Source organism: Lissotriton helveticus, chromosome 5_1, assembly GCF_964261635.1.
Source record: "Lissotriton helveticus chromosome 5_1, aLisHel1.1, whole genome shotgun sequence".
Taxonomy (NCBI): Eukaryota; Metazoa; Chordata; class Amphibia; order Caudata; family Salamandridae; genus Lissotriton; species Lissotriton helveticus.
The window spans coordinates 1,110,903,513-1,111,047,691 of record NC_136065.1 but is presented as its reverse complement, the minus strand read 5'-3'; positions in this window follow the sequence as shown (position 1 = coordinate 1,111,047,691).

Genomic DNA, 144,179 nt, shown 5'->3' with positions numbered 1-144,179 from the left:
GGAGAAGGTCAATCCAGGTCTTCGAGCAATGTAGGAGAAGGAGCCACCACTGCTGCAGCTGCAATGGATCCGGGGTGTGTGTGAGAGGTCGAGTGAAGAGGAGCCCAGGTGTCTGGTGGAGGGTTGGTGAAAGTTCTGTTGATGGTTTTGGTATGTGTTGTGTTAGTGCTCGAGCCTTGCTCGAGTCACCCTGGAGTTAGTTGTTGGGTTAAGGCTCGAGCGTGTACTCGTGTCTGGGATGAATGTGAGACTCTAGAACTGGGTGAGATGGTGGTGTGAGAAGCTGTTAGCCTGCGGCTGCGTCCAGACTTCCCTGCTGTCTTGGGGATTTAAGCTGTGAATAAAGAAGTCACCATTTACTCTACGTCTGGACTTTTTATTCAACCTAACAGTATGCAGGTTTTAGGTCATGGAGGGCTTTGCAAGCATGTGTGAGGAGCTTGAAATTACATCTCTTCTGGATGGGAGCAGGTGGAGGTCTCTCGGTGGGGGGTGATGTGGGTTTGTTTGGGCAGGTCCAGGATGAGCCTGGCTGCCGCAGTCTGTATGATCTGGAGCTTCTGAGGAACTGGGAGGAGTTGTCTGTGTAGAGGGCGCTTCAAGGGTCGAGGCAACTGGACATGAGGGCCTGAATGATGAGTCTTCGGAGCATGCAAAGAGTGTGGAAGCAGGAGTCGTCGAGAGGTGATGACTTGTCCTTTCATGGTCAATTGGCTGTCAAGGATGATGCAACTGTAGCGTACATGTGAAGTATCAGACATCACTCTTTTTTCCTGTGGATCAGATAAAGCTGCTTCCAAAGTCTGCTTACAAAAGGGGGTGGTGATGGACGGAGCATCTGAACCAATCAAACACTCACACCCAGTCAAAAGATCTGGGTTTGATCCATCACCGTTCTTTAGCCCACTCTGTCACCCCAGTTCAGACATGGCTATATGCAAATCAGTCTGACCCTGTGCCTCATGGGAACAGTCCAGCCCGAACTGCCAAGCCATGCCTTCCCTGGACCGGAAACAAGCTTCCGAGGACCGGTTTCTGGCATTCTAGCAGTCTTCAGCCCGGCTTGCTTGAATCCAGTGGCAAAGTGAGCAAGGGACTCACGTCTGAGCATACCCTGCCACACTTATGGCGGCCAAAGTGGTACAAAAGGAGGTGGTGATGGACGGAGCATCTGAACCAATCAAACACTCACACCCAGTCAAAAGATCTGGGTTTGATCCATCTCTGTTCTTTAGCCCACTCTGCCACCCCAGTTCAGACATGGCTATATGCAAATCAGTCTGATCCTGTGCCTCATGGGAACAGTCCAGCCCGAACTGCCAAGCCATGCCTTCCCTGGACCGGAAACAAGCTTCCGAGGACTGGTTTCTGGCATTCCAGCAGTCTTCAGCCCGGCTTGCTTGAATCCAGTGGCAAACTGAGCAAGGGACTCATGTCTGAGCATACCCTGCCACACTTATGGCGGCCAAAGCGGTACAAAAGGGGATGGTGACCTTTTGTATCCAAAGTCTGCTTAACCATTTGTTGTGTTTTGCATATTTGTAAAATACCCTCCTCCTCCATAACCACCAAAGGTTTTTACGTCTGTGTTGATTTACCCCTTGCAGGAGAAGAATCCATGCTGCAGAATCAGGCACCCAAAGAAGTAGGAAGGAAGCAGTTTCTAGTTTCCAAGCACCCAAGTCTCAAGGGAATACAAGACTTGGTTGTTCAGAAACGAAGTGCCACCTTCTCAGCGTGAAGCGTGCCCCATGCACTGCAATTGGCTCAGAGAACTGCTATTCCTCAGTCCATAAACAGGCCGCCCACGGTGTGCTATATTGCTGCTCCCTGCCTCAGCTTTGCACATGAGCGGGGAACATGACCACGGGTGGAGCCCTTGAATCCCATTCACCAAGTGTAATGGTAAGATCTAAACAAAACAAAAACATAACAACAAAAGTATAGTTGAAGAAACATAGCCCATTCTCTTACCTATGAAAGAAAGAAACTGAAAACAGGAGGTGGGGAGGGAGGGGCTTTTGTCTATGGTTTCATAGACACTGTCAAGGGACTAGTGTAGGAAAAGCCTGTCTGTGTGTGGGGGTCATTCTCCCTACGTTATGTTTGGTACAAAGAGGTCCTATGAAGGGGCAATTTGTGTTTACAAATGTGCACTCTGTGCGCCTAAAATCACAGCTACATCAATGATGCCACCAGTGTGGCATCATTCATGTAGCAACACATGTAGCAACACATCAACTGATTCTGAATCCCTCCAAAACTGAATTCCTCCTCCTCTCCTCCTCATTCTCTCCTCCCCCGGTGCAAACAAGGATGGATCAGTTGAATCTACTTAACAATAAACCCATCATTGTTGACAGTGCAAATTCCCAGGGTGTCATTCTCGAAAAAAAACCTCAATCTGATCTCCCACATCAACTCCATTGCAAAGTCTGCTCGATACCAACTGCGCCTTCTTGGGTAATTTGTTGCTTCTTCCCAGAGCAAGACCTTAAAACTCTGGTCCAATCGCTGGTCCTCTCCAGACTGGACTACTGCAATTCTCTTCTCACTGGCCTCCCCAAATCCCACCTGTCCCCCCTTAAATCTATTCTCCATTCAGCAGCTAGCTTCATTTATGGGGCTAAAAGAAGCGACCACATCACACCCATGCTATCCACCTTCCACTGGCTTCTCATCGAGGCAAGAGCTATCTACAAGACTGCCTGTATCACCCCCAAAGCCTTGCACTACTCTCCTTGCTACCTGGTGAATAAACTGAAACTCTCTAGAGGCTTTCAAGAAGGAAAGATCGAAGGCCCAATCCTTTTCAGGCAACGCAGTGAGAATCTGGAACTCACTTCCGCCTCAGCTCCGGACCACCACCTCCTCCCAGGCCTTCAAAACTGACCTCAAAGTTCTCCTCCTTCAAAGACACTTCCAAATGTAATTCACACTCTCTCTATTATCTGCAGGAAGACCCTCCATTATAGAGAATCCTTTTCTCCATGACTATGGAAGAGCCTTCCCAGTGTGTTCTGCCAGCTATTGCAGTATTATCCTTCTACCTGTGTTTGGTACTCGTTTGTAACATGCACACGTCACTTGTCTCGTGTAACACACTGTTTGCTACCTCTTACATTTTGTTTGCTTTAAATACTTGCACAAGTGCCACCATTGCCTACGTAACGTTTGTTCTTGTGCTTGAGTGTCTGCCATTTATTGCAGTATTATACCTCTACTTGTACTTTGTACGCTGTTGTAACCTGTATTTTGTTTGCTCACAATTGTCATTTTTGCCTCATGTAACTTAACGTTTGCTTTTGTAATGTTCTCCTCATGTATCAGTTCTGTTCCTATTGTGAAGCGCTCTGACACCTTCGGGTAAAGTCTGCGCTATATAAAAACGCATAAAATAAATAAATAAAATAAATAAATAAATAAGTGTTTCTTTAAAATGAACTGCGCCTATCACACCATGCACGCTAATGTGATGTGAATTATATAATCTGATTGCTTGATCTTTTGTTGTCAAACCAGGGGCTAAAAGTGGTGCGATCTAATATTCACTGATGTGCTGTACTTTCTTATGAGAACAGTGCCATACAAATTCACTGCAATGTAGCCAGTATCATTTACAGTACATTAAGAGGGTGCCGTGCTCACTGGTGTTTTCTTTGCTAATCAGTAAAACCAAGGACATACCCTCTAAATGGGCCATATCACAAATAAAGGAGCACTAATAGAAGCCACAGTTTTGGTCTGACTGGTGTCTTAAGTGGTTAACATTCTTGAGTAGCGTCCTGTTACCTCATTAGATAGTGATAAATGTTGCCTGTCACAATAACTTTAAGGGCTTGTGCTGTTTTTAACTGGAAAAAAAACTGCATTTACTGACATATCTAAATTGAACAATGGAACATAACATACCACCATACACAAGGCAAGATACATCCACAATTAAACCGCAAACATAACACATCACTACAGAGCAGTCAAAACAGAAAGCAACACAAAACAGAAGAGCAACAAAGCAAAATCACATTACGCACCACAAAAAGACAGCAGTAAAAATAACAACTGAGCACATCACAATAAAATGACTGTTGGACTTGGCCCTTCTGGCAGGTTCACCCCTAATCTATTTGCTTTTAGTATGTGATCTGTGTTAGTGATTTTTGGGTCTCTGCGCAGTGCGTGCATGTAGTGTGGCTGGCCTGCCCTCCCTTAGGAATGCATGGGGAATGTGTGTGTCCATGTTAGTTCCTGATGCGTGGGGAGTGCAGGCTCGAGTTTGGTATGTGCTAACTCATGAGAGTGAATGCTGCGCGATGGTATGTGCGGCTTGTATGTGTCTAGTGGGGAAGTGCCACTTTTAGACATTGATGTGTGTGTGCAGTGAGGGTGCTGGAGCGTGATTAGCTGGAGCTGGCTGGCAAGCCTGGCTCCAGGAAGTCTGGATGGGTCTGCCCAGGAGTGAGTGGAGAGATCAGCATGAGTGATGTGTGGGAGGGCAGCACCTGGTTCCTGATGGGGCTGGGCTTTCCCCACACAATGCTGGCTCCGCCCCCTGTGGTGGGTCTAATGACCCTAGCCTCCCCAGTGAATGAAAGGGGTGGTTGGGCCATCAAGGGTGCTCCAAAACCAGCTGCAACTGGTTTCCCCCCACCCTGCACCCTGAGACAAAGGATTTATGAGTATAAGAAGGGGCTGTGTCCCCATACAAGTTGTTCTGTTCTTTTCCAGGATCCTGCCCGAGGGGGCTGCTGCTGCTGTTGGGGCCAGGAGGACCACCACTTGGATTGTCTCCCTGCCTGGAGACCCAGTGAGCTGGCTCTGGGCCCAGCCTTGCCCCCCTGCCTGCCTAAGGACTTTGCTGGACTTTTTGATGCCCTTAGCGCTGGGAGCGCTTTACTTTCCCTGCTAGCGCTGAGGAACGCTTTACTTTTCCTCCTAGCGCGTGGGGAGCACCTTATGGTCCAGGCAGGTGCCCACCCTGCATTTAGTGTTGCTGCGGACCATGCCCACCCGGCATTGCCCCGTGTTCTCACCGCCGCAGCCCAGGAGTGTGCAAGGAGCCGCCGGGCCGCCGCGCTGCCAGCGACGACTCGGAAGCCGAAGGTGTCAGCCGGAAGTCCCGCCCCGCAGCACGAGAGGAAGAGCAGGGCGGCGGAAGGTGCAGGTGGGGCTCTGTGGCCAGAAGGAGAGCTCCGCCGCAGAACCGAACCCCGAGGGAGCCCAGCGGAGACTGCCGTCGAGTCTACGAGAAGCCGGTGAGTGGGGCAGCTGTTCCCGTGTGGTGGAGGGGGCGTCGGGACACATTGTCGGTGCCCGCCCCTCCCCTCCTTGCAAGGCCAGTAGTACTGAGAGGCCCGTGGGGCCTCCCGTGATTCTGAGTCCCCCGTGAGGGACTCCAACATCGCCCGCATTTTTGTGATTGGAGCCCCGAGGCTCCTGGGGGCAATTGGTGTATTTCGAGCCCCGAGAGGCTCGAAATACGCCCACGACCACAGTGGATTTGCGAGCCCAGAGAAGGCTCGAGGGGGCACCTTGATTTCTACGAGCCCGGCGAGGCTCGGGTGCCAGTTCTTGTTCTTGAGCCCAGAGAGGCTCCAGCCCCAGTTGTATTTAGAGCCCAGAGAGGCTCAGGGGGCATTTCATTGTTTTAGAGCGCTGAAGCTCTCAAGGGCCAGTCTATTTGTTTTGCGAGCCCTAAGAGGCTCTTGGGGGACACAGGCAGTTGGTTAGAGCCCCGAGGCTCCCACGCTGTGTTTCGCCCCACCATTGTTCTTGAGCCCACGAGGCTCCAACGTTGGCCCATCATTGCTTTACAACTGTCCAGCACTTAGTGGACCGTTGCCACGTTTAGGTTTGTTCTTTGCTGCCTGTGCAGCCTGCCCTGACATTTTGGACTAAGGGCATTTCAGCCCTTGCGAGGCCAGTTGGCCTGGGGGACAGTTCTAGTGTTGTGCTATGTGCACCCTGCACATTTATGGTTTACTTGCTAATATGATTCCTGCGCAAATGTTCTACCTGCACCTCTGAATGTATTTTAATGCCTCATGTGCAATGTGTTTTATGTTTTATCCCTTTTGCTAAAAGTGACCTGCTTAGAGGATTGTTTATGTTTATTACCTTTGCTAAATGTGACTTGCTAAGGTGATTGTTTATGTTTCTTCCCCTTTGCTATAAGTGACCTGCTTAGAGGATTGTTTATGTTTATTACCTTTGCTAAATGTGACTTGTTTAGGTGATTGTTTATGTTTCTTCCCCTTTGCTAAAAGTGACCTGCTTAGAGGATTGTTGATGTTTTAATACCTTTGCTAAAAGTGACCTGCTTAGGTGATTGTTTATGTTTCTTCGCCTTTGCTAAAAGTGACCTGCTTAGAGGATTGTTTATGTTTTATTACCTTTGGTAAATGTGACTTGCTTAGGTGATTGTTTATGTTCCTATAGGTCCTGAGAATAAGGTCCTAGTTCCCTGTGTGATTTTCCTACAGTGTTTAGGGTTGCGTAGGAGGTATTTACCCTTCACCAGTAATTACTGGTTGTGTGCTACATTTACTATTTTGGTGCTACAGTCATCATATGTCTATGTGCTAAGTGTTATACCTACAAGTATTAATTCTAAAAGTGCATACCCCTGACAGTGGTCCAGGTGGCCCTGTCCTGTACATAATCCCTTGTAAATTCTGCCCGTGCCTGTTGGCACATTGTAAAGTGTGTGGTGTTATCTACTGTGTTTTTATTATAATGCAAAGGCTATTTTTGATATAACCTTGTGTGGAGTTTCCTTTGTGGTGGGCCTTGGGTGTTGTTGCTGGGTGCGCGCGCAGACGCTTTACACATCGCCTCCGAGATTAGCCTTGCTGCTCGCGTCACGTTACCAAGAGGGTGAGCAGCGGTTATCTTGGTGTGTAACTCCCTTGCCCTGACTTAGAAATGGTGATCCCTGACTGACTTGGCCGCGAGCCTTGGCCGGCCGGGGGTCCCGGTTCTAACAATGACACACATCACGTTTTTTCACATATTACCACCTCCAGAATCATCGTTATTTACATGGTACATTCATAAAGGGTGTTTAGGGCATGCACTACTATCATGAAAAACAGTCCAAATTGTTTTGTGCTCAGGCCGAGTACCTTTATGATATAGAATGACAGTCTTATTCGCTGACCTCTAGCAGCAAGTGACAGCCGAGACATCAATCTCACGGTAGATAACGAAGGCAAGTAAAATAGTTCAATTTGTCTCTTTCCACTTTTCTTTACAGTCTCTTTGACAGGGAAATGAGCTGTCTGTAACCGTTAATATATCATAGCTTGCTTTGCTATGATTGTCTGGCAGTCCTACAACCAAGCCTGCAGAGCTGAAAACCACAGGGTTGGAAAAATGACTATTTCTGTCTGACTGATTTCTATTTACAGCCACGCTGGGAAGACTTTAATTACAGGGAACTGCTTAAAAAGGTCAGAGTACTCCTGTGGTATCTTACCAAAATCCATGTACTCTGTGAGGCATAGAGAAGCTCTCATACATGTGACGATGGGCAGAACGCCGGTGGAAAACGGTACACACAAATGATTTATAATTGGCAGCTCCCAAGTATCTTTACAGACAACACTGAACTGGCGCAATTATCCTTCTCAGAAATTAACTCCCCCACCTACACCTCTACCCCCCCACCTCTGAACCCCCTTTTTCTTTTAAGAGGGGATGACTTCAAGCAGAGCGAGCTGACAATTCAACAGGGAGAGCTGAGCCAAGGGTCAGCTGTGGTTCTAAGAGCCTGTGCAAGCATTAAGCATCGAAAATATTTGCTATTAAAATTATACAAAAAAACTCATATTAGAATATGATAAGGAGTCTTCAAAATGCAAAAAAAATATATTTTATTAACATATGGAAAGGTTTCACCATATTACATCTTATTATATCTCTGCATTGAGAGTATTCACCGGATGTGAGTTTTAAAACAAAGAAAAACATTCTGCCCCTGCCCCTTCTATTCGTGAACTCAGAGTCAAGTTGGCTGTTTTATGGTCCCTATATGTGTTCTAAAATCTTATTGGAGTGAGAGCAACATTATAGGCTATCAAATTGATCACATGGGCACAATTAATAAAGGTAAAGTTAGACGGAAGTCTCACTTTACGACTTTCGGTATTCACAAAGAGCATTTACTACCTGGAAATGCCCTTTGTGAATACCGAAAGTCGTAAAGTTTGACTTTCGGTATTCACAAAGGGCATTTATGAGCAGTAAATGCCTTTTGTGAATACCGAAAGTCATAAAATTAGACTTTTCTTTAACTTTACCTTAGTGAATCGGGCCCAAGATGTTTTAGTACCACTCCCATCCAGAATTCACGTATATGAAGGCTCTCTCATATGTCATAATGAACAAAAAGGTGGCTCAGAGAAATAAAGTATTTGTCCAGAACCACGCTATTTGTTAAGTAGGAACCTGGGATTTGGCCCAGATTTTCCATTTTTAAACTCTAAATTTGAGCCACTACATGGATATATAGTTCTGAAATCAAAGGTTAATGCTTTGTTATTAATTTCTGAAGAAGTTTATTTTAGTGAGGGTGAGAGACAGAATCCACAGTTTATTTTTTGCAGTTATATTAAGCAATTACACATTTATTTTTGGTACAGGGAGATTTGCTCAAAATATTGCGTTAAAATAAAATGCAATACTTTAGAATTTAATAAATGTGTAGACAATTAACATGTGAATATAACATGAATGAAAATGCTTTATATACAATGAATTGTGCACTCCTGTCGCAATTACACAGGCTAGGCCTCAAACTGTTCTATTGCAATGTTAAAACTCTTCATTTAGAAATGTTACAGTTGAGAGAGACTACTTTTTTGTGTTAAAATGAGCTCATGTACAATGAAGATATAATACACATGTGTACTTTTGTCCCTCTCTTAAATATGCCATTTCGTAATAGGATTAACATTCTATAACATGATTCACATATTTTGTAGAAATGTTTTTTTAATAAACTAATTGGTAGAAATTAATACAATGTTGTTTAAAATGGAAACTGTGCAACCTTATATGAAGATTCAGCAAAATGATGAATCATGATCCCTTACACTAACTCGTTTTCCCTTTTAGCTCATGTCATTCTTAAAATGTTTATATTTTTTGTAGAAAATGTTTCAACTTCTACGTAACTTACTTTAGTTTGAAAGATAGTCTAGTATAAATATTTGTGGGAAAGCTCAGTCATAGGGAGCTGAACCCTGTCCAAATTAAGTGCAACAATTTTAGCTAACACGGTTGATAGTTCATTGTCTTCATGAAGATATGGTGAGGACTAATCCTGTTCCAATGAAAATCTCGGACTGTGATTGGGTGAAAGAAGATGGAAGAAGCAACAGTTACTGATAGTAAAAAAAAGGAGTTGTTTATATAAGTGTGTGTTTCTAGACTAGACACCATCCATCACTTTTACTATGCTCCTCACCCTACCTACCCGACCTTTCTCCTGTGCAAGTCTCTCATGCTGGCTCACACTCTCAGGCTTTGGTTCGCAGAGCATTGGTTGAGAACCTTTCCCTTTTTGCCCCAGATCCTGTGCTATACTGAGCAGAGACACTAATGAACTTTTGAACCTCTCTTTAAGGTATATGCTGCTTTGAATATTTCTCCCATTTTTAAATTGAATCTCTTGAATCGTTTTGCTTGCTCACACTCTCTCTGTATAGAACTATTCAGGGGCTCTAGCTGATTCCTTCACTTAATATTTAGAACAGGAACTCCTTCGTTTATGGAAAGTTTGTCTTAATGGTTTATGCATTGTGTTTTAATTCTAACCTGATTTGAATGATTAATTACTTAATAAACCTGATTTAGTAAAATTGAACTGCAAAAGATTTGAAATAATAAAGCCTTTAAAACTCCATAAAACTATCTCTATTGACTCACACCAAATATTGCAAATTGACGATGCTTTTCAAGTGATTATTGATTGGAGTTCTCTTCTCGCCACAATTGGCATGGTTCAGTTGCCTGCCAGCAAGAAGGTTAGCGTGGATGGTTGTCGTAAACCATTATACTTAAATTTAACCTCATTCACGCCCCAGCACTTAGATATACAGGCTAAAGAGCCAAGCCTGAAATCCTAACTTGATTTCCTGTATAACAAGGTCAGCAGATGTAGCCACTAGGCCACGCCACCTCCAAGAAAGCTTGGCTTGTTTGGAGCTCAAGGTTGCAAGAGGTCTTCCAGCAGAGCAAGAGCCAGGCATATGGTGTGACCTGGCACATGCTTTCAGTGGCTTCTCCACCTCTATTTAATAGTCATGCACCCACAAAAATATGATTATAAAGGAGTCTTGAAGACTTCAAATCATTATCTAAGATAGCAAATACAGCCGATTTTTGTTTTAAACAAAGTGTAAAACCTAGGTATTAGGCATAGGTCTTTTTACTGATGAAGCAACATTTAAGTTCTAATTTTGTATGCTGCTAGTCTCCCAACTGTTTCCGGTCCATGGAAGACATGGCTTGGCAGTTCGGGCTGGACTGTTCCCATGAGGCACAGGGTCAGACTGATTTGCATATAGCCATGTCTGAAATGGGGTGGCTGAGTGGGCTAAAGAATGGTGATGGATTAAACCCAGATCAGTTGACTGGGGGTGAGTGTTTGATTTGCTCAAACGCTCCGTCCATCATCCCCTTTTGTATCGCTTTGTTCGCCCTAAGTGTGGCAGGGTATGCTCAGACGTGAGTCCCTTGCTCACTTGGCCACTGGATTCAAGATAGCCTGGCTGATGAGGATTATGAATACGAAACCGGTCCCAGGATGCTTGTTTCCGGTCCATGGAAGACATGGTTTGGCAGTTCGGGCTGGACTGTTCCCATGAGGCACAGGGTCAGACTGATTTGCATATAGCCATGTCTGAAATGGGGTGGCTGAGTGGGCTAAAGAATGGTGATGGATTAAACCCAGATCAGTTGACTGGGGGTGAGTGTTTGATTTGCTCAAACGCTCCGTCCATCATCCCCTTTTGTATCGCTTTGTTCGCCCTAAGTGTGGCAGGGTATGCTAAGACGTGAGTCCCTTGCTCACTTGGCCACTGGATTCAAGATAGCTTGGCTGATGAGGATTATGAATCCGAAACCGGTCCCAGGATGCTTGTTTCCGGTCCATGGAAGACATGGCTTGGCAGTTCGGGCTGGACTGTTCCCATGAGGCACAGGGTCAGACTGATTTGCATATAGCCATGTCTGAAATGGGGTGGCTGAGTGGGCTAAAGAATGGTGATGGATTAAACCCAGATCAGTTGACTGGGGGTGAGTGTTTGATTTGCTCAAACGCTCCGTCCATCACCCCCTTTTGTATCGCTAGTCTCCCAACTGGCACCTCAAATAAAGATTGCAAGGAGAGGTTTACCTGACATTGAAGTTAAGTTTTTTTTTCTACTTCACTTATATGCACTATGCTACTTGAGTACACCATAACCCCTAAGTAGCACTAACCTATCCTGCTTTTTAACCTGGCAGGGGAGTCTATTTATTAAAGACTGATTTGACATTCCCTATTCAGTTTTAACTCACTTCGCTGCACAAATCACAAAAACAGAGGTAAAAATAAAAGATCTCACCTCAAGTGAGCCTTCGAGTGACTCATAGGGCATTGCAGCACCAGCCTGATGAGGAGCACACTACCGATGATGAATCATGACATTCCTAGGGGTGTGTGAGGGTAATGAGAGACAGTCCTAAGGACTGCCCTTGACATCCTGTCAAGAACCTAGATATCTCTTTCTTGTCTCTTTCTTTCAGGAATAGTTACCTCCCATTTGATTTGATTGTAGTTTTGAAGCACGGATACTAGACCTTGATTTGCTTCTAGTACCCACTAATTTTCCTTTGATTATATTAATTTCTCTTGCACCTATCTAAAGCATACAATAAAACTAATTCTTCACTTTCTCTTCCCACCGGAAGGCAGAAGGACAACGTTCTCTGCCTTGATTGGTGTTAGATTGGATTTTTGTAAGACATTACTTTCTACAACTCTGCACATTATGGTCTACAAGCTATTCAAAATCAAGGTTCTCTGCTGACAATTTAAAGCTCCTTGCTTTGCCTCTGCCAGTCTTCATTGGTTTCCTATAAAGGCTAAAATTCATTTTAGTAGTATTACCTGTTTTCCACAAAAATGTTTATACAGTCCACCCCTCACTTTCTCTCCACAAAAGCATGTTGACACCATGTTTCACATAATTTACGATCAACTCAACAGTGTCTCATCACAGTTAAATTGTTCACAGATTTTAAATTGGGGCTTATTCTTTTCAGTTTTAGGCCCAAGTTATGGAACAAACTGCCATTGGGTATTAAACCTATATATTCTCATGTCATACTGGGAAAACAAATTAACACTATTTTATTCAATTAATTATCTTTCTTTGCAACCCATGTAATGCCGCGTTTGCCAGGGGAGGTGAAAGTGCACTTTATGCATTTCTTTAACATAACATAATATAAACCAACTGTTAGATACTAGGTTTCTGGTTGGCAGAGGTATGCACCCTGTCCAAGCAGGAACCACAATCCTAGTCAGGGTAAGTCACAACACTCTCTAAATTATCCCCTGCTCAATCTCTCGTAGCTTGGCACAGAGCAGTCAGGCTTAACTCAAGGGCAATGTGTAAAGTATTTATGCAACACTTCAAGCAGTAACACAGTAAAAACAACACACAAACACTATACACCACAAAAATGACAAAAATCCAGTCAGTAGAAGTCGAGATATGAACTTTTAAAGAATAAATGTAAAAATAGCACTTACAAGCAGTAAGCGCCTAAAGAGTTAGTTAGTTGTGCCGGACTGGGACAAAGTCAAGGCTTCAGGCTTACTGCGAAGAAGCGTGGGCTAGGTACAGGGACCCACCTAGGCCTGCTGAACAAAAGTACCTTAATCCTTGGTTTGCATTGACGAAGATGTTGGGTGCAGCTGAGGGATGTGTTGGTGGTCCCCAAGCAGTTGGGGTGATGCAGCAAATTTCTCCACGCAACAAATGCGATGCAATGGTTCCATGAGTGATAAGCCACTTCCGAGGTGAGTTGGTGTCTGAATGTGATGCACAGTGTTTTACCACGCTGTAGAGGCAATGTGTTGATCTTGCGCACACACGCAGTAAGGGCAATACGTTGGTTAGGAGTCAATGCAGCAGTTCCAAAAGCAAGTGCTGATCTTATTTCCACCACAGCGGCAATGCGTCAAATCTGCTGTCACAGCAGAGGATGCATTGCTTCCGCTGGAGCGAACATCTACGTCCATTTTACAAGCAGTAGAGTCCAAGTGTTCATGCAGTATTTTGTGTACTTGAGACTTAAAACAGAAGGCAGGCCAGCACGCCCTTAGAGTCACTTTAGTTTCAAGTAATACAGTTCCAGTCCTTCTCTACCAGGTAGAGAGAGCAGCAGGTACCGGGGCAACTCAGCAAGTCAGGAGTTCAGCTAACAGCTTTTCATCAGAGTGGCAATCCTTGACCAGAACAGCAGCTCCTTTTCTTCCTGGCATAATGGGCACATGCTCAAAAGTCCATTGCAGTTATAGTGCCAGAGGTCCAGTACTTATACTCAGTTGTGCCTTTGAAGTGAGGGATATTTCAAAGAAAGCTTTGAAGTGCAGAGTCCTTACTTCCGGACCTGGCTCCAGAATCACTTCAGTGGGGTATGCAGCCCTTTGTGTGTGGACAGAACACAGCCTATTCAGGTTTAAGTGTGAGGCTGCGCCCAGCTGCTTCCTCCCATCTCCCAGGAAGGCACATCAAGACACACATCAGCTCCCTTTGTGTTTGGCATGCCCCCAAAGTGGGAGGTTCACAACAGTTCATGACATTGCATTTTTCATGTCTATTTCATTGAACAAGCGGTCATCAACCAAAAATACAAGTCAAATGGGTAAGGAAACAAAAGTGCAAGAGGTTGTTAAATGGAACAAAGACCAAGCACCAGCTTTAAACAGTTTAGTTAGTGGCCTCCACATATCAAACAAAAAGCTTCATTTTAACCCAGAGTAGTATCATGCAGAATATTTTTACATTCCTGATATGTGTCAGTGCTCTCTCGTTAAATCTGATAATAGAACACAATATAGTAAAGTGACATTTTCCATTTCATTTTGGAAATGTCCTGTTTTGCACTTCATGCATATTTCGCCATAAATGAGATTGTCTTTGCTGATATCATGTGACCTCAGGTAGTGTTAACTGCCAAATAAACTGGATTACGTTCTTCAGCACTAAAGAGTGTGTGGATTCAAGACAGGTGTCTTCCTATATATTCAAGTCTCATACCTGTGTAAGTGACACCGGAAGTAAGGGGCCCAGTCATTGCTTAATTTGTGCCAGTGGTTTCCGGTGCTTAGTACCGGCACTTAGGGCCCGATGTAGGTAAAACGCATTTACCGATTTTAAAATACCGAATCATACCGAATCGGTATTTTGAAATCGGTAAATGAAATGTAGGTAAAAAAATCGGCTAATTACCGATTCGGTAACAATCGGTATCGTGGTTCAATACTTACCGAATTGATATTTGCCGAATCGGTAAGTACCGAATCGGCGATTACCGACTCGGCAAATACCGAATCGGTAATTGCAATACACCCCCATGAGCCAAAAGGCCCATAGGAATGCATTGCAAATACCGATTCGGTATTTACCGATTCGGTAGTAGCCGATTCGGCAAATACCGTATCGGTAAATACCGAATCGGCAAACACGGAATCGGCGAGAAAGAAAAAGTGAAACTGATGACAACAGCCAATGAGGTGGAAGCACCCTACCCCACCCTAGCAGGGAGTGGCTACCCAGGCAGGTGCAACTCATTAGAACTTTCTGGAGAGGCAGCCTGAGCTGAGCATTCATAGTGAGCAGCAGTGGTAGCACTATCCTGAACTGTGTGGAAATGGCAAGCAGCTCTGAGAGCCAGAAGGCTGAGCGCAAGCGCAAGGCCAAGTTCAGCAACAAGGAGCTGCAAGTGTTGGTGGAGGAGGTGGTGAGGGTACACAGGCAGCTGTTTGGGAGGCTGTCCCTCACACTCCCAGAGAGCACCAAGAGGAACCTGTGGATTGCAATCGGTGGGAGGGTGAACGCAGTTGGTGTCACCCCCAGGAGCCTGGACGACCTCAAGAAGAGGTTTTACGACATTCACAGCCTCACCAAGAGGAAACTGGCCGAGCTGCACAAGCAGGCAGGACTAACAGGTGGAGGCAGGAACCCCGCGCCACCCCTCACTGACCTTGAGGAACTTGTGTCCACGACAATTGAGAAAGAGAGTGTGGTGGGAGTTGGCGACCTGGACAGCTCATCCAGATCCACAGCAAAAGGTAAGAAGCATGCGCAGCATGACACACCCTACCAGACACCTCCCCTTTAGCCCCAATGCACAGCCCAACCCCAGCCCAGTACTGCTAGCAACATACATGAGCAATGCATCATGGTAACTGTAGTCAGCTAATGTAGTAACAAATGCCAGTGCACATTCAAATGAAATGCACCTAGAAAATGAATCAGAGTATTGAAAATGGGATGTGCAATGCTTTTATTGTAGTGACTGTAAGACATTTGCACTCAGTTCACAAATGCTTCTTTATACCTAGGGGCACCATCAGGCAGTGGAGCAGCAGCTACACAAGCTCCAGCTCCAGCGGCATCAGACAGTGCGGTGGCAGGGCAAAGCAGCATTCTACCATCACAGGAGGAGGAGGAGGAGAACAGCAGTTCCGGGGGCAATGAGGATGACACAGGACATACCCTCTCATTTCCGCACTCCCCCCTACTGTCACTAACGCCCCCAGTGCAGTTCTCACCCGAAAATTCCCCAACACAGACCCACCCAGCACCTGCCACATCTCCTGCCAGGAGGATCACCGTTGCACCATTGAACATCATGGAGGGAGCAGCGGCTCAGGCTCCAGCACCCACCCCTGCAACACCCGTGGCACAGCAGCAATCGGCGCAGGCCACGCACATCCAGCCCTGCTTTACCAGCACAGAATGGCAGTGTATTCCAAGGGCTGGAGGGGAGTATGGTCCGGATCCAAAGGATGCAGGCCAAGTCGATCCTGGCTTGCCATCGCCAATTGCGGGAGCACAACCTGCACATGGGGGAGATGAGAAAGGGGTTTAAGAGTCTCATTGAGAGCAACAAGGAAATAGCTACTGGACTGGGGCGCATGACTACTGCCATTACCCAGCTATGCACTAAGATGGAGGAGCACGAGCACTGTAGGCGCAGGAATGCCCGCATGCAAAACCGGTCACTCAACCACCTTGCTGCAGCAACCGCCCAGCTATGCCGCCGAGGGGCTAACATGGAGGACTGCCTCACCAAGAACACAGCTGAGATGACCAGGGGCATGGCCCACATCACCACTGCCATGGAGACACTAATCATATCAAACACGGTGGTGAATCCTGCCCTGGACGTGGGCGAGGCTGGGGACAGCAGCAGCCGCAGCAGCCCGGCCAGCGCTGTATCTGAGCCGCGCCGGAGCAGCGGGCGCTCCGCTGAGGCAGCCGGACACACAGAAGGGGGAGAGCCACATCCAAGTGGGTCAGCTAAGCGCAGCAAGAAGTAAGACTGCCAGGGTGGGTGAGGCAAACCGGACAATTTACAATCTTCTGTTATAGTTAAATGTGTAGCACATCAGTGCAGTAACGTTGTGCCAACATTAGTAAATTTTAATATGTTCCACATTCATTGACGTGTCTGTGCATCTGTACTCACTCAGAAATAGTTGTCTGTTATCTCCTCACGTCTGTACCTCCCGTCACTTGGTGTAGACACTCCAGCAGGTTGTGTTAGTGGCACAGCTATGTCATCGTCAGGGTCCTCGTAGTCAGACAACTCTACCTCTGTGCCCTTCTTGACCGCAAGGTTGTGCAACATTGCAGATACAGCAATTATCTTGCAGCAGGTGATGGGGGTATATTGTCTAGCACCTCCGGTCTTGTGCAGGCATCTGAACCTGCTTTTCCAGATGCCGAAAGTCCGTTCAACTACATTCCTTGTGCTTTTGTGCGCACGGTTATACCTCCTTTCGCTGGGTGTTGAGGGGTTGAGGTAAGGGGTGAGAATGAATGAGCGGAGGGCATATGCACTGTCGCCTAGAAGAGAATGGGGTAACATTACTCACATGCATACATGTACTTCACACTGCTATTTAGGTTATGGGGGTCTGACACTGTGTCTTACCTAGGAGGTATCCTTCACCGAATTCCCCTGCCGTCAGCCGTGCATAAATGCCACTATTTTGAAAGATATAGGAGTCATGGGTACTCCCTGGAAATTTTGCTACCACGTCAGTGATGACACACTTGGCATTACAAATCACCCGCACATTTATGGTGTGCGTTGACTTCCGATTACGGTATATGTATTACGTGTCAGCAGGGGGACAAATCGGAATGTGTGTGCCATCTATGCAGCCAATGATGTGGGGGAATCCTGCCATCTGGTAGAAGTCTGCTTTTGTCTGTACCAGTTGTGCATGGGTTGCAGGGAAGGAAATGTATTGGTCCATCCTTTCAATCATGGCATCTAGGAACTTGTGGAAGAACGGGGACAGGCAGCTCTGGCTCACCCCTCCTACCGCAGCTACTGCACTTTGAAAGCTGCCAGACGCAAGCAGGTGTAGGCTGCATAGCACCTGCACGTGCACTGGGATTGCGTGTGCCCTTGGGGTGGGGTGCTGCAACAGGGGTTGGAGGTCCCTTATGAGCTGTAAGATGGTCTCTGGGTCCAGCCTGTACCTCTGTAGGATCTCTGCATCTGTCTGCATGGACAGGGTGAGACGCTCTCTATACACCTGCTCCTCTCTCTGCCATTCCCTCTCTCCATCCTGCTGTAGCCGTAGCCGTCTTGCTATGACATAAAAAGCTGCCATGGTGCAAGCAGAAATGCATTTTGGGTCCTTTTTTATAGGTTGCACCTGGTTACCACCTGATTCAAATCTATGGTAAATACCGATTCTTAAATACCGAATTTGACTCAAAATCGGTATTTCAGAACTTTCCTACATCTCACTCTTCAGTAGAATCGGTATTCTACCGAATCGGTAATTTTACCGATTCGATAACATTACCGATTCGGAATTTTTGCCGATTCTGTTTTTTACGATTCGGTATAGTACAGAATCGGTGATTTTTCCGATTCCCTAATTTTTTAACGATTCTGTTTGGTTACCGATTCGGCATATTTGCCGATTCGGTTTAATTTCCGATTCGATATACTACCGACACGGTAACTTTTCCGATTCGGAATTTTTACTGAATCGGGCGTTTTTGGGACTCCTACATCCCGAAACCTCGATACTGGTCGGTAACGGTCAAAAATACCGATTTTCGGCCGTTACCGACCGACCTACATCGGGCCCTTATTTCTTAGGGCCGGGTCTATACACGATAACGGTCCCTCCGGCGAATAGATGATATTGCATGCCACGGTGAGGGGTAAATCCATGCCTGTCCATTTGCGGTCAGTGGTGCTCGATTGAGTGTGCTGTAAAATATTTAAATTTGAATGCGGGTGCCTCCCGCCTTCTCATGAGCACACGGACGGCACACACACAGCCAGAGACTGCCAGGGCGTGGTGAAGTCAGTCCCGTCCTCACTCCTTGGGGCTGAATCTTCAAGTGCTTCCTCCCAAGTTGTATGGACTAATGCAGATCAGGTTCTCCACTTTCCGCCTGCCCCAGTTTACTGCACAGCTGCAGTGCTAGTCATCAAATGAAGCAAGCAGCAGGCCAATAAATAAAACTGAAAAAAAGGCAGCAAGTATTTATTTCAATCATGTTTTTTAACATACGCTACTAAAGCAAGTATGTCTTGATTAATGGTTAAGTTGCATGCATGCTTAGAAAAGTGCAAACCCTAATTTCATTCTAGCATTTTTTGTATTCAAAAGTATCGACGTTACATGCAGTGGCGACGGTCTCACATCTGAGTACAGGGTGAGGTCAGTACTAGACTCTGCCTGATCTTAATCTCATCGGCTATGCCAGGGTGTTTTTTTTTTGTCATAATCAGGTTTTGGGAGCATCTGCCAAGTATGATAAATATCTTAATCTTTGTCAGGCTTGCTTTCGGGGTCTTAGACAGCTTTCGCTGCCATTGCTGTCAGTCGTGCCAAACCTAAGACCTTATCTCAGACTGGTGAGGCTGTCGCCACTATCTCTTCAGTGTTGTGGGTGGGACATGGAAGGCCTCTGAGAAGCCCTCTTAGTTGCTAGTGTGTTGGATTAACCCAGAGGCCTCAGCTGAGTGGTGGTATATCTGGAGTGCACAGGCACACACTCCACGCCCTCCCGCGCTCACTCCCCCACCCTCTGGGTCAGTATCCAGGCAAAATTTCCAGTACTTCAAACCGCATTGCCAGAACAATTCCTCTCACTCCTGTGGAGAGCCAGAGCATACACGTCAGGCCCTGGAAACTGGGAGGGGGAAGGCAGGTGGACGAATGGACTGACCAGCAGAGAGTAAACAGGTGACACCGAAAATCCTAAAAATACCTAGCTTAAAAACTGGAGCACTTTCCAGATGTGTGACAGCGAGACCCACACACAGCAGGCCACTCTTGAAGCGCCAGAAGCTCAGAGCGCAGAGCTCATGGTCGCCATGGAAAAATTTGATGTTTGCCTACAAGAATGTACCCTATAATGCTACTAAGCACAGCATATACATTGCACAGCACAAACTTGGTATTGGGTGCTATTAATGGTAAATGGACCTACCAATCATTGGGGTTTCCATTTTATTGACCTTTGCAAGTGGAAATGCTGATTATACACAAATCTGAACTGTACAGGAGGTGGGGGATATCCTTCTAAACTAGCTTAATAAAAACCACAACCACAACCCATGACCCGCTGGTAACACAGAGGTCTCTCCAGTGTGCACATTAACTGAGCAATCTTACTAGGAGTTGAACCTGTGACCTGTAAGTGGCACAAACATCTCCGTTGTTAGAGGTGAACTGTTAACCAGCTATAGGAGTTCACCAGGGAGCGTGACTGGGATGTACTTAAAGGATATACTCTATTTCGCATGCCTTGGGTTTTGTTTTTCCTCAGCAAATTAAACTGGATTTAGTTCCATGGGCGAACAAAAAATACAGATTTTGCTTGTTCCACTTTTATGGCAGACTTCTCCGGCTTCACCTGGCTGATGGACAGGGATGCGGTTTTGTCTAGTGGTAGTTTTGACTCATTTAAGGTAGCGCAGAGCAGGAACAGAGGGTTAATATGCCTGCTGCAAAGAACGTGTACAATGCAGATTACAGAACAGTATTTCATGTGCAATGCTCAGGGCTTTTTGTCAAGGAGATCCATTTGTAACTGTGCACTTCGTAAGTTACAATCATGATCTAGCACAGTGAGCTGTGAACTGCCATCAAAGAGCTGCATGCAAACAGCGTAGTACAGGTTAGCAAGTTGTTTTTTTCCCAGTCTTTTAGTAGCAATAATCATTTTAGCCAATATATTCCAAAATTGTGCTTTAAATGTTCTTTTGCTTTAATTTTTTCAAAATGTTCTGGGAGGTGGGGGAAGCTCGGATCAAAACCTTACCTGAGTAAGTCTCTCTTGCTGAATTTCAGATTATGTATGTATTACATCTGGATTTCAGCAGTGCTAGTTGAGGATGTGGGTGGAGCCAATAGAGTAAGTGTGTGGCACCAGTTGAGGAAGTGGGTGGAGCCAGGAGAAATGAACGTAGCTTCCTAAAAATAATTGAGCTCCTGGACTGAATATTTTACAAATTAACCACTGGGCCCAGGGGAGCACTTAACACCTTAACTGCGGCGGCAATTCCGCCGCTGTGCGGGCGTTCTGATGAGTGGGTGGGGCCACATAGGCCAATGGACATGCGCAGCACTACAGAGGTAGTGCTCGCGATGGCCATTGGCCGATGGCCGTAACGAAAGGGTTAAGGAGGAAACATGGCTTTAGAGTTCTCCTCCTCCCTCCCTCACACATAATCTTACACAATCCCTGTCCCATTTGGATCAACAATAGTGACTAGACATCTGCTGATCAAGTGGAGTAGCCAGTGCACAAGTCAGAGGATACTTGGCTGGATGTCTAAAATTGTGTAAGTAGTTTTCTGCATCTATCTGCTTGTACATTGAACATTCGAGTAACGCAGAGCCATACAAAAGTCTTGGACTGTGTGTCTATAGTGGCATTTAATGGAGTTGAACATTAAGGATTGTGCCACACGAGGAAATACAAATTCCACCTAGTATGGCAGCATTAAGAGAAAACAATTGAAACGAGGAAAAACTGTTCTCGTCACAGGAGTGTGATTCTTTGTCAGCAGGAGGTTTGGCAAGCACTGGGGATCCTAAAGTTCCATCTAAACAACAGTTGTGGAATAGTAGATTGTGGAAAAATGCCTTGGAACTGAGAATGTTCACTGTACCTCCGTATGGAGATAACAATTCCCAACATGCGTGATGAGTAGGCCGAAAAGTCACATGAGTGCTCACTTGTCATGCTCCCTATTCTAGTCAAATAGGCAAGGAATGACCGAGACAAGACACTATTGGAAATTGAATCTGTGTCCTCAAAACTATTACAAATAATGGATCAACAGGATTTGATGAAGAAATGGACACGCTGAGCTCCAGGCTGGATTGGAAGACGAAATAAAAACCAGGAAACAACGAACATTCTGCCATGATTATAAGGACTGTCAAAATGTTAACTTTCAGGAAAAATTCTTACCAGTGGGGGAAAGATCATAAGCAGGAATGTAACTAGAGAATCAACGTGAGGAACACCAATTGTAAAAATTTGGCCCAGAGGAAAAACAGACTGAGGACAGCAGCGGTACTGACAGTGATGCAGTTGGGGCTAAAATAAAAAAGGTTAAGGAATTTCAACTGCTTAACATGGGTCAAATAAAGTTCCAAGCAAATTGAAGCTATCCAAGAGGACTAGGACAAGGAGTAAGGGGCTCAAGCAAGTGAGTTACAAAGAAAACAGAAGAGAAAAGTAGGCTTAATGGAGATGAATACAAGGGGCCAATCCTCAGCAAATTAATGAAGCTACGAATGTTTTAAATGTATCCGACCCTATCTGACATTATTTTAGCTAGTTCTCAAATAGAAGTACTCTCACATTTTGCCCCATTTCGAACATGAATCATACAGAAAGTTGGATTGATCTTTTCAATTTTGGAAGAAAAATTAAATTACAAGAATGGTTTGAACAGAGAAAAACTAACAAAGACAAGCACCAACTGTCTAGGCCATTACCACAAACTTGAGCATAAGTAATATTAAGATGTTGCACACATGTGAACCGGAATAAAATGTTGTGTCCAGTGAGGATCCTATGTTGAATCTTGCTGATCTGGACATTTTTACTAACATCAGTCCTGGCGGTTTATAACCAAACTCATCTTTGTATTACTGATTATGCTTCATGATGCAGCACTTTCTGCTAGCGAAAGGTGTAACAAATTATTTGAAAATATTGCTGATACAAAACTAGAAGGTTTCGATAATTTAGCCCATAAACATCAATAGTCCTTGAAAGATTTGCAAAACAATAATCAAATTATCATCAGGCAATAAAGTAAATGGGGTAATACAGTCATTCTTTCAAAATAAAAAACAATATTTGGGGGAAGGCTATTGACACGTGATGTTTCTTAATATGAACACACCAAAGAAGCAGCAATTGATCACCCTGTTACATACTCGGGTAAATCAATAGATTGGTGGGAACAAGGTCTCCTAGAGTGGGAGGAATAGCTGAGGAGTAACTTCCTGTTCTCTATCTTTTACCGAACCTACACAAGAATTACATCAGGCCTACAATAGAATACCTATTAGAAAACACTTCTCAATATGTGGAATTTTTTTCAACTACCTTTTGTTAAAACTTTACCATCTTATTCGAAAGATAGTCCTGATTTACTGAGAATTATAGATGGGATATGTTGGGAAGAGGATTATCCTCTATTAAGCTTAGATGTAAACCGTATCTACGCTTGCATTTGTCACGATTTAGGCATACACGCCTGTCACCACTTCCTAAGGGTGAGATCTTCATTATTTCTTTTTCACATGAAAATAATACTGGATATGATTTGATACAGTTTAAATAACAACTTTGCTGCATGCTGGGATACATTGTAGCAGTGAGGATATATTTCAAATAGAAAAGAAAACAATGGTTCAAAGATTTCAGAAAAGCAAAGAACCTGTAGAAAGCATTTACTTACTAAGGAAAGTACAAAAAAGATCGAACTTTCTACCATCAGATTTATTACCACTTATAGCTATATGGCCCAGAAGAGCAAACTGATTTTTCACAAACATTGAATATACACTTCATACAGATAAAATACTCCAAGTACTTAGATAATTGTCCTAAAATAACCTTCAAAAAGTGTATCTTCTGATGGAAAATTTTGTGAAGGAAAATCATCATGGATGATGCTGACAATAGGAAGAGAGAATTAATGCCATGGTGTTATTGAATAAAGGGACAAGTGCAGTTCTGTTGTGGCTCAGTCACTAGCACAGCAACTGGCAACCCACACAGACACTTAGACACCTACTCACACACTCAGGCACTCACACTCCCAACGACAGACAAACAAAAACACTGATATACCCACTCACAGACCTACTCAGACACTCACACACCCAACCACAAGCCCATGCACACACCCACTGTTAGACCACGCCCTTTTTACAGGTTTATCACCAAACTTTGTGCCTTTAGCCTTCTATTTTTCTGGCCTTTTTTGGTAATAGGAGTCTGATCAGTGGTAACGTCCATATGCTCTATGATTGGTTATCCATGATTGGCATATTTGATTTACTGATAAGTCCCTAGTAAAGTGCACTGGGGGTAACAGGGCATGTAAGTCAAATGCTACCAGTGGCCTTTCAGCACTGGATGTGCCACCCACACGAGTAGGACTCTACATTTTACTCAGACCTGCCACTCAGGTAGACCCAAGGTACCCCCATGGACAGGGTGTAGTGTATGTGAAAGGTAGGACATATGCTGGTGTGTTTTACATGTCCAGATAGTGAAATACTGTGTATTTAGTTTTTCGCTGTGAAAGGTTGTCTGTTCCATAGGCTATCATTAGAGCTGCACTGTACCATTTTACATGTGTAACTTTCAATTGGGACAAGATGGAGAAATGGAGTTTAGGGTCTTTGACCTCAGAACTTAATAACCCACAATTTAGGCTGGATTTTAAATTGTGTGTTTGAGAAAGCCACTTTTAGAAAGTGGCCATGTTATTGCTTTACTATCCTGTGTGCTTCTGCCTGTTTGCATGTTCACCATCTGCTTTAGGAGTGACAGGAGCTGGGGATGTGCATTAACTGTAGACAGTCACAAGGGGTGTTGAGGTGTGTCATGCCTCGCCTGGGTGACTCATCACTAGGCAGAATATACCTGGTCTGCATATAGAGTGGTGGGATGAGTTTTGCTAGCACATGAATAGTCTGTGTCTCAGTTGCACAAGGCTGTCTCCACCCTCTGGGGTCATGCTGGACCAAGGAGACCGGATATGACTTGGACTGAGTGCGGAAACTCTGAAGTAGGGAGAACAGTGAGAAAATGGGTATAAGTATGAGACCTTAAAGCCCAGGATTTTAGATCACGTCTGTAAACAGGAGGACCCAGCAAGAAGAAAAGCTGAAGAGCAGTGTGAGGAGTGCCATTTTTTCCATGTAAGGGGTGGGTTGGCCAGCAGATGCTGCTTCTGTCTGTGGAGGAAAAGGGCTGACTTGATTTTCTCTGCTGTGGCATGCTGCTTGTTAATAACTCTCCAAGGGCTTGTGTGTGCTTGCCTCCAGTTGGAAGTCTCCGGGAGAAAAAAAAAACTTTAGGGAAAGACCCTTGCTACATGTGAAAAATAGGGCGGAAGAGCTGTGTGAGGAGCGCTGACCCTGCTGTGTGAGGAGTGGGCTGTTCTTCACCTTTTCAAAAGTGCAAGCACATGGCAAACACTTTTTTTTTCCGGCTGGAATCTACTGCAGAGCACTTTGTGTTTCAGTCCAGCGCAAGCCAAATCATTTTGCTGGAAGCCCAATCAAGTGCCATGTGTGGAGGAAAGTGTGACCTGATTTCCAGCTCAAGCGATAAAGCTGGTTGGAACAGAGCTTACTGCTAATGAGAAGGAAGCCCTCCCTGCATCACACCTACATTGCTGTAGCAACCAGGCTTCTTTCTGTGATGTGGCTACTGAGGAGTTGCTGCGACCACGCTGCAGGCGTGGTGACTCAGCTGCCTGTCGAAGAAGGAGTTGCATTGCCTGGTATCTAGGGGTCGGCCAAGCCTGTGAAGCTCGCCAACACCCCCCCGCCCGCGGCGTGTGTGTCCAGCTGGGCTCAGTTATTTCTAGGTAAAAAAAGTTTATCTCCTTAGCAGCTGCACCTCTGCATCATGCAGTCATTGGCAGCGGCTTCCACTGTTGTCACAGGGGGACCCAGCTAGGACTCCCTGCAGTGCTGTACTTTGGGTGTTCCAACACCTTTGTGTTGATGCATACGTCAGGGGCCTTGAGGAAATTGAAGCTAGCTGCAGGACGGAAGGGGAACCCTCAACTGTGGTCCCATTCCTAAAGCTCTCACCTCATGTATCGTAACGCATATTCTAAGTGCAAAGATGTTCTGTGCCCTGCAGGCCAACAATATTTACCGCATAACGGGAGAGAAGCACAGGTGTGCTACATCTACAGTCTCTGGAACTGCTGGCTCCGTGTCCTGAATAGGCATGGGCGTAGTTTGCAGAGGTATGCTAAGCAGAACTCCACGAAGTGACAAAAAAACTGCGAAGTTCCGTGAGTACAGGAGTGCAGTGCAAATTCTACCCGAGCGGCAGCTCGCACTTGTGCACTTACTGTACGCAATCGCGAACTTACCGTTCGCAATTGCGATTGAGGAAAAAACTCCGCTGCACATTGCAAAGCTGAGTTTTCTGCACTCTGCAAGCTCTGCGGAGGGCAGAAATCTCTGCAAACTCTGTGAACGGAGTGAAGTTCACCACCCAGACCTAATCCAGAGGGCACCGCCGCATCTCGCACCGCAACCCTGGTCTCATTGACGATGACTGCCGCTGCTGAGCTGCTGCTTCACTGCACTTCACTCTGCCTCGCTTCCCGTCACTGCTCTGGTCTCACTGACACTGTCGCTGACTTCAACAACCGTGACCGCACCGTGGCTTCGGGGCACTGCTCCTAACTCTTGCGACACACCGCCCCATCCCACAGTGCAGTCCAAACCGACCGACACCAGCTTCCCGCAACTGGAACTGTCACCTGCATTGTGGTCTGTCAGCACCGCAACGAGCACCGCCTTCACTCCGCACCGCAGCACTGGCCTCACCGATGCTGCTGGATGACCATCACCGAGTCGATGCCTGCACCGCGAGTTGAGAGCACCACACGCCTCATCCGTCCACTTCGCACCGCAAACACGACCGTGGCCATGACCGGCCTCCAGCTACGTCATCAGCCGCAACTTCAAGGAACTGCATTTTTAAGGTTATTCTGGCAAAATGCATATTTGTAAGTACTGTATGTTGGATTTTTATTGTTTTGGTCTTGTTTTGAATATATAAAGTATTGGATATTTTTCTAAACTGGTGGTGGTGTCCTTTTGTAGTGTGTTCAATGTATTACTCTTGGTTATATGCAAATCCTTTACACACTGCTTCTGAAATAAGCCTGACTGCTCATGCCGAGCTACCAAGGGGGTGAACAGGGGATATTTCAGTAGTGTATCCCTCTTACCCTGATTAGAAGGAAGGGACTCTACTTGGACAAAGGTGCAAACCATTGCTAACTAGAGACTCCCTTTTCTAACGGCCCCCAATTTCCATAGCAAATGATTTTTACGGTGGGGAAATGATATTAAACAGTTTTTGGCAAACCAAAGGTCAGTAAGCGTGGAGGTGTAGCCAAAGGTGTAGCTAAAAAGAAAGGGCCTCATTCTTGTGGTGCTGCCCTATGCCAATGTGAAAGGGCAGGAAAGCACTGTATTTATAAAATATGGTGCATTCCAGTCCTTTTCCATTGCGTTGGCTCACAAATTGCTGCCTAACACCAACATAGGCGGGATTTTTTTTGTATGGGAAGGGGTACCTTCCTTCACCAAAACTATCCAGAGGGGCGTTTTCCTATTTCTATGTGAGCTGCAGAATGCAGCATACATGGAAAGAGGAAAAAACTGAGCGAAATGAAAACATTTCTCATCGTTACGCCACCACTGGGGAGGCATCTGTTTTCAGAGCTGCCCCACGTTTACAGGATTTTGTAAATATGGGGCAGCATCACAATCTATGGGCTTTGCATGGTAACCCCACTCAGAGACCATGGAACACCTCCTGACACAGAGTAAGGCAACACAGTGACTTGCGCTGCTACGTCTTACTCCAGATCTATGAGGTCATGCAAATCCATGCAGGGTGACTTTGCACTAGCTCATAGGTATGGTTGAGATGCTTGCACCACTGGAGCATCAAAAAAAGTGATGCTCTGGCGATGCAAGCCTCTCATAAATAAGCACAAAATATTCTGCACGTTTTTTAGGTCTTCACCATCAGGTATCTACATAAAAAATAATGGGCAGCGTAAATTAACAATAAATAAAAACAGTTATTGCTCAGTGAAAAACTGCACTGTAGTACATTATTAAACTTCTATTAGTTAATGCTCTGCATTGGTCTGTGTGTAACCAGAGACCCACAGAATTAAATCTTGATTGGTGCAGTGGAGAATAGTGGTGTGTATTTTTATTGCTGCAAAGTCAGAGCCTATAAGCGAAAGCACTTCAAATATGTAAGTCCATTTTTAATACTTGCATTGCACACAGGGTAAGATAGAATGCAGCAAAACGTGCAAAAATTTTTACAATAAAATGGTGCTTTCAAAATGTAGATGTTAATAGTACCAGAGCGTATGTAATACATTTTTATTTTACTTATCTGTCCCTTCAACACTTCTTTAGGGACACTAAGGACTGTGTAAATGCAGTTAAAATTAAAAGCACGAATTCCCAACCCAGTTGTTAACGCTTTGCACTTCCACTCAAAAAACAAATCTTTCTCATCACAAAGAGCCAGAACTGCTCCCAAGCATCCTTTACACTTGCAGGTCAACTGAAAAGGCACATTTTCCTTTTATTCAGACAAACAGCTGATAATGATGTAAATTACCCAGCTGTCTTTTTGCAGGGACTAGTGAAGCTGGGGAATCTTTGACCCCCGTCCCAGGACTCCATGACCCCCCTGGGGGTCGCGCCCCACATATTGAAGATCTGTGGTCTAGGGTGTAGTTTTCATGGTGTTTTTATGACATGTGCAATTGATAAGTATTTCCTTTCTTCCACTAAAAGTGCATGTGTCATGACAATTGCCTAGTGTTTTAGGATCTCAGTGATGTTATGACAATTGTCTAGTTGGCAAAGTGATTTACCTGATTGTGGTCTATGTGTGTTCTAGACAATATAAGAGATATTTTTTATATAACCTGGTGTGGAGTCTCTTTTGTGGTGTATTTTGTGTTTCCCTGTGTGTGTTGCACAAATGATTTACACATTGCTGCTGGGATAAGCCAAGCTACCAAGAGGATGAGCAGGGGTTTTCCTGGATGTGGAACTCCCTTACACTGACTAGAGTAGTGGGTTATGCCTGGTTGAGGTGTATACCCTAGCCAACCAGAAACCCAATTTCTCATACCCACTTACAGACCTACTAAAACACTCTCACAAGCACTCATAGACCCACTGAAACACTCATGCACACACTCCCATACCCACTCAGACACTACCCAAGCCACTCCCAAACCCACTCAGGCACTCATGCACCCACTCACAGACCCACTCAGGGTTGTACACCCACTCATTAACCCACTCAGAAACTCATGCAGCCACTTACAGAACAACTCACACTTTCACTGCTACTCACAGACCTACTCAGAGACTAACACACCCACTCACAGACCCACACAGAGACTCATGCACCCACTTCCCCAGCCCATTTAGAGATTCATGCACCCACTCACAGACTCATTCAGACAGTCATGCAGTCACTCACAGACTGACTCACACACTCATGGATGTGAAGGAAGTGACCTGAAAGAGTCACCCAGGTTACTGAAAACCACCTGCTATGCCTTCCAAAGTAATGAAGAGTCGGTCAGACAGGTCAGGAGAGTCGGTCAGACAGTAGAGAATGCAAACAAGCATTTATTAGCATTACTCTGCAGAGGAGTCCAATCTGACCTGCACCCTAAGATGTCTGCCAAGGGACTGACCCCCCCAACTGTCAGCAATGCATAACCATTCCTCCAGAAACCCCAACCACGCCCACAGGGGAAAGTTACCGGCTTAGGCTGAGCGTGAACAAAGAAGGCACAAAAGGATGGGCTACCACCTGCTAGATGGGTACACACTATCACAGTTTGAAGGTTACCATGGTGGGTCTCAGCGTCTCCTAACGTGGGAGCAGAGCTACACACAGGGATAGGTATGTAAAGGCGGAATGGCCTATTTCTTAGTAAGTCAAAAGGCAACCTCGAACAGAAGAGAAAAGAATAACTAAATACAGTGTTTGGCTGAGGCAAGCAAAATGAAGAATGGGGCCTAGTTCAGACACAGGCTAATGGGGATTGCAAAATACAAACTGGAGTCACACTCGCTAACTGAAGCTTAGCGCATTACAAGGATAACTCAGTGGGTTGCATAACGTGAATACAAATGAGATCTAATTTAGCCACACACCTACTATGGCACCAGCCATGGTCGGTAGGGGAGTACCTGCCGGGGCGGTGACATGGGGAGGGGGAGGGGCAGGTGGGGGTTAGTAATGTATGGATAATGGAGGTTTGCAGGTAAGTAAACATATAAATAAATCAAATGAATTTCGTTCATCCCCCAAATGCAATGCAGTGCGCGCAACGAAATTCGTTTACTTTATTTAAATGTTTACTTACCTGCAAACCTCCATTATCCATACATTACTAACCCCCACCCTGCTCCTCCCCCTCCCCACGTCACCGCCCCGGCAGTTACTCCCCTACCGACCACGGCTGTATGGCACGAAACAAGTTTATAATGAGAGTGGGGTTTGCAAACCTAACTGACCCTCCATTTAGCAGTGGAGGTAAAATACTTTATTGGCGCTATCTGGTAGGGTCTTTACAATTCTACGCAGGGAAGAAAATAAGGCACCTGTATATCAAACATCTTTAATATTTAAAAATGCCCTCATCAATCAGCATAATATCCTGTATGTTCTGCATCATCATAGTAGAGACTTTATTATCGTGTTCTGGCAATTTAGGGGTAGGGGTGAGCTTACTCACACAATAGGTACAGCATGCTGGAAGGCAGTTGACACAGAGGCAGCCCGTAAAAATGACACCTGCTATAGCTGCCAGAAAAATAAGTATCTTCCAGCCCCAGGAGAATATCAGACCCCAGAACCACTCTGTCAAAGACCATGAACCATCGTCTTGATGAATATCAGATGCAAGCCTATGTAGCTTTTGAATTGCAGAATATACATTAGGGGCGGGATAAGGGATGTAAACACAACAACTTCTACCGATGATGTAACAAGCCCCACCCCTATCATCTGATTTTATAGAGCAACGAGTCTGGTAGCCTGAGCTCAGCTGTAATGTTAGTGAGTATACCTGCTGTATTGTTACTAACCCCTTCCACAACCCTGGAGAGGTGGTGAATGCTAAGACTGTTATGCAAAGGTCCCCATAGAGCAGAATACCCTTCATGGCATCCATAAATTGCTGTAAAGTAGAATCAGTTTGATCAATGTCTGCTGTATTAATAACTCTCCTTACTAGGAACAAGTGAGCACTCCTTTGCGCGGTCTATGGTTTCTGTGATAGTTAAACAGTGCAATTTAAACAGGAGGTAAAAGAAAAGAGAGATGACACTGGCTAGACCATCCTCTAGGGAGCCAAGTCTAAGCATGTGCTTCACAAACAAAGTATACATTAGAGGGTGTGAGCATAGGTGGGCTACTAGTGGTGATCAAATTATATGTGTAATTACAGCTGCTTAGTCCCACTGGAATGTTCCCAGACCCTTCAACATGGAAACTAGCTAACGTATGGATGACAGGTATCAGCATAATTTCATTGTCAGTGATATTTTGTGCATAGAAACGTTTAAAATATTCAGTAACATTGAATCCCTGGAAATCCAGCATTTCATCTTGCAGCCATGTGACATTTCTGTTATTCTCAAAGACATTCATGCAAGCATCTGGACGTAAAGTACCCACCTTTCCTCTTATCCAGGGAGTATAACCCTGGTCTACCACTACATACTCTATTTTGGCTAGATACTCAGACTCAGTCATATCCATAGCATCAGCATGATAATGAATATACACCATAGAAAACAACTGGAAACATGCATCACAGATACCTACGTATGAGAAGGGTAAGGACACCAGTAAATCATTCTTGTGTACGACAGAGGGGAATAACCCACACACTGAGCAATGTGTGGCATTGGTCGTGTGGTGTACCTGATGAAGCATTCGCACAAATGCATTTGCGATGTTTGTTTGCCTATGTCTATCCTTGAGCTGAGCCAATGTGCCAAAAAGATGCTCAGGTGGAACCGGAGTAGTCCCTATCAGAGTGTGTGTTTTAGGAAACTCCTAAAAACATGGTTATTCAACCAATGAGCCTCATGCAACGAGTGTGGACTGGTGGAATTTACTAGCGCCAAGACGCCCTAGGGTAATCGTTGCGCTCTATAAATCTCAACAAATAAATAAATAAATAAATAAGTAGTCCCTATCAGAGTGTGTGCTGGATGGTTTTCCATACTACCCCAAACATTGTGATCAAGAGTATGAGTAAGGAAATCACTACTACTATCTTACTCTTAGTGGACCAGCTAGACCAACCAGGACTACTCTGTCCTAGTGGTGGGGTCGCTAGGGGCTGTTCTTCCACAACTGCAAAAAACAACAAGTGATGGACTGAATGTGGATCAATGTCACACACTCCCCCAGTCAAAAGATCTGGGCCCAAATCCATCGTTTTTTTGCACTCCACACCACCCTGGGTCAGATAATGGCTTTATGCAAATCAGCTCTGACCCTGTTGCCCCATGGGAACAGTCCAGTCCGAACTACAACAGCCATATCTTTCCCAGACCGGAATCAAGCATCCGAGGACCGGACCGGTTTAGAGGTAACACCTCTCTTCAGCCCGGCTAGCTTGACTCCAAGTGGTGTGGAGTGCCTGGGACCCACGTCTGGGCATCCCCAGCGCACTTAGGGCGGCAATTGCAAAAAACAACAAGTGATGGACTGAATGTGGATCAATGTCACACACTCCCCCAGTCAAAAGATCTGGGCCCAAATCCATCGTTTTTTTGCACTCCACACCACCCTGGGTCAGATAATGGCTTTATGCAAATCAGCTCTGACCCTGTTGCCCCATGGGAACAGTCCAGTCCGAACTACAACAGCCATATCTTTCCCAGACCGGAATCAAGCATCCGAGGACCGGACCGGTTTCGAGGTAACACCTCTCTTCAGCCCGGCTAGCTTGACTCCAAGTGGTGTGGAGTGCCTGGGACCCACGTCTGGGCATCCCCAGCGCACTTAGGGCGGCAATTGCAAAAAACAACAAGTGATGGACTGAATGTGGATCAATGTCACACACTCCCCCAGTCAAAAGATCTGGGCCCAAATCCATCGTTCTTCCACAACAGCACAACCAAATATATACATTTATAGAATCTCGTGAGCGACTTATATTTATCAGAGGAAAATCATGAACTGGAGCCACTAATACCACAAGAAAACCAGAGGGGCACAAGTTACCCAGTGTCCTTTGGAGCCTCACTGGTAGAATCCTATTTTTCATCAATGACGGTGCTATGAAGCACTCCCTGGGGGACCTGTGGGGTCGCAGCCCTTGCTGGAAAAAAAAACTTCTTTCAGGATAGGGCACCCTGCCTCCTGGGAAGACACCCTCAATTAATCCTGTCCAGGACAGTGTACAAATCTTTTTTCCCTACTCTATCATTGGTACCTTAGACAGGGTACCTACAACCTGGTCTCAAGTCCTTCCCTAGCTCCTAGACTGTCCATCTTATGCAATGTCCCTCTGCTGACTGAGCAGATTATACTTGGTGACTCCAGGCACTGTCTCGTCAACAAAAAGGGGCTGAAACTCAGGGTCAGGTGGGCATTGAGACTCAGATTCTTGTGAATCAGAAGCAGGAGTATCTGGGGTGGCCCTTATCTCTGAAGGGACCACCTCAAACAAGGCTGCATCAACCATCTGCACCCACCTCAATTGAGCATCATAGGAGGGAACTAAACGGGGCACCCACTCCCCCTCCTGGTCAGCAATGCCGTCGAGGACCCACTTGTCTTAGGGTGGTGGGAGAGGAACCTTCTTGAAGTGGGTCCCATGCACCCAGTGCATCCGGCCGTCAAGCTTCACCGCAGTGCCGGTTGCAAGGAGGACCAGCAGTGGCCCTTTCCAAAGAGGCTCAAGGCAGCTCTTCCTCTGGAAGTATGTCTCCGGGCTGTAGCTGGTGCCTGGGCCCCTCTGGTACTGGCCACAGTGTGTCCTGAATCTGTTGATTCAGATATTCAGTCAATTCATGCAGATAATCCACAAGCAGAGGGTACTCTATCTCGGAGAAGCACTTGGGCCTTAGAATGCCACAGACATTGTCAGGGCGACTGAAAACCACTTTGTAAAGGGACAACCCTGTTCTAGAATGCGCTGGTAGATAACAAAGCCAAAGGTAGAGCATCTGGCCACCACAAACCTGTACTTTCTTGTATCTTTGCTTACTTCAGTTTGAGGGTCCCTTTGTATTTTTCCAGGAGGCCCGCTTACTGGGGTGGTTAGCTGCAAGGAACTTCTGTTTAATGTGCTATCCCTCACACACTAATGTGATGAACTTTGAATTGAAGTGACTTCCGTTGTCACTCCAAATCAAACGTGGCAATCCAAAGCGCGGGAAGAACTCTTTTAGGAGTGCTTTCGCCATCGCCACAGCAGTGTTCTCTGTAGTTGGGTAAGCTTAAATCCATTACTGAATGCACAAATCATGACCAGCAAGTACTTTAAATTGTTCACTCATTCCATTTTGATTAAATCCATCTGGAGGACCTCGAAAGGGAAGTAAGGTGGTGTAAAGTTACCTGAGGGTGTAGGAGTGCCTTTCCAGGATTATGTGTCATACAAATAATGCAGTGTTTCACTAGATGCGTGGCAACCTTAGATATATTATAGTTTTGTCATACTGGGTACAGCAGCTTACATATTCCTTTGGCACTAATGTGTGCTGGGCCTTGGGCCTTGGTAACCACAGGGAGCACATAGGTATTAGGCAAAAACCATCTCTGTTTTCCGGACAATGTCAGTCCAGCACCCATCCTCATCCAAACGCCCTGTACCCTCCTGCCATATTGCCAATTTGTCTAGGGTCGACACACCCTGTTGTGTCCTCAAACATTCCATTGTTTGGGACCCACCTTGCGGGACCTGCCACAAACATCTTTTTCATATTCGATCTAGCTGTTTCCTTAGCTGTCTCATCTGCAAATGCTTGTCCCCTCTCAACATCATCTGTTAGTGCTTTATGAGCACTACATTTTATTATTGCCAACTTATTGGGAAGTGTCAAAGCTGACAACAGTGTATGTATCGATGGGCAATTCTGTATTCGCAATCCATGCGAGGTCAAGAACCCTCTTTCCGCCCAGAGGTGCCCAAAGGCATACTGGCTGTTGGTATAGACAATGACAATCAGTCCCTCACTCAACTCACAAGCCCTAAGGACGGTGACCAACTCTGCAGATTGGGCCGATTGGTATTGGATAGGGGATGTCTCAACTACAGTGTGTAACGTTGTGATTGTGTACGCTGCACTGGTAGTGCCATCTGGTAGTTTGAAACAAGAACCATTGACATATAGTTCCCCTTGGGGGTCAGGTAAGGGAACATCAGTCAGGTCTACCTGTCCCTTCGTTTCTTCTTCAGTCCGAAACAAACAATCATGGACATCATCGTCCTTTTCTTCCGAAGGGAGGGGTAATAACGTGGCTGGATTCAGAGTACATACGCACGGGGGGTGGAGAGTAAAAAAAAAAACAGAACTTATAACAAAACAGACAAACTCATTTGTTTGGCCATTTAAACTTGCGAACACCGCGTGAACGCTACCTTCGCGGTGTCCGGATAACAGGCCGACTTGGCAGGGCAGACCTACGGAACAGTAAGGAGTTGGGATGGAGGGAGGGGGAGAAAGTGAGAGAGTGAGTGAGATTGAGGGGAAAGGTGATTATGGATAGCGATACGAGACATCAAGGGCTATCTACAATAGGAATACACAGGTGTGTGGCTATCGATACGGACTAGTTGAGAAATCCGACTTTCTGAATACGGCGGTTCATTGTCATATCCTCCTTTTTCCTTTTCCTACCAATGTGATGTACATAGGTTGTGTTCCTGGGACACCCTCCTGCCGGACACCAATTCGGGTTTATCTACAACATAAACTCGGTGAGTAGGGAGGCGGGAACAGGCTGTCACGTTCTACTTTTAAAACGATATGATTGGGAAGTTTATGTGGCTTGGGAAAAACACGATGACTTATGGTGGAGGTGAATGCATATATCGTTTTTTATGTAAACTTTAGCAATACTAGTCAATGTGGCATTTTGAAACCCGAGGGACTATTACGATACCCGGGATATAGAGGAAAAGGGGTGCACTTTCTCCTGAATATACAGGGAACTTTTAGAGATGATCTGAGATGTTTTTGTAATAAGGGGATGAGATGAGATTATCTAGGAGTATAGCATGTCTATACCGTCTATCTTTTTCCTTATTAGTGAATGTTCTCCTTGACTATTGGGAACATTCTCTACACGTGACAAGAAGAGCAAGGATCTAGGCAGACCGGCTCGTACTTCATGGCATAATAACCGAAATACGGTGGGACCATAGATGGTACAGGAAGAGACATCAGTCCTGAAGAAGACCGGGGTGACATTTTGAGGCAAAGTAAGTCGGTCGAAATATGTTGACCACAGCAGTAATAGGAGGGAAGTCTTGAGAATCCTCATTTTCAAAACGAAGACATTACCCATCCTTTTTCTTTTTAATTCTGGTGGGGGGAACCTGAGAATAATAAAAATGGTTTGTTTGGTACCCTCAAACCAGTTTTAACCACTTCCAACTACCTGCACTTTTCTGTTGCACTATTCTTTAAGCCACTTGGTGATTGGCACTATCTTCACACAATGTATGTTACGTGTTTTATTTGTTGAGTTCTCCTGTTGTACGTTGTGTTGCGTGGAATTTATTATTTTTTCCCCTCCCTTATGCTCCACCCTGTGTGTGGCTACACCAGGGCGTATTGTAAGCAGGCCCTATGATGAAGCATGTCACATACATCGGTATGTGAGTGAGGGCAGTTTTTTCAAACAAATGAGTTTGTCTGTTTTGTTATAAGTTCTGTTTTTTTACTCTCCACCCCCCGTGCGTATGTACTTGAGATCCTATGGGGGCTTGGGGTGGTAGAGTGTAAATGGTTGGCCCTCTCCCCTATTATGTGTTAAGTGGATTCAGAGTAGCCTATCGTTTGATGGTAATTTGCGGAGCAAACAAGGTCAATTCATATCCAGTCAGATGTGCACTAGCAAGGTGCTGTGTCTTTGTCTTATTCAAAAGCGTATCCACAGCATGAGGTACCAATACTGTAAGATCAGTATCGCAGATGAGCCCTAACGATTGTCTGATAGAAACCACTACTGCCATGGCAGCTCTTAGGCAGCTCGGGAGGGCTCTGGTGACGTTATCAAGAATAGCATAGAAATACGTGCAGGGTCTCTGCTTACCACCCAAACCCTGAGTCAGAAAAGAGAGCATGCAACCATCAACCTCATGTACGTGGAGCACAAAAGGCTTCTCGTAATCAGGAGTACCAATCACAAGAGCAGAGTAAAGTGCAACCTTTAATTGCTCAAAAGCTTGCTGGCATGCAGATGTCCATGGCAGGAGTTCATACAAGTCTTTAGTGGTGAGGTAAATGAGGGGTTGTGTTAGTAAGAAATAATTGTCAATCCAGTGGCGACAATACTAGTTTATACCAATAAAGGCATGCGCCGTGCGTTGGGTCTTAGGAACAGGCATATTAGTGACAGCAGCTATGCATTCAGGTGTTAGTCTGCTACTCTCCTTCAACAGTAGGTGATCTAAATAGGTGACCTCTTGTTGACAATATTGAAATTTTGAAATAGGCACCGTATGTCCATGGTGTGCTAAATCAAACAGTAATTTAACTGTGGCATCCTTACAACCATCCGCAGTATCAGAAGCCACAAGGAGGTTGTCAACGTACTGCAATAGCACATTACCAGGGGGAAGTTCCAAAGAATTCAAATTAGTTTTTAAAGTTTGACTATAGATACTCGGGCTTTCTGTATAGCCTTGCGGAGCACGACCAAACCCAAAGCTCCTGCCGGCTATGGCAAATCCAAACAGATATCTGCTATATGTATGGATCGGAATGCTGAAGAAAGCATTTTTCAAATCGATCACAGAAAATAATATTGCTGATGGGGGAACGATTGACAACATATTAGTAATGTCTGGAACTACAAGATACTGGGGAAATACTACCTTGTTAACCTCTCTAAGGTCAATTACGAAGCGATAAACATCAGGATGAGCATCAGAAGAATCCAAGGGTGTCTCCTTAGGAATATGAAGAATAGGGCTATTACACACATTTGCCACTGTCTCCTCAACCACATCAGACTTAATCAGATCCTGTATTATTTGCAATAAGGCCTTTTTGCCTTGTACTGGGGAATACGTGCCAATACGGCATTGTCTTTGATCTGGATAGATACCGGTTGGATTTGGAGTAACCCCACATCTATGTCTCCTGTAGCCCACAGTGTGCGTGGCACATCTTTAAACTCAGCCTGGGCATCTTTTACGAAGCATTGTTTTGCACGAGCCACTTTTGGCCCAATGGTCATGTAAACGCCGTCTGGAGAACAAAGTATTGTTGCATGTAATCTTTTTGACATATCCAGTCCCAGCAAATTCTTCCCACAATTTGTTGTTAACAAAAACGGCGAATCATTCGTAAAGGGGCCAATAGTCAAAGTAAGAAGTTCAGAAATGGGACTAACAACCGGCGTACCTGAAAAGCCTACTGACACATTATTTTGGCTAGACAGAGCTCATTCCGCCAATGTCCCTCCTGCTTACAATACACACATTGTTTGGGCACAACAGGTGCACCCAGAGCACCACCCCTGTTAGACCGGGGTCAGACCCAAACCTCTGCCTCTTCCACATCCACTCACTACTTGCTGCATCAACACCCTTGTCTTCAACTCCTTTGACTTTTTCTCCACCTTCTATTTCACCTCATTCTCCCTATGGTCATAGTACTGTGCCATACTCAATATTACTGACGGGGATGAGGTGTTCCAAGTACTTTCCAAAGCCTTCAACCTTGTCGAAGTCTTTGGGAAGCAAGGTATTAAAAAACCTGCTGACAAACAATTGGACACCACTCTCCAATGACAGATCCTGGCCCCTAAAGTCTAAAACCACCCTTCACACCTAGTAAAGAAATCAGACACACTCTCGTCCTTCTTCTGCCGGCATGCAGTCAATTAAAAAGTGCTGAGTTCATTGTGTGATGGACAAATTTGCATTTCCAGCATGTTGATTAGTGAAGTCGGATAAAATATAAACTGTGCAAGTAAACTAAAAACCAAATATATACTGCAATAAATATGGCCTCACATATGTCTACACTGACTTTATTTGGCTAATTAGTGTGTATATATATATATATATATATATATATATATATATATATATATATATATATATATCAATCCAAAGATCCTTCAATACGAAGAAAACGTACAACGACACTCCAGGAGTTGCTGTGTTACAAAGGTTTATTCGGCAGCAAAAAAACAAACAACGCGTTTCACCTCTCGGCTTGTTCACGTTTGTTGTGGACCCAAAACACTAGTCCTTTTACATTCTCAATGAATGATCATAGACAGAGGACTTCCTGTGCACACCCTTCAGTGATGTAAGTGCAGCGGACATGTTGGAAAAGAAATTTAAGCATATACCATGCAGTCCATTACCAAATGTATGTAATCATAAAATCACATTATGGCAACAATTATCTTAAGGTATTTACATGCTATATCTGATAAATAGCATAAAATAAATGTCAATAAACAATCATATTTTATGTCGAGTTGAATGCATTTAACAGATAATATACCTGAAAAAACCAACCTATTGATTTTATCCTACACCAGCTCTATTGAATCATAGAGCCAGGATTTATGCACATATTAAATGCGTATTAACCTTATGCCCAAGTGGGCGTGAAATTGGTGAACATATGAGACTGAAAGACATTGGAGATTACCAATAGAAATTGCACAGGTAGACAGTTTCTCCATCCTGAATTTAAGCCTAAGTGGGCAACAATAATAATATATATATATATATACATAAATTCAAAGTCATTTACATTTTGAAATATTCAAAGAAATGTCTGGCCACAGGATATTGCATGTTGTGTTTCCTAATAGCTCTCAGATGTTGCAACACTCTTTCGTTGGCTTTCAGAGTGGTACTTCCTACATACCACTTATTACAAGGGCATATAAGTAGATATATACAGTACATCGTATTGCATGTCAAGGTCTTTTGTATATATATATACAAAATAATTTTCTAAATCTATATATATAAAAATGAAAATATGTCCGTTTGTCCTTTATGCATTACTACACCTTTCATCCGATCGGCATGAAACTTTGGGAAGTTGTTGAGTACACTCCCGCGAAGGTATGTGGCCAGCTCACACGTCGGAAAACCTTCTGATTTATTCGTGTACACACCAGACGGAAAAACTAAAAATATTGTGTATCCACAAGCACTTGAATAAATAAACAGAATTAAAACAACACCTTAAAATGATTTCCATATTAAAATGAATGTTTCAATAAAAATGACACAATGTAAATTGAATGTTATCATAACAAGTTTCCTCAAATTTCCTTTCTTCTGAGACCGCAGCAACGCGCGATGGGTAAGCTAGTTCTTATATATATATACATATACATACCTATATTACCTATATGTTTATATATATATATACATGAGAGTTGAATTTACTATAAGTGATTGGATCTAATCATGAGAGTTGAAGTTGTTAATTATGTTTACATAAAAAATTATGTCACATGGTGTTGGTTTTTTACACTGCGATCATGTCAATGTTACACCAGTCGGTGACGTGCCGATACACGGTGAGATTATATCACATACCACCGACTTGGGACTAAGTCATGTATTGACAAATGATAAAAGTCCTTATATACAGGAATTAAGATACTCCCTGTGTAGCTAAGCGATGATCGCACTGTTCGATATGGTGTTCTAATCTTTTGTAAATAAATTGTAAATATCTGTAATTGGGGCAATAGTGATGCCGGTCATATGCTGATACACAGCGAGATTAAACCAGGTGAAACCGGCAATAGTATAAGGTAGAGGAAATAACACATTACGAATAGGTAATTGTTTGAAGAACATAACCCACTTAGTAATGGCTGCCCGCTAGGATATGAAATGAATTGTCCATCATTCCTTTTCATTAACAGGAAGTGAGTTGTATATAATGTGTTGGAAAGAACTGTGAATATAAACACTGACGAAGGACTTTAGGTCTGAAACGGGTCTGTTTTCTTTCTTGTCCGTAGCCGAATAAAAAACTGCTGTAACATAACCCCCGCAAGTGCGTTATCGTTTTTGAAAGAGGAACGATTGGAGCCGCCATATATATATATATACATACATTACCTACTGGCGGTCGCCAGTAGGTTTATATAGTTAGGATTTTTTCTCTATGGGATTTTTGAAAATTCTATGTCTAATAACTTTGGCGTTTGTGGACGGAATTGGCTGAAATTTTCAGGAAAATGGCACATTTTGTTTCTGAGCAGCCCTTGAAAATTTGAGGGGGGTTCGTCAAGGGGGGGCCGAGAAAAAAGGGGGGTCCCAAAACGTGTTTTTAACATTGAGTTTTCCATAGGGCGGTTGGCCTCACTTTTAGCCCGAACGGCTGAATGGATTTGCACGAAACTTGGCAAAATTGTAGGGACTGGTAGCCCGATGTGCCTTTTGTAGGTCTCAATATATGTGCTACAGTGGATTTTGAGAAATTAACGTTTAAAAAAAGATATATATCTGTAACAGCGGACCGGGCAGCGCTCCAGTACGCGTACTTTTCGCGCAACGGAGCTTTGTGAAGCGAAGCTGATTGGTTCTCCGGCGTCTGTAAACATTCCAAACAGTCCGTAGCGGCCGCCATCTTGTCTCTCGGTAGGATCGAGAGAGAAGAGGAGGCCAAAGCGAAGGGGCAAATGACCATAAGGGGGCATAGTAGATCCTCGCTGACCCCCTAGGTTTGATGTGGAGGTTTTAAAAGGGCCCCGCGGGGCAAAAAAAAAAAATAATAATAATAATCGAACGGCTGAATGGATTTGCACGAAACTTGGTAAAATATTAGGGACTGGTAGCCCGATGTGCCTTTGCTAGGTCTCAATATATGTGCTCCAGTGGATTTTGAGAAATTAACGTTCAAAAAAAGATATATATCTGTAACAGCGCTCCGCTTCGCGTAACGGAGGTTTGCGAAGCTGATTGGTCATTCTGTCACTGGGCTATAGTTGGGCTACATCTGGCTGATATTTGGGCTACATTTGTTTTTTTTGTCTCTGGCGGCCATCTTTGGGCTACATTGGGCTACATTGGGCTTCATTGGGCTTCATTGGGCTACATTGGGCTACATTTGGGCTCCAACATATATATAGGCCAATGTAGCCCAATATATATTTTTCAAAGTTAATTTTCGTAAAAACCACTGGAGCATATATCTTGAGACATAGCAAAGGCACATCGGGCTACCAGTCCCTACAATTTTGCCAAGTTTCGTGGAAATCCATTCAGCCGTTCGAGCTAAAAGTGAGTCCAACCGCCCTATGGAAATGAAGGAAATGAATGGGTAATTTGTAATTAGCAAATAGCTCATCGCAAACTAGGAATGGTAAAGAATCGCTATTTATTCCTTAAAGTTCGCTATTTAGGAAATGCAAAAAACTTTGATGATACATATGGCGGTTCATCTCTAACAAGATAAGAAGCATAGGGATAGATTTATGATGACTGGCGCATCACCAGGGATGTGTTAGTCATTCTGTGCCGCTGTTCCGTCACCTATGGTGTGCTGCATTTACAATGCGGCGCATCATGGGGCAAAAACAGCACAGATGCGTGATGTATCTGTGCCGTAAAGGTGGCGCATTGCTGGAGTTGTATCGCAAGTGTGATGAAGCTCCAGCAAGGGTCGGGGGTGCCCCTGTCGCAGGGTTTCTGTTCTCACACAGAACTGTGGACAGAGGATTGGAACCTCGGCGAATTAGGGTGTCCCAAAACTCACCTTAGTAATCAAAAACCCCTTAGCAAGCTAGGTACAGTGTCACATTGGATATAACAAACTCTCAATGTTTAGACAATCCAGAATATGAACTTATAGTACCTCAGGATACGTGGAACTCATGAACAGTCGGTCGTTATATATTTCTTAGAAACCAGAACATGGAGTTAAGAAGAACACATGTGTATTTGAAATGTTTATTTACTAATGCCGTCTTCTCAGGCGTAGTATCTTAGATAATACAAGTACACATATTATCAGTAGCAAAATTACCAGCATAGTTACTAGTACATAATAAGCGAATGGTGACAGTATGTTAACATGCTGTAAATGAATAAGAGTTAGCAACACTTATAAGCAGCCGCGGGCCGTGAAGGGAGTCACCCTCCCTAATACACATAATATATTATTTGCTAAGAAGGTCTCTTTGTGTTGGTTTAGGGCGTGCCCATACTTTAGTGTCTTAGATTTGAAGGAATCACATCAGCATACACCAGCTCTCTCTTCATGTGAACCGCATCAACTGTTGTGTATGTGTGTTCGGCAAAGCAATATAAAACCCGCCTCATGCCCAGAATTGGCAGAAGCTGCACTTATGTTATGAGTATGAAGTCGTGGAGATCAGACCTCATAACAATTCTGTATCGTGTTGTTCTTGAAACTTCAGCACTCGCTGTACGGATATAGTTTAACAAGCAAAGCAGATAGTAGAGCAATAACATATTATTCTCATGTAAACCACAATGAACTACTAGGTTGAAAGCTAAAGCAACAACTAAGTGTCGTGTGCAGAAGTTGCAAAAAAGGAAAAATGGCGTTTAAACCGGTAATGAGCCCATGCTAACTTAACACGGTGTAAAGATATCCAGGACCTAGATGACACCTCCCCATGATCCGGAAACGAACTGAATAAGATAATAGAAGTGCCATCTCATGAGAGCAGATTGCAACTTTATATGTGGACTTTCCGCAAGGTAAAACATTAAAAACTAGGAAAATTTAATGCTAAAGAAAAATAAAACAGCCAAGTACTTTATCGAGTCTTAAGCCAATAGGCAAGCTAAATAATAAAAACTTGACAAATAAGTCAATGAATTGTCAATGAAATGCTAGTACTCAGCATATCAAACATGAAAAAGGTCTATGACATAACTGTGTATGCAAAATAAGCTGCAACAGCCTCCAATAGGAAGTCACCGTCTTCATCCGAAAAGAGTTCAGCCATCCAATTTAAAAGCGGAAAAGAACATACGTGCTCTCCCAGCACCGGATCCTCTATCACCATCAGAGGACAGCTCGGTGGGTTTTCAAGAAAGCTCTGTTCCAAGAAAGACTGTGTTGCCGCCAGTAAATTCCAGGGACCAATTAGTCCATGCATCAATGCCACAGCCATTATCCTTTCGCCAGGACAAACCAACTCGTGAGTAATGATAGGACTCATCAGCTGATTAAAGTCGACGTCAGGAGAAACCGGTCCGCAGAGACACAAATCAATGGCCCAATCGAAATCACAGGTCAGGCAGTGAAATACAGGCTGGACACAGGTGAAGTAGGAGAATCGAAAAGATAATCCATATGCCGTGCTTAATATCGCCAACAGCATTGTGCCATAATATTCTAGCATGCGATTGCGGAACAGTGTCAGCAGCTGCAGGGCGGGAGCTTGCACAGGAGGGACATCCATATTTAAAAATGTAAAAAAGCACAAGAGCGTCCGCTGGTAATGCAAGTAAAAATGGGAATCCACGAAGCAGAGTGGAAAAAATAGAATGAAAGAAAGCAGGGATGACTCCAAAGATTTTCTCAAATGAAGTCACGAGACCACTGGTAACAACTTTAAAAAAGTGCGCCAGGGCCTTTGTGGAGGACGCGTTAAAGATAGTCCGAACCATCTTGCTGAAATGGAAAGGCAAATCTGTATTGAAAAGGGTCTGCACCTCTGTACGGGTGTTCGCTATGTGAAGCACGAAAGTTTCACGGGCCGAACTCAAGGCCACCTCTCTCTGAGACAAAAGAGCTCTTATTCTTGCCATGCCATTGAAATCTGCTCCCAAGGTTGGTATTTGTGGCGAGATTGAAAACTCCCTATGTTCATGTGTGGGAGGAAATAGAACATTTCTGCAGCAAATAACCCGTTCACTTACTGTTACGATAAAAGGAATACTTTTAATTAACCCAGAACAATCTTCATTATTGAGCATCAAATAACTACCATTTTCCAACAACTTGAACGTGGGGATGATAGCAGGAACTGGCGTGCCTTGCAACACGCAAGCCATATTTGGTCGGTGTTTGTTGCATGAACCGTGTAACTGTATGTGCCTACACATTAGTGAATGATGTGGCGTCTCAGTGCATTCCTCTCCATTCAGATAAACTTCTTGATCATCTTTGAAACATCTGTATGTGTATGGAAGCGACCAGACCTCATGAAGAAAAGCACTACCTAAAGGTTCATAACGACCTATTGGTATATATTTCATACAATTTGAAAACTTATATAAAGCAAAAGGCAGCGTTATTAAACCGTGGATAATGGAAGGTTGCCAAAAAACCCGCAATCCTCTGCTGATGATGTCACTGAGCATGTCATGAATGATGTAATATGTGACATCATCAGCAGTGGATTACGGGTAATAGTATCTCTAGTTTACTCCCTTATAGCTGTCTTTCTTTTAACATAAGTGTCTGTTTCCTTCCCTTATACTTACTGTTCTTTTTAAAAAAAAAAAATTTTGGTTCACTTCCGGTTCGCGTACCGGCGAGCGAACTGGGAAGCGAACTACGAGAAATAGAGGTTGGCACAGTTCCAAATATTGTACCAATTTTTTAATAACGGGGAGGTAGTTCTGAAAAGAACTTTTTTTTTATTGTTTTTGTTGTTTTATATTTTTTTAATTATTTTTCTGAATATTTTTTTACTTTTTTTGAATTTTTCTGAACAGTTTTATATTTTTTTGAGTTTTTCTTGGAGGGGGCAATGAAAACGATTCATTGTAAAGGGCTCAACAGGAGCAACAAAACAAAAAAAAAGTATTTATTATTTTGGGCGTTTCGTACAAACTTGCATATGATAGTCAATAGCTCTGTTGATCAGAGTGATGCTTCTTTCTCCGTAGCAAATGAATCCATCGCAATGTACGCAGACGTGTTTTACTTCACCAAATCTCATTTGTATATTTGGCACTATCTCCCTGCCCTCTGGTCCCGTTACTTCCGGTACAACAGATCTTCTGGCCATAATAGGGAGATTATCTAGGTCGTTCCGAAACTGTGCAGCACTGTAGTTGTTAGGATGCCACCTAGTCATATGGCGATGCATTGTGTAGTTTCCGAAACTGTATTTTTTCTCGGTCCCTCTGGACAGTCTATCTTGACATATAAGGCAAGTTACGTATCTTGCATTTACTTTTTTCTGACCTTTGGGAATTTTAAAAAATTGCCAAATGAAGTTTTCTTTCCGGTGAGACGTCCTGGGCTCCTCAGGCAAAAACTGCCTCTCTTCGTGCTCGTCGTCCTGTTCCTCTTCTTCCTCTTCTTGTTGAATTATAACTTGAGCAGGTGGTCCACTCTTCCTTGGATGTGGTGGAGGTGGTGGGGAAGCACCAGCTGAAGCTACTAAAGAAGCCATTGCTCACTGGTAACAAAGGGTCTTTCTCTCACAATGATGAAAGTCAGAGTGAGGAAAGAAGGAGGGATTTTCATCATTTGGGAAAAACAAGAGTTCTCAACCAATGAAAAGTGTTCATTTTAGATTATATGACCTAGTCCTACATCATTAGGAAACCAAAAGTGAAATGAACCAATGAAAAGTGTTATTACCAAGTCACATGACCTGCTGTGTTTACGTTAAGCGCTTTGCAGGGCCTCCCGGTTTGCTTCCAGAAACCTGCGCTTTGCGACTCGCTTCGCGTACCAGTTCGCTAACGTAGCACGTCATATAACGTATCACGCGACAACGTGAAACGTCATGCGGACGGGAGGCGTCACGATGTTGTTTTCTAACGCGGCAGTTGCGGTAAAGAAACGTTTACCGGCTCGCGGTCTATTTCGCGGCATCAAGGTCAGCTAACGGGAAGCTTCCCGATTCGCGAAGCGGGAACGAAGAAAAAAAAATATTTAAAAAAAAAATTATTCATAAACATATAAAATATATTTTGGGATTTAAAGAAGAATACATTTTACAGCTACAGATATTAGCTGTTAAAAAACCAATGAAATTCACTGAAAAAACCATAGGTTATAGACCATATATAGTTAGGAATTAGCATTTACAAAACCTTGAAAATTCACTGAAAAAACCATAGGTTATAGACCATATATAGTTAGGAATTAGCATTTACAAAACCTTATTTTACTCACACAAAACCATTGAAATTCCATATATAGTTAGTTGCACTAACTATATATCGCGCACCCGCAATCCACTGCTGATGATGTCACATATTACATCATTCATGACATGGTCAGTGACATCACTGATGACATCACTGATGACATCTCAAATGACATCACTGATGGCATCACTGATGACATCTCATTTGACATCAATTACCACATCACTGATGATATCATTCATGTGACAATACAATGCATCTCCTCACATTTTAATATAACCTCTGTTTCACCCAGTGTTAAATACAGAGTCTAATTTTTGAAACCATTGACACACCAGTACTAGTTACTACATACGCACTCACTGATTCCTATGTCTACACACACATTCACTCATTCACCCATACAATCATTCATACATACAATCACTCATCTTTACAACACTATCATATGCACTCATACACCTATACAGACACTCACAGTCTGCCACTCATCCATGGAGTTACTCACACACCTAGTCAGTCCTGTAAAGAATCAATGACACTTCCATTTTCTTGTCTATACAGTTAAACATAGAGCACCTTACATTTTCAAACATATACTAACACATACTTACCTTCTTATACAATCATTGATACAAGTACACATTGATCTGCACAGAGTCACACACCTCCCAGCCAGCCACACACACACTCAGTCTCCCATACAAATACTTGGACAATCAATCAGTAACCCATATAGTTAATCATATAGCTACTGATCAACACATGCAGCAGTTTACAGAACAACAGACATAATGATGCACAAATTAAGACAGTTTAGTCACTAACCCATGCACTCAGTGAGACACATTTAATCACTCACTCATACATTCAGTCATGCACCTACTAAATCCTTTGTCCAGACACTTATACTTCCACTCATTCTTCAATATGTAAGACACATTTTAACTTTACAGAAACATACAGTCACTGGATGTTGTCATCAGTGATGTCATCAGTGATGTCATCAGTGATGTCATTTGAGATGTCATCAGTGATGTCATCAGTGATGTCACTGACCATGTCATGAATGATGTAATATGTGACATCATCAGCAGTGGATTGCGGGTGCGCGATATATAGTTAGTGCAACTAACTATATATGGAATTTCAATGGTTTTGTGTGAGTAAAATAAGGTTTTGTAAATGCTAATTCCTAACTATATATGGTCTATAACCTACGGTTTTTTCAGTGAATTTTCAAGGTTTTGTAAATGCTAATTCCTAACTATATATGGTCTATAACCTATGGTTTTTTCAGTGAAAATATATATACATATATATACACAAACGTAAAACTCGGCATTCACCCAAGCCTCTTCAAAGGCGGGCAACACAGCAAGGATGCCACTCCCAACATCTCACACAAAATCCAGTGTCTGTGCAAATAAAACTCACTGGTGCCATGGCCTCTGTGCAAAAGACATGTTTATTCAGGTAACGGAAGTTCCTACGCATTTCGGAGTTTCAATCACTCCTTTTCAGGGCAAGGTTTAAAGTGCAACTGCTTTCTTTTTAAAGGTACAGAGTTCATTTCCTGTTAATCAAGTAAACATAGTAAACATACTATTGTCGTTTCTTTGTTGCAACATAAAGTTTTTGTTCAAACATGTCTCAGTTCAAAAATAAGGCAGATTAAAGTAAATTTCAAACTTTCATCAATCCTCTGTTACGGAAAAAATATACAATCTTAATTCATTATAAAACTGATATTCAAATTATAAGTAGCTAATGCTAAATAAGAGCGCAACAATATTTTTTCACCCTCTCAATAAGTGAATACCACTTTACCCCAGTGGGTCATGATACTCCAGTTTGTTAATACCATAAACTTAAAAAAATATATATATATATGCGACTACTAGCATTTACAGTCTTCATCATTTCACCTTATTTAGCTCAAGTGAGCATTTAATCACAACAGTCCATTGCCTCTTTATCAAATTTTAAACATAGACATCTGCTTGTCTGTAATCTGCTTCACTCCTGCAACAAAAGCAGATTATGTTAACAAAATAGAACTATTGTGTGCTAAACAATAAAAAAAACTTTAAAAACCTTTAAAAACATATGAAGACGGATGCAGATATGGACAATTCATTTTATCTTAAGTCTTTCTTAGTCCTGGTTCAAACCTGTGGGGCAGATAGTGTTGTATTTAATAATCATTTTCAACTCTAATTTTCTTAATTCTACTGTTCGGTTACCCCCCCCCCCTCGCTTTGAGGGACGGAATCCAACACACAGAATTTGAGAAGATTTGCATTCTGATTATGTTTAGAGCTAAAGTGGAGAGCTACTGGGTATTACTTACCATTTTTATTAATAGCTCATAGATGTTCTAAAAGTCAGTTTTTCGGTCTATGGATGGTGCTACCAATGTAAAATTGGTTACATGGACAGTTTAATGCATAAACCGCATATTCTGTATTGCAAGTCAAATGCTTTAAGATTTTGTATGCCGGTTTCTCATTAAATAGTTTCATTGTCTTACAGCTTTGGTAATATTTGAAGGCTTTACATTTATTCCAAGTAAAAAAAAACGTATGGCATTGGGTTTTTTAGCTTTCTTTATCGTACTTGTCATTAATGAATCTTTCAAAGATTTGGTTTTCCTAAATGTAATTGAAGGTTAATTGCCTATGTTTTGTTTAAGGTCCTCATCTGTTCTTAAAACTTCTCAGAATTTGTTAAGGCTTTAGCGTACATCCCATGCCTGACTATTATACGCTGTGATAAAACGTATTTGTTTGTTAATTTGTACTAGTTCTTTTCTATGTCTATGGAATAGTTCATCTCTTTCCACTTTTGCTATTTTCTCAATGGCCGAACTAATCGTTGCCTTACTATATCCCCATTCTAGAAATCTCTGGGTCATGACTTTCTCTTTCCTGAAATAGTTTTCTTCCGTGCTACAGTTTCATTTGGCATGCAGTAGCTCACCAAATGGAATTCTGTGTATAAGGCTTTTAGGATGACAGCTCTGGGCCTGTAACAGGCTATTGCCAGCTGTAGATTTCCTGAATAAACCACTGCATATTTTGTTCTCTTGAATTTCCAGTTTAGGATCTAAAAACTCAATCGTGCTAGAGTTGGTCTCACTGGTGAATTTGATATTGAATGAGTTCTCATTCAGGTCAATTACAAAATCTTGTGCCTGAGTTTCATTGCCGTTCCTAATGCAGAAGATATCATCGATGTATCTTACTCAGAGGACTACGTGGTCAATATACTGTCTGGTGTTCCTGACAACCTGCTCCTCCTACTAGCCGAGGTGCGATCCTGCACAGCTGGGGGCGAAGCAGGTTCACATCAATATTCCCTGGGTCTTTCTGTGCATTACTTTATTAAAGAAAAAGAAATTGTTCTTTAAACAGATTGAAATAATTTCTAAACTCATTTCTAAAATAATTTCTGGGGGGGTGACCAAGATGGCGGCGGAGTAGGACGTGTTTCTCTGTCCCTCCGGTGCCGACTACATTTAGCATTGAATATCTGCCCTCCTGGTGCTCATCTGGGCTGGACAATGCACGTGGATGCTCCCATTGACCCTGTCTCACTGGCGGAGTGCATATTTTGGCGATTGATGGCGATATCCCATGTTTGCTCGAGCCTTCCGGCCCCGGCCTTGCTGTGTCCCGGCGAGCTTGGTAGCGAGGTCCTGCCGACGGGTACTTCGGCTCTGCAGAATTGCTGGCTGCTCTGGGGAGAATCGGCGGCTTTTGCAACATAGATGAGGGGCTAGCGGTTCGAGCTCCCGCCCTGCTGAGCGGCCCGGAGTGCGTAGATCAAGGGGCTGCTTCTCTGGCTGCCATTTTGTGACACCCGAGGTGGGGAGCAGCCCGTGTCTTCAGGCGAGTACGGTCTGGCAGCGTGTGGAGCGGGCACCCCCCCACAAGAGTACTGCACTTTCAAGACGAGCAGATGTTGGCCTTTGCCCGGTTGATGAGTGGGTCTGCCATGTTCGGGGCCCGGAAGTGCTGAGGAGCCGAGCAGAGGGGTGGAGAAGGCAGATCACAGGAAAAGAATGAGAGAAAGGGCGGAGGACCTTGGGCTGTGGGTCTCGGTCCGTACATCGGCGGACAGCGTACTCCTACCCTACTGGGCGATGGAGGAACTGTATTGAGCGTGTCTGAGTGGCATTTGTGGGCGCGCTGTGATTCCCGCGCCCTGCAGCATTGCACAGAGGGGCCCAGCGGTGGGTCCGGTACGTCTCCCAGTGGGGACTGATTGCTGAAGGACTGGAAGTGCCTGCGGTTGAGGCCGGGGGTGAGTGCCAGTAGTGGAGAGGCTATGCGGCGTTGGTGGGTGGGGGTGCCCTCCCCCCTGTGCGGCCATCAACGGAACTTTGCTGATCTGTGCTGGTGCTGAGCCTGCGCTACGGTGGGGGCAGGGCCTACTATTGGCCAGCGGGTCAGCGCGAAGAGGCCTTCTAGTGCAACTTTGCGCTCTGCTTTGCCTTGGCGGGTCCGGGTGGCTCCGGTGCACTAGCCTGGATGGGGTCTAGCGGTTCAGTGGCTTGCTGTCTTTCCCCCTGGAGTTCTTGATCGGTCAGCGTGGTGTAGAGGAGTGCTGACAATGGCGGAGGAATTTGCCTGTCGCTTTGCGGGCTGGAAGCTTACTTTGTGGATTGTGGAGGCTTGTGTGCCTCCCCTGCCCAGTAGTGCCTAGAAGTGGGGCCCACGCTGAGAGGGTCCCTCGCAACGGTGTGATTTGAGGAGCTGCAGCTTTGGGAGTCAGCCCCCCGTGGGGTCGCTTTGTGGGCTTAGCTGAGGGGCTGAGGCCTGTGGGTCTTCTGCTGTTGGGTGCAGGGGGCCTACCTTCGGCCTGAGTCGACAGAGGTGGGGCCCTGATCTGAAGTGTGCTTTGTGCTGCCTGTGGGGTGGAGAGTGAGTGCTGCATTGGACTTTTGCCCTGCTTGGAATCTGATGCTCTGCGCCCTGACAGTGCGGTGGGGGCCGGCAGTTGGTAGTGGACGGGCCCCTGTGCTGGGATAGCTGGGCAGAGCACATGGCGGGGCATTGACTGTGAGAGCCCTGAGGTCAGGAGAGAGTGTGAGGGCGCCTCCCTCGCCCAGACTGTTTGCCTCATATTGCAAGGAGGGCTCGGGCTCCCCTTTGTCTTGAACATCAAGTGGATCTACTGCTATTGAGCTTTGGCATCTGTCTACTTTGTCGTAACCCTAGGTCTGAGCCACGCGCCTCATCGTATGGGCCTATGCTTTAGCCGCCATGTCTTCTTCCAGGAACAGGAAAGGTAAGCCTTTGAATGAACTCTTGCCGAAATCGATGGGTCAGTTCACTTCTCAGGCAGATGCCAAATTGCAGCAACTGGAGGATAACGACGTGCCAGCGACCAACGCCTTTATGCTTGAGTTATTCTCCGCAATCAAAGAAGATATCTTGGAGCTTCGCTCTCAGCTCACCTCCGACTTGTGAGAGGTACGGCGAGATGTAGATGCCATTGGCGAGCGGGTGGCAAACTTGGAGGATCATGACTTGGGTCGGGAGGATGATCCTCACCAGCTCCAGCACGACGTAATTCGCCTCACGGAACAAAATCTGGATCTCCAAGCCCACGCTGAGGACTTAGAAAACCGGTCTCAGCGTAACAACATTAGAATCCGAGTGGTGCCATGGAAAGGGGAAGGAGATGACCTTCGTGAGTATGTCTGTGGGCTCCTCTGGCAGATCCTGGGGGAAGGAGAGGACCTAGAAATACAGCTGGATTGGGTCCAGTGGGTCAGCTTACCGAGAGGCGCTAAAGCTCCCCCACTGGACATTCTGGTGTGTGTACATGACTTCCAGCTTAAGGAGCGCATCCTTCGCAAAGCCTGCAGCCTCAACCCTGTGCAATTCCGGGGCCATCAACCAGCGCTCTTCCAGGATCTAGCAACCTCCACCCTTGTCAAGCAAAGAAAATTTATGCCTATTACCAATCATCTGCGTGAGGAATGCATCCCCTACTCATGGGGCCACTCATTCCGACTTATCTTTAAGCACCAGGGCAAGCTTCTGTAGATTCGTTATCTGTCCCCCGCATATGATGTCCTGTGATTGGAGCGGCCCTCTCCCCAGCCGGGGCCCGCGGGATCCACTCCGAGGCGGCGCAGATGCTCCACTAACTGGCAGTAGGTCGGGAGGTCTCCCCAGCCTTCAAAACCAGATCTGACCACTAGCCTGATGAAGAGAGAAGCGGCGGTTACATCTGTGTCACAGGTAACTGATAACAATGGCGTTCCTTGAGCTAGGTTTGAATGGCATTAGGTGGGCTTTTTTTCTGTGCCGGAGGAGAGAACTGTTCTGTTGAGAAGTAGTGCCATCGCTCAACCTTTGTATGGTGGATTTGCCCCATATCAGGTGCGTTACGTTGTTCAGAATGGTGCGTCGGTCGCCTTATTGTTTGACACACTCAAAAGACTGTTGTCCTTGGACAAAGCCTTCGATTTTCATTTTTTGTTGGACTCTTCTGCAATTTGATTTAGGGAAGTGGGTTTTGTTGGGGTTTTGGGGTTGTTTAGGGGGCGCCGCCTTAGTTCTCCAATGGGTGTGGCAGATCTATGGTCCGTGGTCACTGCTTTCTTGCCCATCTCCTGCCTCTGACTCTGGGCGACGAGTTAGCTGCCATTCCTCCACTGGGTACTATGGGTAGAGATTTAAAAGTTGTGAGTTTGAATGTCAGGGGATTAAATAGACCGGTCAAGCGCTCGGCCATCCTTTCCCTTTTGGAGAATGCAGAGAGCGATGTGTGTCTGCTTCAGGAGACCCATCTGCTCCTTAAGGATATAAGCTGATGAGAGACAAGCGCTTCCCATTGCAACTGTGGTCCTCAGGTCCGCTAAGAAAAATGGGTTAGCAATCCTTTTTAGCGCACGTGTGCATTGTAAAGTGCTTTCCTAAGTGGCTAAGATTAAGGGTAGGTTCCTAGCGGTCCCGGTCCAATGGGGAGACACGCATATCACACTAGGGTCGCTATATGCTCCGAACGAACTACAAGAATCCTTTCTACAGGTGGCCCTCTCTGAGGTTCTGACATCTCTGGATGCATCGATCTTGAATGTGGTGATGGATCCTGTAATAGACAGGTCTGAGCAACGATTGCATCAGGCAGGTGCGCTATCCCAGGGGGTAGGCAATGGCTGCCTGATGGTGGATTGCATGATGTGTGGCGTGTCCAACACCCTACTGAGCGCGACTACACTTACTACTCTGCAGCACACAAAACTTATGCCCGCCTTGACCACTTTTTAGCCACAACCTCTCGTCTACCCTACTTATCTGCCGCAAATATTACTCGGCGCTCCCTCTCAGACCATGCCCTCATCTCGGTTCAGCTTACCTTTTGCTGCGGACGCCCACCGCCCCCTTATTATTTGGCGACCTGTCTCTGCTGTGTCACCGAGTGGAATAGAACTTTGTCCAACAAGCACTGGAATTTTATGGATCAGACAGTGGCTGGCTGCAATATTTGGTGGGAACTCTGGCTTCCGTGCAAGCACGGAGCATGGGGCCTCTACTCGTCGCCTGTAACTTCACCGACTCTCAAGGTGTGGGATCAGCTAGCACTGCGCAGGGGTTGGACCACGTTTCCCTCCCCTATGACTCCTATTGTGGATAATCCTGAGTTTCCACCGGGGCGCGCATCTCCTGTCTTTCATCGCTGGAGGGAGGAAGGTTGTAAGAGAGTGGGCTTGATCCCCTTCTCCCGGTTACGCACAAATTATTTTAACTTACCGGAGTCAGACGCTTATCAATACTCGCAGCTGGCGCACTGGGTGACACAGCCCGGCAATTTTTCCCTGATGTCCCGCCCCTTAACCACTTTAAAAAATTGGCTAGTTTGCAAAAAGGATGACCGTAAGCTCATATCTGAACTTTAAGCAATGATCCTTAAGCGCCCCACGAAGCAGCGCACGAAGGAGCAGGTTCGGTGGGAGAGTGAACTGGGGCATCCTTTGATGCCCAAGAATGGGAGCATATTTTTTATCGCGCTCATCACAGGGCCTCTAATACCACGGGTGCGGAATCTGGCTATAAGATAGTCGCTTATTGGTACTATACACAAGCGCATCCAGTCCTGGGATAGAACTACATCAGGCCTCTGCTGGCGGGGGTGTGGCTCTTCTGGTACTCTAGTACACCTGTTGTGGCCCTGCCCAAACCTGGTGCGCTATTGGACTACGATTCTGGACGACATTTCCAAATGACACTGCCCGTGGCCCCTGAACACACACTGCTGGGACTTCCCCACCCCAAATCTTTCCCCTTGAACTCGCTGAGGGGTAGACAGATTGCATTAACTCTGCTGGGGACGCAACAGGTCCTTTTCACGCAATGGGGTTCCTCTGCTGCACCTGAGGCACCCGACTGAATCCGGAGACTTTGGCATATTCTTGCAATGGTGCATCTCTCACTTAGCATGAATGTGAAGGGGGCAGAATACGCGAAGCTATGGGGCGCATTTCTGCAGCTCCTCTCCAAGGAAATGAGGGAGGTTACTTGCCCAAAATACCTACAAATTTTACAGCTTATTCCGCTTGAACCAACTGGGGCCACAACTGTAGTTTGAACTGCTTTGAGGGGTGACTGACGACCATGGGATGGTGGGATAGGAATGTAGAGACTGATGCGGTGGGGGCGGGAAGAGGGGGGGTTTGGGGGTGTAGGGGGTGGGTTATTGTCTGTTTTCTTGTTCTTTTCTTTCTATAAAAGTGGTATCTTAGCAGTCGTTGGCCATGAACACTATGGACTGAAGCTCCTCTACGCGGGATCGCCCTCCGGGCTGTAGACCTGTATGCTGTGTACTGACCATACTGCTACGCTCTGTCGGCCGGTGGATGTAGGCAGTTGAGCTGTGTCTGTTATCCTATACCACGTAATAAAAATTATTGATTCTAAAATCATATCTCTGTATGGAGCAAACATGACAATGATCTTCCCTTAAGGAAGTCCCTGCATGCATCAACTCCTTCGTTCTGGGGAATACAGGTGTATAAGCTACATACATCCATACTCATTAACAGGTATCCCTCCTTCCATGCGACATCTTTGATCATTTTCAAGAATTCTCCCGTATCCTGAATATAGGATGGTAAACCCTGCACTAGAGCCTGCAGGAAATGGTCAACGTATTTAGATATGTTCTCAAGGGAACTTCCTCTTGAGGACACGATAGGTCTTCCTGGGGGGATAATGACATTTTTATGTATTTTTGGTAAAATTGGGATTTTTCGGTCTTTACTAAATAAAAATAAGTATTCATCCCACCCAAGAATGCCTTGGTCACGCCAATCAGCTAGTTTATCAAAAACCTCCTTGTTTGCATTCTCATAGACATTTTTAGATGTAAGGCAGTACTTGTCTCTGTCTGCCAACTGTTTTGACCTTCATTTAAATACTTCTGGAGTGGCCAAATGACCACATTCCCAGTCTTGTCCGCTTTTTTGATTACAATGTCTCTGCTTTCTTCTAGACTCTTTAAAGCATCTTGGTGTGTCTTCCTCAGATATTGCACACCTCTCATTTCCTTTTTTTCAATTTTCTGCAGCTCTTTTATCATCCCCCTTTCAAAACAGTTGATTGCATCATTGAACAGATTTTGGTTTGTACTGAGTCCCACTGCTCATTCCAATGTCAATAACAGTATTGATTAGGTTTAAAAATGGATCATCGATGAAAGGTTCAACATTTTCTAAATCATCAATGGATCTGCGATTCAGAATTCGCGGAAACATTGCGATCACATGATAGGAATAAGATGCCATTAAGTTCTTCTGAAAAGATCTTGGTTTTCAGTCCAGCTTAAACCCTTGGAGCCAGACAAATTGCAAATAAAAGTACAACTTACATAAAACGGATTAAATAATTTGCTACATATTTTTCTAAAAACATTTGTCATTTAAAAAATATTTAAAAAAAATAAAACAATTGCACAAAAACAAAAACATTTTTGTTAGAGTTAATACAAGAAAAAAACACATTCAACTAAAAGTAAAGTACATAAACAATACCATTTTTAAATAAAATTTCTGAAAAAAACTTCCAAATTTAAAAAATAAAATGTAACAGAAATGGCATAATTACATGACATGAACTTAAAAAGCCAAAGAAATTCACTGAAAAAAACAAACGTTACATGATGTTACAGTTAGGAAAATAAAATAAAAACATAGAAATTCACTGAAAAAAGTCAAGGTTACAGGGACATTATAGTTAGGAAATTACAATAACCTTATGTTAATATCGTTACTGCAAGCCTTTTGCATGCCTTGGTGTGGCCCGAATTGTGCATTCAGCTCTTTCATAAGTGGGAAAAGGACCAAGCAAGCATCATTGAAAAATCAGAACTACATGACAGACAAAAAGAAAATCACATAATGTATCGAAGAATGTTTGTTATACTGTGACAAGTATTTGAAATCTGTCTAATGTACCTTTGAATACACAATAACTCAGTTGAATGGAACATCAAAGGAAGCAACTAGCAAGAAAAAAACAGTTTTGCAATTCCTCTGATACATGCCCCTTATCTTCCGCTATTAGTCAAATGGATAACTACACTGTCACATCACCTGTTGCTGATGAGTAGATATGCCTATTCCGCACAGAGCAATAAATATACAAGTAGGACCAGGATGGATTCTCCTGCATGTCTGCCTGCCTTTTCTAGATTTATGAGCTCACTATTGACAGCCATCGTGGAGTACTATAAATTGCAATGAAACACAAAGACATTAGGTAAAACAAACTTGTTATAACATATTCTTTTTCTTATAAACCAATATGAAAAAGTGTAAACTTTGATATTCATATCTAATTAAGCAAGTTATTAATGTATGCAGCTGCAACAAACCACAGAATTGTATTTCCTTCATTGCATTCTGATTCATAAGTATCTGATATAGAAGAGGACTGTTAATATCATTACATTTTCTGTTTTCTGCATGTGCATAAATCATGCAGTTCTAAAGATGTTGCAATCAGATCATTAAAAAAAAAATACTGTTACATTACCAATCCTGCGTTCTGTAGATTTTGTGTTATGGATTAATAACACCCAGAAAACACAGAGGGGCTGATTACGATGCGGCCAATAAAGGCTCCGACCAATAGTCGGAGCTTTTAGGGCCACATCGTCATCGGCCTGTGGTTTACTTTCCAACCACCAAATTATTAGCCAGACAGTCTGAAAGTAAACCGGTTGGTCATTCCAGCTGGCTTCCAATGGGTTCCAGCAGCCAGTTGGCCATTCAGAAGCTGGCCAGTAATCTTAAGGGCTGGCCTTCCTGCCCTTGGGATTACAATGTCCTTTTCTGGCATAGTTTACATGATGGCCCCTCCAACATGAAAACCATGTCAGAAAACAAGTTTGGGGACCCCCAGTAGTACACTTCTTGTGCATGCGGCTTTAGAATGGGGGTCGTGGTGATCCCTGCACCTTGTGCCAGGCACCTTGAGGTGCCTGCCACGGGGCGCATGGATGAACAGCACCTTCCATTTCTCAATGGGAGCGTGTGTTACGGACAGTTTATGGCTATTACATGAGCTCCCATTAAAAAATGGGACTATGCAACCGAGCGATGATCAGTCATATTGTGTTAAGGCAGGTGGGACCGCCGTCCAGAAGTCTGTCAGTCACAGGACTGAGACGGTGCAGTCCACTACACATCGTGCTCAGGTCCACAGTAAGGACTGACTCATGCCATTTCGCTGACATCAGACAATGGATTCTATGTTGTCTGGCAAACTGCAGGTTAATTTAAGCTCTACAGGCATTTGGGAGGACAGCACTCAGGAGGGAACATCTCATACCAAGGTTAATATTCTTGTGTTACTCCATAACAGTTTATGTGAATGGGTGCAGTGTATTCCATTATTGTCACATGTTTGTGTTGTGCTAGAGATACTTAATCCTGCGTAGGTTCGGGACCCCACTGCCTTTGTACCTCAGTCTGAATCCAGACCCCAACTGATGCACACCCGCTAGTGCCTCATATATTACAGGTGGCTATTAGGAACTAGGGGCAAGTGTGAGTATGAGTTACTGATCTCACTCTTCTCTATTTAAGATGCAGCCTCGTACACCTAGAAGAAACACCACCAAAGCCTAAGACAAGATATAACCGCGCTGCAATACCAGTTCTTAGTCAGGATTGCTGGTGCATGGGACCCCGACCCAACAGTCAAACCTAATCAAAAAGATACACTGAAACCACTAGTTTTTTACCTGGTAGTGTCCGTCTCCTTTTTCTGGAGCCTGGTGCCAGGTCCAAGGCTCACTGACTCAGGTACAGGTCATTATGCCTCATCCCATTTCACTAGCAACACCCAAACGCTTTCATGGCGATAGTAGTTAATTCGATATTTTCTTCAACCAATGCCACTTGCACTTTATGGCCCGTGCCATGGCATTTCCGGATGATGCAACAAATGTAACCTTTATACTTTCCTATTTGGAAGGGGACAATGCCCAATGGTCCATCTCCTAAGTGAAATATGATGATCCTGTATGACTTCACAGCTTTTAAGGATACTATAAGAACGATGGGGCATATTATCAAGGACCGGTGTTAAAATTATCGCCGTTTTATTGGCAGGAAACTGCTGATAACAAGGCGATAATGGGCTTGATAATACGCCTTTGTTAATTCCCATAGAAGCCCATGTTCTGATGTTAACATGGGCTTTTGTGGGAATAAACCCCTTTGCTGCGGGGGTAATTCCCCCGCTTTGTTGGGGGCCGGGGTGGCGCACATCGCCCCCATGCTCATGACGAGCTCAGCTCGTCATGAGGCACGGCACTCCGGTGCTCATGAAGAGCTGAGCTCGTCACAGCTGCAGCCGTTCCCGTGGAACGCTCAGCACAGCAGGGGAATTATAACCGCGTGTGAGCGTTCCACGGCTCATGACGAGCTGAGCTCGTCATGAGCACCGGAGCACCGTGCCTCATGATGAGCTCAGCTCGTCATGAGCATGGAAGGTGTTAACAAGGGCTGTCTTTTGAACTTCATGAAAGAAGGGTTGGTTGTAATATGGGCTGGGATGGGGGTCCAAATTTTAGGAGTATTTTCAGAGAAGGAGCGTGACAAGTTATTTTGTTTGCGAGTTTTGGGAGGAACGAGAAGAAGTGTGTTTGTGCGCCTAAGATTTATTGTTTGTCCTGAATTTTTCAGTTTGGATGCCAGGTAAGAGCTTTGTGAGTGAGACATGCAGTTCTGAAGTTGGAACATGCTTCAATCAGGAGCCATTTTAGTTCTCTTAGATAGGAAGAGATGTGGTCGTATTTCTTTACTCCGGTGACCATCCTAGCAGGTGAATTTAGCATTGTTCGGAAGAGGGCTAATTGATATTTTGCTGTGCCTGTGAGGGTTGAATTCCCATTGTCCAATCTGGAAAGAACCAGAGATTGCATGGCCTGTTTAAGATCATTGGGAGAGATGAAGGGTTTGATTTTTGTTCAAGAGTTTTAGGTTGTGGACTGTGCTCTTCACAGTGTTCTTCATATGTTTGCTCATGTTCAAACGTGGGTCCAGAGTGATTCCCAGGGATTTTACAGAGTCAGCCGCGGTAAGATTGCAGGTAAGAGCATCAATGGATTTTAGCTGGCCTTCAACTTGGTGGGTCTGTTCATTATTGGACATGAGAAGGATTTCCGTCTTATCTTGGTTCAGTGTTAGGTGGTTGTGTGATAGTCAGTGCTGGACATCTCTTAGAGTGTAATTTAGTCTATGTATCTCTTCTACTGAGGATGTTTCCAGTTATATCTGGGTATTGGCCGCATAGAGGTGGATGGGGATGTTGGCTTTTTTTATTAGGATGGTGAGGGGCTTCATGTAGATGTTGAACCTTGAGGGGGAGAGAATGGAACCTTGTGGGACAACCCGGGTTTATCATAAGTGGAGTCGTTAATTTGTATCTGTTGAGACCGGTTTTGTAGGAAGGAGTTGAACGATTGTAGGACCACCTCGTCCACTCCGATTGTTTCTCGGAGGGAGTTTATGAGAATTTTGTGATCAACTGTGTTGAAGGCTGCTGATAGGTCAAAGAGTATGAGTAGGCAGCATCAGTCCACCACAAGTGATTTGTATACATAATCTTTAACATTCAGGATCACTGTCTAGGTGCTGCACCCTTTTCTGAAGCCCGATTGTTGAGTGTCCAGTAGGTTGTTGCTGTCAATGTGCTGGTTGAGTTGGAGAACACATCTTTCAAGCATTTTGGCTAAGAAGGGGAGGTTGGAAACAGGCCTGAAGTTGTTGGGGTTATCTGGGTCTGTACCTATTTTTTTAGTAATGGCATGACTAGGTTGATTTTAAGAAAGTCTGGCATAACTCTGATTCTCTTAATCTTGGCCCAAAGAGGGGCTAGGGTGTGGTTCAGCTTCTTTGCCAGGTGAGCAGGAATAGGGTCAGCTTTGTGGGATGAGGGCTTGGACAAGTTAATATTTTCCTTGATGTCTGCATCTGAGATGGGGCAGAATGTCTTCCAGCACCTGTGGGAGTGTGTGGAAGAGTTGTTTCCTTCATTACTGGAGGGCGGGCTTTCCTCAGATGACATGATGTGGTCATCAAGGGAGCGTTTAATCTTGGTGATTTTGTCATTAAAGAAATTGGCAAAATTGTCACATAGTTCTTTGGAGGCCTGTGCGGATATTGTGGGTGTCTTGGATGTTTGTTGTTTAATGATATTGAAGAGCTCTTTGAGAATGTTTTTTGCATTATTTAATGTGCGGTGAAAGAAGCTAGCTTTTCCATTCCTTATGAGTTTTTTTTAATTTCCTGCTTTCTGTTTTGAGCTGGTTCAGGTGGGTTACTGATGGGTTATTCCGCCAAGGTCCATTAGGTCTATATTGAACCAGGATCTCAATGGGGTGTTCCTGACTCTTTTGTTTCAAAGGGGCTATTTTGGTCTAGTATGGCTGTCATCGTTGCATTGTAGTGTTATGTAAGTTCAGTTGTAGAGAGGTTATCTGCAGTAGGGAGAAGTAGTGTCCTCACCCTTTCTTCCAGGTCGGCGAGGGGAGTCTGTCTTATACTTCTCGCCCAATAAAGGGATTCTGTATACGGGGTAAGTGAGGAATCGTTTGGCTAGAATGATGTAGTGGTATGACCAGTCAACAGTGAGGTTGGGGTCAATAGTAACTGTATCTTCATGAGCTATAATCATGTCAAGAATTGAGCCTCTGTTATCAGTTTGTTCTTTGCAGTGCTGGGTAAGATTATTATTGAGTCAAAGATCATTTAAGGATTTGATTAGAGTATTGTTCTATTCGTTCAAATGACGGTTGAGGTCACCTACTATTACGTTGTTAGAGTCCAAGAGTGAGGAGTGTGTTATCAGGTCAGATAGGTGTTCTCCGAAGGTGAGCTTGTTACCTGGCGGTTGGTAGAGGAGATGACAGTACATCTTTTTGTTTTCTTTCACCATTAAGGTGGAGTTTAGATATTCAAATATGTTGTAGATGAAGGTGCCAGTATCAGGTTCAGTTATGGTAATGCTGTTCTTGTGGATGATCGCAATGCCCCCACCACAATTGTTTTTTCTGTCTCTCTTGATTGAGAACCTAGGGGGCACTAGCATGTCCTTGATTGGGTAGGAGGATTCATTCAACCAAGTTTCTGTGATGAACCTAATATCAATGTCATGGTTCAGGATGTTTCTGCCAATTCTGTTGTTTGTTTAGTTGCATATCTGCAGTTTTTAAGCATGCAGTTGATCATTCCCTTGTTGTTGCGTTTCTTAGGGGGAGGTGCCATGGGAATATTGATGTGGTTAGCTGGTGGCCTCATCATTCTTGGTGAAATGTGATCTCTCAAAAATACAGTGATTACCTAGATCATAGAGCTGGGGTTGTCATTACTTGATGATGAGTCGTAAGAATTGGCAAGATCTGTCCCCTCTGTCAGAGACATTGTGGCACTTTTTCTTTTGGGTCTCTAAGGCTGGTTTTTAAAAGGAGTTGAGCTCCAGATGTGCGGCAGTGTGTTGGGAAGACTTGGGTGTTGATTATTGGTGCCAGTGGGTCGAAGGTGTATGCGTTGGGCAAGCTCCAGATGTGTGCATAGGTTCATTAAGATTTTGTTAATACCCTGTGTTACTATATCTTGTCTTTCCATCAGAGAAAGTCTCTGATTAATATTCAGTGAGGATGGGGTAACGGTGTTTAATTTCAAGCTGCCCTGTATGAGGCAGTCCAGAGATGGAGAGTGTCTGTCAGAGAGAGTGTGAATCTCGGTGTCATTGTTTACTATGTTGTTCATGATGGGTATCGAGGACATGGGGTGTCAGACAACAGATTTTTGAGTGGTGATGGTAGGTTGTGAAAGTCAGATGTATTTGTTAGTGGGTCACGCTCATGAGTGGCCTATGGAAAAGAGTATCGTGATAAAGGAAGGGTTGAGGGCGGGGTCAACAGGGGGTTGGGGAGTCACAATAGTGACGTTCCCCAGAATTGGTCTAGATAACATGTTTTTAGTGTGTGAGTGAGGGTTAGTAGTAGAGGTAGAGAGAGAATGGTGGCCGAGGGGATAAAGTTAAAGTTGTTGGTGTGAGTCATGAGATCGTTTTGTGTTGTCAATAATGGGACGGTTTGTTGGGGAGGGGGGAGTTGTGAGAGTGGGTAAAGTGTAAATGAGTGATGACGTTCCGTAGCGTAGGCAATAAGGATTCAAATTAATCTAGGTTGGCATTGTTGGCTTGAATCAAGACTGTCCCATTTCCGTAGATTGTAGCAGAGGTGTTGTCTCTGAAAGTCGGAGGGTTAGAGTTAAGGATTGTCAGTTTGCAGCTGTTTGGGGTGCTGGTTGTTTTGGATATAAGAAGGTAGGTCCTAAGTATAGTGTTCCATTTCAGAGGTCATTGGGTTGTGGAAAATGAGATCCATTTTCTGTTTCAGGGAGTTGTTTAATCAACCTATGTTTGAAGTTTTTTTCGCCTTTACTGAGAGATTAGGGGGGTGATGATGGAGAAAGACTTTGGGCATGGGGTTTCATGCACTTTGGTATTGAAGGGTGGAGGGATGGTGATCAGGCAGGCAACATCTTACCCTCAGCGAGTACCCTGAGGCCATTTACGCGTAGAACAGGTGGACTCCATCCAGGGGGTATAACCTGGATATTGGTATAGGAGGAGCAGAGCAGGGCACTGCTGGTGGTGACCTGGAATCATCCCAATCCTTAATGGCTAAGAGTATGGGAGTTTAACCAGTATTTAATATGTATTTCTTTGTTTTATGTAACATCCTTTAGAATCTGTCTACATAGCTGAAGAGAGACTGTTTTTGTTTTGATTAGGCAGTAGGGTTGGAAAGTTGGTTTACTTTGACCTTTCCTATGCTGCAAGGGTAGAATTAGTCCTTTGTTAGTTTGCATATTATTTGTTTCAGTCTTTGTGAGAGTTCTCTTTTTGTCTCGCCTCTTAGATCATGCGAGGGGTTTTTCTTCTCCTGGTTCCCTTTGAAATGGTGCTGGTCTGGCGCACAGAGATTGAAATAAACCCATGCGGATCCACACTGGACACATACTTTAATGGTTGGAACTGCTTCAAGGAACTTTAAGCTTACATGTTCAAATCCAATAATTATCTATTATTTGCAAGCTTTTGCTTAATGCATTGGGTTCTCTGATCACTCTCAGAGCCTTGATACGTACTCGGGATAAGAATGGAACTACTCTACACAAACACTTTGACACAGTCAAAGTCTCACTGATAGATTGCAGCAAAATGTAGGGGAAGGGTTTAGGGAAAAGTTGTCAAGGAGCCATCAATGAGAATCAAGGGTAGATGGCCTCTTTAAATTCCTTATACTGTTCAGTACTCTTTATAGAAATATAAAGGCTTACCTTTTATGTGACTCACTTTGACTGTAAGTTGAAAATAGCATTTCATCGTAAACTCTCCTACCAGGGGGGATTCTGATGATAGAACTTTAAAGAAAGGATGGCAAAGGGATGGCCAGCTGAAAGAGTAAGCAACAGTAATTGCAAGATCATAACAAACTATTCACCAGAGAACCTATCCCAAGAGTTTCTTCTTCAAAATGAAGCCATTTCTTGAGTCTCAGATCTGTACTCAGCTCGATCAGCTTGTCAAGTTACCTCTATTTACTTACAAGCTGGCCTTCCATAATCTTGCCTCAGACACAGAGCAGTTCCAAGTTTCCAGGAGTTTCAGTCAGAATTTCATTAGGTTCAGTCCTCCATAACAGCTAATCTAAAACCATTAAACAGTTATTCAGCAGCCTCACTGGACAATGCATGCTCCATCTCTAGACAACCATTGCTGCTGATAGCCACTCGAGGATAGTGTGAGCCACTGTTGAACTTGACTCAGTGATACTCACTGTCTCTGCTTCCCAGTTGACCCACCAATTCTATTGCTCTGCAACAGAGAAGATGATGAGGTTGTTTATTAAGAGAGACAGCCATGTTGGCTAGGGTGTCTGCTCCCTGTGTGTCGAATGTGTAAGAGAGATGGAGGCCTGAGTTGAAAGGACCTGCCTCAAGGTCCCCACAAGATCCCTATGAATGAAATTCGGTGTTCCCTGTGTGAAAATTAGGTTTTACTGAGCATGCATTTACATTGGGCATCATAATATCATGGTTAGTATATGAGGAGTAACGTTCAATGTTAATATGTTATAATGTGAGTGACTTCCCAGCTAATTTGATAAGTATTATTTCTAGCCCAAACAATCTATAACTGTGTGTTTTATTTATAAAAATTATTTTAATTTGACAAATGTAGTTCAGTATTAATTTTAAAACTAAATGAGCAGCACTATTTGAAAAGTATTTTATTTAATATTAATGTAATAAAAATTATTTTGGTTTAATTTAAATTAAACCATTTTAACACATTGTATTTCACTTCACCAAATTCATAACCTTAAAAAACTTTTACAACCTACAAAAACTACTCTCCCTGAACCTTCACAATTTCTTACTGACCCTAAACTCTACTTATCCCTGAATCCTAGAATTACCTCAGTGCCCTAAACACTGCCCCTCCCTGAATGCTAAAATCCCATGAAACAACCAATCCCTGTACACCAAACGTTGTGTGCATGAATCTTTCTTCTACTTTTTCATGCTGCAACTTCAGCCTTAGGACAACCAACATGGATCACTGCACTACAAAGCATCTAAGCAAAAGCCCAAGGTCCAGGAGAGTTTGAAACTAAAAGCAACTTCTTCTGGTCTCCTCCACATAAATCCCTAGATAATTAAGGTGACATTAGGGGAGAGGGGAAACCCTTCTGCGGAGGAGGCTGCTGCAAAGTTGGAAGCCTCCACAGCACTCCATAAACTGTGATGCCGCTGTCCTCTCTGGGGTACCAGAAAAGATTATTATGCAAATGTGCAGCCCCTCACATGGGCTTATGAGGCACTCCTTGGCCTCAGGTTTTACATTTTGTATTTAAGGCCTTGTTTTGTCTTTAGGAATCAGTGCCCCAGTCCTACCCAGGAACCCACATGTCCTAGTCTTATCGGGGCTGCCAGGTGAGCACGAAAGCCCCCGCAGCCCAAGCAAACTCTCTATTGCATACCGTGACTTCTAGCTGCCGGCATGGGAACAATCAGTTCTGTCTTCTCCCACCCATGTGAAGCATGGTTGGGAACAGCAGATTGGGTGCCCCTGGGTACAGAAGGGTGTGGTAAGCACCAATTTTACTTCTGGAGATCCGGTCTTTCATGGTAGCCACTCACTTCATTCTTTGATCCCCGTCACGATCAGTTCAGTACAATGCAATCGTGATAAAGGAAGGGTTGAGGGCGGGGTCAACAGGGGGTTGGGGAGTCACAATAGTGACGTTCCCCAGAATTGGTCTAGATAACATGTTTTTAGTGTGTGAGTGAGGGGTAGTAGTAGAGGTAGAGAGAGAATGGTGGCCGAGGGGATAAAGTTAAAGTTGTTGGTGTGAGTCATGAGATCGTTTTGTGTTGTCAATAATGGGACGGTTTGTTGGGGAGGGGGGAGTTGTGAGAGTGGGTAAAGTGTAAATGAGTGATGACGTTCCGTAGCGTAGGCAATAAGGATTCAAATTAATCTAGGTTGGCATTGTTGGCTTGAATCAAGACTGTCCCATTTCCGTAGATTGTAGCAGAGGTGTTGTCTCTGAAAGTCGGAGGGTTAGAGTTAAGGATTGTCAGTTTGCAGCTGTTTGGGGTGCTGGTTGTTTTGGATATAAGAAGGTAGGTCCTAAGTATAGTGTTCCATTTCAGAGGTCATTGGGTTGTGGAAAATGAGATCCATTTTCTGTTTCAGGGAGTTGTTAAATCAACCTATGTTTGAAGTTTTTTTCGCCTTTACTGAGAGATTAGGGGGGTGATGATGGAGAAAGACTTTGGGCATGGGATTTCATGCACTTTGGTATTGAAGGGTGGAGGGATGGTGATCAGGCAGGCAACATCCTACCCTCAGCGAGTACCCTGAGGCCATTTACGCGTAGAACAGGTGGACTCCATCCAGGGGGTATAACCTGGATATTGGTATAGGAGGAGCAGAGCAGGGCACTGCTGGTGGTGACCTGGAATCATCCCAATCCTTAATGGCTAAGAGTATGGGAGTTTAACCAGTATTTAATATGTATTTCTTTGTTTTATGTAACATCCTTTAGAATCTGTCTACATAGCTGAAGAGAGACTGTTTTTGTTTTGATTAGGCAGTAGGGTTGGAAAGTTGGTTTACTTTGACCTTTCCTATGCTGCAAGGGTAGAATTAGTCCTTTGTTAGTTTGCATATTATTTGTTTCAGTCTTTGTGAGAGTTCTCTTTTTGTCTCGCCTCTTAGATCTTGCGAGGGGTTTTTCTTCTCCTGGTTCCCTTTGAAATGGTGCTGGTCTGGCGCACAGAGATTGAAATAAACCCATGCGGATCCACACTGGACACATACTTTAATGGTTGGAACTGCTTCAAGGAACTTTAAGCTTACATGTTCAAATCCAATAATTATCTATTATTTGCAAGCTTTTGCTTAATGCATTGGGTTCTCTGATCACTCTCAGAGCCTTGATACGTACTCGGGATAAGAATGGAACTACTCTACACAAACACTTTGACACAGTCAAAGTCTCACTGATAGATTGCAGCAAAATGTAGGGGAAGGGTTTAGGGAAAAGTTGTCAAGGAGCCATCAATGAGAATCAAGGGTAGATGGCCTCTTTAAATTCCTTATACTGTTCAGTACTCTTTATAGAAATATAAAGGCTTACCTTTTATGTGACTCACTTTGACTGTAAGTTGAAAATAGCATTTCACCGTAAACTCTCCTACCAGGGGGGATTCTGATGATAGAACTTTAAAGAAAGGATGGCAAAGGGATGGCCAGCTGAAAGAGTAAGCAACAGTAATTGCAAGATCATAACAAACTATTCACCAGAGAACCTATCCCAAGAGTTTCTTCTTCAAAATGAAGCCATTTCTTGAGTCTCAGATCTGTACTCAGCTCGATCAGCTTGTCAAGTTACCTCTATTTACTTACAAGCTGGCCTTCCATAATCTTGCCTCAGACACAGAGCAGTTCCAAGTTTCCAGGAGTTTCAGTCAGAATTTCATTAGGTTCAGTCCTCCATAACAGCTAATCTAAAACCATTAAACAGTTATTCAGCAGCCTCACTGGACAATGCATGCTCCATCTCTAGACAACCATTGCTGCTGATAGCCACTCGAGGATAGTGTGAGCCACTGTTGAACTTGACTCAGTGATACTCACTGTCTCTGCTTCCCAGCTGACCCACCAATTCTATTGCTCTGCAACAGAGAAGATGATGAGGTTGTTTATTAAGAGAGACAGCCATGTTGGCTAGGGTGTCTGCTCCCTGTGTGTCGAATGTGTAAGAGAGATGGAGGCCTGAGTTGAAAGGACCTGCCTCAAGGTCCCCACAAGATCCCTATGAATGAAATTCGGTGTTCCCTGTGTGAAAATTAGGTTTTACTGAGCATGCATTTAAATTGGGCATCATAATATCATGGTTAGTATATGAGGAGTAACGTTCAATGTTAATATGTTATAATGTGAGTGACTTCCCAGCTAATTTGATAAGTATTATTTCTAGCCCAAACAATCTATAACTGTGTGTTTTATTTATAAAAATTATTTTAATTTGACAAATGTAGTTCAGTATTAATTTTAAAACTAAATGAGCAGCACTATTTGAAAAGTATTTTATTTAATATTAATGTAATAAAAATTATTTTGGTTTAATTTAAATTAAACCATTTTAACACATTGTATTTCACTTCACCAAATTCATAACCTTAAAAAACGTTTACAACCTACAAAAACTACTCTCCCTGAACCTTCACAATTTCTTACTGACCCTAAACTCTACTTATCCCTGAATCCTAGAATTACCTCAGTGCCCTAAACACTGCCCCTCCCTGAATGCTAAAATCCCATGAAACAACCAATCCCTGTACACCAAACGTTGTGTGCATGAATCTTTCTTCTACTTTTTCATGCTGTAACTTCAGCCTTAGGACAACCAACATGGATCACTGCACTACAAAGCATCTAAGCAAAAGCCCAAGGTCCAGGAGAGTTTGAAACTAAAAGCAACTTCTTCTGGTCTCCTCCACATAAATCCCTAGATAATTAAGGTGACATTAGGGGAGAGGGGAAACCCTTCTGCGGAGGAGGCTGCTGCAAAGTTGGAAGCCTCCACAGCACTCCATAAACTGTGATGCCGCTGTCCTCTCTGGGGTACCAGAAAAGATTATTATGCAAATGTGCAGCCCCTCACATGGGCTTATGAGGCACTCCTTGGCCTCAGGTTTTACATTTTGTATTTAAGGCCTTGTTTTGTCTTTAGGAATCAGTGCCCCAGTCCTACCCAGGAACCCACATGTCCTAGTCTTATCGGGGCTGCCAGGTGAGCACGAAAGCCCCCGCAGCCCAAGCAAACTCTCTATTGCATACCGTGACTTCTAGCTGCCGGCATGGGAACAATCAGTTCTGTCTTCTCCCACCCATGTGAAGCATGGTTGGGAACAGCAGATTGGGTGCCCCTGGGTACAGAAGGGTGTGGTAAGCACCAATTTTACTTCTGGAGATCCGGTCTTTCATGGTAGCCACTCACTTCATTCTTTGATCCCCGTCACGATCAGTTCAGTACAATGCAGCAGAATGTGTCCACACTTGTATTCTTGAGTCAGCTCAGGGGAGATGAAGGCCTGTGGGCAAGACTGGGAGGTTTCAAAGGAGGAGAGGAAAATGGCATGTGGCCCTCCACAAGGATAACATGAAGATTGCAACAGAGCTCATCTCCCTCTTGGTCCCCCTAGGGAACCAAACCTCTTTATTTGGTTTCTCCAGTCCCACTGGGCTGTGTAAATGTACTCCTGATGGAAATCCCTAGACACTAGGAATATTTTATTTAAGTCTCCTAGCCACTAAATGTTACTTTTATTTGGTGAGCCTGTTTTCACTGCTGTCCCTCCTGTGAGGGAGATCTTAGGGCCTGCTCTCTTGCTGTTTCGCTCCTGGTGTTGGGCCTGTCCTCTGTCTGGGGTCCAGGCATCTGCCTTTACCTGACAGCTTATTCCATAGCCCCTCCATAGCCTTTTAACAGAGTACCACCCCTGCTGCACTCCCTAGGCCCCAGAACTTTGGGCGTCTTGCAGGACCCTTGTGTATCAGCAGCTGAGTTAGTAGCCACCTCCTGATGGAGGTCATCCATCTGCCGGACCAGTCCGCAGAAGACCCTGGGAATGTTCACATGGCCTGCCCCCAGCAGGTCCAATCCTCTACTGTCCCTCAGATGGTATAGGGGGGTAGCTGCATTGACCCTGGAGAACCATGTCTAGACCCTGGGTGCCACCTAGAGTACTTAATTCCATATCTCCAGTAGAGTAAGGTAGCCGCACCTTCCAGCTGGATATTCCTTTGATTTTGTCACTACCAGGTCCAGAAAATGTCCAAACAATCTCTCCCTCGATTTTTAAGTGGAACAGAAACTTTCAGAAGGCAGGTACCTCTGTTCAACCCTGTTCAGTTTTGGATAAAACATCCTCATTCTGCCCCTGTCTAAACAGTACTGTGAGGCATCCCAGCATGGAGATTTGAAGTGACCTAAACCCCACCCAAAACTGCCACAGCTGACTAGTCTTTTCAAAATTCCAAGATGAGTCCCTCCTGTGTTTGAGCAAGTTGTCTGGCCTTTTCACCTTTGTTTCTGTGAGATTGAGCCTCCCCGCCAAGGTGTAGTTGAAAAGCAATTATCACATGCAGATTTGGTCCCCACTACTTCCTCTCCCAGGATCAAGTCAATGCACTGGAGGCCTTTGACCCTCCATCTGGCCAGCAGAGCAATTAACTTGGTTTGGTAGGAGGAACAAAAGCCAGAAATCCAATTAAGAGATGAGTCAGAGAAGGGGGCATAGCCCAGATGGCTGAGACATCAGACATGTAATCTGGAGCTCTGTGGCAGAACAGGTAACTTTCCTTGTATTATTCCCTCTATTCCTCTGAATACCTGCCAGAGAACTGCCCAGTTGCCTTCCTTTGGCGTGGCTAAACTCTGAACTAGCGCACCGACAGATGTGAGCAGTGGCCTGGCCAGGCCTATGCGATGCTTGTCTGCTGCAATCTGTTGTGGGCCGCTGGATATACTGTGGCTAACTACCATCGGTGGGATGAGGTGGGGGCACACGGAGCACAGGGGGTGCAGGTGGCCACAGCTGCAGTCCCAACCCAGCATGGGACCCCAAGAGGTGCAGGGTGTCCTGCTCCCAGCCAATGCTGGAGCATGGCGGGGCCTGCCTGCGGGCCGCAGATGCCGCAGGCGTCTTCCAACAAGAGACCCAGCGTACAACCGAGTGCCCTGCTACCTGCCAGCAACTAGGAGGGGCAGACCCTGCCCACGGACCGCAAGCCTTGTCGCCAGTGCTTAATTTGTGCCAGTGGTTTCCGATGCTCAGCATCAGTACTTTATTGACAAGACCAGGGCTATACATTTCTTTCACAAGGCAGCGGTGGTGAACGTAATTTTTCCAAAATCCATCAACAAAGTGAGACAGCTTTACTTTTCCCATGTCATCTGTGCTGCTCAGCCACTCACTCTCACCCATTCATCCACGCATGCACTCCTGGCTGGCTGGTGACTGATTTTCAGCTTTCAAGCTTTCACTGACTAACAAAAAAAAAACATGCTCTCAAAGAGCCCTCTTTATTTCTGCAGTTAGCATTTCGTCCCCCTCCCTCAGAGCAAGTTGGAGAGCACCTTGAGGTACAGAATAAGGCTGGACTCTCTATGTGTGTTACCTGTCATGAGGCATTCAGAAGCTATTGGTTACTGAAGGTTTAGGCAGTTGCTCAGCAGAATGCTTCTGGCAATAATTATTCTCTAATCTAACACACTGTCCCTCCATGGGGTTTCCTATAGCCAAAATAGATTAATTCTTTCACTCAAGGTATGCAGATTGAGTCACTTTAAAATAACATAGGCCAGTTTAGAGGTTCTTTATTGGTGTTTTCTTTTGTTTCTCCCTCTTCTAGACCTAAAATTAAACGTGAGAGTACCCTTTCATGTTATTACAGGTTCTTCACTGCCCCCATTCTGTACAGTGCATCGGAACCTGAGGACAAAGTCAATTACCAGGTAGCTTTAACCTAGTGGGGAAGCCTTTACGTGAGACCTATAAAACTGAAGGGTGCTGGAGTCTGGAACATGGCAGTTACTGCTTGTTTAATTTTAAAAAAACAGCATCAGTTTGGGTATTTTCTCTTCATGCTCGATTTTCACCGATGAGCCTGTCTGTGTATGTGCAAGTGACAGTAGCTCCGCTGCCTGTGAATATATCTCAAGTTAGCAGCGACATGCCCTAAGGCCACTCCTCCCCATTCACACAGCCCTGAGTGCAGGGCTCATTATAAACTTGTGTGGTGAGACAATAAGGAATTGTGGGGTATATTACCAACCAATAGAGAAAATTTTTGTCTCTAACTTATTTAGAGACAAAAATTATCGCCGCAAATCGGCGATTTTTATCGCAGATAAACCTTGCTATTAGCAAGGTTTATCGCAAATGCGATAAAAAACGGCCGCAATGCATGAATATCGCTGAAAAGTCAGCGATATTCATGCATTATCGAGCAAATGCTCTTAGCCATGTTATCCACCTCCCATTGGATAACATGGCTAAGAACTGCTCCTGGGCAAGTGTTAGCTTTTGGAGATATTCGCGCTTAGCGCGAATATCTCCAAAAGTTGGTAATAGGAGATAGCGATGTTAGCGACTGTTTTCAGTCGCTAACATCTTGGCACGCCCACTTTGCATGTCATTAGTGATAAATATCACTGACATGCAAAGCGGGGCCCAAGATGGTCACTATCTCCTATTAGCTGTCGCTAACTGGTGTTAGCGACAGCTTGGTAATAGGGAGATAATTTTATCTCCGCTTTCTTGGCTTTTAAAGCCAAAAAAGCGGAGATAAAGCCCCTTGATAATATGCCCCTGTGTTTTTAACTTTGTAGAAAATGAAGCAGTTTAAATCTAGACACCTTGCTGCTCTTTTTCTTTTGCCCTAAACAAATCCTTATAGTTGGAATAGCCACAAATACAAAGTGCTGTGCATCCCAGTACATGTAAAGTGATTACACCACAACAAAGTTTTAGAACTACTTTGACACAGCACTGTTACATTCTATTTCGAAGAACAACGCAGCCAGAATGCACTTTGGCAAAGGTGCTGTGGGTTCATTATTTTTTTTTTAAGTGTAAGACACATTTTTGTGGGTTTTTTTAAATTTGATTTGAAATTAAAAAAAAAAAGACAAATACTACTATATAGGCTTAGTGTGATTTCCCTTTATTTTTCAGTTGCACGGTTATGGTTTAATTGTTACAAAAATGTAATAATTCATTAAACGTTTTAGGTGTTAAAATGACAGAATGCAAAGTGTGTTCTCAAATCTAGCAGAGCGTATTTGGCTGTTTCAAGTGCCCTGTGCATTTTTTATATTGTGTGCAATCCATTTTGTACAGTTTTGATTTTTTAAACTCCAAAATGTTGCATTTGCGGTACATGAAAATAAAACAGGATGGTATCAAAATTCTAATTATTTTGGATCATTGACTCTTCTTCTATGCACCCTATCAACAAGAGATCTCTATTTAGTCTGTTGTCAAATGTATTCTGAGCTGGTTGGTGCTTGTCAGCTACTACTATTACTTTCATGTTAGGGAGCAAAATACACTGTTGTATGTTGGGAACGTTATTTTAAGGGCTAAGGGGTGACATGTGGGGTAAGAAATGTTCTGTTTTTTCCCATGTACAATACACGTTTGCGAGTAAATTCCTTTCTAGAGACTCCCCCCCATCTCTTCATTTACTCATCCCAAGCCTCATCTTCCTACTATGGTCTCCCCTATAAGCCTTTCTAGATTCTTCCCTCCTCTATCCCTCCCTCAACCCATCCTACACCTCATTTTACTACTATGATCTCCTAAATAACACTTTCTAGTTGCTTCCCTCTTCTATCCCTCGATTATCCCATTCAATGAAACTAACCGACCTAAATGTCCATTGCTCAAATTAACATATATTTCCATATATAAACACCATTAATCATTTTTGGGTTCTAGTTTAGCGTGCTACTCCCCAAAAAGTGCTTTGAAGCCCCGTCAGGGGTGGAAGTGCTATATAAATACAATTACAATATTGGGAATATTACAGGACTGAATGATGTACATAAATCTGTTACAGTTTGTGCATATGCCAGGGAGGTGCATATTGTGCGCTCTATAATGTCATATATCCTTTGGCAACAAAATGTACATATATCAGTGGCAAATTCCCAAAATTCTCAGAGCAAAATAATTAAAAGTTTGTAAGGTGTGGTGCTGTCTTTTAGTAATAGACTGGTCCGGGGAAGTTTAGGATGTTATTTGAAAATCAATCCAGGTGAGACAAAATGGTGAACAGTCTAAATATCGAGTTGTTAATTTCAACATGCAATAATATCGAGTTGGAAATATCGTAGTGTATTGAAGACAGGATTCTGCTTGCACACATTGCTATGTTAGCATAAGCGTATTAGAAGTTTAAACGCCATTTTGCCACTTTGCAGCTTTTGCACACAACACTACATGTAACAGTTGTTGTAAGTTTAACTGATTGATTTTCTTCACATGAGAAAGGTCTGTTTTTCACGTCCCCAGACTTACACAGTGACCTTAGTCTGTACACTGAGTGCAGAAGTCTTCAAGGTCATAATAACAATGTATGCTGTTGATTCAGTTTGATCGGCCCACGCTCCAGACACAACACGCACACAGCTGCAGCCAACTGAAATTCAAGTGCCTTTAATATTGCACTGAATGCATGATTGGATCACTTGGAGAAAAAACCTTTCCAGAGACAGAGAGCTTTGCTGAGCCTGAGATGTGATTCACCTCTGCTGATCCTGGAGGTATGGGGTTCCCCATTCAAGCCTAAGAGACCTTCTATTATTGTAAAACCTAGCTCATAGCAGGGGAGGGTGGTTCACAAGGCGCTATACGACCTGTATCCACTATCACTGTAACATGATTTCTCCCTTTGTGTTTTATGGAACAATGCCGATTGTTTTATTTCTAATCATATGCCTGCTTATGTTAGCCAAAATACTGCATTTTAGAGCACATAGTTAAAAATAAACATTTTAAACTTTCCTGTGTCTCTGATTACTCACGTTGTGGACTGGTATGAGAATAAAAATGAAAGAGTGTTCTTGATTCCCACCATTCCTGAGAATACCCTAAGTCGCTTGTTCTGGGTTATCTAATGTTTAGTATCTTCGCTGTAGTATGGAGAGCTAATGAGACACTGATGCTAGTCGGATAGGGGTTCTGGGTACCGAGGTGAGTTTTTTGGTACACCACAATTCACTGAGGTCTTGGTTTCCTGTGCATAGTTCTGTGCAGGAGCAGAATCCCCGCAACAGTAGGGACACAATATCGAAATCGAGAATATCAACAACCAGAATATCGACTTGAAGGTAAGAAGTATCGTTTTTATTAATATCGAAGTTAGTAATATCGATAGCAAAAATAGTGATGTTACTTATATCAATATTTATATTAGTTTTATGTATTTTATATGTTTGTGTTTAGATTTTATCTTAATTATTATACTAGTTTTAGAAAATATGCATACATTTTTTTTGAAGTTATTAATGTTTTTTTTTAAAGTAAATTATGCGTTTTAGTACCGTAGCGGGTTGTGGGTTTATAGGGGAATGAGTGGGAAGAAGTTTAATCATATTAAATTAATAAAAAAATGTTAGGAATTAGTCATTATTTTTAATTACATTTTGCATTTTATTTCTGTAGCGGATTGTGGTTTTATAGGGGAATAGGGTGGGAAGTAATTTAATTGCAATTCAGTCAATATTTATTTTTATTTATTGGTATTGATAATTAATTTTATGTTACATAATTATCAATTGATAATTAATTTGTATTAATTGGTAATTCATTTGTATTAATTGCTTAATTGGTAATGATATTAAGTGTAGTAATTTATTATTGAAATGTGTTGTGAGTTTATAGGGCAAGAGGGCGAGAAGTATATCAATTGTAATTAAGTAAATATTTATTTTATTGTTGAGTATTGATAAGTAAAGTATTGTTAATAATTATTAATTGTTCATAACTTTTTAATAATTTGGGGGAATTATTTTATTGTGAATAAATTAATAATTGGTAATTAATGAGGTATACGTATTAATTATTGGTATTTATCAGTAATTGTTGTTAATTAATTATTAATTGTTACATGTTATTTAATAATTATTTTTATTCAGTCTTCGAAATTATTTATTTATTTATTATTTGGTCATTAATTTTGAATAATTAATATTTAATTGTATTTATCATCAATCTAATTGTTAATTAACTATTAATTGGTAATTATTTGTAAGTATGTTTTTATTGGTATTGTTAATTAAGTTATTGTTATTTAATAATTAAATGATTATTTATTTAAAAATAATAATTTACATTTTTAGTAAGTTATTTTTACACCTACGCCATCCAACACTTTCACTGCTGTTGCACTCTCTGGAATGGGCATAGTAATGGTTACCCCTACGCTATCCAACACTTTCCCTGCTGTTGCACTCTCTGGAGTTGGAATAGTAATTGTAACCCCTACGCTATCCAACACTTTCCCTACTGTTGCACTCTCTGGAGTGGAAATACAAATTTTTACCCCTATGCTATCCAACACTTTCTCTACTGTTGCACTCTCTGGAGTGGGAATAGTAGTTTGTACCCCTACGCTATCCAACACTTTACCTACTGTTGCACTCTCTGGAGTTGGAATAGTAATTTTCACCCCTACGCTATCCAAAATATTCCCTACTGTTGCACTCTCTTGATTTAGAATAGTAATTTTTACCCCTACACCATCCAACACTTTCCCTACTGTTGCACTTTCTGGGATTGTAATAGTAAGTTTTACCCCCTACGCTATGTAACACTTTCCCTACTGTTGCATTCTCTGGAGTTGGTATAGTCATTTTTACTCCTATGCTATCCAACACTTTCACTACTGTTGCACTCTCTGGAGTGGGAATAGTCATTTTTACCTCTACTCTATGCAACACTTTCCATACTGTTGCACTCGCTGGCTTTGGAATAGTAATTTTTAACCCTACGCTATCCAACACTTTCCCTACTGTTGCACTCTCTGGAGTTGGAATAGTGATTTTTACCCCTACGCTATCCAATACTTTCCCTACTTTTGCACTCTCTGGAGTGGGAATAGTAATATTTACGCCTACGCTATCCAATAATTACTGTTTTAGTTAATGTAGTGTATATATATCTTTTTAATTTAATTTGTTAGATATATTTTTTATATTTTTATTTATATTATTGTTGTATGTGTACGTATGTATTTACAATTTGTGAAATGTTTTTTAACAATTTATAAATTTTTACAATAATGTATTGTAAATATTATTAAGTAAGTATATATTATTATGTATATGTTTATTTTTTTACATTATATGTATAACTTATACTTTTAAACATATTTTTAACTATGTTTATTTTAAATAATGTATTATTTACTTTATTTTATATTATTTTGAAACATTAATAAAACGATATTTTTTAAGGTATTTTTGACAATATTTTTTGGGGATTTTTTTGTACTTACCACAATGTATATAGGACTTCGATATTCTTGATGTCGAGACTTCGGCTCCTATATTTTTGACGTCGATATTTTTTACGTCGATATTCTGTCAGTGATTCCACAAAATACAACAGAAGTAGATAGTCATATCAGCCCCTCCCTGTGAACCATGGGGAGTGCTACCAAGCAGAAGGACCCTGGTGCCCACCATCAGGCAGTTTTAAATGTGTTTTAATTTTCTGCTGAAATTGCAATTTGCACAAAGCCTTTCACGGGATAGCGATTTAGGCTTCCCTTTTTAATTTGCTGTGCTACGATAAGATCGTTGGCTTACCTGCTTGTACCTGACTCCAGGGTTGATCTCTTCCCTCCTTCCCGCCCTGGTCCGACGCGGTGACTAGCACCGTTGTGCGGAGGGTGAGGAAGGTCGAGACTGCCACTTCCGGTGCACGGGGGGGACCGGTTAGCGGTCTAGTGCTCCTGAGGCACTCGCTTTGGGGCATAAAAGGCGAATGCACTCTCGGCAGCGCAGCGGACGAGCGCAACTTCGGCGCGACGAAGGCGCGCCGAAGTTGCGCCTAAGTTAAGCCCGTCTGCGCCCGTCCGCGGCCAGGCGCGGGCCAGGGCCCTGCCCTTTGCCCCTCCGATAGGACACATACGCTGGAGCCGAGCTGACCTGCTGTCCCTCCGCAATAGGTGTGCTAGCAGCTCTTGTCCAACTTGTCCAGTCTTGTCAACTTGTGACCGTCCTGCCTTCATCTGCAGAGGTCGCTCCCACCACGCTCCTCACCTAACCTCCAGCGGTATCGTAGCTTGTGACGACGCTTGTGCCCACGCTTGCCTGCACTCTGCTACCCAGCCTAACGCTAGCGCTATTGTGCCTGCGCTTAATTTGTACTACTGTCTGTGCGCTAGCTTCGTATCCTCGTTTGGTGCGCTTGCATTTAAAAAACGTGACGCCAGTTGCATTTTTGCTGTATTGTGTGTATTTAGACCAGATCACTTCAGCCTGAGTAGACCGGCCACTCTGCCCACCCCAACCCCGTCGTCCCTGCTTCCGCTTTGGCTGCCATCTTGTTGTTATTGATATTGTCCCAGCCTGCAGCTCCACCCCGCATCCCGCCTCCCAGCTGACCACCCCTCGCCCCGCCCCCTCCACTAACTACTTATGGTAGAGCTTCTGACGCGCAGCGTCCACGCGCAGCGGTCGCGCCCCAGTTGCGCCGAAGGTGCGCCAAAGGTAAGCCCGTCTGCGCCCGTCCGCACCTGGACCGCGCCCAGCGCCCGTCCCCCTGCTCTATTCCGCCGCCCCCCCCAGAGTAACTTACGATGCCACTACTCTCCTCGCCCTCAACCCCGGACGCACCCCACTTTGCTGCGAAGCTACCCCAGGACGTACCCACGGCCCATTTGCCTGCCTCTCTTGCAAGTTCTACTTCTTCAGGACCCTCACTAAACACACTTCCTCCACGCACAGCTCCGAACCCAACGGCTTGAAATGCATCCTACTGAACACCCGCTCGGTCCACAGACATGCAACCGAACTCTGGGACCTAATCGACACTGCCTCACCTGACATAGCCTTCCTTACTGAAACATGGATGAATGCTTCTTCTGCCCCCGACATCGCCATAGCCATACCGGACACTTACAAGATCATTCGAAAAGACCGCACCGATCAAACTGGAGGAGGCATCGCCATCGTCCATAGAAACACCATCAAAATTACATCCAGCTCTGACGACAATCTCGCAACTGCCGAACACCTCCACTTTCAGATCCACACAGACCCCAGGACCACACTTAGAGGAACCCTCATTTACAGGCCCCCAGGTACCCGATCTCAATTCAGCGACGACTTCACTGACTTCGTCAGCCCGCACGCCCTCGCCTCCGAGAACTACATCCTTCTAGGAGACCTCAACTACCACCTTGACAACATTCTCGACAACAACACCACCACCCTTCTGGACAACCTGTCCAATCTCGGACTCAAACAACTTGTTGACACCCCCACTCACATAGCCGGACACACGCTCGACCCTATCTTCACCTCCAGCAAGCACATCTCCTTCGATCACACTACAGCTCTCCACTGGACGGATCACAGCTGTGTTCACTTCAGCTACAAAACAACCCTGACACACAACCGTCCACAACCCATTCCCCGAAGAAAATGGAACAAAATCACCACCGACCAACTCCTCACATCACTCAGCCAAAACACTCCCACCCTAGCAACGGACCCAGACCTAGCGGCCACCAACCTCAGGCATTGGATTACCCACAGTGCGGACGAACTAGCACCCCTGAAAAAACACCAGCCGAAATCATCCAGCAAAAAAGCTCCCTGGTTCAATGATGACCTTAAAAAATCCAAGAAGACATGCCGCACCCTGGAGAAGATTTGGAGAAAAGAACCAACCTCAGACAACATGACCTCCCTCAAGACAGCAACCTGCAAACACCACCAACTGATTCGATCCGCCAAGAAATCAGCACTAAAGGACCGTCTCGACAACAATTCTCATAACAGCAAGGAACTCTTCAATATCATCAAAGAATTCACCAACCCCCCCGCAGCTTCCAACAACATCACTAACTCCCAAGACCTCTGTGATGCGCTATCCTCCTTCTTCTACAACAAAATTGCCGACATCCACAACAGCTTCAAGAATACCCCCAATGACCAACTCACCCCACCCCCTTCAGATCCCACTCCTCCAACTAACTACCTCAACTCCTGGAACCCAATCACCACTGAAGATACCATTCGCCTCATGAACTCAATCCACTCTGGCTCACCTTCTGACCCCTGTCCCCACTAAATCTTCAACAAAGCTGACTCCATCATCGCTCCCCAACTCCGCGATGTCATCAACTGCTCCTTCGACTCCGCCACCTTTCCAGAAATATGGAAACACGCCGAACTCAGCGCCCTTCTGAAAAAACCAACAGCAGACCCCTCAGAACTGAAAAACTACCGACCCATTTCCCTCCTCCCTTTCCCGGCCAAAGTCATCGAGAAAGCCGTCAATAGCCAACTCGCAGCCTTCCTTGAATCCAACAACTCCCTGGATCCCTCACAGAACGGCTTTCGAGCCAAACACAGCACCGAAACCGCCCTCATTGCGGCGACCGACGACATCCGAGCACTCCTGGACAATGGTGAAACAGTGGCCCTCATTCTACTCGACCTCTCCGCCGCCTTCGACACGGTCTGTCACAACACCCTCATACAACGCCTCAACAACATCGGCATACAAGGAAAAGCCTTGGACTGGATCATCTCGTTCCTAGCCGGGAGAACCCAGAGAGTCCGACTCCCCCCTTTCTACTCAGAGCCCACCGAAGTCATCTGCGGCGTCCCTCAAGGCTCATCACTCAGTCCCACCCTCTTCAACGTCTACATGAGTCCCCTCGCCTCCATCGCTCGTCAACACAATCTCAGCATCATCTCCTACGCCGACGACACCCAGCTAATCCTTTCCCTCACCAAAGACCCCAACACCGCCAAAAACAACCTTCACGAAGGTATGAAAGAAGTTGCCGAATGGATGAAACAGAGCCGCTTAAAACTCAACTCTGACAAAACGGAGGTGCTCATCCTAGGTTCCTCCCCCTCAGCTTGGGACGACTCCTGGTGGCCTTCCGCTCTGGGATCTGCGCCCACACCCACAGACCATGCACGTAACCTTGGCTTCATTCTAGACTGCTCCCTCTCAATGTCCAGACAGGTCAACGCCGTATCGTCCTCCTGCTTCAACGTCCTCCGCATTCTCAAAAAGATCTTCCGCTGGATCCCCCTCGAAACAAGAAAGACTGTCACCCATGCACTGGTCACGAGTCGACTGGACTTTGGCAACACACTCTACACCGGAATTACAACAAAATTGCAGAAAAAGCTCCAGCGCATCCAAAACGCATCAGCGAGACTCATATTAGACATCCCGCGCCGAGAGCACATCACCGGTCACTTAAAAAACCTCCACTGGCTTCCCGTCAACAAAAGAATTACCTTCCGCCTTCTTACCCACGCACACAAGGCCCTCTATAAGCTAGGACCCGAATGCCTCAACACCCGACTGTCCTTCTACAATCCCACCCGCCAACTAAGATCAGCCAATCAAGCCCTCGCCGCAGTCCCGCGCATCCGAAAAACCACCATGGGTGGCAGATCCTTCTCATTCCTAGCTGCCAAAACCTGGAACTCACTCCCCACCCACCTCCGCCTTACTCAGAATCACATCTCCTTCAGAAAAGAACTGAAAACATGGCTATTCGATATATAGTAAACCCCTCCCCCCAGCGCCTTGAGACCCTCTGGGTGAGTAGTGCGCTTTATAAATTCAGAACTTGAACTTGAACTTGTCTGCACGGTATGAGCGTGGAAAAGAACTCTGGTTGTAGTCACTGCCAGTTTACTTTTGACCTGCCTAAAATGGCTAAAAGGGAGCATTACAAGCTGATCTGCGGCTTGTTGAATGTCCGGTTGTTACGCAAGCACAGACTAGATATTTATGATCTCCTCAGGGAAAAAGAATGGGATTTAGTTTTTCTCACGGAGACATGGCTGGACTGCGACTCCTCCCCAGAGGCCCTTGAAGCTATTCCGGAGGGTTATACCCTTGTAAGGCAAGATAGATCGAAGGGCAGAGGTGGAGGAATAGCCATTGTTGCAAGGCAGGGCCTACGCTGCCTTTTGGAGCAGACTGTGGTCACAGATAGCGAGGCGGGTGCGTTCTCCATTCAAGTTAATGGGGGGTACACTGTGAAGGGCCTCTTGATATACAGGCCACTTGGCCCATCTGCCAGATTTGTAGACATTTTGGTTGAAAGTATTACAGAGGCAGCCTTGCGCACGGATAAGTTCCTGGTGTTGGGTGACCTCAACCTACACCTGGACAATCCTATTGATAAGGTGGCTGGGGACCTCTGTAAAGAGTTGAGTGCGCTTCAGCTCGAGCTGATAGGTGAACTTCCTACCCATCTACAGGGCCATTTGTTGGACCCTATTTTTGCCAACTGGGGACAGGTGGAGGCCTTGACCCCCGTACCTATCCCCTGGTCGGACCGCCATCTGGTGCCCTTTTCGATCTCTATTCCGGGAGCTAGAGTACCGGAACAGGTAGCACTGCATCGCCCGAGTACCGGAACAGGTAGCACTGCATCGCCCGAGACGGAGATGGGCTAACTTTTCCCTAGCCAGGTTTAATGAGGCACTCATAGTGGGGGATGGACCAGGGGGGAGAGGATGTGGAGAAAGCCGATAATAACCTGGACCCGCGCATTTTAGATGCCCTGGACCAAGTTGCCCCGCTCGCCCGGATTAAAACAGAGGGACGTGCCTTGAAAACGGCATCTTGGTTCAATGAAGAGGTGTGCATGGCCAAGATCGCGTGCAAACGTGCAGAAAGGCGGTGGAGAGTAGATTTCGCCACTCAAGCTAGAATGGATTATGTTGTAAGTAGGCGCAACTACCATAAACTAATTAGAAAGGCCAAAAAGGTGTACTATGACACCAGCATTAGGGAAGCAGAAAACTCCTCGAAGGAATTGTTTTTATTATACAAATCACTCTCGGTGGGGAAGCCTGCAGCAGTCCCAGAAGAATTCTGCACGGTGGACAACTGTAACCGAGTAGCGGAGTTTTTTGCCAATAAGATAGCAACCATCTATTCGGCTTTCCCCAGCCGGGACATCATAGACCCCGAGATTGTAGAGGTACTCGAGATAAGGGGAGAACAACGGGTGCTAACGACACTCGTTACCCCACCTACTGAAAAACCCATCCAGATTTGTGGGTCAATTAAATCAGGTTCCCCTCGAGACCCTACTACACCCAGAAGCCTGATGGGCAGTCTGCATGTCTTAGAGCCATATATCCGTCATCTCCTGGATATCTCGTTTGAGACCTCTACTGTCCCAGATGCCTGGAAACGAGCGGTAGTTCTTCCTCTCCAAAAGAAGCCCAATATCAGCTACGATAGGTTAGACAATCTCCGTCCCATTTCCCTTTTGCCATATATGGCAAAGATTGCTGAAAAAATTGTAAACCTTCAGCTGATGGGCTTTGTAGAGGAAGCTTCCCTACTCCATGACTCTCAGTTTGGCTTCCGCCCACGGCATTTGACGGAGTCAGCATTGCTCATGGCAGTAGAGTCCATACGGCAGGGAGTGGATGAGGGCCAGACTATGGCCCTGATCCTCTTGGACCTAAGCGCAGCATTCAACACTGTAGCTCATTCCACCTTGCTACAGTGTCTGAATGATGGAGGAGTATCAGGAGCTGCGCTTAGATGGATCCGGTCCTTCCTGACAGGTAGATGCTTCCAAGTCCGCCAGGGAGATTGCTATTCCAGGGAGATTGGGTTGGGCCAAGGCGTGCCGCAGGGCTGGTCCCTGAGTCTGACCTTGTTCAATATATATGTCTCCCCGCTGGCGGCCATTGTTGAAAGCTATGGACTACGTCTTGTGTCCTATGACGACGACACGCAGCTGGTAATATCCCTCTCACGTGCACCTGGTCTAGTGGCGGACAAGTTCAGAGTCTGCATGCAAGAACAGGCAGCCTGGATGTCCGCCAACTGCCTGAAACTCAATGGCAGTAAGACCGAGGTGCTCGTGGTGGGGGGAAGCCCATCTGTATGGTCGTCGGCATGGTGGCCACCCTGCCTAGGAGAGACACCTGTCCCCTGCCAGGAGGTAAGGAACCTGGGGGTATGGTTGGATGTTGACCTTACCTTTGGCTCCCAGGTTACTCGAGTGGTGGGGACATGCTTCGGAGTTTTAAAAACTCTGAGGAAGGTCTTGGATATCCTGCCTATTACAGCTCGCCGGACGCTGGTGCATGCTTTAGTCACCTCGTGCCTGGATTACAGCAATTTGCTGTATCTGGGGGCCACGGGAAAGGCTCTCAACCGCCTCCAGGTGCTGCAAAATGCTGCCACTCGCCTTGTTTTGAGGCTTCCTAGAAGATCTTCCTCCAGGGCAGCGCTCCAGGCTTTGCACTGGCTTCCTGTCAGGAGCAGGGTGGAATTCAAGGCTCTTGCCACGTGTCACCGCATTCTGAGAGGCAAAGCCCCTGACCCGTTATGGAGTCTGGTTACCCGGTATGAGCCTACAAGGAATCTGCACTCCTCCTGTACAGGACTTCTGAAAATCCCTAAAATAAAGAAAGCGCGTATGGGGGGCAGATCGTTCAGATATTTGGCTGCGAAGCGGTGGAATGACCTGCCGCCAGAACTACGATTGGAGCATTCGGAATCCTTGTTCAGGCGGAAACTTAAGACTCATCTTTTCAGACGCTAGGTGACTGCGATGGCTGCTTGGACTGCTTACCCTACTTACCATAGCGCGGGTACACGCCTATGGGCGTAAACCAGGCGCTTTATAAATCTCCCTAATAATAATAATAATTTGCTAAACACACAAGATGATGGACGGAGTGTTGCACAATGGCAAAACATTCACCCCCAGACACAGGTCTGGGTTTAATCCATCGTTATTTTGCTCACCAAGCCACCCCAGTTCAGACATGGCCATATGCAGATCAATCTTGACCCTGTGCCTCATGGGACCAGTCCAGACCGAACTGCCAAGCCATGTCTTCCCTGGACCGGAAACAAGCATCCTGGGACCCGTTTCTGGCTTGCAGGCGTGGGTGGGCCCGGCCGGGTCTGCCCCGCACTGGGATGAACCCTGAGTTTGGCATCATGATGAGGGCACTAATCAAGGCTGCATCACCAATTTACAGGGCCTGATCATGGTGAGTGACCCTGCAGTGCTTATATTCCTTCTATAGTGCCACTCGGGTGCGGGTGCACCTGTAGATGCCCTCCTGCATCTTGCCCACATCTGCAATCAGTACTACTGTGCTCCAACACGGGACACAAAGAGTGCCTCCTCCTACTGGTCTTTGAGCCCTGGGTTACACGGTTTCATAGCACAGGCAGTGCTCCTGGCCTGGGTTGGAAGTACCTTGACATAGAGCCAATGACGGCTCGAAAATTGGGCTTGCTAGGCCTGATAACATCTGTTGGCTCACCTCGGGCATCACCCTGAAGAATAGACCAGCTGGTTTGAAACCATGGAGTGTTACACCACCCCGACTCCCTGTGAGCGCCCTGGAAGGTGTCACCAGCATGTACCCTCAGTCTATCTTTGTTTGCTGATTGTGAGGACTGCCCACCCCAGTCATCCCACAGGGACCCTCGGGTACAGGGGATCCCTGTGCTTGGCATGATCCTGGAGTACCCACACCAAGCTGTCCCAAAGGTCTGCGAGATGTGGGAGGGTGGCCTACCCTTGGACCCACGTCTCGGCTGTGTGGTATGTGCTGGCACATTGGGGGCAACTGCACCATGAGGTTGCCTAAATTGTTTGCCAGACCGCTGCTGGCTTGGGCCCCGCTCACCTGATTGCTGTGGCCCTCACTCCTGATAACTGCAAATCACACTACTGCCTCTGTGCAGACTGGACCACAGGAACCACCACTACTTGCCTTCTACCTCTGGGGCCGGGGAATAGCCTATTGTGGGCCTTCTTGCACCCTCTACTTTTCATCACAACATCTATGCAACTTGCTTCCTCCCTGAGTAGACCCCCTGGACAATCGGCATACGGGAGGCTGACCATGGGGCCTGCTGGACTTGGGTGACTGCTCCCCTGAAGACCTCCAGCACAGAACTTACTCATTCTGGAATCCACTGGTTGGGCACAGCATTGTGCCCTTGATCGCCCACTTGATGGGACCCCTTCCTAGACACACACCAAGGGACACAGCCTACACAACTGCAGTGTGAATCATCCTCTGTTGATCCTTAGAGTGTTCAGCATCATCCTATGAACATGGTGAGACCCAAAGACACCAAATCGCAGCATATGGGCAATGCTGAGGCTGAAATGGATCCAATATTGTGGACCAGGACACTCTGTAGCCTTCAACAGCTTGAAAAGACCCTTCAGGCTCACTTCACACACTTTGACAAAGTACTCTGGGCCATTATAGACATTAGTCTGAGGCCCCACTGAAGACTTGCATCTGTCTCAGTGGAGGTAAACCTACAGCAAGCAGACCACCCCAAGATGACGGACCGAGTGTAGGAAACCAAATCTACGCTCCCAGTCCTGCACCCTCCACTTAGGAACAATAGGAGCGTCTAAAGAAGTTAGAGGGAGAGGTCTTTGTATTACTCCACAGAGTGGAAAATGCCGAAGGCAGATCCAGGTGCAATAACATTTGTCTTATGGACTTCACTGAATGCTCGGAGTACCCCAGCATGGATTGTTCTTGGAGGAATGGCTGGTGCAGAATGTACTTGAGGGCAAATCACTGAACTTACCCCTGGGCCGAGCTCCCCTCCCAGGAGCTCCTTCAGGCCCCATTAGCTCATCTCCTCCACTACTGGGACCGCAACCTGCTCCTGCAGTGCTTCTGCACCAAGGGCCCATGGGCCTACAAGAACGCTCAGCAATCAGCATAACCCGACTTCAATATGGAAGTGCAACATCAGCGGGGGTTATGCTCCCGAGTCAAATTTCAAATATGCTCTCTTATTTCCTGCCAAGCTCAGTCTCCTTGATAGGGAGAAGAACCACATTTTCCAATTACCAGAGGACATCTGGACATGGCTACTTGCAAAGGAACTCTTTTAACTCATACACCTGGAACAAACTGATGGTGACTGGCTAGTACCTAAACCATGATGCTGCAGAGTCTTGTCATTTTGGAACACGCCCTACCAGAGACCAATTTGCGAAGGAGCAGGCCCATTCAGTGATGGAGGCCTCCCTCCATAGTGTGAACTCCTAGACACCCTTCGGAGTCAGGATCAAACCCAGGGGTCACAATACAACATTGGCTGGGGTTCAACATGGCCCAAAAGTCATCCCAAGGTCAGCTGATGACGTGTAAGTATGGGGCCAAGACTGCAGCTGCAGCCTAACGCCAGGCAGCTTCCACCTTGAAGTTAAGGTGCGAGGGCATAGGACTATGAGGTGTTTCTGTATGCAGAACCCACACCATTGACTTACCAGTCATTGTTACTCTTATATACACGGGCCGATCTATACTCCCCACCCAGATGCCACACCACTCACAAGCTCCTACATAGACCCTATGTTTCATTGCCTTTTTACCTGTTTTATTTCCGTTAATGTTGCCTTTGTTGAATATGTTGGAGCTGTTTTTCTGGAAGGGTCCGAGAGGGCAACTGTCCTTGGAGGCATTGTGTTCTTCACTATTTTTATGATTTCACGAGTTGTTCTACTGGTGTCCAAGATGGTATCCGCCACCTGCTTGCATGCCACCGATCAACACAACACTTTGTGGCCACTCATGGGCTTGTTTGGGAGTGAGGTTGAGAACCACCTGCCCCTTCCTCTGCTCATTGGTAGAACTGCCATGGCTGGCACAAAGGTTGACACACATGTTCCCCAATAACACATAATAACTTGGAACGTACAGGTCATGGGCACACAAGTGAAGCACTACTGCATTCATGTTTATCTCAAGAGTGGACATGGCCAGACACCTATGCTCCAAGAAACACATCTTACTGACACTGACTTACACAAACTCTGCATTAAATGGAGGGGACAGGTGCATGTCACCGCATCCTCCTTCTTTTCTCATGGGATGCTAATATGGATTGCTCCAGAAGTGCCATATGTTGTGACCACACAGAAGGTGGACACGGTGCGCAGATATGTGGTACTGGAAGGTCAATTAGATGGCTTGCCCCTAGCACTGACAGCAACATATGCTCAACACCCGCCAGGGTAAATTTCTTGACACTCTCACACCGGCACATCTTAATGATCCATTCTCCCTCACTCTCTTTGGCGAAGACTTTAACGAGTGCTGAATGTGTCTCTCTACTTATCCGCGTTCCCCCCTCCGTGCAGCTCCCACCAAACGCGCCGCTCAACTTCTTCATCAATGGGTGACCCACATGCTGCTTCGTGACACATGGTAAACACAAGCAGACACAAGGTGGCTTCTACACCTTCTGGGCCTTAAGTATTCCATTTTTTTACACCTACATGACTTACACACCAGAATGTATCTCCTACTATGCAGAGTCTCCTTTTTGTGCAGAACTTGCTCAATTCATAGAGCACTACTTTATTCTCAACACCGGCACTGCAACCTCACAAATCATTGAATGGGATGCTCATAAGATGGTGGTATATGGTCACTGCCTGTCGACCTCCTAGTGGATGCAGAGGAGGTTATAAGAGGACCTTCTGACCATAGAACGTGACCTTCACTCCCTGGAGATACAGGCAACCATCCAGGCAGCCACAACGGAACAGCTTGAACAACTGCGCAAGCAGCGTTATGAAGAAGAACATATTTTAAGTAAGCACAACTATACATGGCTCATGACCAGGCAGCACTCAGATGGGGACTTCTCAGGGAAGCTGTTGGCATGGCTAGTGTGCTAAGAACAACAACGCACCCCCATAGGTGCGATACACTTGGCCGGTGGAGTGCTGCTATTATTGAGGCATTCCAGGATTACTACAGTGAGCTTTACTCTGCCTCTGTCTCTCCACTGCCGCATAGCTTTGAAGAATTCTTTGACACTCTACCAATGATGCATCTGAATGTCCTACAACGGCTGAGCTGGATGAACCATTGCAACTTGAGGAAGTGTGTAAATCCATAACCCAAATTGCTTGTGGCAAGTCCCAGGATACTGATGGCCCACCATCCTTACACTGACCACCCAACGCCTCCTCCACATCTTCAATGAAGCCAGGGAGCAGGGCTGCATGCCAGACTAGCTCCTCGAGGCCCTCATAGTATGACTGCCCAAACATGATAGAAATCCCTTTGACATGTTAACCCCTATCCCTGTTCAATCTGTATTGCAAAATTCTGGGCAGGATCTTGGCAAACCGTCCTCTCAGCATAATACAATTATTGGCCCACAGCGATCAATTCACATTCATCCTGGGTCACAGTAAGTTCTTGAATGTGCACTACCTCTTGCGCTTCCTGCACAGCACACCGTTGAATTATCGGGCCACAATGTTAGATACAGAAAAAGCATTTGCTAATCTGAGCTGGGTATTTCTTTTCTCAGCCTTAACCAACATGGGGTTTAGTCTGGGATTCCTGCGCTGGGTACGCACCCTCCATGGCGACCCTGTGGCCCATGTCAAAACTGGACAGGTCAAGTCAGATAAGTTCACCATTCACAGAGGCACAAGACAGGATGCCCCTTATCCCTCTTTATTTTTGATCTTGCCAAGGAGCCCCTGCCTGTCAGCTCTGCCAGCAGGCTTCGTAATGAGGTATTTAGGAGTGGGACATGTATAATATTAATATTGTTTTATGACAGCAATGCCTTGGTCTTTCTGCAAGATGTGGGATCATCTCTGCCAGACCTAATGCAGATCCTGGATGACTTCGGCCCGGTCTCGGGCTTACGGTGAATTGGCCTAAGTTGTGCATGTTTTCCCTGGTAGACACACCGATTGACGACTGGGTGGTATCTCCGGAAACTCACTTGCAATGGTGCAATGACACTTTTAAGTACTTAGGCATACAGATATACCACACCAAATGAAACCTCAAGTAGGGGAATTTCGGTAAGACAATAGGGTCCATATGCCGCTCGCTCCCCTTATGGCGCTCTCTTCCATTATTCCCACTAGGTTGGATTGCAATTTCCAAAATGCCTGTACTCTCCCGCCTGTTATATCTTTTCGCTTCCATAACCAGTGTGCTCCCTAGGAGGTTTTTTTGTTGTTGTGAACTTTACATTCTATTATTGGAACAGATCTGGAGTACAGGCCACCACCGGGTTGTGTTGCCAATCATGTAGCACCCACTCACTGATGGCAAACTGGTGGAACCCAGCTTTGAGCTCTACTACACCACAGCACAACAACAGTGTCCAACAGCCTAGTTGGGCACTCCAAACCACCCTGAAACATCATTTGTGTGTGCACACTACAGGAAACGAACATCTATACCTGGCTGTCTGCACAGACTAACTGCTCTTGCTGGCATAGATACCTACACCCCAAGGGCCCGAACTTTCTCTATTTTACCTTCGATCCACGTCTGCGACTTACCATTGCTGCGATGGGCACCGCAGCGCATTGACCTGATCCTGTGGAGCGACATGGCAATCACAAAAAAGGGTGCTCTCTACAATGAGGGTACATTTATTTCATTCCAGGAAACGGTTGAGGCTTACAGACTGATGCCAGTTAGCTTTTGGCATATTGCTCTAAACATGTGATTCATGACACATGGGGTACTGGGAAGACCGAACCACCAATATCACAGGCCTTTGGGTGCAGAAATGAAGCGTACATGATTTCTAACATATACCGCGTTCAGACAGGTGAAAGTATTATCCTTTACAAACAGTCTCTACTATCTGGATCATTTAAAAATAGTGTGTGTCTACGATCCATTTTGTCCCACGTTTTAAGAAAGTCATAAGCAACCCAGGCTTCAGGCAGTTGGATATTGAGGCATCTGGATATTGAGGCATCTTGTAGTCAAAGGCATGTATACAATAGGAGAGTGTAGTGCAGTATAATGTAGTAAATGGCAGCAGACAGAAATACTTCAGAACATGTATTTATTGGCCACAGCTGCACCAGTCCCAGAGTAACTGTTTCATATAGAATCACTTCACAGGAGATCCACAAATTACACTCTAGATTACAATGACATAAGGTTATGATGTAATGAAACCAAGATCACCACAGAGAGGCCAAGAATCTTTTAACTATTCTGACTTACTAAGAAGCATACAGAGGCCCTACAATATGTCTCTTTAAAGGAAGTTATTCATATTGAAGAGTGACGTATTGTATCTATTCTAATGACTGTGTACAAGCTCCACTTTTGACACACAAGAGGCAAGCGGAGTAACCACTGTGACGGAGCCATGGGGAAGGGATAGCCGAAACGCTTTGGTTTTCAACATATGTCACCAGTCTCTGCATATTGTATTTAAGTAATAGGACTATGTAAGCAAATCACTGTAATATTTATAACTGACTTATCAAGAATATTGAATTATCGATTGTGTCTGTTCAAATAGTGAACCAGGATGTCCATCGTATTGATTGTCTAACGTTACATTACATGATTAGATGAATAAGTATATGTGGTTCTAATTATATTATTGGGAATGTGTATTTATCATTTTTGTACATGCGATCTCTATATGTAAAGTATTGTTTTACCTAATATGAAATAAAAAAAAAATAAAGATAAAACAAATGAATAAAATGTACTAGAAATTTGTGATGATATCTAAAATCAATTAAACTAGTATTTCTATTTTCCTTGGTAGGGTTGTATCCTATTTCCAGGGGCACGCTCATTTTCCAGAAAAAGGCTTACAGACTGATGATAGTTCTTAACATATTGCACTAAACGTGTGGTTCATGACACATGGGGTACTGAGGAGACCAAACCACCAATATCACAGGCCCTAACCCCATTATTGACAGTTAACAGTATGGTTCATCCCATCATATTCTTGTACATGGCCCTCCAAACCAAGCACCCAATTAGACAAGGAGGGCGTGAGCCAGGTGGTATGCAGTGTTACAGCAGCCACTCTCTGGTATAGCTTGGGTTTTAACCCTACAGAAGGCAAAGGGCGTGTACCACAACCCCAGGTTCTCTTTCACTCAGTTTATTACATCCACATCACTTACCTCTCCCCTAGCCACATTCAGCGCATGTTTACAAGCTTTCCCCAGAGTGTCCCCAACGCAGATTTCGTACACATGGTGTGGGCATGCGCATTATAATCATTGACTTGGATAGAAGTTACCACAACAGTAGCTTAGTTGACAACACACCTTCTCACTCCCACCCCTGAATCCTGATAATAGTGATTACGACCCCGGGCGAAAGGAGACAGATACCTGGACGGTTTCATTGACCTGGCCTTTGTCCTATTCAAGTGAAGCATAGCCATGCTTGGAAATCTCCTGCTCCTCCAGAAATCCCAGGATGGCTTTGCATGTTGCTGACATAGACTAGAGTTGAGGTGCACACTCTGAGACTACTCTGCATGAGGGGCGAATCTCGCATGGGGGGTGAATGGTGGGAGACATGCTTGATTGCAGTGAAAGCAAAAAGTGGCAAACGGCCACCATGAACACACTGCATAATGCACAAACTCACTCATGGCACATCAACAGGTGGTACCATGACAGCCGCACCGTCACTCCTCTCACTGCACCACGCCATATCCTTGCGACATCTTAATGCATTCCACGAAATTCCCTGTGTCTTGTGGCCGTGTGTCCGTCCATACCAGCGACCCAGTCACCTCTCTTATCATTTCCCTGTGGCATGCACATTGTCTACCAGACCCACATATTTGACACCTCCATGTCGAAAGTACATACTTTCGTTTACATAATGTACTGTTCTCCACCATGAACACGGACTGTATTCTACAATTTTTCTCTCATGTACCTAAGAGCTCTCGAGTTGTTGAATTGTGCTCTATCCTCTCTCCTTTTCTGTTCCCCCACCATCTTTTCCCCTTCTCGCTCTCTTCATAAACTTGAAGGCCACACAGTACTTCCGGTATCTATTGCCACAAATTGTTAATTGGTGTCTCACAAGCCAATGCTAAATATATGTCTTGATGTCATGATGTACATGTACGCCCTATGATGTGAGCTCCACTGACATTTGCTGTAACATGCACAAAGTGCTGTCAATAAAAACATTTAAAAAAGAGATGAGTCAGAAAAAACCCTCAAGGTCCAGAAGGAACACAGTTTTCACAAAAAGAGGCATGTCATTTACACTTGAATTCCATGTTTCAGTATCTAGCTTGTATATTTAGGTCTATTTTTTTAAACTGTCATTTAGGGCAGATTTTGCCCATAATGTAATGTATAGTTCAATCAAGCACACAGATTTTTTAGTAATTGCTATAGATGTATACTATGAAAGTCCACTCACTTTATCAGACCTACACCACATCTGCATGAATCCCTTCAGGGTACCTTCTTTGGCAGGCTACCTATACACAGATAGGAGCCTTAGCTAGATGGTAGATTCAAACACTCTCAGCCCACAGATGCACATTGGTGTATTCAGGTGTTCTTGTGCCATCAGCTCAGCTCATCATATCCTATCCGGCAGCAGTTGACCTTGTCTTAAAAGGCGGACATTAGCGGTTAGCACTCTCAATCCATTAACATAGTTTTCAGTGACTTAGATTCAGTTCGTGAGATTAATTCAAAGTAAAAGTTGAAAAATAGGCTGTTCGAAAGCCAAAAATCCATATGAGATTAAATGAGATGGAACCCATCTTGCTACCCAATGTAACACGATAATACATTATATCACACATAATAATATGTTTCCAGCTCACCATTCAAAGTGCACAATCTTGTGAAAGATAAATCTCATTGCTTTCCTTGCATTTCAGACAGAAAAACAATAAATTGGTAAAAAAACATATCCACCATATCTATAGCACCCATAAGCACAGGCGGAATTAAGGGCTCCATTAGTAAAGTCCGCGCACCATACCTTTGGGAACCGGGACCGCCCGCTGAGGGTGCAGGGGTCCCGCACTCCCGATTACCATGCGCTAGCCACACTGGCGGGCGCATAGAGGATCTGCAACATTGCGGCGGGCAGTGCAGAGTCCCTGGGGGCCCGCAAAGGACCCCCCAAGCAGACTCCGCATGCCTTTCTGTGGTGGCATTGGAAAGGCATGTTCAAGGCAACATTCTAATATGGCTGGCAGTGTATTTTTGACACCACCACCATATTGAACTCTTTTCCGCCCGGTCGACATGTCGACCGGGTGGAAAATCAGCGGACGGTCTTTCTGTCCGCCACGGACGGTCTTTCTGTCCACCGTGGACCCCCCAGCCATTGTAATATGGCGGGGGTCTTTTCTGCAAAAATGGCGGGCAGATCACCCCCGCCAGGCCGGCGGTAGTCACCACCGGCCTAACGGGGGCAATCCGCCTGCCATCCTAATGGGGCCCTAAGTGTGGCTGGAGGCACTGGCCACTGTAACATGAATACATGTCAGAAATTTGAAAGGTACTGTGCGTGGGTGTCACTAACCCTGTGTAACATGAAATATTTAAGTTATTGTTTTTGACCCCCTTGAATGTACCCAAGACTTTGGTCACCAGGAAACTCCAAAATACAACCGCTTGTAGCAGAAGAAAGGAAGTAGAAGGGGGGGCTTGAAGAGAAAGAAGGGAGGAGAAAAAGATGCAGAGAGGATGAATAGATGAATGCAGAGAGGGAAGCAGACGCGGTTAGAGTCATGATGGATGGATGAAGAGAATGATGGAGAGATGGATAGCTACATATATGGATGGATGAATGGATAGACAGCAGGATAGAAGGAAAGATGCAGAGATGGATGCATGCATGGACATAAGGACAAATGGATGAAGAGAAAAGATAGAATGATCAATGTAAGCAAACTGAAGATAAGATGGATGGATGGATGGATGGATGAATGTATGGATGGATGGATGAAAGAGAGAAGGTTGGATGAATGGCAAGGAGAAAGCATGGATGAAGAATGACAAAGGAAGGAAGAAAAAAGACACATTCTGATATCAAAAAGGAAGAATGGATCTACTTAGAAACTAGAGAGAAGGCATGGTTTTTGGCTGGAAAAGGGAGAAAGAAGGATGATGGAGGCGTGGATTGAAAAAGTACCTAAACACTGGAAAGAAGGAAGAAAGATTGAAAAATACAGATAAAAGTAGTATGGGGAAATGACTAAGAGAAGGATGTATTAAAAGAAGACATGACATTTCAGACTTTCAGAATTCCCTCAGGATGTGCAGTCTACAGAAAAACAGCTTGGTTTGCTGAGCTTGGTGGAAATCTCTCTTACCAAAGTAAATTCACCATTGTGAATGTGAAACTGGCTGCTATGTAATTGTAGGGAGTTTGAGACTTGATTCTTAGAAGAAAAAAACAAATTACCTAATGTATATGGAATTTTCTCCCTGTGTTTTAGAGACAGGGAACCAAAGAATTGTGGGAGTAATAGCCCTATCAGTTTATTGCATAGCACATGCACCAATAATCCCTTAATGATCCCTTACTTTACAGATGGGGATAGGGTTAATTTTATCGTTTGCCTTCACTTGACATTACCAGTTAGGGCTGTGATTGGATCCTACTCAGACTTCATTGTCCAAGCTCATAGAAAATGTATTATAGTGGGTACTTTATGTCTGAAAAACAAAATATCATTTTGTATTGTGTATACACCAATTATTCGATGAAAATGTGGGCTTCTATCCTGTTTGGGGGCAACACTCACCACCAGTTTCCAGGGGCTCACGGAGGCGCAAGACAGCAGCTAGCTTCCCCCGCCGCCGAAGACCATTCCGGCCGCTGAGTGGGGTCGAGCAGTACATCGCGGGACTTCAACTCCCAGCGTCCTTAGCGCCCCCTGCCTGACCGGGACGCCACCTCCTTTTGCCTGCTGCTTCCGCCCGGAGGCGCATAAACGCGACCAGCACCTCCCGCGTCGCGGGACGCGCGCGGGGGCAGCGCCGGGCTGAGCCCGGGCAGAGGGCGGGCCGTCTGTGGCCGTCCGGGGACAACGAGGGACGGGACGGTCACCCCCCTAACGCCCTACATACAATATGGGTAAGCGGAAACTTCAAACATCTATTACTGCTGGTGCGGGCAAAACAAAAGTCCCACGGAATGCCCCATCGTCTGCCAGCATTATGTCCTATTTAACTACTGCTGTAGGGAAACTGAACCAGGAGATTGCAGCTACCGAACGTGAACTGGGGTTAGATACACCTCTTCTAGATCACCAGGTGCCCCCTCTGTCTGGGACCCAATCTATACCTCTGGAGCCCCTTGTTCAGATCATTACTGCTAAAGACCGGGCATCATTACCCCTATGTACTACTGTAATCCCTGATGAACCTAACTTGTTGGGCGCTGCTGTTGACCATAGTTGCCCTCAAGATCCTGAACCCTCAGCTGTTAAGCGTACCAAAAGGGGCCTAAAGAGAATAAAATGGAACTCCAAGCAGCATGTTGTCACATCCCGTTATATGGCTAGGAGATCTGGAAAAAGCATAAGGGTCATGGTGGAAAAAATGTTTATTGATAAAATTGAGAGTACCCTTGTTCAAATCGCTAACGATATTGTGGAGACTTTAAAAGACTGTGTCTCGGAAATTGTGGGGAAATTCGAAAGGTTAAATATGTTGTTATGTCCTAAAGCACCTGTATGTCCAAACCCCTCTCCCACGGCTGTACCAGCCTTAAATGACCAACATGAAACTCCAATGGAGGGGATAGGGAGTGTTACCCCAATTGTCCCAATTCTCCCTCCACCTCTCCCTGTGCCATCATACACAAACCGCGTCGCCAATTTGGCGGGGACGACTGCTCACCTGGTGAGGTCCCAAGTTGGGGACAAGACGATTAATGTTGCTGGAAATACCATAGCTCGTCAAGATGAACAGTCACAGGTGGGAAGAAGGCCACGGGGGAAACCCCGTACTCACTTACCACCAGAGGCGACCCCTTTTGTTGCGGTCCTGGTAAATATCCCACACTTGAACCCAGGGGAGGAGGAGTCCCAGTGTTCTTTGATAACAAATGTAAAATCATGGTGTGATGAAAATTGCACAGGGGCAAGGGATATATCCACCCATATCACAATGGGAAGGCGGGTTGACTGGTTGGGGTATACAGCAAAAAACCTTCCGGGCGATTGCATCATTGTTAATTTTAATAGACCCCATGAGGCCGCTCGCCTTTTTTGGGATGCAACGGATGTCAAGGTGGGAAGGATCCGAGCTGTACCACTTGGTTATTTTTACCCCCCGCCACTTACTCCCAAATTACCCCCAGGCAAGGAAAAGCAGCATGGTACTAGTAGAGGGAGTTCTGGCCTGTCATCATGGGCTCTGCAAACACCTAACTTAACTCCCAGTCATACTGATCCTATCAGACCCACTAACCGGGCTACTTTAACACTAACAAATAGATTTACTGCCTTGTCTCATCTAGATGAGAACCATTGACTGTCTGGTTGTGTTGCTGACACAGACCAGACTCAATCTATTACCACTATTGAAAGAGAAGGCGAGGAGACCGTTAAGATCGCAAGTTGGAATATTGCTGGTCTCCGTGCCAAGAGAGATGACGCTATATGGTTGGAACAACTAAGGGCCTATGAGGTGGTGGCTCTCCAGGAGACCTGGGATAGAGATTGCAACTTCTGGCTGGATGGCTATACTTCTTATTTTAAAGCTGCCCAAAGTTCCAGCTCAGGAAGAAATCGAGGTGGGCTCATGTTTCTTATCTCCATTAAACATAGGGGAGCTGTGCAGATCGTAAGCACCACATCCCATAATCTCTTAGCTTGTGAGATAACCTTACCAAACAATGTTAAGATTCTCTATGTGAACTTCTATAATGCGCCTCATGGTATGCACTGTAACGAAAACATTAACGCTTTAGCAAATTTTTTAACCACATATAAGGATAGTCAAACCACTTTTGTCCATTTAATTTTGCTTGGGGATTTTAATATACATTTGTGTCAGCAAAATTGTCAGTACAGGGTGCACACAGATATGGATTGTCTCCCTCAATCTCATTTTGAGCATTCTATAAAGGGGGCTGCGTTAGAAGAACTACTGTCTGATATTGATTTATCTGAGCCAGAGTTTATCGACCCTAATGAACGGGTAGCCACTTACAGCGCAAGAGATTCGAACTCTGTTATTGACTTTATATTTGTGTCCCCAGGTTTGTTACAAAATGTTATTTTTTATAACGCTGTACAAACTACTTTTAGCGACCATAACTTAGTAGTTATGGAATTAAGTAACAAAAATTTAGCAATACTTGCTACAACTACAAAGACCGCCCCACAACTGGATTTATTGGTGCAAGACCAGGGGAGGCGGGTCAAGTGGGGTAAAATTATCCCAGAGGATTTTTTCTGTGAACTTACCGAGAAGGTGGGAGATGAAATCAACACCTGCCTGGATCCTCTTAGGTTTGGAGGTGACATTATTACCTCCTTTGATATTATTTGTAAACAAGTAAGCTTGATTTTAACATCTAAGACGAAACACAAGGAGCAAAAACTGCATGGGTGGTTTGATGCAAAATGTTCAAAGGCCCACAGAGATTTATTGCCAGCATTAAAAAAGTCACCCCGGGATACCGAAGTAGTGGCTAGATTAAGGAAAAATTATAAATCTGTTGTAGAGATACGTAAGAAAGAGATTAAGAATAATGCTTGGGACTCACTCTATGACAGGGCCACCCTGAAGGATAGTTCCAAATTTTGGGAAATCATAAATACACCCTTGTTCAGCGAGAAGGAAAATTCCCCGTTGGAACTAAATATATCGGAAAAAGACTGGTTGCTCCACTTTGAAAAAATATATGGGAGTAATCTACAGATTGACCCATTTGTACCGACATTAAGTGAACAACCAGGGCCACCTTTGCGTTTTACCATTAAGGAAGTCCTAAAGGCTATTGAAGATACAACTGCCCATAAAGCCCCGGGCCCAGATGGGGTCCCTGCAGACATGTATAAATCTAATCCTTCTATATGGTCAATTGCCCTTACAAATATTTTTAATATAGCCAGCACTGACAAAAGTAGACTGCCTTCGACCTGGTCACGGTCTATAATAGTCCCTATCTTCAAGAAGGGCCAGAGGGGGGACGCAAGATGTTATAGGCCGATATCATTGCTGGATTCGTCTTTTAAAATACTAGGGAAGGTGATCCTAAATAAGATTGCAACGTGGGAAACCGGTAATGATATCTTGTGCGATGCACAGTATGGTTTCAGATCTGGCAGAGGTACTGAGGACCAGTGCCTCAACCTACAACTAATAGTCAGCAAATACACTGTGGCTGCAGGGGGGTCAATCTATCTAGCGTTTATGGACCTGTCCACAGCTTTTGACCTAGTTAATAGGTCAAAGCTGTGGACCATGCTCCTGGATATGGGCCTAGACCAGGCACTGGTGTACTTCATGGCCGATTTGCATAGGGACCTGAAAGCGGCTATACGCATGTCACAAGATGGGAAGTGTACGGCTGATTTTAAATCCGGGAGGGGAGTACGACAGGGGTGTATTTTGGCCCCAATGTTATTTTCTTTATATATTAATGCATTAAGTGCTAATTTGGCGGCGGCATCTGCAGACGTCCCATGTATGGGGGGTACTAAATTACCAGTATTACTATATGCTGATGATACAGTGCTGCTGTCCAGGACTCCCATAGGCTTGCAACGCCTCTTAAACTCCTTTGGGAATTTTATGCAAAACCTGGAACTTGTAATTAATGTGGAGAAATCGCATGTGATGTTTGTGGGGAAAGGGAGGAACAATACCAAGACGCTCTTGTGCAATGGCTCAGTAATATCAAAAGTAAGAATCTTCACATATCTGGGTGTGGTGTTTGATGACCTGGGTAGCTGGGCCCCCCAAGTGGCAAATAAAAGAGTAGCAGTGAAAAAGTCATCGGCCGCAATACTTGGCTTTGCAAAAAGATTGGGTGGGAAACCTCCTGAGGCCATTTTGGCGATTTATAGAGCCAAAACTATGGCCATAGCCAGGTATGGGGCAGCAATCTGGGGTTATAAAGATCTAACTTTGATTCAGAGAGAGGAAAACACATTTTTACGATCTCTCCTGGGCCTTCCCCAATCCACTTCATCTTTTGCGGTCCATGTAGAGCTGGGTATGGGCTATATTGCGGACATGTTAAACATGGCACCGCTTTTATTATGGATCAGAACTTGGCTTAACCCCAAACTTACACTGAATCATAAAATTATTAAGGATTGTTTGGGGCGGGATAGAGTGGCTGATATCAAATGGTTGGCATACATCAAATCATCTACTGCACTCATGGGTCGTCCGGAATTATACTCAAATCCGGAAAATTTGACCAAAGATGATATTAATTGGGTAAAACTGAATTTCATTAGGTCCCGTGAAATGGATCGAGAGTCGATTGAAATCTCTAAACCAACAGTAAGATCACATTTTTTGTTGATTAATTCAATGTCAATGCAACCATACCTGACTGTTGTTACACGTCCTTACCATCGTTGGTTGCTAACCAAATTTAGATTCAATCAGGCACACTTTCTGTTGGGAAATTATGAAAATTGGTGTTTGCCAATGGAAAATGCCCCATGTGAATGTGATAATTTTTCCGATCAGGATTTGACACATTTTATCTTTTTTTGTCCCTTCTTCTCTGAAGGCAGGGCAAAGTATATCAAGCCTCTTTTGAGGGAAATGGGGTTTTTACAGCTGAAACCAGCATTGTTGTTCTTACAATTAATGGAAAATCATCGGGTGATGTTCTGTGTAGCCAATTTTTTGATTGCATCTATTCGTGCTAAACGGAAGAGACACCATAGGAGTCTAGATGGAGTCAATGTAAATGTTTGCCCTACACCTGGTAGTATGAATTAATTTCTAAGTTTTGCTCCAATTTACATATTTAAAAAAAAAAAAAAAAAAAGGAATATGAACTATTTCCTGATAACAGTGCAATTATTGTGTGCTAGGCCATTCTATATGCATTGTTAATGAATTTTAAAATGTACAGTGTTTTTAAAGCTTTGTAAGATGTTTTTATGTATTTGTATAGCATACTTTTATGATTTTTATTTAATCGAATAAAGTGAGTTTTGACTTGACTTGACTAATAGTGTCAACAATACATTTGAGGATATAGATATTGGTTGTGTAGTTTGCCTGGATATGGTCAGGGCAGTGTCCCAAAACTGTTGTTTTGTTGATGATCTTTAATAATAGTGAAACAAGTCCTGAGCAATACCAGTCCTGGGTTGCTTGTGTTCCGGTTCAGGGAGGACTTGACCTTGGACTTTAGGGTAAACTGTTCCCATTGGAGCAGGGTCCAGACTAATTTCTATATGGCTTGGCACGAATGTAGGTGGCATGCTTTGCAAAATAATGGTGGTCTAGGATGTGACTGTGGCTGAGATTAATTCCAGCATTTCATCCATCACCTTTTTGTATACTTCAGTAACTTCAGTTTGGTATCAGCTCGAAAAAAGATGAATGACTAATTTTAATAGTAATTTGAACTCCAATTTAATGATCAAGTTGGATTCTATGTTACTGTTTTGAAAAGTTATAACTTTTGTGCCTAAACCAAATATGCTTCTGCCCCTGTGCACTGTTACCTAGGTGCTGAATGACTCCTTTATCAGATTTTAAATGATCTTTAGAGCTGCAACAAAGGACACGTGGTTGGCCTTCTCCTGACAGGACAACCATCTGGGCTCTGCTCAGGAACTTAATTAACTTTGAAGATGCCTACACTGTCAGAGGCAGATGTAGAACACACCTTGGCCTGCCACCTCTATTGTCCTGCTAGTCAGGTTGACACCAATCACAGTGGTAGAGGAGCTGCTGCAAAACATATTTTTTGATTCACCTCGAGGGAGGGATTACGCATTATCATATATTTGATGGGCCCCGGAATCTCTACATAAGAGAAAAAAAGGTTTTGCTTTATGGTTTTAGGTAGAAAAGGGCAATGTGGGTAAGTTTATAGTAAAACAAATAAGAAGTGATGCGCTGCAATAGTGAGTAGGATCATCCCCAAGGAACTTTTACCCCATTGGTTATAGAGGGCCAGGAGTTTACCCCTCTCACAGGCTGGCCCTGAGCATACATGTGGCACCCATAGTAACCTCCTCAGAACACTGCTGGACATGTGGAAGACAGAAGCAGGGCTGCACCTGTTTTTGTGACATGTTCCTGTTTGTACCTAAGACTAAGAAGAGGACTCTCTTAGCTCTTAAACTACAGGGACAAAAAAGCTACAAGATGCCCTCTTGTGTGAGGGAGCCCAGCTGGCCATTTCCAATTAGACCTGCCCTGGACAATGCTGGTGGCTTCAGTAAATGTAAATGTACAGGAATTTATATAGCGCAAATCACCAAGCGGTTTCTAAGCGCTTGCTTAGGGAACCCGTCCTGGTATTCCCCTGTGAGATAACCCCGGCAGGGTATCCACAAGGTGAAAGCCAGGCATCCCACCGCGAGGGGCCGTTGTGGAGATTAAGCAAGCTATTGCCCAGAGTCGCAGAGTGTGAACCCATGAATCGAGTAGGCACCGGAGCGAGAATTGTCGAGTCCATGGACATTTTAGGACTCAAGACCCCGCCGAGCCGGGAATTGAACCCTGGTCCCGGGCTGACCTCTGCTTCCAGGTCTGCCTCCTCTAACCAGTGAGCCACACTTCTCCACATTCAGTGGAGTGAGTACTGAACCTGGTACCTTAAGCTGGTGTCTGAGTGCACTCAGCATGCATAATCCTAACACCTGCAACTTAAAACATGTTTTCAAGACATTTTGTTTACAGAACAATGAGAAGACTTTGACAAATCTTCCAAGTCAATTGGATGAAGGAACATTGCCTCTGGGCCAAAGAATATGGTTGCTCCCACTCTAAGATTTTCTGCAGGAGCACATCCATTTCATTGGGACATTACAGAGAACTTATCCCGCCTCGTGAAGCCCTGTTTGGTTCCAGCTTGTAGCCTTGCCCTGCTGGAGGAATCCAAGCTCCTAAAAATTGACCAAGTCTGAATGTAGAAACCTACACCAGGTGAAGTTGCCATAAGTATCCGGCTTGCAAGGCACCTTCATTGGGAGTGAATTTTGAATTACTTCGAACCTGCAGCTTTGGTGCCAAAAGTAAAAGGCTTTACCAGGACTTCATCCAGCAGCCAACTGGCCTTGTTCAACTCTTCTTGGCCACAACGTGCTGCCTTGCCGCTGAGGATATTTTACTTACATTTTGGAAACTAAGTCAGAAGGTAAAATGTCCAACTGGGATGAAGCTGGTCTCTGCATTCGACTCATTGCTGATGGCTGTAAATTGTGCCTAGGTTCCATGCAAGCACAAGCAGATGACTGAAGTTAGCAATTAACACTTTTTTGTGCTATTTCAACTAAAACATTAAAAATGGATAAGTTCAGCCTTAAATTAATGTAACCTTTACAGGTTAGCTATTGTGCTGGAAAACTATGTACCCCAACTAAAAAGCACTTCTATCTCGCATTCTGTTTATTTCCTACTCCCCCTTCCCTCTGATCTACATTGCCTTCTGTTCTCACTTTGCCGCCAAAAGGATATAATCATCCTAGGATCATGCAAATGATTAAACATAGCTGAGTAAAAGAGGCTTTTAAACCATTTTTCAATACTCTTGCACATCATAAATAGTTTGTTATAAACCAAGGGGCATATTATCAAAGGCCAGCAATAATTAACGCTGACCGTGCTTTGGGATAATTTTATTATTGCAGGCTATCTCTGGAATTTATCGCCATGTAATTAACAATGAATTGCTCCAGGGCGATAAAAATTTCAGAGATAGAGAGGTTATCGCCGTTTTGTAGGCAACATCGCTGGTTTTCCAGTGATGTTCCCTGCAAAACGGCAATAACCTCGCTGATACGACCCACAGGGTCGTATCAGCATAATCCACCCCAATGTTGGGGATAGGTAAGTCTGGTGTTCATTTTTGGAGAAAACAGTGGTTTTCTCCAAAAACTAACTTGTGCTAAAATGCTGGGGCAGCCTTGTAAATATCGCGATGTGGACATCAGCGATATTTGCAAGGTTGTCCATCCGGGGTAAACCAGTAACGCCCACTTTGCATCTCATTAGAGATGCACAGGGAGGCGTTGGGAAAAAGGGAGCTAACATGCGGTTATGCATGTTAGCACCCTCTTGTAAATAGGGTGATAGTTTTATCTCCACTTTTTTGGCTTAAAAAGCCTCTGCTTTTTTGGCTTAAAAAGCCAAAAAAGCGGAGACAAAGCCCTTGTAAATATGCCCCCTGGGTCATTGTCAGTTCTGTAGCTCCATTGTGATGCTATAGAGGGAAGTTCTCATATGTAACGTATGCGAACAATAAAATATTAATATCAAATCTACTGTGCATTAAATGAAATCATGTTCATTTTCTCATTAAAACAGAATTAAAATGCTAACCAAGCATCTAAGCCACTGTTATACATGTATCTTCTTGCCTTTGAGATAAGGTTGCAAACACTATACATCTTGTCACACTCTCAGTTTCTCTTTAACCTTTTCTTTTTCTCTGCTCATTTATTATCCAATGAAAATGCATTATTTATACAGCACTGTCAATCGGCTGGCATCTACAGTCATTGAATGCTAGCAGAGTAACTGGCTGTATTTAAATATCTTGTCACTAGCAATGACAAAAGACCAACATCCTTGCATGGGATTTGCATTGACCTTTTCATTTGCCACCATGAGTTGTCTTGTGCTAGCAAAGTAACTAATTAAATTGTCGTAGTCGTCAAGGCCATTATATCACTCTATAAATTCACCTCCCTGTGAAGGAGCCACATTATAAAATTCACTATTAGTCACTAACCCCAGATTCAGTTTCTTATTTCCTCTGTACTTGTACACAATGGCTGCTTGTTAGTGGGAGCATTGGGGCTCCGCCCTTCGCATTTTTGCAGTGCATAATTAGTGTCTCTCAGACTAAACAAGCACCAGGCTGACAAACACTCCTAATGTCTGGCAACCTGGAGCTTTTAATGCAATGATGCACATGCACAACCATTGAGTGTTTGCGGGGTTGAAACTCTCATAGCCCTGGGCGCAGTGACATCATCAGTCCCAAAAATCTTTGTGAACATTTTCCCTCTAATGATACCTGACTGCTTAACCTATAATTTCAGTGTTATGCTTTTAGGTTTAGATCCAGAAGTTTATAGGGCTTTCTGTCAATCACTTGACCCTCAAACCAACCTTTCCCACAGCAACCTTTTTAAAAGAGTGCAGTTGGATTAGGATCATTGACTCCGCACCCCTCTGTGATGTTTAGGAAATGTTCTCCTGAGCTGACAAGGTTAGCCAATGAGAGGAGGTAGCAGGATCTTTTGGTTTCTGCTGACTAGACGCCAGTTCCACCGTGCTGTGATCGCGTTCCAAAGCCAGGAGCTGCCACTGGCCAGTGTTTTATTCTATGCTGAGCCCTTATCACTGCTTTGGCCTGCCAATTACGTTTTTCATTTAATGTTTGAGTGTGTGTGCATATGTATTCATGCATGTGTGAGTACATGCACACAAATTCTTGTGAATGGGTGAGTGTGAGTACCTGTGCATGTTTGCTGTTTATTAGTATATGCAGACGTAGTGCATGTGGGACGGCCAAAGAGTTTAGATTGCAGATTTGGCGCAGGATTCGTCCTTCTGCCTTATCAAAGGAGAGCCAATAATGCATATTTAATACTCAGCTGCATGCATATCTTTGTAAAGGAGAGATTTTAACCTTGAAAACTGAAAAAACATGGCCAAAATGGCGTCTCCCACAAGTTTTATAACATCTGTTTAATGCACTCGCCTGGGAGCCATCCTTACTAACATAGTATTTAATGTGCTCCAAATCTTGGCCTGTATTCCAGAAAACCTTTCCCAAATATAGGTACGAGTAAACCAATTCCGGTTTTTCAGAACCAAGTATCCATTTTAGACATCTCTTTATTCTAAGCCCTTTCTTGCAGAAGACCAAAATCTTGCTTTTTGCAATATCAATTTTGAAGAAATGGGCCTCTGCATATTTACTTAGGGCATCAAGACGATGTTGCAGGCCAATGGGCGTTAGATCAAATATTGCGACAACACCTGCTTATAATGGAGAGCCAACGGGCACTGTACCGATTCTGGGGGCATCCCCCCTCACAGAGTTCAGAGTGCCAGGGAGATCAGCAATATACAAAGAAAACAAAAGTGGTGCTAATAGGCAACACTGCTTAAGTCCATTGTATGTTCTGATTTTACACGATAACCCCCTGTTCTGATTTTACATGATAACCCCCGTGAACCTCCCATCAAAACATGGCACCATCTATCTGTGTGCAGTTCCATAATAATGCCCAGAAGGTGATGTGGTATGCCGAGGAGAAGGAGCTTTCTCCATAGCGTTTGGCGATCCACTTTGTCAAACGATGTGGATAAATCAATAAAAGCTGTATACACCTACATACCTCGTAAGAAAACATATTTTTCTACAATAGTCTGAATTACCGCTAAATTGCCCAGGGTGCCATGGTTCTTTCTAAAACCGGCTTGGTCCGGGGGTATAATATTCTGATCATATGCCCATTGTTGTAAGTGACATAATAGACTTTTTGCCAATAATTTGCCTGAGGGATCCAGCAGGGCAATCTGTCTAAAGCTAGCCAGCAGAGTTTTCAGTCCCTTTTTATACAGAGGGACTATAATACTCCCCTTCCAAGAGGGGGGGATTTTATTCGTAAAAAAACAATAGTTGAAAAATGGCTCTAAAAAATCACCCCATGCATCTGACTCCTTTTTAATTAGTGCAATTGGGATTCCATCTGGCCCTTGTGCGCCGGAGGCTCTAGCATTCTTTATATAGCTTACCACTTCCTCTCCTGACGGGGGGCCAAATTCAATAAATTAATTAAAAGTTGATTTAACCCCATCAGTCATCACGGGAGAAACTGGGCTGTTATTATAGGGTGATATAGTCCATCCAGTCCTTCCCTGGGATCGGTATGGGTAGGGCCTTCTGCCTAGAATCGCAATATTCCACAATCAGGTGCAGTACTTTCTTGAGTCTTTGGCCCTTGTGGCTTCCCTCAGCCCAATCCACTTGGTGTCAAGCTCCCTTCTTTTTCCACTAAGCATACATCATCTTCTTACTCACTTGAGGCAATTCATTTCCTGCTGCCGACCATTAAGGAAATGTAAATACTGTTTGCGAACAAGGCGGTTGATAGCTAAAAATATCAAAGGGGACGTACCCTGTTTAGGCAAACGAGGTCCGGAGGAAGTAGAGCTTAGATTACATATCTTCTCCACTGGGCCTCAAAAAAGTGTAACATATTGGCGTGAGCAAGAACTGCTTTTTACATAAGCCTTCTTGACAATCAAGTGAAACAAAAGGAGCTAGGCCCTTAATGACAGGTGGGAAGGCTGGACCTTATTTTAAGCAAAAACACCAACAAATTGCCTACCCACCTACATTTAGATCCACATTTATGGGAAGTTGAAAACGCTCACTGTCGGATTCAACAAGGTACTTTCATTTATACCAAACTACTTTTTAAATTTATCAAAATGTCAAAGAAGGTACATCAAAACAGACAAAGAAACTTATCTATTTTACATATTTACACTGTACAAAAATACATGCAATGTGATCAATAACTGATGTTTGAAACAACCCTACAACAAAACAGAACAATTTAGACATGTGTAAAAAAATCTACAAATGTATGAATTAACAAAGCATTAAGGAAGGTAGTAAAAGAAAGAATAGTGAGAAAGGAGTACAGACAATTTGAGAGTTATTTTGCCACCAGCGAATGCTGGTCAAAAGGGCTAAATTCTGAATTTATCCTTTCTAACTAGCCGACGCGTTTCGAATCCAGTTGGCGATTTCCTGGAATCTCATCAGGGCGCAACTAATCTGTCAGAATGAAGGACGAAATAAATTCAAGGGACAGAGAACGCTGAGTCTAGCTGTGTGGAACTGGACATCTCGAAGTGCAGTCAAGGAAAAACAGGGGCCACCTTCCGTGAATAAAAGAGGCCCTGGCGTCCGTCGCCGTTTTAGTGTGGTTTCCTGTCTGATATCATCAAAGGCGCTTTTAATTGCACCATTAGCGCATTGCTGCTTCGCGTGTCGAATTTGTAGAAGAATGTGTCCTATCAGGCCAGTTTAGTTGGAACTTCTGCTGGGTCTGCCTGAGTCCTTGTCCACGGCGTTCTGCAGGCCGTGGACAAGGACTCAGGCAGACCCAGCAGAAGTTCCAACTAAACTGGCCTGATAGGACACATTCTTCTACAAATTCGACACGCGAAGCAGCAATGCGCTAATGGTGCAATTAAAAGCGCCTACGGTCCCTCTCCTTTGATGATATCAGACAGGAAACCACACTAAAACGGCGACGGACGCCAGGGCCTCTTTTATTCACAGAAGGTGGCCCCTGTTTTTCCTTGACTGCACTTCGAGATGTCCAGTTCCACACAGCTAGACTCAGCGTGCTCTGTCCCTTGAATTTATTTTGTCCTTCATTCTGACAGATTAATTGCGCCCTGATGAGATTCCAGGAAATCGCCAACTGGATTCGAAACGCGTCGGCTAGTTAGAAAGGATAAATTCCGAATTTAGCCCTTTTGACCAGCATTCGCTGGTGGCAAAATAACTCTCAAATTGTCTGTACTCCTTTCTCACTATTCTTTCTTTTACTACCTTCCTTAATGCTTTGTTAATTCATACATTTGTAGATTTTTTTACACATGTCTAAATTGTTCTGTTTTGTTGTAGGGTTGTTTCAAACATCAGTTATTGATCACATTGCATGTATTTTTGTACAGTGTAAATATGTAAAATAGATACGTTTCTTTGTCTGTTTTGATGTACCTTCTTTGACATTTTGATAAAATTTAAAAAGTAGTTTGGTATAAATAAAAGTACCTTGTTGAATCCGACAGTGAGCGTTTTCAACTTCCCATAAATGTGGATCTAAATGTAGGTGGGTAGGCAATTTGTTGGTGTTTTTTCTTGACAATCAAGCCTACTTCAGAGATGTTTTTTTGCGTCCAGTAGGACCATCCATTTGCTTTGTTAAAAGTAGCCATGCCCTGACCAATATTCCCCGGATCCAACATGGGTAGATCAAAAGCCACTGTCATACCCATTATGCTATGGTCGCTCCAAATGGACAGGAGGACAAAGAGATTATCACAAGCCACAACGATTTGATAGGAGACAATCACGTAGTCTAAAAGGCTCTGAATGTGTTGAGAGTGAAAAGTAAAAGGTGCTGTTTTATCCGCAGGCACTCTCCCATTTAGAATAACAAGATCTAGACTTCTGATGCTATCAAGTTGTCTGTTTTTATTTTATTTAGTAATAAAATCTAGGGAATGTGCCAAATGTCCTCTTTATCAGTATTGGCATAAATCCCCAAAGCAGAGATTGGAATTATGGGATTTAGGTCCCGCACTATTGTCACTAAGGGGTATTCTTTCCCAATAGCTATATCCTGAATAAAAGAAAAAAATACACTCAAAAGGTGATCAAAATTTCTCCCAGGAGGGGTATACACGTTTGCCACAAGGAAGGAAGTGGACCTGCCAGTATCACCCAAACATGCCTGCTTCACACATATACAAAGGTTAGAAGGTGTCAGAAAACCTTCTGATTCCAATTAATGGAGATTTTAAGCAAAATGGAGACCCCCCACTAGCGTGTCCTCGTTCAGAATGCTTGGCATAGTCTGAGTAAACAAAATAGCCGTTGCATTCAAACTCTTTGCAGGACCACGTTTCTTGGAAGCATTTGATTAAAGAGATCATAGTTTTCAAGGAATTCAGTTTTGTTTCATTGGGTCCCAGACCAGCCATATTCCAGGACAAGAGTAGCCCACCCAGGCTACCTCAATGAAGCGCTCCTTACTACTCCTGGATGAGAGTTATTCAGAGCTCTTGCAAACCTGCTCCATTGGGCAGAATCATCTTCTATGTCCAGGGTCTGAGAGGCAACTGCCACACCAGAAACATCATTTTTTGAGCGTCCCCTCCTGTCCACGGAGACCACTTTATCGTTGTTATTACCCACAGAATACTCAGCACCAGGGCCCAACAAATCAAGTGCCACTGACATAATAGCCCTAGGATCTTCCAGATGATGAATGTTAGGGCCCACAGATTGATATTTCTCATATTATATAACAGATTTTATGTCAAGCCCTCATTTAAAAAAATGCTCACAATTCTGCAAAACCAGATTGCCGCTATCAAGGAGCCAAAAGGGACCCTAGAGTATGGAAGAGTGTTGTGTACATTGATCATCACGTTTAGAGTATCCTTGCTTGCTATCAGCTTTAATGCCTCTAGTTCTGAGAATAAGCTAAGGAATCCTCTGTTTACCGGAATGGATTCATTATCAAATAGCCAGGCAAAATCCACAATGGAAGATAAACCGGTCTGTACCCCACTAGTTTTCTTCGAAGCGTCCCTCCAGGAGATCCATAAAGGGACCCTGTCGGTAAAGCTGACAGCTTGTATACCACCATGTGGTTGAATGTTCGAGTATGAGACAATATTGGAAGTTGGTGCCTCAATGTTTCTATTGGATGGAGATGTGGTCCCTGTGAGTGTTCTATTCAGCCCAACCGGCATAATAATTGGGGATTGGGGCCCTCCCTCTAGGTTAAAATCCACCCTGGAATCAGTGACCCCAGACCCTGCCTGTAACAAGGGAACCCCATATCCAATTCACATTTCCACTTCCGATGGATCAGCTATCTCATTAGTCAAGGAGAGATGGATTGCTTGGAGGGACTGCGACAACCGGGTTGGTGGAGTTACAACCGTCCAGAGTCCCCTAATCTCCCAGCTGGTGCCATGGGCGCCCTGGTGGGTTCTCTTGGGTTGCCATTTGCTAACGGTGACTTGGGGCCTCCCTTCTCCATTATTTAATGAGTATCACTCTGGCTTTCCAGGATACGGGAAAAATGCAGTTTTTACGCTTTTCGTTTAGAAAATCGCCTCGTTGTTTTATGTTTCTTGTTCATATTTTCCCTCTTATGATTTATTACGGGGCTATCCCTCATACCTACTTTTAATCCTCCCTTCCCAAGCAGTATAGGAGAGTGTACCTGAGTGGTGAAAGAGATGAGATCCTCCCCTCCCCTCTCACCCTCCCTACCTGCTTGGTTTGCTCGACTTGCCCCTGGTTTTCTCCACTTTTCCGGCGCCCCCCATTCTACCCTTCTTAAACAGAGGGAAGATTTTCAAGGTAGACTTCTTCAGAGGGGGGCTCAATTCGGCCTCCTCTAATAGTATGCTTAAATATAGCTCTTCCTTTTCGAGATTACACAAAGGAACCATAGGGGCACCAAGAAAAAAGGAGTTCCTGCCTGTACTGAGGCATCTCTCGACTCTCCCAAGGGAACATATGGTACTGGCCAATCGTTTGGCCATTCTCCCTTCTGAGGGTGAATTGTAGAGATAGGTTTAGTGGTGTCAGACGTATTTACCTTTTGCACTTCAAGTAGCATTACAGAAATCATTTCCAATATGTGGTTAGAACTCAGTACAGATTTCTCTAATAAATAGAGTATAGAATTGTTTTTTTAAATACAAACAAGATATTCTGAGGGCACGCCATCCCTCTCATTTTCCCATTTCGGTTGTGAGCCAGGCAGAAATCCATGTTAGGCGGACTCCATAGAAGTACCAATCAAATGAGTTATGCTATAATATAAGAAAGGCATAAAGAGATGCCTAGGAGAGGAGCTTACAATTGGAGGATTTTTTTCCCTGGATCCACTCATTAACTGGTCATCCTTATGCATAAAGTTAAGATGGACTCCCAAGTCCCTTGTTTGAGCTTCTATATTGATGTCTGGGAGTGTAAAGACTTCCCCTGGCGTTGCCTCTTCACATAACGTTACTTTCTCCACCATGGGAATATCACCTAGGCGATCATCCAGACCGCCGTCCTCGCCTGATCCCTTATGGGTATCCCCCGAGCTGGTGAAACAACCCATATAACATCAGTCATAGACTATTTCTTTGACTGCTTTGACTGCTTTGCCCTATTTAATGAAGTGATTGGCTGACTCTGCTGGATGACAAGAGGACCGGAGACCAAAAGTGCACAGGGGAGTGCGTCAAGCGGTTGCTCACTAAGACCATCCTCAACTCTTTCAAAGATCTGATCCCAAGATTGGGTCCCTTCACTAGAGTGCACCTGGCACCCAGCAAGACTACCATGAGTTCCCTGTGCTTCCAACGAAGAAGACATTGCAGGATGAAAATTGAAGGTCTGGTCTTCTTGGACCACTGCTGCCACCTCCGGGGAATCTTTCGGAAAAAGCCAGTTATAACAGGGTGGGATTTGTAGCAGAGATGCTGTAGTTGCCTAGTGCCGCTAAATGATCTTCTTAATTCATGGGGTTAACTTGGTGATGAGGAGAGCACACGCCCTGAGCGCAATTTTCTGGAGGTCCTCTCACTCTAGTATACAGGCTTGCATGTGTACCTACCTGACTCCAACTGTTGTATGGCATTTTAGATTCCGAATGGATTTTCCCGATTCACGCCCTTATATAGGTGCAATTCATGTTGCCCTTATATAGGCATAGAAATCAAGCCCTTACTTAGGCATAGCCCATGCAATCCAAATACAGGCCTGGATACTTCCATCCGTTCACCAAACGTCACAACAATTTCTTGGAAAGCCAGCTTAAGCCGTTACGCACTTCCCAAGAACTCAGTTACTTTACAATGAACAACTATTCCCTAGGGGTTCATTCATGACGTTCATATGCTCGACTTTACGTCAAACATGGCATTCCTAAACACCTTCAATGTATAAATATACCTTCACTTGCTATGAAAAAGAAAGGTGGTTCGGTGCAGTTTGACGTCCTATTTGCCCAACGCAGCTCCGCTACAGCTAGTGCCGAAGGAAGCCGACTTTCCAGCTGATGCACTGATCAGGAAGCTGCCCTCCTCTGCCGAGAAATCCAGCTCCAGTGTTTCTGACTCCCCTTGTGGGGTGTTGGGAAATCGAGTCACGAGACCTCCTTCATTCTAAGGTATGGAGTTGATTAGAACCTAGAGAAACCATTGGTAGATTCTTGGCAAAACTAAACCTATGCTAAAGAATATATTTACTTCTTCCCTCGTACTGAACTTAGGTTAGGTACATTGAGGTAGGCATATTTTAGAAGCACCAGTTGAGTATTTTAGCCTGTGTTATTTATGCACGTATTGGTATACGGCTTAGAAACAATACATGGCTCTTACAGTATTATTTCATATTACTGTTAATGCTGTACGCATTATACTTTGCATTCTGCCTAACAATTGTAGCAGTTCACTCTCTTGCATGAGAAAGATGACTGTTCAATAAACCCTTTTTATTGAAACGCTCGTCTCTATTTCTGTTCACCCTCTGTAGAAACGAAGCATGCACGATTGACTAAGTGAAATACTTATGTATTGTTTCCACTACTCTGAAGATACTTATTCCAGTCCTAGGGAAGCAAAGTTGTCATGTTTATCCGGTTGTCAGAAACTAATCCCTTCTTGTCTATTCGATAAAGTTTCTAGTGACCTCTGAGCTAGCTGGCACTCACTATTAAGTTTAGTATATTCAATAGAGACTTACTGACCTAAATCCTACGTCACATCTATAGGATATACTATTCCAATGCGCAGAGCCCATTGGGAATATAGGAACTACACTACATGTATCCCAATGTTGGGTAAGGCACTAATTTAACGCTAGATACTAAAGTAACTCAGTCGTGCTTTTCTCAGAGACCCCTTTTTCCCGTAAAATACTCCAATAGACGTCTGGAGTGGGTAAAGGGATAATATCCGCCATAGCTGAGTAGGACGACAATCTTATGTATTAGCTTTTTGGTTTGTTCAATGTTGAAGGATACAGTGGTCCAAAATATTGTGCACCTTATCTTTGTTTCCTTGAAACTTGCTCTGCAACTTTCATTGAACAATGTCGAATAATGGCAACAACACCGATTCCAGTGGAGCTATAGGCGATGACGCCGCACAAGCTTTAAACTTTTCAGGCTTCCAAGAAACCGACGAGGATGCTTTAAGCATTTCTGTAAATTTAAGGAGAGCCATCACTATAAAACTTATAAAAAATGGTCTAACATCGAGAGGTGGTAGGATAGTTTTTGTAATAGAGGCACATGAATATCACCAGACAGAGGTATTCTATTCATGGATAGTCTTCCCTGAAGCAAATCCAGTAACACAATTGTTTCACTTCTACAAAGAAGATGAACCACCAACGGAATACATTCCTTTTGAGGACATTGAAATTCCTCTAAGATACCAAGAGCATGCGCTCTGGTTTAAAGGTGCCCTAAAACATATATATCACTTTACCAGGCTCAGTCCACTAGGTAGACCAGGAGCAACATGGCTAGCTTTAGCCAACTACAGATCTGACCCAGACATTGAATCGATGTCCGATGAACAATTACTTAGTAATATACAAAATCTAATAGAATTACATAGTTGAAGGTCTTTACTAAAAACACTCCTACTCCTTCAAAAAAGAAGTGGGAAAACACTAAACAAACTTCTAAAGAGAAGCGTTCTCATTCCAGGGGTAGGTCTCCTCAAAAGAAGCCCCCTGAAAGGCCAACCAATGGTCACTAAAACTCAATCTCTAGGAGATTGTACAGCTCAGCGAGCTGAACTACAAGCATTCAACATGGCGCTTGAGAATACGGACCGCGAATTCCCCACACTAATAGTGTGCGATTCATATTATTGTGTTCAATCTTACAATGAATACTTGCAGAACTGGATTCAAAACAGATTACAAAGATGCAAAAGGTGGCACAATCAAGCATAAACTGCTTTGGGAATAAGTAGTTCAATTACGGCAAGAACTAAAAAAGACTCACGTGATGCATACGCTGAGTCATCAACGTGATGGCGTTCACGTTGCAGGCAATTCATTGGCTGGTGAAGCCGTGAAGGCAGCTGTGCAAACGGCTTCGGTAGCTGCAATCACTTGTTCAAAAAAGAAAATAGACGGCGAAATAATACTAGCTGTCAATGCTTCAGGCAAAGACAGTGGTAAAACATTACCTAAATTGTTTCCACTCAAATACTCATACATAGCTGATGTAAATATTGTTCAGTTTGCTCGAATCCCTGGAGTGAGGGATAGAGTGATTCCAAACATGGAACATAGATTAGGACTAATCTTAGCAGCACATGAAGGGCTTTCCTCTGCACATGCGGGTATTTCTGCCACAGTGTCATTATTAAAACAGAGATACTGGTGGCCACGAATGAGGAAACAGACCCAAAACTATGTGTTGGAATGTGAAATCTGCCAGAAGATGAAAGTCTCTACAGTGAAACGTCCTGCGCAGATGCCCCTGTAAATTTCAGATAAATCATTAGCTTGCGTTTACCTGGACCACTGCAGTCCCTTATAAAGGGATGGTAACTATAAATATATCATGGTCACAGTGGATTCGTGTTCGAGATTCATTTGGATGAGGCCTCAGCGCTCAAACTGTTATAAAATATTTGTGAGTCTTTATCGGCACATACACAGTCGGCACGCGACATTCTGACCAGGGTCCTGCATTTAGCTCTCAGGCTTACAAGGAGGCAATGGCCAATCTGGGCGTTGCATTGCGGTACTGTAGTCCATTCCATCCTACGGGAAATTCGGTAGAGGAGAGAAAAAGCCTGGACATAAAGCAATCTATGACAGCTAGGGTATTAGGTTCGGGTGACGGGTGGGTCAAACATCTAATAAGTGTCCAATGTAGACTTAACAAACTGCCAAGAAGTTCTCTAGGGGGTATCACTCCATATGAAGTCCTGTTTGGGAGCAGAATGATAGTAGCGGACCTCAATTGTCAGACTTCAGTGGTATACCAAAAACCCTTTGATATCAAAGACACCGTTTGCCTGTATTACAGGACTTAAATGTGGCCGATCATAAGCAGTAGGCCAAGTGGACTCCGTCAATGTAGCAGACACCCAGCAATGGCTACTATCCAAGAGGTTCAAACTGAGAGACTCATCACCTTTGAAGAATCTGCAGTGCGAAATGAAGGACTAAGCAACAAAGCTATGGTACTTTTGATAGAGTGCGCAGGTCACCCGACTATAATAATTTTACCATATGCACATTTGGGCACAGAAATTCAATTCACCATATTTATTAATCGGGTAACCTACACTCTACTACCAGTAACCCAGTTCATTCCTATTTATTCCAAATGTACCAGACTTATCAATCCTTGCCACGGGTACCTATGATCACAATGGATCAGGGAGCTAGCTGTAAAAGATAAGTAGTTCACCAAACCACAATGACATTTATTATATTTGCACTCTTTATAATAACCACAGACTCAGGAAGTTTTGAAAACCTTTATCTAGTCTTCATCAAAAGTAGAAAGCATAAAGTTCACAGCAAGTAAACTATGAATAACCAAGATCATGAAAATAGTGTAGCCATGTAGGAATAAAATAAGGCCAACCATTTAGAAGTCTAAAGGGAAGGTAAGAACAGGGAACATTCTATAATGAACACATAGAAGTTTTTTTTAGGGAAGTGGTTCTAAAGGACGGGAACATAAGGAGCATACTAAATTTGTCATAGTTTGTGGTTTCCTACAGGATGGGTAAGAAAAGGGAACACGCTAATAATTCAGAAATGACTTTTCGGGCTCAGTAAAGAGAAGGTAAAGAGAAGGAACATCTATTATTTCAGAGACAGTACTTTAATATCCAACCTATAAGGTAGGAAAAATGGAACATGCTAATTAAAAGGCACTTTCATGATTTCAGTAATTATAAAAAGGAAAGGTAAGAAAAGGAACATATGCAATTACAATTTTAGCCAGATTTAGTCAAGGATAAAGGTGAAAGGATGCAAATTTGTTTCCCTCACAGATTTATATTTACCTAGCACGGTGTGGAGACCAACCCTGGCCATGGGTCAGTTAAGGACAGAAGGAACCCCAAGGAATGCAGTCGCCAGTAGGCCAGCAGGTGCAGAATGGAAACCCAGGACAGGAAAACCAGATTTGATCAGGAAAGGACCACCAAAGTTGAGACCAGCACCCGCAGTTCAGTTGCAATGCCTGCGCTACCCCTTCTCTGCAGCTATCAGTCAAAACCCGGATTGGGTTCTCGAAATCCATAGCAAAGTGCTTCGCCAGAACTTAAGGTTCTCAAAACCCCGAATGGGTCTGTGAGTCAGTCTGACAGAGTGCTCCGCAGCACCTCAGTTTCTCAATCAGCTATTGAGTGCGTTGGGTCAGTGACAGGTCAGCTATTCGGACAACTGCAAACACAACAATGATGGACAGAATGTGGATCAATGTCACACATTCACCCCAGTCCAAAGATCTGGGCCCAAATCCATCGTTTTTCCACTCCACACCACCCTGGGTTAGACAATGGCGAAATGCAAATCAGCGCTGACCCTGTGCCCCATGGGAACAGTCCAGTCCAAACTACAAAAGCCATGTCCTTCCCAGAACGGAAACAAGCATCCGAGGACCGGCCCGGTTTCGAGGTAACACCTCTCATCAGCCCGGCTAGCTTGATTCCAGTGGTGTGGAGTGCCTGGGACTCACGTCTGAGCATCCCCAGTACACTTAGAGCGGTAACTGCAAACACAACAATGATGGACAGAATGTGGATCAATGTCACACATTCACCCCAGTCCAAAGATCTGGGCCCAAATCCATCGTTTTTCCACTCCACACCACCCTGGGTTAGACAATGGCGATATGCAAATCAGCGCTGACCCTGTGCCCCATGGGAACAGTCCAGTCCGAACTACAAAAGCCATGTCCTTCCCAGAACGGAAACAAGCATCCGAGGACCGGCCCGGTTTCGAGGTAACACCTCTCATCAGCCCGGCTAGCTTGATTCCAGTGGTGTGGAGTGCCTGGGACTCACGTCTGAGCATCCCCAGTACACTTAGAGCAGTAACTGCAAACACAACAATGATGGACAGAATGTGGATCAATGTCACACATTCACCCCAGTCCAAAGATCTGGGCCCAAATCCATCGTTTTTCCACTCCACACCACCCTGGGTTAGACAATGGCGATATGCAAATCAGCGCTGACCCTGTGCCCCATGGGAACAGTCCAGTCTGAACTACAAAAGCCATGTCCTTCCCAGAACGGAAACAAGCATCCGAGGACCGGCCCGGTTTCGAGGTAACACCTCTCATCAGCCCGGCTAGCTTGATTCCAGTGGTGTGGAGTGCCTGGGACTCACGTCTGAGCATCCCCAGTACACTTAGAGCGGTAACTGCAAACACAACAATGATGGACAGAATGTGGATCAATGTCACACATTCACCCCAGTCCAAAGATCTGGGCCCAAAACCATCGTTTTTCCACTCCACACCACCCTGGGTTAGACAATGGCGATATGCAAATCAGCGCTGACCCTGTGCCCCATGGGAACAGTCCAGTCCGAACTACAAAAGCCATGTCCTTCCCAGAACGGAAACAAGCATCCGAGGACCAGCCCGGTTTCGAGGTAACACCTCTCATCAATTCGGACTGGACTGTTCCCATGGGGCACAGGGTCAGCGCTGATTTGCATATCGCCATTGTCTAACCCAGGGTGGTGTGGAGTGCAAAAACGATGGATTTGGGCCCAGATCTTTGGACTGGGGTGAATGTGTGACATTGATCCACATTCTGTCCATCATTGTTGTGTTTGCAGCTATTCGGACAAGTCGGACAATTTCTCTAGCAAACCTAGGCTAGTTATACTGTTTTTGGGTCAGTGTTCCACCCCCCAAATGTTGCAAGTGTAAGAATCCGCAATTTCGATTGGTCCAAAGAAAGGACAGGTCATCACACCTCCTAGGATTTGACTTTCTCAAGCCCCTCATTTGAATATTTCATACCCGCCCATTGAATTTCGGGTTCCCATGACATGTTCCCCACACATAACAATTGGTGTATTTAACAAACATTACAATGTATTACATTTAGTACAATTCGGCTTCTTCTACTAGGCGAAGGTGCATCTTCCCAGGCACATCTTGGCTGAGACCTCTGGGTTGGCGCACTTTCAATGTCACAGAGTTCATCCTCTGGTGAGAGACTGTCATGCGTAGAAAGGCAGTTCAACATGGAGTATTCCCATCCCTCAGGCCCAAGGATTACGATGCATGAAAAGTAAATGGAAACAGTTTTAGTACACAGAAAAAATGAATGCACTGTATACCATGAATCCCTATATTACTCCCATTACTTTATAATAACTATAGCGTTAGGATTAATGCAAACAAACAGTATAGCAAAAAGCTGCAGTGCAAGCTTCGGGCATGTGAGAACACAAAGCAGCCATTTTATTGCTACTGCGCAAGTGCAAAGGTTTCACACCAGACCTGCGAGTACGTCACGTCACATGGGTGTGACCGACGCATGCGCAGAAGAAATTCCCGCGTAGCAGCAGCCATTTTAGGTTGCAAGCGTATTAGGTTTAGTAAACACATAGGCAAGCGTCTCTGGGACACCCAAATGTAAGAATAAAGGAGAAATTTATAGGACAAACAGGTTGATTTAGTTCATTAAGGTTATTCGGGGTTCATGATTACAAGCAAGTTGCTTTATGTGCGAATCCTTGCTCCATCACTTGTACCTCTTGAAACCCAAATAACAGTTTGTCAAGAAACGCCTGTCTACAACGAAGTAGCATCTGACTACACAAACGTAGCAAGTGATCAAGTGATTCCTGCGATTTCAACGAAACCTGATGCAATCCCAACAATTGACAGAACTGCCTCTGGCTATTTCATAAACTTTGGTACGTTTTCTGAGGATCCCAGCTAGCCTGAAACGACGCCAGTAAAAATAACTTTTAAAGAACAAGCACCAGACTTTTTTCATCAACTGGAAAAGACTTATCTGGTTTCACCATGGATTGAATTTTGGATTGTGTTGGGTGTGCTTTTTCTTCTACTTTGATTGACTCTAGTAATAACTTTGGGAATGCTGATAAATGGAAGATATGTACAAAAGGACAGAGCAAGTAAGAACATCAACTTACTCCTCAAGCCACACAAATCATCTCATCGTGAACAGCGAGACTTGTCAACAGTGGACCTCAGACCTGTTCCTATATCAGGGGGTACAGCTTGGGACAGAACTGATTATGACATTTTTGGCCCTGCAGAGCTGTTGAAGATTCCACACCAGTTCAAGATTTCCTTGAATGAGTTTGTTTCATCTAGTACCTGTTCTGACTGTTAATAATATGATGTCAGACTTAGAAATGTCTGCTGTATTTACAAATCGTGAATATTTAGAAGGTTCATCAGATTATGAACAAATGTATTGTAATAATCATAATAGTCATAATTTCTTGCACAAATCTGCAAACCCTAGAAATGTATTAATGTATAACCAATGGGAACATTGTCCTATGCCACCAAAGGGTAGCTCAAAAACATTTAATGGAAAATGTCCATACTTTTCAGGTTTCAATGTATCCAATCCAGAATCATTTTATTTTAAAAATATTAACAAAACAGGATTGAAAAGTATGTTGACAAAACACCAAACAAATTTATTCTGCAGCCTTTTATGCTCAGCTGTCTACACTAGGTTTCGACTTTTGAAAAGACAACATTGAGACAAATACTGTCTGGGGCAAAAAACTATTGGCAAGTTCAGGGGATAGAAGCTTTATTTAGAGCCTGCATCATCCCTGAGCAAATTGTTTTTGAATGACACTGTGCAACAGACATCTTGTCTTGTGTTAGCCAAGATAAAAGATCTAAACAAACCGTCCATATCTGCACCTACACAAGTTAGTGATAACACTTCGGAGGGGGAGTTCGACATACATACTAATTTGCATCACAACAGAACAGATCCAGATTGGAAAAAATTGTTAATCTGGCCCACAGACACAAAAACCTGTCAAGATAGATTCCTGAATAAAACAAGGGGGTTCAAATTCACTAGGCCAGATCCAAGATATGTTCCGAGACAGCATCCAGGGATAATAACAACATACAGTGTAGGGAAATTATGCCTTGAATGGTTACATAGATCTACACTTAGAGATGCTAAACAACACTTATCTTTACTTAAAGATGGCGCTGATCTTAGGGAATTCTTGCTAGGACCAAGAACACGCGTCATAAACGTTTTATATATGCTTGTATATATGCTGCATATAATGAAATATGGAAGATTACTCAATCAGAGACTGCAGAAAGAATATGAGAAATTGATCATATTAACTTAGAGAAATCTCTCTCTGTGGTTGACAATGGGTTAATGACGCTGTCATCCAGGATATATTCTTTGGACAGCATATTATCCTCTGCCATAGACATCATGGAACAGGACTTGGTCATGTTGCAACATGGTCAGTCGCTATTACGTTCTATCATGCTATTAGCCTGGACGTTACAAAACCTTAGTTCAGGCTGTGTGCCTTGGTGTTTATTGAATACTTTGGCACTGTTTTCAGAATTTAATCTCACTGATAAACAGATCAAAGTGACACAGAGGGGAGCAGACTATACTGTGCTGAGCATTGAAAAACTGGAAAGATTGCCATTTACTGTTGCTGAAAAGCCAGCTACAGAATGGATTATACACGGAACAATCACTCTACCTGTTACAATTTTCCATTTTCAGTATTGCCTAAAACACATACCAGCAGGCACATATGAAAGGTTGGGTAAAGAATACATCAAGACATTCTGGGACTTACCGTACACTTACAGATGTTGCAGAGGGGGTCGTGACATGTTTCTTAGTCGGAAAAACTGTGAAAACGCACTAAGCGGTTCCCTCCTTTGTCAGAGTATAAGCATACACGGGGCCTGTGATGATTTCTCTAACAACTTATCCTGCCACCTTTTAGGTTCTCCGGTTGCGGTAATTGATCCACTTTTTGGACAACTTTCAAATAGAAGTTACATTATGCTGCTGTGGCATGTTGCCAGGAATACTATATCTAATAACTGTGTCAGCCAGGGTCACCTGCTGTATGCAAGTGTTGTTTCCTTAAACCAAGACAGATGGGGAGTCGCCTTTATGGCCTTCACTGAACATCTCTTCTATACGAATTGATACTTAAAGGAGAATGAAAGCCATTTTTTTACAAAAAAAACTGTGCCACTGACCGCGGCCAAAGAAACCTAAGATCTGCAAGTCACAAGGACTTCTGAGGAGATACATGCCCTCTTACCTACAAATTGCCCTATACATTCCTCGAAAATGTTAAGTCGTTTCTTAAACATGTCTGATACGAGTGGTATTGTACATGTATTTAAGACAGTATTTTCAGGACTGTTAGCACCTTTTGAAGCAGTCCTAGGAATATTTCCATACTTCGTGCACTCAGTGTTTAGAGGATTGCCTCTCATTTTGAGACTCGCTGCAAGGATACTATGTTTGCTCCTACTGCTTCGATATGGCAAGTCAATTCACCAGCGACACCCAGTTCACCATGGAGATAACTCTACTAGCGATGAAGTGTCGTGAGCTCATTGTCCAAATTTTGGGACTACCTCCTCTAAGAGAATTGAATATCACATGGTTTCTGTCATTCAGACTAATTTGGCAAGATTGCATCTCACCTGTTCTGTGCTGCCTGCTATGCGGAGAAGAATGCATGTTAGACACCTGTCTCACATCCACATCAGTCATCATGCCAATGGATGTTGATACTTTGCTTAAGCCAGTAACGGCCTATGCACTGTGTTGTCCCCAGCGGCTACCAATTCTGATGACGGCATTCATTGAGATCTCACAGATGCAAAATGCTATTGCTGACATACTGTGGTGTGGGCTAGGCCTAGTTTGCACACATTGCTATGTTAGCATAGCTTATAAGAAGTTTAAACGCCATTTTACCTTTTGCTGCTTTTGCACACACCACTGCATATAGCTGTTTTTGTAAGTTAGGCTGTGCGAATGTCTTCACATGAGAAAGGCTTGTTTTCGACATCCCTAGACTTACATCCGGACCCTAGTCAGCACAGTGAGTGTCCAAGCCTCCAAGGTTATCATAACAAGGTAGCTTTTGTTCGAACTGATGGGCTAACATTTTTAGACACAACACATGGCAGTTGCAAGCCAACTGAGATTCTGGAGCCTTTATTATTGCACAATATCCATGATTACACACACTTGGAAGATTTTCCGTTTCCAGGGATGCAGAGAGCTTTTACTGATCCTGATGTGATTCACTCTTGCTGGGCTGAGAGTTAATGGGGTCCCCCTTACAAGCCTAAGAGACCTTCTTTAGTTTATAAAACACAGTTCCTAGATAGGGAGGGTGTTATAACTAGGCGCTATACAACCTGTTTTCACCATCATTGTAATATGATTTCTCCCATTGTGTTTTATGGAATTGTAACAATGCTGCTCATATTATTTCTATGGGAATAGACAACAGGAGCATAACCCATAGATCAGATTGAGATCTGGGTGTACATGTGTAAAAAACAGCAATATCTCAATTGGATTCACTTTAGTAACAGAAACGTTTGTATGTGCAAGACATTACAAAAGATCCGGACATGGAAGAAAGAGAGACTCAGAATTTCAATCGATTTAGAAGTGCATATAGCATCATATATATATATATAAAGACATATTTACACAAAAACAATAAGGAAACAGTTTGAGATGTCAGCACTGGAGGCATATAATGCATTTGGCAACCAAAGGGGCTTTGTGCGCTATGTGTTAGTGAGACAAACGGTGACGACGCAAGTGACATATGGGTGAAAAACTGCAAAGGACGCAAAATGCCAAAAATGAAAAACACAATATATACAGAGTTGCTGGTTCCTCTTTGGTGAATGGGTATTTACAATTAGTTTGGGAACCAGAGGAAGTGCTGTGCCATGACACGCGCTGTATTGTGGGTTGACAGCATTTCGATCCTATTGATTTAGGATCTTCATCAGGACCGGCTTGCCGATTGATGATGGTGATCGTGGTATAGGCGCAGTAACGGAGCGCGTTAGGCCAAAGAAGGTCCAAGGTGTGGAGACGGTCGAGGAGAGGTATAGCTGCAGGAATCAGTAAATGGAAAAGTTCGCAGAGTCATGAATTAGTCCAGGAACGGAGCCCAGTTCTGGAAATGATGGAATATGTAGGGGAATTAATTAAAGAATTAAGGAGGCGGGGTCCAGTGATCCGCTGCCCGACTCCCGGTGTGGGAACGTGATTTAGCACAGGAAAGGAGCCCCGTCAATGTCCGGTGATCATGGATCGGTCAAGGGATCTGCTGAGGTCTACTCAGCAGATCGCTTGACCGATCCATGATCACCGGACCTTGACGGTAGTCAATCGTCACCTCCACGGTTCACACACCGGGAGTCAGGCAGTGGATCTACGGACCCTGCTTTGTCAATTCCATTTCCCTGTTCCTTCATCGAAGGCAGGACGGGGCTCCGTTCCTGTGCTAAATCACGTTCCCACACCGGGAGTGGGCAGCGGATCACTGGACCCTGCCTCGACTGGCCCCCACCTTTTGTTTTAGCAGCTCCGCAGGTGGAGGAGGTAACCCTCCCTAGTTTCGCGCACACACTGCCGAAATAGCAGGCTATGCGATTTGCAGAAGAATGGGCTATGGTTTTGTACCGTACTCACTGTGGCTGGGAGAAAATATCCCCCAGACATGAGATTCCCTTGCGGTCTATGCCACAGCCTCAACCCCAATACCCCATGCTCCCGTAGCAGAAATCCTTGAGCAATTGGAATATCAAGGTGTAATTGAAACATGTGTGTCTCCAATGATTAACCCTCTTTTTACTGTGACTAAGCCTGATGGCTCATACCGTTTGGTATTGGATTACCACCACCTGTCATTGTCGTACATGTGCGGTACAAAATACTCACAGTTCTGCCCTTGTGGATAGTCTTGTGTGCAAATGGTTTAACACCACACTTGACATATCCAATGGCTTCTTTGCCCACAATCTGTCCTCCATTAGTAGTCAATGGACGGCTTTTACCAGTGGTGGCAAACAGAGCCACTTCCGTCATTTGGCGATGGGCTACTAAAATAGTCCAGGCGTCTTCGCCCCCGAATTGTCTCTCTTTTAGAGGGTTTTGACGCAGATGCATGTTCGTATGTGGATGACATTTATCTCACAGACGTTGAAGTATGGCCGCATCTGTGCAGTGTTGACCGCATAATTTGCAATTTTGCGGATTTGGCTACAAATTTATCTTTGCAAAATCACACATTGCAGAGTACACAGTATTGTTCCTGGGCTACGAGCTCAAAAATGAAGGTCGAGGTTTGGTTCCTCACTTCCTGGAGAAATGCGCACAGCTGCGCGCTCTTACAACACTGAAAAAACGACAATCTTTACTGGGCTTTTTAAATTTCGGGCGTACTTACATTCCAGATTATGCCCAGTGTATCAAGCCTCTTTACGCTTTGGTACAACCTACTTTCTCCAAATCTTGCTGGCAGGCTGGCTGCTCTTTCAGCCATCCTGCAATTTTCACAGGCTGATCTTCTAGAATGTAAATTCTTGTTGACCCGTGATAACAGCACCAACCTGGTGATGAGGATAGTCCCTGGGGTGGTGGGTTTCACGTACCTGACTTTTAATGATGGTGACACGGTCCCTATCGCTTCCAAGTCACACTGTGGAAAAAGTTTGGACAGCAGTGCAAATGGCGATTCTTAAGGAACGTGCACTGTCGCAGGGAAAACGCATTTTGGTTGTTACTCCATATCCTGTCTTGGAGCCAGTGACAAAAGCCATTGTACCAAAATCCAAAGCGTTGCACCCAAGGTGGATACAATGGGCTACGTCCTGGACGTCTCCAGATGTCACATTCATTTTTGACACCTCTTTGCAGACATTGGAGTTTTTACAGTATGAATGTGTTCATCCAGCTCCTCTGAACATGCGCCCACTGGAGGATTTCCATTGTATCATTTACACTGACAGGTTCAAAGGACGCATTTCATGTGGCCTGTCCAATTGTGGTAGGCACTATTGTGAACGGTGAGTTCAAGTCCAATGTCGTGCATACACAGACAGTAGGGGACTGTACCGCCCAATTGGCAGAGCTTTGCGCTCTAATGCTTGCACTGGAGTACGCAGATCCTAGTGTGACTACTCTTGTCGTAAGTGACTCTTACTACTGTGTTCAATCATACAATGACAAATTGTTCTTTTGGACTCAAAATGACTATCGTGATTCCCAAGGTTGCACTTTGAAACATAAAATGATCTGGGTTCGAGTGGCTGTGTTTAAAGAACGGCTCCCACTCATGTTTGTAATTCATACCCTTGGTCTCCAGCATTTCGGAGTTCACACTGTTTGCAACATTCTTGCTGATGAAGCCGCCAAGACAGCAGTTGCAACATATTCAGTAGCAGCAGTTACACGTTCCAAAAGTAAGATTGATGATGACATCTTGGCAGCTATTGCTGCAACAGAGAAGGGAGGTAATTACCGGAAAGGTTTCCCTTCTAAATACTCTTATCATTTAAGTCCCGATAAAGTTCCTAATTTGAGAATTAACGACGTTGGTGACAGGTTGATTCCCAACACGGACCGCAGGCAGTCTTTCATTACAGCGGCTCATGAGGGCATGGCCTCAGTGCATGCCGGCGTGTCATCTACTGTATCTCTCCTACAACAGCGTTACTGGTGGCGCGGATTGTTCAAATAAACGTGTGATTATGTCCTTCATTGTGACATTTGCAGGCAGATTAAACCTTCTACTGCTGCACGCCCGCCCCAGACACAGTTGTACATAGCTAATAGACCACTTGGTTGTGTTTATTTAGATCACTGCGGTCCTTTCTCCTCTGATACTGTGTATAAGTACATCTTAGTTGCAGTTGATACTTGCAAGCGCTTTGTGTGGGTGTGGCCCCAAAGGAGTGCTGATTCCAGAACTGTCATCAGGGATTTGCATGTCTTCATGGGAATTTTTGCATGTGGTACCTACCATTCGGACCAGAGTCCAGCGTTTGCCTCTAAGGCATACGAGGATGCCATGAGTTCTTTGGGGGTCCAAGTCAAATTTTCATCTCCATATCAGCCTGAGGGCAATAGTGTTGTGGAGCGGATGAACCATGACTTAAAGCAATCCTTGACAGCTAGGGTATTAGGTACAGGCCGGTACTGGTTACGCCACCTCAATAGCGTTCAGCGTGCACTTAATAATCTCCCTAGAAGGTCTCTGGGTGGGCGGACCCCATACGAAATGGTCTTTGGTATCAAAATATTTTTTCCAGACCTTGAGGGTCTAGACCAAGCTGCGTCAGCCGCTCCCTTTGACGTAGATGAACACTGTACTGTTTTCCAGAATCTACAAAAGACCTGAGACAGTCTTGCAAAGGAACATTTGCCCTCCACATCTGATGCTGCGTTGCAGATTCCGGTAGTTGGCTGGCTACCCCAAGTCGGTGAATTGGTCCGAGAGAAGGTCGAGAACAAGAAGGAATTCGGCCCTTCGTATCGTGCTCCAGTCCCTGTGCTTGGCATGCAGGGCACAAGAACAGTAATTTTACCTCTATTTACTCGTCGTAAAGAAAAAAGGTACATCTCCATTGACAATGTCAGACTGCACAGAGTGGCCGATTCTTCTTAGCATGGCACCTGCAGTCTCTTGTCCTGCATTGCAGCGAAACTTTGTTTTGGCTCCAGATCCTACCATCAGGCCAGATGTTGCCCTTAAGATGAACACAGTTACTAATCCACCGGCTGGTGATCCTCTTAATGATACTGAGTACACTTATCCCACAGACTTATCCATGCCTGATTTGGAGACCTGTGCTGCTAATTAATCATGTTTTTCGAGGAGGAGCTTGGCGGGCATCCGAGATGGCCGCGTGAGCTCAGCGCTCCCCGGACCCCCGCCACTCCCGGCATGATATCCTGAACTAATCCTGACTTTTTACGAGGATTTGTGTAGAGGACACTGGGCTGATTGCCCTGGACTTTTTGAAATTTGATTTGGAACCGGGGTGCCGGAGTTACATCGATTCGGACTTTCGGGCTCCGCCCTCACGGTACGCCCGGGACTGGGTGAGGCTCAGTGGCCGTCTCGCAGTTGAACAACAACGGCAGGGGGATTCGACTTGTGGGTCCCCCTCTTAAGTTTCGGTTTCGTTTCTGCCTCAGACTGAGATATCTGGCAGAGGAGCCTGGCCTGAGCTGAAGTCGGGGCACGGATCGGCTATCGGGCCTTTGGCTGGTTTATTCTCCTGTCTGTGGACCCTCCCAATAGTGGTACCCTAGCTGCGGTTCTTTGGTCCCGAGGCCCTGCTTTCCTGTGATCATTCTATCGAGCCTGGTTGATCTCCCGGTGACGCAGTTCTATCATGGCTGGCAGAGGGGACCGAGAAACTCGGAAGACCAAGACGCCCCTGCGTGGGGGCCCGGTCCAGTCCAATGTTATGGACCGCTACACCCATTCCAAGGGGTCCCCCGGAGCCGCCCTGCCCGGATCCAGTACCGCTGACCACGCGGTGGATGCGTCAACGGAGCCATCCTTGCAGGACGTCATGGGTGCCATTTCTGCCATGAAGGAGACGATAGGCCAACAATATGAAACTTTGGCCCACAAAATTGACACCGTGGCCATTGATGTGAACTTGATTCGTGCTGACCTGTCGAAAACCAATGAGAAGGTGAAGTCGTTGGATCTCAAGTCATCCAGTCTCATGGAAGACGTTTCGGAGATGCAGACGGAGATCGGCGACCTTCGTAAGGTGAACGACTTCATGACCCGGCGCTTGGAGGACTTTGAGAACAGGGCCCGTCGCTGTAATGTGCGCGTGGTCGGCGTTCCGGAGAATCCAGAACCTCACTCTGTTGATCTCCTTGTTGAGGACTTGATCCAGAACCACCTCTCCCCGTCTGGTTTGACTAAGTTCTTCGCAGTGGAACGTGCTCATCGTGTTCCGGGGGGCAAGGGTAAGCCGGGTGCCCCGCCGAGGCCTATTGTTGCGAAACTCTTCCATTATAGGGATCGGGACGCTATCCTGCAAGCATCACGTGTAAAGGGCCCGGTGGCCTTTGAGAACGCCACGGTGAACTTCTATCCGGACTTTTCTCAACAGGTCCAGAGACAGCGTATGGGCTTCCGTGATGTCAAGAAACGTCTCCGAGACATGGGGCTTCGCTACGCCATGCTTTTTCCGACCAGGCTGCGCGTCGAGTACAACGACCGAACCTTCTTCTTTGATCGGCCTGATTCTGTAAATGACTGGATGGACTCTCTGCCTGACCGACCTCCTGAGACTGAGTCCGCCGCCCACCCGGGTGGTGCTGAGGGTGGCATGGAGAGCTGAACATTCCGCCTACGCCTGGGCCCTCAAATAGAGTAAACTCTTCAGGGATTTAATGCCTCAGTGCCTCTGCTGTTTGTGTGTTTTCCTCATTATCTGTCCTACTCGGGGTGGCGGGTGGGCCAGAGCCTTTCCTCCTCCGGGGTTCTTTTTGTAGAATAGGGGTTCTTGGGCGACAGGCACACTGCATGTTGGGGTGGCTATTTAGCATTTTGCAGGGGTGCAGGGTGGGGGGTGTTCTCTTGATTGTTGGGGGGTGGGTGATTGCGATGTTTATTGTTTATGTGTTATGTTTTCAAGGCGAATCAATCTTGCTTCTGATATTTGTTATGTCATGCTCATTGCGGGGGGGTTTCGGTGTTGCTGTGTGGGATGGGGGGTAGCGGGTTGAGGCTGGTTTCGTGGAATGTTAATGGTCTGGGAGATCGCATTAAGCGGAGCGTGGTGTTAAAATGTCTACGCCGTTTATCTCCATATATTGTTTTTTTGCAGGAAACTCATTTGGTGGGCAATTCTTGTCGTGCGATGAACAGGTGGGGATATCGCCTTGCTGCGCATTCGGGGTTTACCACTGGTTCCAGGGGGGTGGGTATCCTTGTTCGGGCTTCCCTCCCCCTAACCATTGATGATGTGATCCTTGATGATCGGGGGCGTTATGCTGTCCTCGTGGGTCGCTATCAGGGTCGTACCCTCTCCTTGTTTACTGTTTATGTGCCCCCCGGCCTACAGACTTCCACCTTTTCCGATTTGGGCCGTGTGTTGCTGGACCTTCCTGACAGTACTCTTTTTCTTGCAGGCGATTTTAATTCTGTGATCTCCGGTCTACATGATCGCTACCCCCCTAGGGATACTCCTTCGGCCCAACAATGGCTAGGTGGGTTTTTAGACACGTTTGGTTTGGTGGATTGCTGGAGGCTCATGCATCCTACCCAGCTCCAATACACCTTCCACTCGGGGGCCCATGGGAGTCTGTCTAGACTGGATTATTTCCTGATGCCCGCGGCGCAGACGCCGGCGGTGCGTGAGATCAGACACCTCCCCCGGGGCATCTCCGATCATTCTCCGCTCTGGCTTTGTTTTGAGTTTGGGGTGGAAGCGGTGGGCCGAGTGGCTCCTATCAACCCCTGGTATATTGCCTCCCCTGAGACCCGAAACCTTTTGACTAAATCTTTAGATGCCTATTTTTTGGATAACGAGGGGTCGGTTTCCTCGGCTGTGTCACTGTGGGAGGCCTTTAAAACAGTGATACGTGGACAGGCCCTTTCCCTTATTGCTCAATCCAAGAAGGCTAGGAATCGGGAGGTGGTGGACCTTGAGACAGAGATTGCGGAGAGGGAGGCCGACTTAGAGACTGGGGTCACCTCTGATAAACTCCACGCCCTGGGTCTGAAACAATTTGCTTATAAATCCTTGGTCACGGATGCGGCTAGACTGATGTTTCGGGAACAGCAGGGGCGTCTATATGATGTGGGGGACAAAGCGGGTAAATTGCTGGCGTGGTTGGACAAGAAAGAGAGAGCGAATCGTGTGGTGCCTGTGATTCAGTCGTCGAATGGTGTCGCAGTGACAGACCCGGTTGGAATAGTGGAATGTTTTGCAGAATATTTTCGTGTGGTTTCTACCCCTGTGTCTGGACGGGATGTGGTTGACTCTCGCCTTTTGTTGCGCGATATAGCTTTGCCCAGTGTTTCCGATCTAGACCGTGTCTCGTTGGAGTCCCCTTTTACTACGGATGAAATAGCGACTGCCATTCGTTCGCTCCGTTCGGGCAAGGCCTTGGGCCCGAACGGGTTGCCAATTGAGCTGTACAAGCTACGCCCTGACAAGGTAGCGCCTCATCTTCGTGCCATGTTTTTGGAGTCCCGGGAACGGGGTATTCTCCCGTATGACCAGCGTCTTGCTACGATAGTCGTAATTCCCAAGGACGGGAAACCGCGGGACCTTTGTTCGTCTTATAGGCCCATTTCCCTGTTAAATGTTGAGCCTAAGGTCCTGGCTAAGCTCCTGGTGACCCGCCTACTGACGGTCATTAGCGACTTGGTTCATCCGGATCAGTCCGGATTTATCCCACATCGCAACACGGCTCTTAACCTACGTCGTCTCCATGGTGCTGTTGCGAGGGCGGAGCGTCTGACGGAGCCGGCCATTTTGGCCTCGTTGGATGCCTCGATGGCTTTTGACACGGTCGAGTGGCCCTATCTTTGGGCGGCTCTCGAAAAATTTGGTTTTGGACCTGAATTTATTGGATGGGTGAAGCTGTTGTATGTGGAACCCTTAGCGCAAGTGGTGGTGAACGGTAGAGTCTCTGTCCCCTTCAGCCTTGGTAGAGGGACCCGGCAGGGTTGCCCCTTATCTCCATTGCTTTTCGCCCTGGCCCTGGAACCATTAGCTGCGTGGCTTCGATGGGAACCATCACTCAAAGGGATCCGTTGGTCGCCGGACTTTGAAGACCGTGTCTCTCTTTACGCGGACGACATTCTTCTATATCTTACATCCCCGCGTAAATCCTTGAACGTCTTATTTGATGTTCTTACTTCGTTCGGAGCTAACTCGGGCCTTGTTATTAACTGGGCTAAGTCCTGCGTGTATGTTCTTTCGGGTGTTTTGCCCTCTTTGCCGGCTAGGTTCCCTATCCAGGTGGTCCAGTCTGGCTTCAAGTATTTGGGGATTTTTATTACCCTGGACCCCTCCCTCCGGTTTGAACGCAATCTCCTCCCCCCGCTTCTTAGATTGCGCCAGGATGTGGCCCGTTGGCGTAAGCTGCCCCTGTCTCCTCTGGGTAGGGCGGCTCTATTTAAAATGATGTCCTTGCCGCGGTTCCTCTACGCCCTTCAGAACTCCTTCGACGACATTCCCGCTACTTATTTCAGAGAAGTCGAGAGTCTGCAAAGACAATTGATTTGGGACGGGCGCCCACGTATAGCCCTCGCGAAACTTACTATACCTTGGTATGACGGGGGCATAGCGCTCCACGACATCAAGAGATACTACTGGGCAGCCCATCTCTCGGCCATTAACCACGCGATGTATTCGCCGGGTCGCGATCCGGCCTTTGAGATGGATAGGCTCCAGTTGCCGGGAGGGGACTTTAATAGAGCGCTATATTCTAGATCGGCCGGGAGCCATCTTGTGGGCCCGTCCAGGGCCGCGGTCAAAGTGTGGCGTGCTGCGAATGTGAGTTTGGGATGGGAGAATCGACTGACTCTGGCGACTCCGCTTTATGCTTCTGAACGTTTGGGATGTCTCTGGTCTACCAAGGGTTTTGAACGCTGGGATATGATTGGGATTTGTAAGGTTGGTGACGTTTGTGTGAATGGTCACGTGAAGTCGTTCCAGGCCCTTAAGGCGGAATACGACTTGAGTGATAGAGAGTTTTTCCGGTATCTGCAAGTTCGACATGCCTTGGCCTCGGTTTTGACTCCTGATGTGACCCTACCCGAGTCTTCCCCCCTTGAAGATCGTATATTAGATGGACACTTGCCCGACAGCACTATCTCGCTCATCTATAAGAAACTGATTCATAATCGTGCGGATTTGTTGGTCCGACTCCGGGAGATGTGGGCCGGTGATGGGTTGGAACTGGATGACGAGGACTGGCAGTCGGCACTCTCCTCCCCAAAGGAGGTCGCTATTCCGGCCCGTCTTCGTTTGGTGCAACTTAAGATCCTCCACCGGGTGTATGTGACTGGTCCGCGTCTGGTCGTGATGGGTTTTCCCCCGGATGGCTTGTGTAGGCGTGGCTGTGGGATGAGCGCTACCTTTCTGCACATACTTTGGGAGTGTCCTCTGGTGGCGGCCTATTGGGTGGATGTGCTTGCGATAATGGCTGTAGTGACGGGTGTTGCCCTGCGGCCTGAGGCCTGACGATGCCTGCTGAATGTGTGGGAACCCTCCGATTATTCTGTGGCCCAGACTAGATGGGCGACCCTGGGTTACATGGTCGCGAAGCGCGACATTGCGCAACTCTGGGGCGTATCCCGACCTCCTGACGTTTCGGTGTGGGAGGATAACATGGACTGGTCCATGTTCCGAGAGAAGACAGTCTACGTGGCTAGGGGCAGACCAGGGGCGTGGACGAAAATTTGGGGTCAATGGAATGCATACCGTGGAGATATTTGTACCCCTCCCTTGGTTGCCACCCCCGATATTACCCTGTCTCCTTAGGCCGACGTTCCCGAAATTTTTCACTCTGTTCTAGGATTTTCCTGTCCTCCCTGCTCCCCCCCCCCTCACGGCCTTGCCGAATCTCATTGATTTATGTTTGTTCTCCTGTTTAGTGACCTCCCCCTCTGCTATTTGGGCTGACCTGATTACTGTACTCGCCTTGTTTTTGTGTTTGTTATTTTCATGTTTTATGTAGAAAATGGTTGTATCCTGTCCTATGTCTGGAGCAATTTTATTCTATGATTTGGCCTGACCTCGGAAATGATTGTTTACTTCATGTGTCGTGCTATGTGACTTAGCGGCCAGCCCGTGTGGTTGTGGGCCCATCATTGTATTTTTATGATTGCTCAATAAAAAAATTTTAACCAAAAAAAAAAAAATCATGTTTTTCATTTGACTCTGACTCTACCACATCATAGTCCCCTTCAACAATTTCAATTTTTGCAGTTTGGTTTAAAAAAACATTTTTTGATACCCCCTTGGACTTACATTTGGCTGGTGCTTTCTTTAGTTTTGTTATTCATGTTAATTGGATTTGTGGTGTATTTTTTCCGTCTTGTGAATGGACACTATGTAAAAGAAAGATCTACGATTAGACTAATTGATGGAACTTTGGCACCCCACTCCTCATCATAAAGAATGAAGAGGGACCAGACATTTGTGAATATCACTGTCTTAGATGGGATTGTATGGGATGCTGTAAAATATCAAATCCATGTTCCCACAGAGGTTATTAATGTCCCTAATGGGCTTCGTGTTTCTATGGGGGATGTGGTTAAACAAAACATTCGCTCTGATGAATGGGACGTCCAAGCCTTAGAGGCTCCATTTTCTGACTTGAAATATTATGCTGCTTTTGATGCTAAAGATTTAGATTTAGATTTTGCTAATTATGCTGATTTATTCTGTTACCAACACTATGGAAATCACTTTCTGCACAAAGCAAACACATTTAGAAATGTGTTGAATTACAATCAATGGGAACATTGTCCCGCTCCTGTTGAAGGCAGCTCCAAAACACTTTAAAAAACGTTTTCTTACTTTACTGATTTTGATCAGTCAAATCCTGATGCATTTTATTTTAAGATGACTGAGAAGTCCTCTTCCAAAGTTAGACTAAGCCACACAAAATTATTGTAAATAGAAAAAAGAGTAGAGAGGCGCACTCAATGAAATTAGTAGCACAAAAAGTCCATTAAATATGTAGATCTTCTGTTGGTTTCTTAGATATATTCTTTATTTTCGTTCACATAAAACGGCACAGCCAACGCGTTTCATCCCCAATTGTGCCTAGGAAATTATTGTATTCGAAGTCCTTTATTGACCAATTGGCTGTTGGTGGCTATGAACTGTGAAAAGATACCGTTGATCTTAAATCAGTTTGGGGTTCTAAAAGTTGACAAGTGCAAGGCACCGAGGCTTTGCATTGTACATGTCTCATCCCAAACCATACGTTGTTTCTGAATGCTACTATTTCACAAACCACCTGCTTTGGATTGGCAATGTCTAAAAAATTAAATGCTCCTTCTGTTCCTGATTTAGGAGAATACACAGATTGGTATAATCATACCGATAGGCCCGTTACTGAGTTACAGTCTCTATTGCAAAACTCGTCCTTTAATATTTCTTGCCTGAATCCCAAAGGCTGGCTGCTATGGCAAAAATGTGCAGATTCCTGTCAGCAACGTTTTCTAAGTCTGACCCCTGGCTATACAGAGGTTCGAGTAGATCCCCGTTTTGAGAGTGACCATTCTGTCACTACCTATTCCGTGGGCAAGTTATGCCAGAGTTCGCTCAAGCACTCCAACTTGGCATCATTAAAATTACATTTAGCCAAATTAACTGACTCCGTAGATTTGAATGATTTTGTGAGAGGTCCTGCCATGAATGTTTTGATACGTTTGATAATTATTAATTTGGATTTTTACTCCCAATTATCATGTTTGGCAACATTTCTGAACTTGGTTCCGTCTCAATCGAACTTGAACTCTGCGTTCTACAAATATTGCCCCCTTCATTGTACGTTCTACAATCAAGGGAGGGTGTAGTGTGGGACTAGGCCTGGTTTGCACACATTGCTATGTTAGCATGGCTTATTAGAAGTTTAAACGCCATTTTACCTTTTGCTGCTTTTCAATACAACACTGCAAATAGCTGTTTTTGTAAGTTAGGCTGCGCAAATGTCTTCACATGAGAAAGGCTTGTTTTGGACATCCCTAGACTTACATCATGATCCTAGTCTGCACAGTGAGTGCCCAAGCCTCCAAGGTTATCATAACAAGGTAGCTGTTGTTCGAACTGATCGGCTAACGTTTTTAGACACAACACAGGGCAGCTGCGAGCCAACTGAGATTCTGGCTCCTTTATTTTTGCACAGTAGCCATGATTTTACACACTTGGAAGATTTTCCGTTTCCAGGGATGCAGAGAGCTTTTGCTGATCCTGATGTGATTCACTCTTGCTTTTCACCATCATTGCAATATGATTTCTCCCTTTGTGTTTTATGGATTGTAACAATGCTGCTCATATTATTTCTAATCGTATGTCTGCTTATGTTGGCAAAGATACTGCATCTGAGAGCACATTGTTAAAATAAATATTTTAACCTTTCCCGTGTCTCTTATTTACTCCTGTTGTGGACCTGTATGAGGGTATAACGAAAGAGTGTTCTCACTTCCCACTATTCCTGAGTAAACCTAAGTCGCATGTTCTGGGTTGTCTAATCATTGGTTGCTTTGCTATAGGACGAACAGCTAATGTGACACTGATGCTAGCTGGTTGGGATTTTCTAGGTACTGAGGTGAGTATTTTGGTACACCACAATTCACTGAGGTCCTGGGTCTCTGTACACAGTTCTGTGTAGGAGCAGTACTACTGGTAACCTTACACAAGATAAGAGACACACATGGCTGAGACTGCAGGGACGTACCAATTTCTCACCTGGAATGTGCGAGGTTTGGGGGCAATTCAAAAGCGTCATCGAATCCATTCGTTCCTCCTTCGACACCATACACAGATTGCATTCCTCCAGGAGTCCCATCTTACCGTCATGGAGTCGCAGAAATTGAGGAAGCAATGGAGAGGCACGGTCTTCTCCACGACATACTCTGCTTTCTCCAGGGGAGCCACTATATGAGTCCGACATGGGGTACCATTTGAGGAGGTGGAAAGAAAGGTGGATGACCAGGGCAGGTACATCTTAGTTAAAGGTACACTGGATGGGAGGCATATAGTCTTGGGAAGTATATACGAATTACGAGCAGGATCAGTTTCTACACAAACTGGGCTTGGCATTATCAAACTGGGTGGAGATACCCTAGGTATTGGGCGGAGACTGGAATGCGGTCTTAGATTTGAACATGGACAGGTCTCATCCCCCCCTACTGGCTGCTGGAGCTACCAAATTGGCTGACCTCTTTGCTACCTGGGCTGCGGGTTGGATATTATCGGATGCATGGCGTGAGTTACATCCCACCCACAAGGAATACTCGTTTTATTCCCCTCTGCATAATTTACACACTAGAATTGACCGGTTCCTATGCTCAAGGTCAATAATTACTAAAGTGGAGAAATCAGAATATTTGGCAAAGACGTTCTCCGACCACAGACCCTTAACTCTTACACTCCTCTAGGGCAGGGTACCGGCCCCGGTCCCCACCTGGAAACTTAACCCTTCTCTTTTGGAGGTTCCCCCCTTTAGTGCATCCCTCTCTGTTGCTCTCACTGACTATTTTAGATTTAATTGGGATACTGCTTCTTCGAATCTGGTGGTCTGGGATGCCATGAAGGTCGTGACCAGGGATGCAGCTATAGGACAATTGGTAGGGGCGAGGCAAGAAGTCCATAAGAAACTCTGTGAGGTAGAGGACCGGTTAAAGATCCTGGAGCAAGAGGCTAGTATTGATCCGGGTAAGAGGAGAGACCTACAGGGAGGATACATCGACCACGCAGAGCTCTTAGAAACATTACAGACGATTGATTAAAAGGACTATCTACGTCGTCAACACACGGTAGCCGATAAATCCGGCGCACTCTTGGCCAGGCTGGTCCATGACCGGCCAGATCCACCAACTATAACCCAAATACGTGACTTGATGGGTACCTTGGTATGTACGCAAGTAGAGATAAATCAAGCCTTTTATGCTCATCGGAGTGCCCTCTATGCACCCACAGGCCTGGAGAACTCGATGCAAATTGCTGACTTCCTGAGCGCTCTTCCCTTCCCGGTACTGTTGGAGTATATACAAAAGACTCTAGAGGGTCCTGTTATGCAGCATGAGATACGCGCTGCGATTAAGTGCCTTAATCGTATTAAGGCCCTGGTTTGGACGGGTTGCCGGTAGAATTCTATGCGACTTACTCGGATATCCTTGTACCAGTTCTTGAGATGGTATACAAAGTGGCGTTCGAAGAAGGACGCCTACCGGAGACTACCATGCAAGCACTGGTTGCTTCCATTCCTAAACCCGATCGGGATACTCTAGACATGGGTAATTATAGACCTCTGTCCCTGTTATTGACGGAATACAAGATCCTTAGTAAGGCCCTGGCCGTGCGCATTTAATCTCATCTCAATACTCTCATACATCAGGACCAATGCGGTTTCCTTCCAGGACGAAGTACCTCCTTGAACACGCGCAGACTGCATGCCTTGATGTCGGCCTCATCTCCGGACCTACCACGAGCGGGCTGTATAGAGCTGGACTTGAAACAAGAATTTGATTCCCTGTCCTGGTCCTTCATGTCCGAAGCACTGAAAGGCTTCGGCTTTCTGGACACCCTTATCTGTTGTATATGATTATTATACACTAATCCAACGGCCAGGGCGCGTACGGGCAGGTATTTTTCCGAGGGCTATACAGTGCACAGGGGACAAGACAGAGTTGCCCCTTGTCCCCGATCTTATTTATACTCGCGTTGGAACCTCTAGCGCTGGCGCTACGTGGCGCCTTCGGTCGGATGGGCATCCCGGTAGGAGGGACACAACATTTGATATCCATCTATGCGGATGATATCATGCTATACTTCCGAGACCGATCACACGGCGATCTTCAATCTCTTTCAGCAATTTGAAACAGTGTCGGGCCTGGCGATCAACCCCTTGAAATCGGTTGGGTTCTTGTTTAGGGAAGGCATACCATCCCCTCATATCCTTTTTGGAACATATCTGATACCGGTGGCCCCTGTTTCCTTTAAATATTTGGGTATACAAGTATACAGGAAACCTGCTGACCACATAGATGGGAACATTAAACGCGCCATCACGAGACTTCGGGGCAGTGTGGGCTTCTGGACTTCACTACCATTGTCTGTCATGGGCAGAGTAGCTATTTCTAAAATGATAATGCTTCCCCGCCTGTTATATTATTTTGTGAATATACCAGCAACTCTTCCCCAACACATTTTTACCTCTCTCAACACCTTATTGATTACCCTTATTTGGGCCACTGGGCGGAGGCCCATTAGTCTGCGTAAACTCCAATTGGGAGCCAGACTGCGGGGACTTGGGGTGCCGGATTTCATAGGCTATTATTATGCCAGCCAACTACAGTGGCTGTCATATTGGCTTGTGGGCAAAAACCTGCAGGAGATTGCCTTTACGAAAGAACACTTGGATCGTGGGGCACTCCTCTTCCTGTTGTTGCCAAAAGCCCGGATCCCCTTGGACTGCTCTACCCTCTTACGCACATCATTAACATGCTGGAAGAAAGCCCTGTCATAAACGTCCACAGTACCTCCTTACACGACAAACATTCCATTGTTAGGTATCCCAACACCGCAGGGTAGCCTTACCAGAAATGCGTTACGAGCTTGGAGGGATCACGGGGTTGGAAGAGGTAGGTGCCTTTTTTGGCGATGAGAGATTGTTAGATCATGACTCCTTCATGCAGATAACGGGAGCCCCTCCAAGATTATACCTATTGTAGGCCACGGTAACACATTATATCAAGAACACGTGGGCACCTTTGAGATTAAAACCTACACAACATGAGCTGGTGCATTTGACGTACTACATGGGGGAGGGAGGACACCTTGTGCGCTGGCTCTACACGGGGATCAGAGAACATGCTGCAATTGCGCTTACGGCACTCAGAGAGACCTGGGCTCATGACTCTGGTTTAGAACTAACAAACAAAAATTGGCAGCTTATATTGGAGCACCCGAAATGGGTGTCACGAAATGCTAAATTCCGGTTTATTCAGACATTGGTGCTCCACAGAGCATATCTAACGCCCCAGCGAATACACCGTATGTTCCCCGAGGCATCACATTGCTGCCCCCGATGCCAAGGCGAAGATGCAGATTTCGTTCACATGCTGTGGTCCTGCCCGCGACTGTTGAGTTATTGGGCTGACCTATGTCAGATGCTACATACTGTCACACAATTACCTGTACCGATGGAAAACTTACATTGTTTAGTGGGAATGCGTAGGAGGTCTAAGTCATTGAAGGTTAAATTAAAATTCCTGGACCTGGCCATGATTCTGGCGAGCAGATGTATAACAATGAGATGGAAATCCCAGAGGCCCCCTATGCTAACTATGTGGCAGACGCATCTGGTACAGTGGGGTCGGGCAGAGGACGCGGCTTTGAGGAGGGAGGAAGAGAGAGGTCATAGGAAACATCCCATAGCAATGGAATTGGATGAGATGGTGGTGGAATTGGAAGGAATGGAGTTCAATACCCCTCAGGCGGCCGGATCACAATAGTTTGTTCAGAAGTGAGGAAGGTGGCGGGGAGGTTGCCCCCCCTCTGCAGGACGGTGTACATGAACATTATATACTATAACCGCAGTTTGATGATCATTAATGTTTATCTTCAGTGGATCACCTAGCTCAGTCTGACGTGACCAGGAGTTGGTGGGTTAGCGGGGGGGAGAGCGTTGTGGAAGGGAGTTTACTGTTTTGAGAATAATGTTAATTATGCATGAGGTGAGCTACATAACATGTCATCAGTGCATAAAACTGACGCCGGCTGATGTTGGTAATTCACCCTCCTTATTGCCTTAATGTGATTCTCTTAAGAGACTGTACTTCTATACTGTGAGACAAGAGTTTATGTTTGACACTACAAAAAAAAGGAAAAATGACTGTAATGTTTATATGTCCTGATGCAATGTAATATTTGAATACTGTCAACAATAAAAAGTTGAAAAAAAAACCTTAAAATTATTACATAATTAATTTAAGTAATTAAAAATAACATAATATTAATAACAAATATACAATATTTTTACCATAGGATATTGGGAGGGTAACATTTATTATTACCACTCCAGTGAGTGCAACAGTAGGGAAAATGTTGGATAGTGTAGGGGTAAAAATTACTATTTCCACTCCAGTGAGCGCAACAGTAGGGAAATCGTTGGATAGCGTAAGGGTAAAAATTACTATTCCCACTCCAGTCAGTGCAACAGTAGGGAAATCGTTGGATAGCGTAAGGGTAAAAATTACTATTCCCACTCCAGTCAGTGCAACAGTAGGGAAAGCGATGGATAGCGGGAGGGAAAAAATTACTATACCCACTCCATTGAGTGCAACAGTAGGGAAAGCACTGGATAGCGGGAGAGTAAAAATTACTATTCCCACTCCAGAGAGTGCAACAGTAGGGAAAGCGTTGGATAGCGGGAGGGTAAAAATTACTATTCCTACTCCAGTGAGGGCAACAGTAGGGAAAGCATTGGATAGCGGGAGGGTAAAAATTACTATTCCCACTCCAGTGAGTGCAACAATAGGGAAAGCGTTGGATAGCGGGAGAGTAAAAAGTACTATTCCCACTCCAGTGAGTGCAACAATAGGGAAAGCGTTGGATAGAGGAAGGGTAAAAATTACTATTGCCACTCCAGAGAGTGCAACAGTAGGGAAAGTGTTGGATAGCGGGAGGGTAAAAATTACTATTCCTACTCCAGTGTGGGCAACAGTAGGGAAAGCGTTGGATAGCGGGAGGGTAAAAATTACTATTCCTACTCCAGTGTGGGCAACAGTAGGGAAAGCGTTGGATAGCGGGAGGGTAAAAATTACTATTCCCACTCCAGGGAGTGCAACAGTAGGGAAAACATTGGATAGCGGGTGAGTAAAAATTACTATTCCCACTCCAGACAGTGCAACAGTAGGGAAAGCGTTGGATAGCTTAGGGGTAAAAATTACTATTCCCACTCTAGTGAATTTAACAGTAGGGAAAGTAATGATTTAATACATTAATAAAAATAAATTAAATATCAATACCAATAAAACATTAATTAAAATTAATTACCAATTTAATATTATGTAATAATTAATCAATTATAAATACAAATAAATATTAGTTATTCAATTACCTATCAATAATTAATTAACACCTAATTAATTTTCGATCACAAAAACTAATTAATAATTCAAATTAATACCAATTAATAATTAACTAAGTAAATTAATTATAAATACACAAAAAGTATTTTTAAGATGTAATTAGTTACAATTAAATTACTTCCCACCCTATTCCCCTATAAACCCACAATCCACTACAGAAAATAAATTGATACAATTACCAATATTATCAGTTAATAAATTAATATAAATGAATTACCAATTAATAAAAATTAATTAACAATTAATAATTAATTAACAATAAATAAAAAATCAATACCAATAAATAAATACAAAGTATTTACTTAATTACAATTAAATTACTTCCCACCCTATTCCCCAATAAACCCACATCCCTCTACAGAAAATAAATTAATAAAATTAACATAATTATCAATTAATCAATTAATACAAATTAATTACCAATTAAAAATTAATTAACAATTAATTCAAAATGAATACCAATAAATACATAAAAATATTTAATTAATTACAATTAAATTACTTCCAACCCTATTCCCCGATAAACCCACAACCCGCTACAGAACTAAAATGTTAAAATAAATAAAAAATAAATAGTAATTTCTAAAAATTAATATTTAATTTAATATAATTAAATTATTTCCCACCCTATTCCCCTATAAACCCAAAACCGGCTACAGAATTAAATTACGCAAAAATTAAATAACATAAAATTCATTACTTTAAATAAATTACAAGGGGGGCGGAGCTTGCCGGCACCTGAGATGGCGGCTTAAGCCCGGAGCTCCGTCCGGCGGTTACAATTATCCTTCACTATCCTGCATCAGAGCCCCGCAAACAGCGGCAAAACCCAGTCACCTGTCGGCGGGGAGGTCGCGCAGAGCGACGAGCTATCCTGTGAGGCGATCCGACATCGACTTGTGGGCAAACTCGGTGTGACGCTGCTGAGACGCGGTAGGCCTGCGAGCAGGGGCCTTGCATGAAGACCTGGCCCAAGCGGCGTCATCGTGCGTGCAGCCTCAGCGTGACACCGGGCTTGGAGAGGGACGGCTCGGTCCTCACTGCCCGGTGCGGATTCGAGGTTGGGGCCGGGAAAAGCCTGTGCGACTGACAGGCACTACTACACTGCCGAGCATTGCGCACATTTGCCCGGAAAAATGCAGTTTTTCTCTACGGTCACTGCGACGAGAGCCTGATCGCCCTGTGAAGTGGCCCTCGCCTCGGATCCCTGCGCGGCGGCCCAGCAGACGGTGGTGCTGGGGTGCTCCACAACACTGAAGAGGCTGCAGAAAACGGTGAGCGACACCACTGCGGGCAGTAGATGGAAACCAGTGTGGCCTGGAGTTGGGAGTGCTTGGCTAGGGGTATAACCCCAGTGACACGATTTGATCTTGGACGTTAGAGGACCCATTGACGCCTGCTAGGCGCAGTGAAGGGGGGGGCAGCGCCCAGCGGACCAGCAAAGTTCTTACCCCGGGGTACCCTACACGAGTGCTCTCCGGCGTGCACTGGCTTTGGGGTAAAGGAGGTGGACGACAACTCGATGATTAGCCCCTAAGTAGAGGGTGAGCCTGGTCATGCTTCTACCTGGGGGAACCCCCATACCCCCAGGCGCACCTCAGGCAACGTGCCTGGCTACACGACCAACG